The sequence below is a fragment of the Micromys minutus genome (assembly GCF_963924665.1).
Source record: "Micromys minutus genome assembly, chromosome: 27".
Taxonomy (NCBI): Eukaryota; Metazoa; Chordata; class Mammalia; order Rodentia; family Muridae; genus Micromys; species Micromys minutus.
This window is the reverse complement of record NC_137962.1, coordinates 36,061,355-36,183,250: the sequence shown is the minus strand read 5'-3', so window position 1 is coordinate 36,183,250 and position 121,896 is coordinate 36,061,355. Positions and strand designations below refer to the sequence as shown.

General features: G+C 45.5%; 1 protein-coding gene across 3 annotated transcripts; it reads right to left on the bottom strand.

Moving 5' to 3' along the window:
* Nucleotides 1–1,222: 1,222 nt before the first annotated feature.
* TCF20 (transcription factor 20) lies at nt 1,223–73,488 on the bottom strand. Of its 3 annotated transcripts, none has more exons than XM_080939181.1 (6): nt 73,215–73,488; nt 34,094–39,838; nt 12,729–12,822; nt 7,087–7,136; nt 5,974–6,096; nt 1,223–1,434 (listed from the first exon to the last, which is right to left on the bottom strand). In XM_080939181.1, the coding sequence occupies exons 2-5, from the start codon at nt 39,800–39,802 to the stop codon at nt 6,013–6,015; spliced, it is 5,937 nt and encodes a 1,978-aa protein (XP_080795307.1). In that variant the 5' UTR covers nt 39,803–39,838; nt 73,215–73,488; the 3' UTR covers nt 1,223–1,434; nt 5,974–6,012. The 3 variants fall into 3 exon arrangements, with proteins under 3 accessions (XP_080795307.1, XP_080795308.1, XP_080795309.1); XM_080939182.1 differs by having other exon boundaries at nt 5,974–6,063; XM_080939183.1 differs by lacking the exon at nt 5,974–6,096.
* Nucleotides 73,489–121,896: the final 48,408 nt, after the last annotated feature.

Below are 121,896 nucleotides of genomic sequence, written 5' to 3'. Positions count from 1 at the left end.
GCATCAGGCCTGATGGTAGCGCCCCCCCCCCCCCCCCCCCCCCCGAATATAGAGACAAAGACCCCACAGGAGGCCCATCCTAGAGGAAACACATTCGCTTAGAGTAAATGACAATGAACACAAGGTTAAAATGAAGTTTATTACGGTTTTTTTTAATTTTTTTGATTTTTGTTTTTTTAAATAAAACTGTTTGTAAAACAGCTATTTTACCCCACGGCAGAGTGACCCCTGAAAGATGCACATATCCCTTCTTAAGGCCTTAACAAGATTTTTTTGTACTTTTTTTCTTTTTTTAAAACTCATATATTTAAAAATTATACAATTTACAAATCAAAACAATACAACATAAAGAATCATGTAGCATGGGCCATATATCTGACAAGCCCCCTTTCCACTCTAAAAATGAAAGCAATAGAGAAGTGTTAAAGTAGCTGGCTCTGGTCAGCTTAGTCCACCCACACGGTTCACACCACAGTTCTCTCCTAGACCTTGCTTGTTTCAGCAGCAGAGGCTTGGGCCTCCAAGGTTTCCATGGGACCCCGTGGGTTCCCACAGGTCCCGGCTACATGGAATGTGCCAAGAAAAGAGGGTACCAGAGATAAGCCATTCCTCTGGTAAACCTGTTGCTGTGGGGCTACTCTACCTACTTGGTGGGGCCACAGTGATCCAGGATACAGCCATGATGTTGGGGCATCTGCCAATTTCACCACTACCACCCCACCCCCCCCTGCAAAAAAAATTAAAAATAAATAAATAGTGTTTCTGGAAAGGAAAAATTTATTTTTGTGTTTTAACATCATTCCCCACACTTTTGAAAATGACCATCCCCATTCTGCCCCCCTCCTCCCCCAAACTTCCCCTGTGAGACAGATTCTGACCAAGGGAAGGGTGGTTGTCATTTATCTGCTCTTTCAGTCCTGGGCCTAGTGTTCACTGAATTGTTGTGAGACAGGCTAAAGATCAAAGCCACACCCCATCCTTTATGAGATGAGTTTCTTCAGTTCAATTTCACATTTAAATTTCATTGTCATTGGAACAAATTTTGAGTTAACTAGATAATTTTAAAATAGAATCAAAAGGGATAGCGCACCTTTCATTTAAACAAAGTCTTTCCAGACTAAAAATAGATTTATATATATATATTTTTTATCCCTCCCTTTTAACTCCCTGTTTCCCCATCAGCCCACCCCTCCCCCCTCCCCACATTGTCACTATGGAGATTGTGTCCATGGAAACAGCCATTCCAACATCTTGTGTCTTTCTTTTCCTGTGGTGTCACCAGTTTGAGTGTGATGTGAGAACATAGGAAGGAAGTGCTGGCATGGGCAGGCGCAGCGGGGGGTGCAGGGCAGGGCAGAGTGGGGTGTGGTTGCACAGCAGGAGGATTCCATCCCATCACGTGTGTCCACCACCTTCTCATCTCCACAGTCTCACCTGGAAAACAAACAGTAGGCACTGGGTGCTACAAGTTCCATATGGTCTCAGCACAGCTGTTTTAGCAGTGGGAAAATATGGCTTTAAACAGGGATCTTAGACCTTTCTGTAGATGGCTGCTGATTTTGAACACATTCAAGCGCAATGCCTCCATTATCATGTGGCTTTGGACCAAACATTGGTTAAGACAGCAGTGGTGCAAGAGAATAGGCCTTACACGGAAGGGGCGCCAAGACAGGAGAGTATTCCTTGATCGCCATGGCTGGGTCCTGTTTCGAAGTTCGTGTATAAATCCTGTCAGCTTAGTAAGCACTGAGGGTCTGTGGTTGGCTCAGTCCTCATAAAAGTGGCTAAGAATATTCTGTTGTTACTGGAACCTAGAGCACCCACCCAAATTATGGAAGGATCATCTCACAATTTATTCTCATCTGTCTCTAGTTGAGTCTGCTCTTCATGCAAATAAGACTTCTCTCTCAGAGTCTCTCTGATGGGGAGGTGGGACAGGCCCTACCCATCCATTTTCTGGGGCTTGCATAGAGCTGGAAGTTTTAATTCTCCTAGTTCTTCAGGAACCTGAGGTGCTCAAGAGGCCCTGGGGCTTCTCTCATCTACCATTTCTGGTTGCAGGAAGTTGTTCTTAAGACCCATGTAGGGCAAATAGACTGTTCAAGAGACTGAGGAGTGTCTCATGGCCTGCCTTCTCTGAGAAGGGCTCAGGGAGACACAATAGTTTCCAAGGAATTAGTCCAGAAAAGTTACACCAAAAGTCACTGTTGATGGCAAGTCACCCTCATCCTTGCTTTTTGCCAATCACTGCACTTTCTGCATCTGTCTTTCTTGAGATTTCTCTCTTCCTCAAGCCTCTCCTGCTATCGCCACCAACAGACAAACTTCAGGAAAAAACAGGCCCTCTGTGGAAAAACTGCTTCCACAAAGCTTATCAATAAGCAATAGCTGAGAAGGCTGGTATGTGTCTAGGAGTGGAGAATGTTCCACACATATAGACATATGCCCTTGCTAAGTGCTTTACAGAAAATGCCAGTAAGGAAGACCCTTTGTAAACACTACAACCCAGACTCCAGCTCTGGGAATGCAGGTGTCTTATGATGGTACAAAGGTACCTTGAAATCCATCTTCAAGATGAAGAAGCTCACATTCTTCAGGGAAGTGATACTTGCATCCCAAAGCATATGGCTAGTACAGTGTAGAATCAGGGTTTATAGGTACTCAATCCTTTGCTAACTAGGTTCCAGAGATTGTGTTTCATTGCATAAAACATGGATCAGAAGAGGTAGCTAGGCCTCAGGCCTATGTCAAGTAAGTTTTCTGTCATTCCAACCTGAAGAGGGCCAATATCTTCTTTATCTCACTGGGCATGTGGCTACTGTCTGTAATCACAGCACTTGGATAGTTATCACTAAGAATGGTTTGTGAAGAAGGCAGCTCAGTAGAAAGAGCTCTTGCCTGGGACTTGAATTCTATCTTCACAACCAAAAAACAATGATCTTGATGTTCAGCGGGCATAGCACTGGATTTCTCTCTGGGCTTCCCCAACAAACCCTGTGGCCTGAACCTGAGGTTTTCCTTTGTATCCTCTATTCCACTCTCAACCTTAGTTTCTGAACAGCAATAGGCATCACTCAGCTCAACTATGCCAGGATTCAGAGGCGGTCTCCTCTCTGAAGCTCATGTGATTCCTACCAAAAGAGGTTAGAGTTGAGAGAGACCTAATTCTGACTCCCTATCAACTTAGGTAATAAGAGTACCCTTTTGGAGGTATAACTACAGCAGCACTTCCCTGGATGAACCTGGGATTGGGGTGACATTTATTCATCTGTGGATGGTGACATGCTGTTCAGAAGGAAAAGGGAGGATGTCATCCCTTTACTTTCCATGGCTGTTCTGTGTAAGGCATGGGGGTAGGTGCTATTTTTAACACCCAGGACAGAGCATCACTTCAAATAATGGTTTCTGTTTCTGTCTACTGCATCCATGGTCCCTGTTCATACCTGCAATGTAGCCAGAGAGTACCAATCTTAACACACTGACTTACCATGACACTTTCTCTTCCCCAGAAATGGGTGGAGGTGGTCTATCAGGCAACTGTCCAAAGACTTTACTTTTCTTATATTCTTGCCTGGTGGAGACAAGTGCATAACCACCACATGCTAGAGAGCATCTTCTATCCTCTAGCTCTGGGCATGTTCTGCTAGACAAGAGTAGTTATAGTTCTCAGAACACACAACTGGAGGGCATGCAGCGACAGCATACTTAGTATTTGCTGAAGCCATGTCAAATCTTCATTGAGTTTATCACGATTCTTTCTTTACATAAGATACAGAAGCATAGAGATACTAAGCAGCTTTAACCTCGGTTCCAAGTCCTCTTTAACCATTCTGTGTGAGAAAATGGGGTACCAGTAGATCAGGATGCACATGTACATTCACTGCCCCTTCCCTGCCCTGTGTAGGTCCCCCATTGCTTGGTGGCTCTCCATCCTCAGTATCAATATTCCTTGAGGACAGTGGTATGATTCTGTCCCTGACCATGAGGCTTCAGCAAATGGCACTTGAAGGATACTGACTTACCTCAATGTAACAGATAAACAAACAAACCAAGAAAGAAATTTACATTTTGGGAAGTCTATAAAAAATATTCCAGTCAAGACTGGACATAAGCTCTGTCCTTTTACTCAATAGGTGACTGCTACAACAGACTTGAGAACCACGCTGCATGAGGGTCAGGCCTATTATGACCAAATACCAGCCAAGGAAGGATCCAAGTAAAACTCTATTCTGTTCAATGTCCAGGGATAAAACCAACAGAGCCCAAGAATGAGTAAGAATGATGACCAAGGTCCCTAACAGATGGGTTACCAAGGTCCAGATTTCTAAAACTCAGGGTAGAATTCAAGACAAAACCAAGTTCCAAATGAACTGGTATTCCACACCTCAGCCAAGCCTTTAAGGACACTTACTTCAAGAATATATCTCACGGCCTGCTTAGAGTTTGACTCTAACCATTGGGCAATGTAGAGACACTAACATAGAAACTGCAGTCTACTTAGGTGGCATTCAAGTCCTTGAGTTCTACTGAAGGCCAATGTAAACAGTTCTCCAAAACGTACACATACATTTATGTATAAATGAATATATGTATGTATATATGATCACCACTTTGTCCTGAGGGTCACAGCACTTATGCCAGAAGGACAAGTGTACAGCTTATACATACAGACCAGCAACTTCTAAAAATACAGAGCTGACAATGCCTTTTTGTTAGTCCATTAGTCTTCATGTTAGGATCTTGCACTCCAAGAACAAGTAAATGGTTTCATGCACCTTTCACACTGTGTTCTATCTCACCCAGGCATTGCCAACTCTGCTCCCTGGAAGAGGCAGACAAAGACAAAAAGAACTACAACAAAGCACCCAGCATCCCCAATACAGAGCCCTGGGAAGCCCACATCTGAATCCAGACCTATGGCAGAGTAGGGCGCAAGCAGACTTCTCTGATGTCAGTAAATGAACCACCAATTAAACATTTTCATGGAGAAGGAAGACCAAGTACTCTGAGATAAATTCAACTATTCTTCAAATTTACAATGACTTTTCCCAGAAAATGACAAAAAAATTCCCAGTTTTTAGTCTAACCAGGAAAGAGGGCATACCCAACAGAGAATAGGCCTGTTGTAGCTGTGGGAACAGAGGACCCCATTTAGAGAATTACCCCCCAGAGAATACTTCATGACAGCTGTACCACTGGAGCAACAAGGCCTCCCACCACGTCAGTTCTGCTCTCGTCAGCCTACGTTTTCTCATCCTGTAGTGACATGGCAGGGCAGAGGTTGAAGCAAGCTTCCAGGGCCATCTCTTCACATCTGCATTCTCATGGCTGTATGACCACACTCACCACAATCAGTTTAATTCCTTGATACTGTTAAGAAGTAAACTAGATAATGAAGTCCAGTAAATCTGCATTTTCCGTCTTTTTGTGCTTTTTACAAAAAAAAAAAAAAAAAAAAAAAAAAAAAAGAACCCTTCACAGTACTAGGGTACGATTATAAATAATAAAATTTGGAGAATATTGTTTGTTTGTTTGAAAAGATAACAGTACATAAGCCTTACCAAAATTTAGGGGCTTTTTTGTTTGTTTTGTTTTTAAAGTGACCACTGGTTAGACTCCTCTAAGACAAAAGTCAAAAAACCAGGCTCCTGGCAGACGATCCCCACCCACTGGGTTGTCTTCAAAGCTCTGTCTGCCTTTAGGATTACCACTCACAGGCTCATTTGTCAGCGCTTCACTAAAGGGTAACTTTAAAAAAGTTGTCCTGACTCCAATTGGCAGTATATAGTTCTGAAGCCTCTACCACCTTCCTGCAGACATTCAAGAAGCTAAATAACAAATAAGAAACTGTTCTGTTCTTGCTTTATTAATCCACATGACTAAATGCTGGTGATTCGGCCTGGAGCCATTAAGAGGCCAGACACCCACGGAGCTGGGTGAAGAGGTGGTGGGAGCTCTGCAGCCCCAACTCACCTGTGCTTGCTGTCCATTCCCACGTGCACACTTCCCCCCTCACCCCCGCTCCGACTGCTCTGTGCTGAGGCTGCCTTTTGCGGTCTTGTTCTGCAAGGGGGGGAGAGGGCATGGAAGGGGAGGCTGATGCCGGCCAAAGCCAAGAGACAAGACAAAAGGGACAGAACAGGAAATACAGTATGTGGGAACCAGGAAGGGTACACGTAAGGACAGGAATGGCACACGGAAAAGGAAATAAAAAGCAGAGTCAGTACTGAATGACAAATAGGAGGCACCCAGACTGGGCTTTCTGAGGCAAAATGTGACTTTAAGTAAAAATAAAGTGAGAATACTGTCTGATCCTAAGACCCATCTCTGAGAATTATTCCTAAAAGCAAGCATAATCTCTCAGGAACATTCTGAGGACAGTTCTCTAAAGACTCCTTTAGTGTTTTCTGGTCCTATCTGGGACTGAGTAGCCAATGGCCACCAGGTGTCAGTGTGACCTCAGCTACACAGGTCCAAGTACAGGAGACTTGGGCAGAAGGCTCCACTCTTGCCCTCTTCCCTCATTCCATCCCAAACTTTCTGTTCTACCTCAGAATGGGCTACTAGTCTCACTGTCTTATCTTCCTAAAGGAAGAGAGCACTCAACATACTGGGAAATGGGCCGGTAGCAGTCATGACCTACACACTGCTGGGCTGCTTCTGCTGCACTACCTGAGAAAAAACTAGGGGCTTCTCCCAGGCTCTGGAGTCAACCCTACTTACTAGTCTGAGAAATGTTTCTAGATCAGACCTTGCACCAGTTCATTAACCAGATTCAGGAAATGAATGGAGTGATACTAAACTCAAGTAAAAAGCAGTAATAGTTTCATTGGGTCTGATATTTTAATTTCTTCTAAACAACAGACATTTCCCTCAAAAAACCATACCTGTTCCCAACCTACCATGAAGGAAGGTTGTTGGGCCCATTTATTTAGTTCAGTGACACTCTGCCTTCCAAAGGCCAGGAGAAGGCTACAGCTACAAGTATGTTGGGACAGGGACTGGTGAAGTCTAATGCCTGGAGCTTACCCCTATTTCCCAGCTACACAGCCAGCCCCCCTGAGAGTGCAGGGGTCAGTGACTCACCTTGTGCTTGGGGCACCTCACCGAGAAATTCTCCTCATGCAGCAAACAATCTACAAAACAAGAAAGTCAAATATAATGTATGCTTAACTAAGTATGGCCATACTGGCTGGACAGATACACTTGATACTGATTTAGCTCCTTCCTAAATTCCAAATGTATATATGCAATACTCTTTATTTATATAAAAAACTAAAAGTACTTGTAAAGAAGCCAGATGCCATTGGACATGTTCATTTCCCCCTAGCTTTGTTGTTTAGTGAATTATCCAGGGAACTGCCATGGAGTGCTCACATGGTGGCTGGAGACCCTATCCTCCCCCTCAAAGATAAAGCATTTCCAGGAATTTTAGCTCTGCCTGGACTTCAAGTCATTGAACATTTAACATCATTTGGATCTGTGTCTTAGACACCCAATTGTTTCCTTCTTATTCTTTGCTTCTCATACCACACTGTAGTTCCTAATAGGAAAACATTAGTAACATCCAGATTTATCCATCACAAAACAAAACAAAACAAATCCTAGTACTTTAAAGTGGTTGGTGCTATGGATAAATAACCACGGTATTGTGATGCACCCCCCAACAACCAGAATACACAAATGTGTACAGAAACTTTCAATTTTATTAAAATTTTTATGTTCATTAAAAGAAAAGCCCTAAAAGAATTCTACAAATTTTTCTCTTGGGCTAGAGATGGCTCACTGGCTGCTCTTCCAGACATCCTAAGTTCAATTCCCAGCAACCACAAGTTGGCTCACAACCACCTGAAATGGAATCTGATGCCCTCTTCTGATGTGTCTGAAGATAGTGACAGGGTACTCACATACATAAAAATAAACAAATCTTAAAATATATTTTCTCTGTACAACTAGAATGACAATATTTAACAATCAAAGTTAATCTCCAACACAGTGTTCAGCTAATTCCACAGGATCAATGCAGAGCCTCTTTAAAAACCACATGAAATACAGTGAGCCTTTTCTCCCTCTGCAGAGCAAGCTCAGTATTCAAGTTAGAAAGACGACTCGGCCTGGAATCCCTGCTGTTGCATCCCACAGCCTCAAGAGACACAAGAGAAGACACTCCTGCCATAATTACACAATCCACACTGAACACTTAAGAGGGAAAATAAAGTCCCACAAGGGTGATTTTAATCCCTGGAGGAAAAAAAAAAAAAAAGATATATTCCAATTTTTAACAGTGACAGTGTTCCAGGTAGCAGCAAGAATGTGTGCCTCCAAGAAGTCCAGCTTTACCGAACAAAGGTGGTAGTGTGTGGAGCAGGGTAGATAAATCTAACTAATGAGTTCACTCTGTACCTCACAACTCTGACAGACCAACAGCCAGGTCACCGATGCAGGACATGGTGGCAGAATGTTAATAAATATTGATCACACATTCTCAGAGAGCTCTCAGGCACTACAACAAGAGGAAGCCACCACACTTTATTAAGTTTACTATTTAACCAGTTAAAATGAAATCCAGATTAACAGCCTATATAGCCACACATTTTTAAGTGTAATAGTATATAAGAATCCAAGGAACTAAATAAATGCAAATTTCTCAGCCCCTCAGGATCCTAAACAAATCAGTTAAGATGGTGGTAGAATTTGGCTCACTAGTATTATCTGCCTCTGGAGTCTCAGATCACCTCATCTACAAAGTAGGCTATCAGCTTTCTTAGATCAAGGCCCAAAATCTCACCAGTTGTCACTAACTCCTAGGCCCATCCTCCAGCATGAAACAAGTATTAATTTAAAACCTACCAGCACATAGCATGACCAAGACCTGTGCTGCTCCAATCTGCCACTGAGTTGACTGACAACAGGAGACAGACAACTGGAGTCAGGGAAGCCCTCTCTCCTCACCTGAGCTCCAGCAGCACTGTGCTGTCAGTCTCTAAGCCCAGTCAAACATGGCTCCTGTGAAGCTTGGTCACTGTAATGCCACAAGGTTTACAAAACCACCAATGATAGGGATTGTATCAGTTGCCAAAGACACCATCAGAAAGGTGCAGGTGGTTCATTTGTCCTTAGTGACAGAACAGTGTGGCCAGTTGTGACAGCCCATTAATAAAATGTTTCCTAAAGTTAGAAAATGCTTTTTCTGAGTTAAAGGAAAGAAAAAAAAGTCATAAATAAAACTATGTAAGTATATATTACTTCTGGAGATGAAATCTTCTAAAGAAGTCTTACAGAATGTGCTCGCATCTGCACTTTGAGCACACTAATAGATAATTCCTCTTTTCTGTTCTTACAGAAATCTGTGAACCACCAGTTACTGTAATTTCATTTTTAGCAGAAGTTTAGAGGATACAAGGGAGATTCTCTACAGCATCAACCACCCTGGTGCTGAGGAAAGAGCAGAGAATACAAAGAATTCCAGTGAAATTCCATCTGACGATTCTGGCAGGTGCCTGGTCCCCACATGCCAGCTAGTGACAATCAACCTGATTTAATTTTTCTAAGGCCCTGAAACTACCTCCTAGTCTACATGGCCTAGTCAGAATTCCCATAAGGTAGAAACCAACGCATTAACTTGTCAGATCACCATATGAGCTAGAAAAGACTCACAAGGTGAACAGTTCAGTCAACAAAATGGCTTCCAGAAACAAATATCACCTCCATACCACCCTATGCTACTTTCACTGCAAATAAAGCTTAAAGGCAAGGGTAAGTTTGCTAAGTGTTGGAACTGAAAGTAACAGGCATCATTTTTACTTACCCTCAATGAAGGAGGTCTTGCTTTTGAAGAGGTGGTCTGGCAAGCTTCTGTTAGAAGAAAGATGTTCCCACTGCCCTTCCTAAGAATCTAACCATACTGCCTGAGCTTTATTAAGGTAGCTCTGAGTCTTATCTGTCATGAGTCATACACAGCTAGCTATTTGATTTTAAATTTAAATTTTTAAATTTCTAATAGGTAGTTTTGGTGCACACTTTTAATCCCAGCACACAGGAGACAGAGGCAGGTGGATCCCCAAGTTCAAGGCAGCCTGGTCTATAGAGCAAGTTCCAGGACAACCAGGGCTACACAGAGAATCCCCGTCTTGAAAAAAAAACACACATATGCATACTCCCAGTATCCATATTTCAAGTGCTCAACAGTCACAAATGGCTGCAGCTACCACCTCAGACCAGGAAAGTGGACAGCATTTTCATTATTATGGAATGGTCCTAGTGAGCAGTGTGCTTTACACCTGAAAAACTGTACTAGAAAGTTAACTGGGTGTCAAAAATAGCATAGAAAGGGCCTTGCATTTTTGTGAACCAGGCTATTAACACAGCTGATACTTGAGGGTACAAAGAGAGTATGGCTGGAGTTAAAGTGGTTGCCTATCTACGTGTGCAAGCTTCTGCTTCTGAACACAGTGCCTATATGGAAAACCACTGCTTATCCAGCCACTAGCTGGGATAGTCAATTATTTGTGCAACACTCCATTTGCCCCCCCCCCCCAAACTTAACACTTGGGAATCAGCATCTAAGAGAAGCTTCAAATGAAGGAAACCAGATGTTCTCATGTACTACAAGTAACATGAGGAAAAGCAACTGCTTCACTCAAAAGATTTAACCGGCCAAGCTCAAAGCTAGGGTTCAATCTAGTGGTCTATGTATTACTTTTTGTTGATCCTCCTGTCTCTCCATCCCACCTGTCTTCTTCCCCTGTCATGTCTTCCCTTCCACTTTCATGTCATATGCACCCTAGAATTCCTTTCTCTCCCTGCTAAGCCACTTTTCCTTTCAATTTTGTGATTAACATCCATGCCCTCATACACACACACACACACACACAAATTAAAATATAAGATCTACACGAGAGAAAAATGTGTAGTATTTGTTTAACTCCGAGTTACTTTGCTCAATATAGTTTCCAGTTCCATTCATTTTTCTACAACTTAAATATAAGGGCTTCCTAATTCATCTACAAAATTAGTGAAATCCCTATCAAAATTGTAATAGTTTTCTTTTCAAAGAAATGGGTATGCTGACTTTAAATTTCATATGGAACAAAGAGGAATTCAGTATAGTCAAAACAATCCTGGGGGGAAAGGTACAATTTTTTCCCAAATCTCTTGCTCCTATTTGGAACAGGGGATGGGGGTGGGGAGTGTGCTTGGAGACGGAACCCAGGACCTTGCACATACTAAGGTAAGCATTCTACCACTCCCAATTTCAAAACCTAATGCAAAGCTATAGTAATGATGATAGAATACTGAACTGGACCAGAAAGCCCCATACAGAGTGGTCAGCTGATTTTCAACAAAAGCCAGAATCACATCATTGAATGATGGAGGTGCAACTATTCTATAAGTAGAGCTAGGACAACTGCTACTCCATAAAATAGTCAAAGACTAAAATAAACTATAGAACTCTTAGGAAAAAACACATCAAAACCACGATGGAGGGTGTTTATTACTTAAGATAACACCAAAAGAAAAAAATAAGTTAATTAGATTTTATCAAAAGCTTTTATTGGGGATATAGATCAGCTGGTATTTGGCCAGAACACATGTCATGGATTCTATCCTCTGTATTATATAAATTAGGCATGGTGGTGTACACCTGTAATCTCAGCATTAGGGAAGTAGAGGCAGGAGTATCAAGAGTTCAAGATCATCCTTGACTACATCAGTTGGAAGCCACTTAGGCTACATAAGGACCCTCCCCCCTGAAAGTGAGAAAACTCAAAGAATGGAAGAAAATATCTGTATCTTTCTGGTTAGAGGGACAATATAAGTAAAACAACAACTTAACAATAGGCAGACAACTGAAATAGACACTTCTCCGTAGAAGCTGTACAAATGGCCAATAAGCACATAGAAAGATGTTCAACATCACTAGAGAACTACAAAAACCAAACTACAGCAATATAGCATCTCACACTCACTGGGATGTCTACAGTGATTATATAATAAAGACATGTAAGTATGTTTGGCAATGATATTGAGAAACTGGAATCTTAATACATTGTTGGTAGAAATGTAAACTTTATATATATTTTAGAAATCCATATGGCTATTCCTCTAAAGGCTAAACATGGAATCATCATATGTAACGGTTCTATGGTGACATGAAACAAACCCCGAAGAAATCAACTGATGAAAGGTGAATCTAGCCAGCATATCCTGTATAACATAGTTTGGCAGGGAAAATGAATGAAGTACTATCAAATGCTGCTACATGGATGAACCTTAAAAATACTGTAACTGAAAATCCCAGGCACAAAATATTAAATAACAGCACATGATTCCATTTATATGAACTGTCTGAATTAGGTACACCTATTGAAACAAAGTAAATCTCTAGTTGCCAGCAGCTAGAATGAGGGGAAGAAGGTGTTAATGTTTTACAAGTGATGAAAACCTAAATGTTAAATAAATATACTGGAGTAATGGCTGCTCAACTCCACAAACACATAAAAACTACTAAATTGTATGTACACTTAAGTAGGTAACATACATGAATTAGATGAACAAAATAGGTATTTTAATTGCTGTCACTGTAGTCTCCTCCCTACAATTTTTTAAGAACTTACAAATAGAAGAGAAATAAGGGAGACAATAGATATACACAGAAGGGGAGGTAATAAATTTATATCTCGTAGCTATTTGGATGCGCTCAAAAAGGGTGCATGGTCCCAACTTACCTGCGTCAATGGCACACGGGTAATGGTATCGAAAGGAGCAGCCTTTGTTGTAGCAGCCCAAAGTAGCGCCAGCCTCCTGGCAGTGGGAGCATTTCTAAAAGGGAAGATAAGGCATGTTAGTAACTCCAGACCAGCCCTTCTCTTATAGGCCTTCCCTTTACCTCATTAGTTGGACTCAGCATGACCTTTGTGGTTGGGGGATCAGTGATGGTAGATGGATTGGTACTTCTCTCTTCTCTCACCACCACTTGCTGAGCCCACAGTGGAAGAGATCCAGCAGACTGTTCTAAGTCTAGGCCTCATGGATGACCTCAAATCAAACGGAACACACCAGAGCAAGTGACACTCTATAGTATGTGGCAGACACACTAGTGGGGGTGGTGCCCAAACCTGCCTATTTTACCCACTCTGTGATCTACTGAAATTTCTTTCTGCTATCATGTGCTGTCTGTACATTCTCCTTCTATTTTTGCCTTAGGAAACTTGTGTAGGAGGAGAGTTAAGGTAGATATATACATACACATATAGAAACCTTTTACAATTAAAAGTAGGATTTGGTCTCTAGTTTTATATTTATATGATTTTATTTTTAATTTTGATCTACTTATCCCAAATGCCCAATACAAGCATATTTTTCTTTCCAGAAAATATGGGTTCCTGTATGTAAATGTTATTTTTGTACATGAATCCTATTTTAAATGTACTAAGGAAATCTGCCATGAATTTCTGGCTAAGTGAGACACTATTCTCTGATTGCAGTGTTCCTCCTTATATGGACAGATACTCTTAAAGCAGGGCACATCTCTGTTGTCACCTTGATGTGGCTGCAGTGAGTATACATAGTCTATACTATCAACAATATTACTAAAACACAACCACATGTGGCTCTACTAAGGAATGATGCAGATTATTCAATGTTCCTGTGTGTGGTCATGACCCAACTGGAAGGCTAACCAGAAGACACAGGTATGTGTGTTTGTTCCTGCTTCTATGAAAAATATGTGTATTCCCCCTAAACTCTTACTTCTGAGCTGTCTAAGCTCCCAGAATACTGGCAACTGTGGAACCTAAAGTTCATTATGTTGTCAGGATGAAATAGCTATGAACATGGATTAATGCATTCACCTGGTAGGACCTGCACATGTCCACTGGACAGGTTGGATAGGTAAAGTATCAAAGTGGCAGGACCTAGCATTAGGTCACAGGTAAGAATGTCTCTTGGAGACAAATGCCTCCCTCTCAGAAGACCAAGATTCTTTTGGGTGTCAATAATCAGTAAATGTTTACTTGTACCTATGAGAAGAAAGCAAAGGTCATTTAGCCTGGAGTAAACCAAAGACCACTTATAGAATCTCCAGGTTATCTATGGTCTATGCCTCGTTCAGGAAAAAAGGCCTTATCACCAAACCAAGAAACAGAAGACAGCCAATCTAACAGACTCCAGCTGTTCCTACTAATCTACTTTTCTTACACAAGGTAACCAAGCAATCATTTATCCAGAGGGTTTTTGAGTTTCAGGTCCTCTCTATCTTGGAGGATGAATCTCAATTCATGATAGTCAATAAAAATGGGTACATCAAGAACTCTTGAAAGTCCACAAGGCAAAGGGGCTTCTGCAAAGTTTTACCATCAAACACGGGCAAGATGAAAACAGCAGCATTCGGGAGGCAGAGGCAGGAAGATCTCTGAAGCCTGAAATTTCAGTTCACTGGTCTACAGTGAGTTCCAAAACAGCCAGGGTTACACAGTAAGACCCAGTCTTAAAACAAAATCAACCAACCAACCAGAAAACCAGAAGAACATCTTGCTCAGCCTCTCTTGAGTACAAACAACAGGATCTGTAACGGTCACCTAATCAACAACACAAGACAATCCTGACAAAGACAGTCCATGGACAGCAGAGTGGGAAGATTGTGACACTGTTGAGCACCAACCCCAAATGGACCATAACCAGACTTTTACAGGACAACACAGATAGACACAGACATTCAGACAGACAAGGACATGTATACACGCATGCTCATTCTCTCTCCTGCTTTTTCAATTAATTTTACAACTTAGAGTCAACATTCCATAACTGATACAGAAAGAGGTATTGGGCAAGGAAGGGTTAAGTGCACAGACTCAACAATCTAAATTAACCACTTTGTAAGTGACTCTCCACTGCCTTGCTATGTCTGACCTGCCAATCTCCTAACCTTTATTGAATCCACCCTTAAGGACAGTACTAACAAGTGCTCACATCACAGAAATGGTCAGTATTGTATCCATCAATCCAGATTTAAATAGTGGCTAGGTCAGAACCAGTGTTATGTCACCCAAGATGACTACAGGCCAATGACACACTACACATATCCTATGAACTACAAAGTGAACAATCACCCATGAAGTGGCCTTGTTATCAGTCATTTACAAGTGAGAACAGAGAAAACAAGGGACTAGAACATGGATTTCTGTTCCCTTCCTACTTTAACACCAATTGCTTTGTCCTTTGTAGGATCTCTGAAAGCAACCTGCTTCTCTCAACTAAAGGCATGATATGGAGCTGGAGAGATAGATCAATGGTCAAGAACAGTTGATACTCTTCCAGGACCCAAGTTTTGTTCCCAGCACCCACATGATAGCCCAAAACCATTTTCTAACACCAGATCCAGAGTTCCAGGGGGTGTAATACCTTCTACTGACTTCCTGGGGAAACAGGCACTAACATGGGATACACACAAACATGCAACCAGAACATTCATACAGATAACACTTTTAAAAGTGTAATAAAACCGACTACACTGCACCCCCCCCCCAAAAAAAAACCAGATCCTGCAGGGATTATAAGGACCTCCAAGAAAGCATCTTATAGATGGTTTAGTTCAGTGCTTCACACAACTGTGGTCTGGAGACCAGGAACACCAGGAAGAACTAAGCTAGACGGCCAAATCCTCTTTCTAAGCAATTGTAGAACTCCTTAACTTGTATCACAGACCCATAAAATTACAATGACTGACTAAAATCCATGTTTTCTGAGTCATTTAGTGTTTTTTCTACTAGACTTCTGTACACCTTATCTAAAGATTATGGGTGTGATGGCAGAATTGAGGTCTCCAAAGATGTTCATCAGAATCCCCAGTATCAGTGACCTTTAATACTTTTGCAGAGATAATAAAGTCTCAAGGTAAGGACAGTGTACTAATCACCTAGGTATGAAATCTACTTTCAACACATTGATGAAAACAAAAAAATCCTCTCAGAGTGGGGCAGAGCTGTAGGCTCCAGGGAGATGTAGAAAAGGAAGCAGGCTCGTGTAAAAAAGATTGCTACTGACTTTGGAGATGGAAGAAAGGGCCACAAGCCAAAGAATGCAGGTGGTTATAGCTCAAAAAAGGCAAGTGAACAAAAATTCTAAGCTTCCGGAAAAGGGGTAGAGCACAGATAACAACTGAATCCCACATGTGAGACTCACATGGGACTTGGAGCCTGAAAAATGTAAGGTAACAGACATGTGGCATGTCATGGCAAGAAATTTCTGAGAAGCTCACAGTAACACTGAAGTGACAGCTCATTTTTCTCTTACATTCTTTAATGTAACAAATTTCTCCCTCACGGGAAACACTACAATGTCACTTCCTTTTCATGAAGTCAGCTTTGCTATCACAAGGTCCCCAAAGGTGGCACAGTGAGTCTGCTCTCTCTTTTTTTTTTCCTAGTTGAAGAAGCAAAAACTAAAGCAAAGAACATAGAACCATAGCTTTTCCCACTACCCACGTTCAACACTCCTAACCCTGTCATGCTTCCATTCATTCGTTTAACCATCGGCATTTTACAAGAACTAATGCTTTTAATCCCAGCACTCATGAGGCAGCTTGGTGGAACTCTGTGTTCTGGGCCAGCCTGGTCTACATAACAAAACAAAACAAGAGAAATGCTAATCAATCAATCAATGAATGTGCCCCCATGTGACAACTGACAAAGACAAAATATAAAAGCCTCTCTCTAAATTCTCTATTTGTCCACTCTATCCCCAAATCTATACCTTAGCCAGTATAACTTCCAATTAGATTTTTATTCCCTTGTTTTACCTGAAGAAAAAAATTTACCTTCACTTTTCCCGTACTGTAATTACATCATCCTGTAATTACGCTAAGTCCCTCCATAGCAAATGTCCTTGACTGAGGAAGGATGAGCAGGCAGAGCACTGGCAGTACCCAGACAATACAGGCTCAGTGCAGGCTACATTATGATTTTAAATCCTGACACATTTTTTTCTTTTTCTTCTTCTTCTTCTTCTTCTTTTTTAATGTTTTGGGGCAGGGTCTCATATAGCTCAGGCTAGCCTTGAATTTAGTTTCCTTCCTTCTACCTTTTTTCTTAAGCCTTGACATGGCCTGGAACTGCTATGTAGGCCAAGCTGATTTCAAATTCATAAAGGCCCACTTGCCTCTTACAGTTACTAAGATTATAGGCATATTGTCACCACACCAAGATGCTTTATTTCAAACAGATAACAACTTAAACTAATGAAGGAAATTTGAATTTTCTTTTAATAGAAAAAAAATATTTTCGAGCAAGTCTGACAAACAGACAAACATAAAACCCTACTATTTCTAGACAACAGAACTTGTTAATAAATTACAAATGTCTTAGTTTCTGGGCATATTTGAAAAGAAATTCACACAGCCTGGCCTTTCGCAAGTGCCTGTCACTGTCTAGAAGCAGGGTTTAGTGACCTAAAGTGGCAAACTGCAATGGCTGAATCCACTAGGAGCCATCTAATCCTCATCTGAAGGAGGCCGCAAAGGGAGAATACTGTATGACTCTTCACTCCCACAACACTTCCCTCTGAGAGCAAACAGTGACCTGAATAATCATGCTGCTTAATGAACGTCTCTGAGCAGCCTAGAGCACTGCAGCAGTTCGGTCAGTGCATCGATACCATTGATACTGAGCAAGCCTTTCAGATTATAGCCTAGCTTTCAGCACTGCATTCTTTTGTTCACGCTTACAGTGTTTACTCTAGCATCCCTGGACCAGGCACACTAAAAATACAGGCTGGTGGAAAGAATGCAAGGAAAACACATTAGAGCCTTGATGTAAACTAATGAAGTTGCCGTTTTCAATATTTGTTAAAAAGCTGATGTGTGGGAAAATGTGGGGAAAGTACTCATTTTTGGCTACCAGTAAGAAGTTTATTCTCTCTTAATTATACCTCCTTTATCTAGGGCAGAAACATCTGTGAATCTCACTGTGGAGTCCTGCTACATGAGGGCAACATGGTCTCCATCCAAAGCTTACACTACTCTGTATGGACATGGGATGCAACTTTTTATCCCATTAACTTTCTTTCCAAAGGGCTTTTAGAAGGTGGCACTCATGCCAGAACCATACCCTGCGGTCTGGAGACATGGCTCAGCAGTTAAGAGCACTGACTATAGTCTTCCAGACGTCCTGAGTTCAATTCCCAGCACCATATGGTAGCTTACAACCATCTGTAATGAAATCTGACTGTGGCAGTGTATTCACATTATAAATTAATCTTTTTTTTTTTTTTTTTTTTTTTTTTTTTTTTTTTTTTTTTTGTAAAGCAGCAGCAGCAGCAGCAGCATATACCCTGAGTGTCGTCACAGCCAATTCAGAGGCCTAGGCAGCCAGAGTTCTTTCTTTCCAGGCCAGTTTGTTTGGCTCTGAGAGGTCTGAGAGGTCACAGATGTCCTAGCAGTACTCGTGTCCTACAGCTGTTCTACAAGTGTCAATTTCAGAACCTGAATTCATTAAATTTGTGCCTCAAAAGTTGTTAAGTACAAGAAGTTAGCTAGCAGTCACATTAGCAGCACTCACTGGTTAAAACATACTTTTGTACTTAACACAAAGTTTCCAGGTTTGACTAACACTTTAGACTAAATATAGTTGGTCTAATTTGACTATTATCCAGGTCCAAATCAGTATAGGTCTAATGAACAAAAGACTGAGAACCAAAAGCCATCGTAATAACCTTACTTTGCAAAATGGGGATACTTGGCTTTACTACTTTCCTGTGTAAAAACCACTGTAAAAGAATCTTATAAACTATAAAAAATGTAATTATGGTTTATAAAAAAACATGAAATATCTTTGTATATGTATATATTCTTGACACCTACTAATGTCAAAACTTAGGTTCAGTAAACATTTAATAGTCTATCAAATTACGGCAGATTTAGTCATTGACTTATTAATATATCTTTTCCACTTAGACCAGGACCTAAAAATGTCAGACTGTGGGGCCTGTTGCCTTTCTTACAGCCTTTTAATAAGTGAGTGAGGCAACTGTACGCATCTCAGCATCTCTCCATTTGCATCTCAGCATCTCCCCATTCGAAAGCTGAGGACAGTCTGCTCCTGCCAGCTTCACTACACACCCCTGGCTACTTTCACAGGACTTCCTCAAGTCTTTTTAAAGTTTCTTGAAGCATTTTGCATTTCAAAAAAGGGGCTGAAATGCGCATAAACACATAACAAATAAAAGAATTAACAGGTGTCAAAAAACACTGACAACCTGAGAAAGGCTTACTGAACCAATCTGGGCAACCAGAGTTATAGCCCTCTTGGTAGCACACCTGTAAGCCCTGAACTGAGGCAGAAAAATTTCAAGTTTGGCCAGCTGACTTATAAAGCAAAACACATTGTCTGAAAAGGTCAAAGAAAAACGAAAAAGAAAAAAAAAATCACATACAGCACTAAGTTCCCAAAGATAGAAATAATCTCTTGAGCAGAGACTGAAGGAAAGGGCATCCAGACACTGCCCCACCTGGGGATCCATCCCATATATACAGTCACCAAACCCATGCCAAAGAAGTGTTTGCTGACAGGTGCCTGACAGGTGTCTCTACCAGAGCCTGAGTAATACAAAGTCAGATGCTCTCAACCAACCATTGGAATGAGAATAGGGTCCCCAATGGAGGAGTTAGAAAAAGGACTGAAGGAGCTGAAGGGGTTTTCACCACCACAGAAAGAACAATATCAACCAACCCAGAGACTAAACCACCAAAGAGTACACATGGAGGGACTCTTGGCTCCAGCAGCATATGTAACAGAAAATGGCCTTATCAGGCATCAACAAGAAGACCAAGAGTAGAGGTCCTTGGCCCTGTTAAGGCTCAATACCCCAGTGTAAGGGAATGCCAGGATGGGGAGATGGGAGGGCACAGTGAGTAGGTAAGGGAACACTCTTATGGAGGCAGGGAAAAGGGGATTCCAGAGGGGAAACCAGGAAAGGGGATTGCATTTGGAATGCAAGTAAAGAAAATATCCAAGAAGAAGAAGAAAAAAAAGAAATAAGAAATAACTGCTCAATAAAACTGTCCATCCTCACTCCCATAAGACCTCCCTTCAAAAAGTAGTTCTAAGTCTGGACCCACAGAAGGAGAGAGCAGACTCCTCCAACAAGCTGACCTTACAATTTCCACATGTGTACCTCAGCATACATTCATCCAATACATATGGAAATAATAAATAAACAAGTGTAAATTATTTCAAAGGGGAAAAAAAGTGGTTCTGGGTAAAGTGGCACATGCCTATATGCCCAACCTGAGAGAGCAGGCTAGCTCCAGGATATACAACCAAGAAAATTGTGCTACTGAAGCTGAAGTATTCCCTTAAGAACACCGTTCAAGTTACACTACAAAACGGCCCACAGTTAGTCTCTGGCTAAGGGAGTAGCAGTTGTGGGGTGTAGCTGGTGCCAGAAATAATGCAAAATGTAGGATCAAAAGCCAAGTTTGAGTACAGCTGCTCTGGCAGCATCTCCAGTTATGTTCCTGGCCTCCACTCTGGTCCAAGAAGAAAGCGTTCTGTGTCCATAGGTGTGGCCTACCTTAATTTTACAGTGAGGTCAGAATTTTTTCAGTCAAGTTTGAAGGCTTTTTTCCCTTTATTTTTTCAAAATTTCTGTGTTTTACCTGCCAGGATAGCAGAACTTATCTACAACCTTCATCAGGTAAGAATATATTTATAATACACACAACTTAGACAAAAGATTTTACCATTTAGCAAACAAATGGGGTAAAAAGGCCACACTGATGCTTCTTATTGTTTGCTCGATCTCTGTCTCTACCTACCTCTCTGTCTTCCTTCCTTCCTTCCCTCCCTCCTTCCATCCATCCATCCTTCCATCCATCCTTTTTTCCTTCCTTCCTCCCTCCCTCCCTCCCCCCCCCCCCCCACCCACCCATCTATCCAACCATCCAACCATCCATCCTCTGTGTAGCCTTAGCTGTCTTGGAGCTCACTCTGTAGACCAAGCTGGCCTGCTCAGAATCTCTCTGACTTTGAAAGACTGGTGTGTTTGTCTGTCTGTCTTTAAGCCAGTAACATGGAAATAAATATCCAGCTGAGAAATGTGAAGAGGATCTTATTATATAAGGACATTGGTTAAGGGAGTAAACAAAACAAAACAAAATGCCCTGAACATGCTTATTGCAAAGAAAACCAAAAGCTTTATTTAAAAATGGGGGGGGGGGGGGGGGAATAGACTCTCCTAGGATAAAAGCAACAAAAACTAACACTGGCATTTCCAGTCAATTCCTGTTACTTTCCATTTAAGCAGCAGGAGACCAAGTTGGAAGGGAGAGTACTTGCTAAACATTTCATGCACAGTATCTTTACGTATGCTCAGTCCTCTTGCTTTAGTGTGAACACTACAGAAGATGATGAACATGTGATACTAAGGCGGGTAGCAGTAATTATTCCTAACAAGTTACCCATAAAGGGGCAAGATCCTAATTATCACACATGGGCTGAACTTCAACTGTCATTAGAGCAGGCACAGGTACTGCCACTTGCTGCGGGTTTTAAATGTTCTGCAATTCCCTAACTCCAATTTGCAGTTTTAGTCTTCAGGATCAGCAATAATAATTTAAGGAGGCAAACAAAGCAATCTAAAGCAACTTCACAAACAAAATTCATCTACTTGCAACAATTTAAGTTAAACTCCATTCCCCATTCCTTCTATGTATTAAAACATTACTCTCAAGGTTTGCTTTAATCATGTTTCTCCTGCACAAACTACACCAATATCGTTATGCTAATTCACTGTCAGAACTATGGTTAATATATGTCAGTAACAGGCTTCGCTAGTGATGGTTTTGTGGGCTGTCCAGCTGCTGGTTTTTTAATTCGTCTGTATTTTATCTTACCCACTGGTATATATACTTTGTTAAAATAATTTTAATCAGAGGGTTCCTTTCTCAGTCCAAGAAGAAAATCACACAACTTTCCTGAAAATGTTTTCTCTTAGGAAGTTTTATTCATGTTAAGAAAGGGGATTTATGTTAAGAGGTTAGAAAGGAGGGGGTTCTGAATGCTGAGTAGGGACTAGGCTTAAGTAAGTAAATAAGCATTTTTCCTCTGTAAACCCGAGAAAAGGCTGAACCCAGCAGGAGCAGCAGCCTGCAGCAGCCCAGTGACTGGGGAAAGAGGGCAGCATCATCAGAAGTGAATCTTATAGACAGAGCTTAAAACCTTGAATTCTAAGCTGCATATTTTTATTTTACCAGCTGTCAAACTGGCTGGATAAAAAGAATAGTTACATTTTGTGCTTTGTGAAGCTAACAGGCTGAAATCACTAACTCTTGGGAAGTGACTATAGTGCTGCTTCTCTCTAGGGCTCAGACCATCTGTGAGCTCAGTATATGCACAGGAAACCAAATCTGAAACTGCTTATCTGTGAAGTACTCAAATAAAAATCTGTATGACTTGACACAGTATCTGCCATAATCAGACACATCTAGTGAGATTTCTAACCAGTAAAGATACTACTAAAACACAAATCTCCAAAGATGGTCCCAACCTTCTGCACTAAGAACCTTTACTGTTTACTAACTCTCTGTGTACTTGTATTTGCATTTAATTCACCATTTCTTGCTCAGGCTCTGTCTGTCTCCCTAATACTCTCACCTATGTAAACTTTCAGTTGAATAACTAAGACTTTATAGGTCAAGGTCCTGCCAGGCAAAGCTTTTCTATCCAGCAGAAAGGAATTTATTTATGCTTATGGCTTTGGAAATGCATAAAGTTACCAGGCTTTTAATCATGGGAGATCACCCTAAGGCCTTACTGAAACTTAATCATCTCCTAATAGACCCACCATAAATAACTTATATGGAATGAGTTTCTATCATCCTTATACTTCACAGTTGGAATTAAATTTTAACACTGAAATTTTGGGGGACAATCAAACATGTGGAAATGGTAGCATATTTAAATCACTCTTCAGTGAAACTGCCCACAGATCAAGGTTCCCAAACCCCAAAGTTAACCACTGTCCTAGCCAGACATTAGAAAAGGTCACACTCTGTACATTTCAGGTCACTCTGACTCCCACAGGCATTCTTATTCCTGGTAACTTGTACTGGAAGGTAAAGCTTGCTCCAGATCTTCAAGAGGACTTTGGTGCTCGGGTCTCTGACCAACTCACCAATACTGAGTTTTCTGAAATGATACCTCATTTTCTCTAAGTATGATTTTTGTGACTTGTAGCTGCCCTGCCCAAAGTAAAAGGTGAGTTACAGATGTAGACTATGGATACAACACTGGGAGACTGCTCAGCTCCAAGGATAATGACTACAGGTTCAATCCATTACATTTCATCCTGATTTAGTTTCTCCCAAGAAAAATTGAGAAGCCAAAGGTACTTCAACAGGTAAGGAAAATGGAAAAGTCCAAATATCATGACAGGGTTAGAAATTCTGATTAAAATGTTTCTCTTCTACCTCCATTTATTTTGCTTCTTTCATTTTTATGTATGGTAGATACCCGTTTGTCTGCACACATATGCATGTATTGGGCAAAAGGTCAACATCCAGTGTCTTTTTCTCCATCTATTTCTTTTGGGAGTTAACAGGGGGGTGGAAGAATATCTGGATCCCCAAAGAGTGGAGGTACAGATACTTGTGAGCAGTCTTGTGGGAATCAAATGTGGGTCCTATAGAAGAACAGCCAGTACTTTAAACCACTGAGCCATCTCTCTAGTCTTTCTCCAACTTTTTTTTTTTTTTAATGTCTTTTGCTGAACCTGGAGCACATTGATTCAACTCTGCTAGACTGGCTGGCCAGCAAGCCTCTGACACTAACCAGCCTGTTTCTACCACCCCAGCATTGGGATTACAGGCACCCTCAGCTGTGCCTATCTTTTTTATGTGGATGCTGAACATCCAAACTCAAGTCCATAGCAAGCATTTTACTGAGTTATCCTATTTGTTTTGTTTGTTTTTTAAACTGGCCCCACTTGTAGTCCATACTGGCCTGGAACAATGAACTCAGGCTAGCCTAGCACCCACCATGTCCTCTGCTTCCGTCTAAGCACTGGGATTGTAAGTATGCCACCATGCCTGGCTCTCATGTTCAATATTTTAGTGTCTACTCACTGTTGAGACAAATATCATTCATTCAACAACTTGAAAGGGTAGTTCTTGTACTAGTTTTCAGGATAAGAAGTAGGCTAAGAGGCATCATTTTCTAAAAAAAATTAATTCCTAGAAGAATGTTTGAATGAAGGTTAATCTGAGGTCTCTAAAGTTCTAAAATTACTCACTACCTAACAAACTCCTCTGGTGCCAAGGGCACCAGAATCAATGCTACAATAAGATGGTGCCATTGTATGATTTTAGAAATGGGATTAAAAAGAAAAAGCAAAAACAAAAACACAGAGGATGACAATAGTTAAACTGTCAAAATTAAAAATATAGCAATGAACTAAGAGATCCAAATTCAAGGAGCCAAGGACCATGCTTGGTACTTACTGTTGGGAAAGTACTACAGGGTACATGTATGTCTAGCAGTTTTCTGGAACTAATCTAGAAAGGCTTAAACATGGTCTTTAGAATTGAACTGTAAGATCTTGTCCATAATCACCTTTTAATAGCTCCCTCTCCTTTTTCTGAAAGGATGGGATAATATAGGTCTCAAAGGACAGAATTCCAAAATCACTAAGATTCAATTACTGAGAAGTATTTGATGAGAAAGGTTTCTGCAGCATGGTTGAAGCCAAGCCCAGCCTCACCAGGACCTTAAGCTAAAGCAATGTTACAAAGGTATTAACAATTATAAAACAGGAAGGAGGGAGGAAGGAAGGGAGAGAAGAAAGAGGGAGGGAGGGAGGGAGGGAGGGAGGGAGGGAGGGAGGGAGGGAGGGAGGAAGGAAGGAAGGAAGGAAGGAAGGAAGGAAGGAAGGAAGGACCATGTCAGCTAATGCAGCGTGTTCTTCATTTATGAGCTCTTTACTTAGGTGACCCAGTCTAAGGTGTCACAGTGAAGGAGCACATTGTCTCCAGGAGAGGGCGTGTCCCACAGGCTAATTGCTGAAGATTCTGCCTTTGCCCAAGAGGCAAGTGGGAGAGGAAGGCAGTGACAATGAGAAATCCAGGAGAAGCTGGACAAATAAAAATCAAAAGACATGGTCTTGGTGGACCACAAGCTTTTGAGGGTGCAGTGGAAGAGCCTGGGCCAGCAGGAGGCTGTGCATCTTGATGGTTGTTGATTTCTCCTGCCAAATAATGTTCTAGCTACTTAAGTCATGCCAACAGCAGTGGGCCTAGGTACAGTAGGACTCTAGGCCTGATGCCATTCCCAGCATCCTTTCCAATTCAGGTGAGCTTCTTGGTATTTTACACAAACTCCCAGCATCCAGGGACCATGGCATCACAGCATTTACATAGATGTTGAGCTAAACTAAGCTATAATGCCACTGAGTTGAAAAAAATTAGAAAACCATCCATTAGAAACCCTTGAACTGGAACTTTTACACTTAACTAAGAATTATCTTAGAACTAACAGAGAAAAGATATAAATCCTTGTTTTCTTACCAACTATTCCTCCTCCTATACTCTCTGTCTTAAGGAATGGTGCTGCATACAGACATCCTCCTGGTCCTCAAGGCCAAAGGCACTGGTTCTTGCCTACATTTACAGCCTCCTGCTGGCCCAAGCTCTTCCACTGTACTCTCAAAACCTCGTGATACACTGCACTATTTATTTGAGCCAACGATGCTGCACCAAAGCCAAGTCCTCCTGTCCCCTAACCTGCTAAGCTTCAGCCCTCCTGGGAGCCTGTGGTGCCAGTCATTCCCTCTGCAGAAAGTGTCTCAGATTCCCAAGGCTGACTCTTTTCAATGGTCTCCTCTCAGATTCTCAGAGAACCTTTGCCTGGTCCCAATCTAAAGCAGCCATGGGGTCAGTCTTCATCACATGGCTTCACTTTACTTACTTGAGCTGATTTATTCCTGGTACATAATGGATGCTGGTTAAATGCTGGGTGGATAAACTGAGTATTTGGTGCTACTGAATGCATACCTAGGTTTCAGCAAGATCACCTCAGAGGTGGAAAAGACAGACAAACCAGGCCATAAGGTTCCTGTGTTTAGAAATCTCTCTAGTGGTTTGGAACTGTCCATAAACTGAAAGGCATTCGGATTATTGTAAAGCACCAATGCCCCCTCGAAGAGTTCATACATATCACTAACTGAGGAAGGGGAGAGACTTGGAAATGTCTGCCTTAAATTAGTTTACATACTTTTATGCCCCACAATCTTAATTAGTTTGAGTCTCCAGTATAATGTAATATACTGGAAAGGTTTACTAAAAAAACAAAAAACCAGGGCCAGGGGTGGGGTGAAAGGCACACTTTTAATCTTAGCACTGTTGAGGCAGGGGTAGATAGATTTTATGTGAGTTTGAGGCTCACCTGGTCTACTACTATCGATAGTAAGTGACCTTGTCTCAAAAACAAAAACAAACAACAAAAATCCACAATGGACCAAGGATATATGTAGTTCAGTGGTAGAGTACTTGTGTAGCATGCATGTATGAATTCATGGGTTTAAGTCCCAGTACTGCAAAGGACAAATCCAAGTAAAACCAACTTCATTACCAGGCAGGCTCTATTCATCCTTTGGTAGTTATTCTCAAAATTTGCCAACTCACAAGAATATTAATGATTTTTTGCTTGCTTGGGGGATAGAATTCTGGGTCTGGTACAAGCCAAGCAAGCACTATCCTGATGCATATAGTCCCAGCCTTTCATGTTTTTACTTAATGTACAAGGCAGACTTCATCCCCTTCCTTTTGTTTGAAGAATATACATGTTGACCAATGCTACTTCCTAAGGTACAGATTGATACTCCACCTGAAAATCACACTCTGGTCCCTCCCAAATCTAAGTCTCCTTGCATGAAAAAAAAGACAAAGAGAAAATAGCTTATCCCATATGCAAACCATTAAGTTTTGGAGATTCTTGGAATGAGCTGAGAACACAGGAACTACAGACTACTGAGTGAGCACTCTAATAGAAACACAGCTTTACTGAAGCCATATATGAAGACACATCATGAAGGCAGACACCACTAGTCCTCGTGACAAGTTTTCTTTAAAACCACATTTCCTTTAAAGTGTTGGCATGTGCAAATACTTTCTAAAGAGCTAACTTTTTTTTCTGTTGTTGGGGATAGAATGTGGGGTCTTGCAATTGCTCCCACAGAGGTAGGTCTTCAGTCTTCAAAGAGTACTTAATGCTTACTATAACCTGCCTTATAACTAGCACTCTGTTTCCAAGTGTTGCAGGTAAGAAGAGTAAAATACAGAAAAAGTGAGTGAAAAGATGTTTTAAGAGCTAGGATTCATAGCAAGTAGCCCAACTTCTGGTTGCTCACCCTAGAATTCCTGTATCCAGTGAAGCAGAATGGCAAAAGCCAGAAAAGTGAAGATCTTTAGGGCACCTAAAGAACTACCTTGACATTCCTTGATCTCACTTTTTTTCCCCAACAAATAGGGAAACTATTTTTACAACAAATAGTAGTAGACATAGGTCCTCTTAGCCTTAAACTAAAACGAGAAAGATAAACCTCCATTTTCTGTTAATAGAAGATATGTCACCAGAAAAAGTAAAGTTCTCACACAGGACTCAAGGACAAAATGTTTCTCAATGAATTCCATAGATCTTCCTGTGAAGTCTTGACTTAGTGCTTTTCTAGACCAAGCCAGTTCAGGAGACCCAGGATTTAGGATGATGTGATTTCAATAAATGTCACCTACAATTTCAGCCATTTAAATACACCAATTTGGTCTCTAGTTGGTGGTGGCACTGTAAGGGGGATAGGAGGTAGGAAAAGTATGTCACTGCCATTTCTAATTGCTCCATATGTTGTGGTTCAAGCGGATGTTTGCTGCTTGCTGCCATGCTTTCCCATTATGACAGAAGCATCTCTTTAGAACCATAAGCCCAGTAAACCCTTTATTCTATAAGTTGCCTTGGTCGTGGATTATTTATTTACAATAGAAAAGCAAACTAGTGGGGGCTGGCAAGATAGCTCAGTGGTTAAGAGCACTGTCTTCTCTTCCAGAGGTCTTAAGTTCAATTCCCAGCAACCACATGGTGGCTCACAACCATCTGTAATGGGATCACATGCCCTCTTCTGGTGGGTCTGAAGACAGCTACAGTGTACTCTATACATAAAATAAATACATCTTTAAAAAGAAAAAGGAAAAGAAAAGCAAACTAGTATAAATGACTTTAAGTTCCCTTTTCTAGTAGGGATTCAGATTGCTGCTTTGAGATACATGCCTAATTTTCCACACTGTAGTCACTCCTCTAATGGTCAAGTAATACCTAGGTCCACACTTCAGGAGAAGTTATTTGGCTTGACATACAGCAATCTGTGTATCTGTGACTTTATCAATATTTATATTATGGTCTTATAGCATTTTCCAGAAAGTACTCTTAAGTTTTCTTCTAAGTTTTACTTTAAATCTGCTATCATGTGCCTCCAACATCTTAATAAAAAAAAAAAAAAAAAAATCAAGAAACAGGCTGCAGAAAAAGTACAGTTCCTTAGTTTGTTATCTATTCTATAAGCTTAATAATATATTCAATAAAATTTAAAACTAAAAAATCACCTAAAATTCCTTAGAATTTGGGAGAAAACATTCCTGAAAGGCTGTTAACACTTTCTCTAGATGTTTAACACTAATGATATTATGTAGAGGTAAAGAGACTCCATACAGTTTTAAGGAAAGAAGTAAATGAAATAATTACATCTTTTCTCCAATAAGCTGCAAGATGTGGTAACAGATGAGAAGGCCTTGGGGCCTGCCCTTAGAGATCTAGCTATGTACACAAGGAAAGAAGTATAAGCTAAGACGAGCAACTGGCTGTAAAAATGGGGGCAAAGAGGGTAGGAGGAGATAGTGAAGAAAGGAAGCAGAACCAGAATGTCACTGTGACCTGTGTGTGTAGTTACTGGAGTTAAAAACAAGAAACACGCATTAAGGCAAAGCTCCATAAGATCTGGATGGCAGCAGCACTCTTGTCAGGCTTTGGAAGCCACTAATTTTAAAAAACATAAGTGTGAACTAAGAGATCATGGAGAACATGACTTACAGCAAGACAGCTGACGCTTTGACTGATTCTGTTGTGCTAGTATGCATAATCTTACTTCATGCCACCAGTCTACTCATATTTTTAAATTTACTATTTTATTTCATTTGCTTTTTTGAAATGGAGTTAGATGTAGCCTAAGCTAGCCTCGAATTCGTTATTTTCCAGCCTCTGAGATTACAGGTGTCCACTACCATGCCAGGCTTAAAAACAATTTTTAAAACTTGTAACTGAAAGTCAAATAAGGTGACGCATGCTCATAATCCCAACAACTCATGAAGTTGAAGACGAGTGAACCTTATAGAGAGCTACTTCAAAACAATAACAAAGAGGTACATTTACAATTGTGCTGGCTAATTTTAGGTCAACCTGGCACAAGCTAGCACCATTTTGGAAAAGGGAGCCTCACTTGAGAATATGTTCCCTCCATATACTGGTCTATGGTCAAGCCTACAGTACATATTTTGAATTTATGATTGATGCAAGAGGACACAGTTCACTGTAGGCAGTGTTACCCCTGAACTAGTGATCCTGGATGCTATAAAATGGCAGATGGAACTAGCCAATAAGCAGCATTCCTCCTGAAGCCTAGGCATAAGCTCCTGCCCACTTTTGAGTTCTTGGCTTGACTTCCCTGGACAATGGACTATAATCTATAAAATGAAATAAATCCTTCCCTCTCAAAATTGTTTATGGTTATGGTGTTTTATCACAATAATAGAAACTAGTCAAACTGGATGATGGTAACACCTGCCTTTAATCCCATAACTCAGGAGGCAGAGGCAGGCAGATCTCTGAGTTCAAGGCCAGCTTGGTCCATAGATCGAGTTCCAGAACAGCTAGAAGAAACCCTGTCTTAGCGGGGAAAGAAGGAAGGAAGGTAAAAAGGGAGGGCGGAAAACTCTAAGACAATTCAAAGTTAATTAAACAAAATCCTAGTCGGTTAGATAGCATGAGGTAAATTATTCATTACTTGAACCTGTGTTAAGAATCTTCACTCTAGCTGGGCAGTCAGTAGAGATGCATGCCTTTAATCCCAACACTTAGGAGGCAGAGGGAGATAGATCTCATAAGTTTGAGACCAGCCTGGTCTACAGAGCACATTCCAGGACACCCAGGGCTATAGAGAAACACTCTTGAAAAACAAACAAGGGCTAGAAAGATGACTCACCAGTTAAGAGCACTGTCTGCTCTTCCAGAGGTCCTGAGTTTAATCCCCAGCAACAATACAGTGACTCACAACCATCTACAATGAGATCTGGTGCCCTCTTCTGGCCTGCAGGCATACATGCAGGTAGGACACTGTATATTACATAATAAATCTTTAAAAAAAAACTTATAAAAAAAGAAAAACAAAAAATGAAAAAGATTCTTCAATATAATATTTAGTATACTGGCTGAAAAATTTTTAACATTTATTTGTTTGTGTATATGTGATGGTTTGAATGAGACTATACCCCCGACCTCCCCCCCAACTTCCCCGACCCCCTTCTCGGCAAACATATATTTGAATGTTTGGTAGACAATTGGTGGAACTGTTTGGGAAGAATTAGATGTGGCCTTGTTGGAGAAGGTGTGTCACTGAGGAAGTGGGCTTTGAGGTTTGAGAAAGTTAGCTCTTTATCTCCTTGCCTTGTGGTTGCTGTCTCAACATGTAAGCTCTCAGCTATTACTCCAGTGCCTGCCATCCATGCCTGCCGGCCTGTCTGCTGCCATGCTCCCTGCCATGATCATGGACTAACCCTATTAAACTGTAAGCCAGCCTCCAATGAGCTCTCTTATTTTGTAAGTTGCCTTGGTCATGCTGTCTCTTCACAGCAACTGAAAACTAAGACAGTATATACCTGGATACCTGTGCATCATAGCACACATGTGGCGGTTGTAAGACAATTTGTGAGTTTTCTACCACATGGCTTCCAACTCTGGTTGTTGGCGGCTTGGTGGCAAGCAGCTTTATGGGTAAAGCTGCCTCTAAGTTTAAAAAAATTTTTTTAACCAAAACCCAATTCCTTATCTCGAACACACACTCACACACACACACACACACACACACACACTCACACACACTCTCTCACACACACAAACTCACAGGGATCTAACTACTTATGCCAAAAAAAGAAATACAGTCAGTTGTCATAATCAATGAATGCTTAAAATCCTTGCAGTTGGGAAGCTGAGGCAGAAGGATCAGAAATTCAAGGGCAGACCCACCTCAAAAACAGAGAAGAAGGACAAGAAGAAGAACAGGAGGAGGAAGAGGAAGGCAGGAAAGAAAGGCATTAGCATGAAAGCCAACTAAGTTGACTTTTAAGTATAACAAAATGTCAGTGTTTTTCTTTCCCATTTTATTGGGTAGCTGACAAGAACAAGATGTTCAAGTATATTGAAAACTTCAGATTAAAATATAAAGCTAGCATTCTGGTCTTAAGGTAAGATATAAACTAAACATCAGTAGAAGAGATAGAAAAGCTGAAAGCTGCAATTTGAGACTTAACAGTGCCAACTGATGGTACTGTCAACAGAATGAGATGTATAGTTCTGACAGCAGTGGTTTATACCAAACCTAAAAACACAACTTTGGTTCAAATCTACTACAAAGAAGCACAAAGTCAAGTAACTTTCTTTACATCATTCTACTTAAATGAAGCACTTCACATTTCTATCCTTCAAAAAATAAAATTAAAGTGCTTCTGAAACAGTTGTGATTACAACTCCAGTTCTAAAACCAAAGAAGCAAGTTCAGTACTTCCTCCATGTCGGCCCCAGGGATTGGGCTCAGTCAGGCTTATCAGCTTTGGCACCAAGCACTGCCTGCTTGGGCCCTAAAATACTAGTTTTTTGTTGATGATGCTAGTCACTAAAAGTTGTAAAGAAAGGACTAGGAAAGACATTACCATATTTGGTGTATCTGTTCCAATTATACTATTCTAGATTTTATTTTAGGATCAAATCTGACAAGTAGTAGGCTAACATTCTGAGTGGCAATTTTAGTGTTTTCACTTAAATACTGTTGACAATTCACCCTTTAGAAGGAGCTAATTGTGACTTAAGGTAGCTGCATCATTTATAAACTGCCTTTTATTTTCTATAACATTGTCTACAGATTTAGACACATATTAGGGCTTTAGACTGGATATTGATGACCAATAATCTGGTTAGATATAATAGGCTGAAATAGATTTACACACATGGTCCCTTCCCAAAAAGGGAAGTGGATAAACTCACCAGGTATACTGTTAGTTTTTGTATTAATTTGACAGACACTAAAGTCATTTGGAAAGACAGAACCTCAACTAATAAAAATGCCCCCACCAGAATGGCCTATAGGCAAGCCTATGGTACATTTTCTTAATTAGCTTTTGTTGTGGGAGAACTAAACCCACACAGGTGGTGTCACCACTGAACCTGTGGTTCTGAATTATATAAGCAAATAGATTGAGCAAGCCAGTAAGCAGTGTTCCACTGTGGTCCTTGCATCAGTTCCCACCTCCAGATTCCTGCCTTCAGTTCCTGTCCTGACTTCCCAGGATGACAGACTACAAGCTGAAAGACGAAATAAACCCTTTCCTCCCCAAGTTGCTTTTAGTCATGGTATTTTAGCATAGCAACAGAAACCCTAAGACATGAGGTTAATGAGGATTTGAAGAAAGCATACAAATTCTGAAAGCTAAAGATTGGGTTAAGACATAAACAATCCACTGTGCTCAAAGGAAGCAGAGACCAAAGTGTAATAGAGGAACAACTAGAAAGACAAATGAACCTGTGGCACAGACCCCAGAAATGCCAAGATCCTTAGGAAAGGGTGTGAGATGGGGCTGAAAACGGGAGTGCTAGCTCAAAGTCTGAGAGAGGAAGTAAAACTTCCTAACTCAGCCCAGCTTAATTAGGAGAACTGTCCTCTCCAAAGGAGCATGGAGTATATTGATAACAAGTGGAAAGAAGCCAAGGTCTTCACACTAAATGTCTTGTCTATGCTGTAACAGAACTCTTAAATGATCACTCTTTAGCATCTTTTTCTCCTGAGTGAAAAGTCATGAATAACCAGACATTTAAAATAATCCAACAAGAAAAGAAGGAAATAGGCATTTGAGTTTAAAAAAAAAAAAACTTTAAAATATTCAAAAGTAAACGACTGATAGATGATGCTCCCCCCTCAAATAAAAGTCTAACTTAAAAAAAGGAAGGGATGAGAACAGCAGAGTCTTAGCAGCAAAGTGAGTGGTAATTAATGATGAGCCTGCCTAGAACTAAAAGGCAGATTTAGAGAATATTCCAACTGCAAAGTAAGGGCTAGAAGAACATAGCTTAAGAAGATTAAGCCCAAGCCCCTGAGCAGCAGAGGCAGGCAGATCTCTGAATTGGAAGCTAGCCTTAGAACTAAACCATAGTTCCAAGGCTACACTAAAAAATCCTGTCTCAAAAAGAGCAAGCACCAGGTATGGTGGTTCATATCGGAAATCCCAGAACTTAAAAGACTGAAACAGGAGAACTGAGTTCAAGGTCAGCCTGGTCCACATAGACCCTGCACCAAATCAAGTACAACTAAACAAAACCTAAAACAATGAAATGTTTTAGAAAAAATGGAAATGTAACCAGTATAATTTGTGAGTACCACATATTGGAAAATGATTTATAAAAAAAAAATCAACAAATTAAATAGTAGTAAAATATTACTCAGAAAACTAGCTCAAGTACTTATGAAACCTGCACTGCTGAAAGTGAATGACCCCCTAACATGCAAGAATCAAGTTTGACAAAAGGTAAGACAGAGACCCTTGTTTCCTAAATTTTCATAGGCAAAAACATGACTTTACTGATGATAGAAGCTACACCTTCTAAAATCACTTCCTTCTCTGTTTATCATTTGGGTCTAGGAAAGAACTTGTGACCCAAGAACAAAGACCAAGGTTTAAGAGACAAGGCCAAAATGAAGTGACCAGAGCCCACGCTGGTAAGGGGTTTCTCTTACTTACCATCTCTCTGGCGATTTCCAGCGCTTCTTGCAGGCCATAGAGCCTGCCGCAGACCAGGTAGATTCCATTGGCCCAGAGAATACAACCCTCATGGACCCAAAATTCGTTGCTGTCAAGAGGTAGTTCAGGGATTTGTAACTCCAGCTCAGGACCACCTTCTGAAGTGGTAGGTACAGAGGGCTTTGTGTCTGAAACAGTCTTTTCACTGCTGCCCTCAGCGGCTGCTTTTTTACAAGGGAGCCCCCTGGTCAGGGACCGAGGACCTCCACCACAGTCTTCTGAGCGGTGTCGCCGCTTGAACCTAGGATGAGCAGCCAGGCTCCTCTGCTCCTTCTGCTGCTGCTGCTCCTCCTCCTCTTCAGTGTCAGTTTTAGAACCATTAGAAGCGCTTTTGTGCCGAACCTTGACTTTGCTCTGCATTTCTGTGGACCTCTTAGGAGGTGGATTCTTCGGAAGAGTGGCTGCATAATCTTGGGGATAAAAGGGTCCAAAGAGGTCACCCATGTTACGATAACTGGCCCACTTGCCACAGAGACAGCAAACCAGGTGCCCCATAACAGAAGATTCTGTTACCACAGGCCCTTGCAGCATAAAGGATGAAGCTGGGAGCACCTTGCTTTCTGTGCTGCTGGGGGGAGGGGTCATAGATCTTTGACCCTTCCTGCTCCTTACCAATTTGGTCTGTTCTTCTTCTTCAGCATTGATGATTGTACAAACAGCTCCAAGTTCACATTTATTTACTACATGGATGTAAGGGAAAAAAGCCTTGTTCTTGGCATCACTTTTATCTAGTGGCTGGGTAGCATACTTTAGCTTGATCTCTGGTTCTTGAGGTTCTACAATGGGAACTGCTTGTTTGGTTTTCCGCTTCCTTGGCTGGGTCCCAGGTTTCCTTCTCTCCCTCCTTTGCCTCTGCTTTTTTGGCTTTGGCTCTCCATCTGCAGAACCTTCTGACATCTGAGGGGGCTGAGGAGGTGGAGGTGGTTGCTGCTGCTGTTTCTTTTGCTTATTCACACTACCAATCGGTCTCCCCTTTTTCTTTCCTGACGGGAAATACCCTTTGGGGGGGAAACTTTCTTGTTTGGGTGAAATGACTGTATCATTCTCTTTCTCTTCAGCCTTGGGATTTGCCTCAGGGGTCAATATGCCCACTGGAGCTACATTCTTTGAGTCAGGAAAGATTACTGGTGCTGCCCCACTCAGGGAACCATCTGGTCTCCCTTGGTTACCACCAGGCTTCTGTGAAGCTGTGGATGTCATAGTACCAGAGGGTTCCTTTCCAGTAGAAGCTGCTTCCACATGTGCCTCTGTCTTGACTTTGTCATCCCCACTGCCACGCCACTCTTCAGAAGGCCCTGGAAGAGGCTTTTCAACATTCGATTCCTGGTTAGTTGCACTGACTAGGTCAGATGCCACCTCACCCTTTCGCTTTTCCATCTCAGCCTCTTGAGTAGCCACAGTCCCACCTTCAGGAGGACCACTCTTTAGAGATAGTATATCATCCAGTGTGACTGTATCTGCCCCAGCCTCAGCACTGTTTGCAGACGCACTCCTCCTAATATTTGGGGATGTGATCTTCTGAACTATAGCTTCCAATTTTAATCCCCGTCCTTTCCGTGGGGGCAGTATTTTGGTCTTAGCAGGGCTTGTCAGGGTAACAGCAGGACAGTTTCTATTGTCTGGGTTTGGAAGGTCCTTGGAGGCATCTCTCTTAGGGATAGTCTTGATGTCCTGACTATGAGAAAGATGGCTGTAGGAATTGTATGCTTTATCGGCACCTTCTTTTGATGGGTGGAGGAGGCGCCCTTTATCATCACTGTTACTGTTTTTTACTTCTTGTGACTGTCTCTTACTGGGAATAGGGGAGATAAAAGAACGAACCCGCCTCCGCATGATTAAGGGATTTTGAGAAGAATGATCCTCCTGACCTGGAAGCCGTAACATTACGTTACTAGGTTTGGATGACTGTGTAGACTCAGCTAGTCCATGTCCATCTGGCTCATGGGGTGGCCCATACCGTTTTTGATTAGACATTCCTGGAGGTCCACTGCTTTTGGCTGGAGAAGTCTGCCGAGAAAGATCCCAACAAGACTCTTGTATCTTCTGAGAGCTGTGCTTCAATTCCATGCTTTTGGCAGTCATGCCATCACTAGACATGAGACAGCGCCCAGCTTCCTGAGTGCTTGGGTCATGGTAGGTACCTACTGGTGGGCCATACATCATACCATCTTTGTCATTTTTCAGAGGGCTCCGTACTCTGTCAAGAAACTGCTGCTGTCGTGGGCTCTTCCGTGGCCCTTCCTGCCTGTGTTGTGCAGCAGCAATCACTCCCTGAGCAGAACTGCTGGCCCAATCTTTATACTCCTCTTGTTGCTGTTGGTACATCTGTCTCTTATAATGAAGCTGGGAATTCAAACCACTATTAGGGTCCCCATAAGCATGAGCCCTGGTGTTTGTGTGGTAAGCAGAAGCCAGGGTTTCTGAGTTGGGAGAAAAAGGAGCATGTAAAGAACTCCTATTGGCCCTCTCTGAGAAGGTCATATGTGGGTTCATGTGATGAGGGTCTCCCCCTGGGCCTCTGCTCCTGCCTGGAGACATCTTCAATTTTTCTGCAAAGTCATGGTACTGAGAAGAAGACCGACCCCTCATAGTCTCCCGGCTACCAACTCTACCAGGGACCCGCCGCATTGGTGTGGACCTGCTATCTTGTGGGCCATAGTCTGAAATGGCATCATGGGCTGCTCCAGGACTGGCATTGCCACGGTAAGTCTCATGCTTGATACTGGTAGGATGGCAGTGGTCTCCAGATTTCTTGTTGAAACTAGCTTGAGATTTGGATTGTTCAAAGTCTTCCTCTTTTATCTGCCCACTCTGGGATTTCAATTTTGTTTCCATGGACACCAACCCACCAGGAAGAATGACTGACTGACTTAAACTTGGGTTGAGACGTTCATTCCTCCCAATTCTGGCATCAGTACCCATGTGTCCCAGTGAGTGAGCCCCTGGGTCCCTGACAATCTGTCTTAGTGGGGAAATATCACAGATTACTGACCTCCTTTCAGAAAGAGAACCCCCAGGTTCATGGGCTGATGATGGAGGTTCTATCTCAAACTTCCTGGGAATGGGATAGTCAGACAAATTGATCTGTTTCATTTCAGGAGCTGTGCTGCTTGACTTCCTTTCCCATGGTCCCCAGTGTGGATTTTCCAACAGGGATCCAATACTCTTGTTCAGAAGGCCCCTGCTGGCTAATTCATTGGTTTGACTGACTAAGATATTGGGCCTTGCAGTTCCTTCCAAGCCACTAGCCATCCCTTGATGTTCCTGAGCACTTCTAGGATACCTTCTGTCAGGATGGTGGTGGTAACCCTGAAGTACTTCCTGTAGGAGACTTGGGAACTTCTCATTCCTACCTTTTCGCTCCCCATGGCTGCCAAAATCCCCCTTTTCTTGTCCAGAAGGATACTGAGGAAAACCAGTGACGTTTCGTGGTACAGCTGACCCAAAACTTTCTTTGTAACTATAGCGCAAACTTCCAGGAGACTTACTAGGCTCAGTCCTGCCTGTGAAACTTGGGCCTACCGAAGAGTGGCTACTGTGGCCATTCCCCTCTCCATTGTGGTTAGAGCTATTATTATCACCATTCTTGTTTCCTTTGCTCCCTCCTCCTGGAGGATCCGACTGTGGAAGTGATGTGTGGCTCATTTCCTTTACACCACTATTGCTCGGTGGTCTCTGACTAGCAGCAGGATCATCCTCCTTATCTTGTCCACCAGATTTTTCTACCCGACCTGTCATGGCTTCTCGGGAGACAATTACTCCAACTGTCTTCTCATTGACTTTTGTGTTCCCCTCAGATGACAGTGGTGTGTCCTTAGCACCTGGAGAGGCAGCTTCTTCCCTAGTTGCAGGACTGGTACTGAGCCTAGGGGCCTCATTCTGAGCACCTTGTGTTGGTGAGGAGCCAGCTTTCTCTGAAGCTCCACACTTATAGGTGGTGTCAGAGCTAGTGCTCTGGCCACTTAGTTGCCTCACTCTCTCTCCTTGATCTTCTGAACTACTAGAGCAACCTCCATCCAATGACTCTGCCATAGGGGACTTTAGCTGTTCTTCATGCTGTGAGGAGCCTTCTGAGTTTGTACAGCTATCTGCTTTCTTAGATGATGATGAGGGTCTCTTAGAAGTCTTCTTCTGAGGTGTCAAGGCATCAGAAAGTAACATGTGCTGGACAGTATTGGGAAGATTGGCCACTTGAGTACTCAGAGCACTCAAACTACTCAACCCAGGATCAGTCAGCCGCTTTTCCGGCACCCCTTCTAATCCAAACCCTTTGAATCCTGCAGCATGAGAATTAGGACTAGGCATCATTGATGGAGTTGGACTGAGTTGGGGCATTAGCTGTAAAATTCGGTTCCTGGAACTCATGGGCACATTGCCTTGCCCACACTGGAGATTCTCACCACTCTGCATGAGAGGAGAAGGGGTAGAACTACAGCTTGGAGACTGGACCACAGAAGCAGCTGGAGAAGGGTTAGAAATAGGGCTGAAGTTCTGATGAAACTGCATAGGGGACCTTACAGGGACCTCAGGCTGGTTATACTGCCCAACCTGGCTTTGCAGAGGCAGCTTGGTGGCAGCATTTGTGTACTGCATCACATGCTGGGGGGGATGTTGCTGTTGCTGCTGTTGCTGCTGCTGCTGCTGTTGCTGGGGTTGTGGTTGCTGCTGTTGCTGCTGCTGCCCCTGCTGGGTTCCTGGTGGAATCTTTGTCTGTTCAAAATTTTTCATAGACTGAGGTTGATAGCTATAATTTGATTGTGTCCCATAAGCCTGTGCATTAGAACCCACATTATGCCCTTCATACTGAGATCCAGCATTCACACTGTAACTACCATCATAGCTTTGTCCAGACTGACTAAAACGCTGTGGTGAAGGAAAGGAAGAGGAGGAAGAAGAGGAAGCAGAAGACTGGTAGTGTTGGCCAAACTGACCCACTCTTAACTGATAACCAGCAGAAGATGGCAGAGTTGAGGGCCGTTGCATTGGTTGTAGATGGGATGAGCCAGAGGCTGGCTGTCCAGTGGCTTGTGGCAGAGGCTGATGGGATTGGTAAAGCTGTTGTCTCAACTGCTGTACTTGCTGTTGCTGCTGCTGCTGCTGTTGCTGCTGCTGTTGTTGTTGGCTGGAGGCCTGCTGTTGATACTGAGCACTCCCAGGAGAGAAAGGCCCTGTGTAATCCTGCTGATAATGAGACACACCACCAAGGGCAGAGTGCTGTGCTTGAAATTGGCTCACATGACCCTCACTCGCATACTGATTGCCAAAGCTGCTCCCCTGGGGAGGTCCATAGCTCTGCACAGGCCCAGAAGGCCTTCGCTGAGGAGGCTGTGGGGTTCCTGCTGCCACGGTGTCTTTGTTGCCTGCCATGTAGTAAAAATCTCCAGCTTCTTTCCTAAAACCCTGATAGCCTTGATGGCCAGAGGTCTCGCTAGCCATTGCTGCTGCTGCTGCTGCTGCTGCTGCAGCCGTCCCTCGCCGTCCACTGCTGTTGCTGCCAGTGCCACTACTACTACCACCTGCTCCCCCAAAATTCTGGAACATCTGGGCCTGACGAGGGCTGAACTCTTCTATTCGGGATGAGCTGTGCACCTCCTGGGGGTAGCTCTGCTGGTTTCCGTGGTAACTGCTTTGCTCCCGAAAGGACTGCATACTGTTCAGCAGCACAGCAGCAGGCCAGCAGCCCTCCTAGAAAGGAAAAGAAAGAAAAGCATAAGACATGCATCTGTTGACAAAAACAAAATCAAGTCTAAATAACTCAGTGACCAGATAAAGCTGATTGCTTAAATTTCATCTCCTTTTCTATTCACTTCTAATAATGGAAATAAACAAATAAATGGTCTAAAGAATGAAGAAGTCTATAATACAACAAAGAAAATATTAGTTATACACAAACACATTCAATACAGTCTTTTAAAATTCCATTATGGGCTGGAGAGATGGTTCAGCGGTTAAGAGCACTGACTGCTCTTCCAGAGGTCCTGAGTTCAATTCCTAGCAACCACATGGTAGCTCATCTGTAATGAGATCTTATGCCCTCTTCCAGTGTGTCTGAGGACAACGACAGTGTACTCACATACATGAAATAAAAAATAAAAATTTATTAGATAAATGAACCTTACAAGTTCAACTAAATATTGGAATGTTATTACAAGCAAATAAAAATATTTTTTATTAATCTTTAGTTACAGTAGGGTGACAAAAGCCCCTTTCATTTCTTTATTTTCACTCATTAGACTGACCACTAAACTAAGGAGCCTCAAATAATGACAGCAAATATTTCAGGGGCTATCCAAGCATACTCTAATCACTGACTGAGACACAGACCCATCCTGAGAACCAAAGCCAACCCCTCCAAATCAACTGCTTATGGTTGACTAGTGACTCTGGAACACTCAACTCTGTTCCTGTAGATTCCTTTTACTGTACTCACCTATATGAACATCAGATCTGACTGCCTGACATTATATTGTTTTTTAAAGTACCTCTCTCGACTACCTACCCTCAATTTCCAGGTATTAGGGCTATTTTGATTTAGGCCAGAGAACAGCAGTTAAAACAGCTACTATGAAACTTCCTCCCCTACTTTTGTTCCCTCAGTCCCAATACAACTGCAGTAGCTAATAAATTAAAACAAAGGAATGTTTACTGTCCTATCTCTCCTTTAAAACTAAATAAAAGCTCTGAAAGGGCAGAGACTGTTGCTCCTTACTATAATCTTTATATGCCACTCAATCAGTAAGGAGTAGAAGTGCATTGATGATGAAACAGTTTAAGAACTAGGCCTCTAAGAACTAGCACCATGGTGCTAAGTGGGTGAGAAAAACAAAGTATCATCAATCTAAAAGCACACCTGGAAGACAAGATGCCTGTAAAATCCTTTGGGTCCAATTCTAAGGAAAACTTAATATGGGAACTTCAGAAAAATCACAGCAGGTGTACATCAACCCTAAACTTTGAAAGCTTGACCCACTTTTTAAAAAGATGCTTTTTATGTCTATACATCTGTGAAAGTATACGTTATATGTGTGAGGATGGCCCTAGAGTCCATTAAGAGTAACAGGAAGTTGTGAGCTGCCCAAGATGGGTCCTGAGAACTGAACTCAGGTCCTTTGGAAGAGCAACAAAGCATTCTTAAAACTACCAAACCACCTCTCTAGCCCCAAAATGTGGGAATTTTTGGCTTGCTTGATTCTTTGACACATGGCTGTCCTGGAACTCACAATGTAGACCAAAGTAGCCTCAAACTCAGAACCCAGAGATCCTTCTGCCTCTGCCTTCTGGATGCAATAATTAAAGAAACTTACTAATATACCTGGCTCCTGACACATTTCTAAAATACGTTATTTCTAAAATATCTAGATATGGGACTAAGTCTGATTATATAGTCACATGACTCAAAGCTATTCTTTAGATTTCATATACTATAAATGTCAGTGCCTGGCGAAAAACACTTCATCACTTTCAAATGCTCCTGCAACAGTCACCAATCTCCCCATGAATCTGCTGCAACCATAACATAGGTTCGATATAATGCTTAACCCTGTTCCAGCAATTACATGTACTAATTCAATCCTCACAAAACCAGAACTTTCATTTTACAAATGAAGAAACTAAGGCACAGAATTCATCAAGTTCCTGAGAGCCCAGAGTGGTAACCTCATAGGGTATATTTATCATATAAGATTAGAAAGGATTTGTTGGTTGGTTGGTTGGTTGGTTTTTAAAAGTGCTTCCTGAGTGCTGCCCTCCAATGCTGTCCCAGCTGCATCTCCACCTCGACTGTCGTCTTTAGGACTGTCAAAAACAATTCCATCAACTAAACTTCCCTTGTTTGTATTATATTTCCAGTTTTTAGTCACTGATAGGGGATAAATTGTATAAAACAAAGTCAGCAGGTGAAAGTATGAAAAGCTGTCTCCAGAGATAATCTATATATAAATACTTTCCATGCTGTTTAGTTAATTCTTCCATAATAAAACTACCTTCTGAAGGTTTGAATGTATAAATAGTTGTACCAGCTCCCTATTTTTCCTAAATCAGAGCCACCAAGAGCTAAAGACCACTTTATGCATCAGCAATTTGGCCTGGAGCTACCTGGATACTTCTAACTCTTATCTCTACAAGGAAAGTAGACAAGAAACAATTCCTCTGCAGTCCTGTTCCCAGTCCTCACCCCCACCAAACACATTCCTTTACTGTAGATGAACCATCTTTTCCTATGGTAATAGTTTACAGACTTGAAAAGGAAAAAACAAAAACAACAGCCATTATCTCCATCAAAGCACCAGATAACCTACATATTCTTGGCACATGTGAGGTACAAGTACCAAAAGATGTTCCAAAATTATCCTTTGTAGAAGTTTCTAGTAAAGGAGTTACAAGGTCCAGGACTTTAGCCTATACATTCCAGTCCCAGTTGTGGAGTGTTTTCTTCAGCCTGTTTTGGAAAGCTGGTGACCTCACTTTTATAGAAAACTAGTATTAACTTTTGTTGTCTTTCTGTCATTATCTAAGAGCATTATTCTCTCCAATCCACTCTTCCCCAAAAACCCCTCAAGTTCAAGAAAGTTGTTACCTTTCCAAGTAGATTTAACTATTGACCTGTTGCTAGAATGTCAGTAGAATAAATTCCTTGTTTAAACAACAGAAAAAAGCTTCAGTCCTCAAGTTAATAATTCTATTTAGACCCCCTGTGAGGATATACTAACTGCTGTTGAGGCTCCACAGAGACAATGGACAGGTTTTACTACCCTCCAGCTTCTGGCCCAGTTTCGAAATAGTGAAAGAAATGTACTCTCCTGACCCTGACTAGGCAATTTCTGAGGCTGGTAAAGACTTCTTTGTCTTTACCAACAGGCTTTGTCAGATGTCTGGCAATCTAAACATTTAGCCATTTTCTCTGAGCTCAGAAATCATTTGTTGCCCGTAACTCCCCGTGAATGCCAGGTTAAAAGATGTCACTTTCCCTGTTTGGTTATCCTTCTACATGGCTGTCCACATGCCTTTCTGCATGCTCAGCAGATCAGGAGCTGAAACTGGGGCTTTGGGTGGTACTACTTTTTAGAATCTTTTCTTGAGGATTAAAGTGTACAAGGAGACGTGCAAGGAGATTAGGAGGACAGAAGAAAGGGAGAGGCTGATACTCCCTGGAGGTAACTGAAGCTGACAGACTCCCAAACAGCTCCCCCACAAACTCCCAAGACTATGTTCCAGTTTCTGATCATCATTAACAATCTGACAGGCTTTCCCAATCCCAGTTATTCCCATATTGGACCAATCTTTATTCTTACTGGCATTAGAATTAAGTTTTGATAAATTCCTTATACTATATTCTTAATAGAATACAAAGCTTCTCCTGAACGAACTATAAATGGCACAATTAAATGTGCCTCAAGTTACCAGTTTTAACATGTCGCCTATTTTCTACTAGGACATTGATTGATAAATTACTCTCGTTCCCAAAATTTCAGAATACACTATTATGAGTTGAGGAGCGAAACTACTATTTCATACAATATGGTATACAACATGGACTAAAAGAGATGTCAAAGTATATAGTAGCAACACTTCAAGAAATACACAAGGTTCAAGAGTAGCAATCAGAAGGTAGGCGAAGAACCAAAATGTGGTACAGTCAGCAGAACTCATTAACCATTATAGCCAAGGTTCCCATGAAATGATGCTAAGTGGTGCCATTTGTAGAGGAACTAACTTCTACAAAGATGATGTGCATTTATTCTTACAAAATCAATTTATTTTTACTTTTGGAAACAAGGTCTCTATTGTACTGCCCAGGCTGGCCTGAAACTCAGAGCAATCCTCCTTCCACAGCATCTTGAGTACTGAGATTATAAGTAAGCCACCACATTTGGCTCAATTTATTTTCAACAGCAAAAATACTGAATGCAGGGCTAGAGGAATGGCTCAGAGGTTAAGAGCACTGACTGCTCTTCCAGAGGTCCTGAGTTTTAATCCCAGCACCCACATGGTGACTCACAGCCATGTGTAATGGGATCTGGTGTCTTCTGGTATGTCTGAAGACAGCTACAGTGTACTCCTGTATAATAAAATTTAATAAATTTTTAAAAAAGAATACTGAATGATGTTCTTTTCCTGACTACCTCAATGTCTTTTTACCCTGAACTACTACTTGCAAAGTAAATCACAATTCGTATTTTGCTTGTGGTGTACTGCCCAATCACAACCCTGTTCTTTTCTTTGTTCTATCCTCTACTTCTGAGGTAGCCACTTCCATCTTCCTGATATAGTAAAACATTCTCAAGGAATTCTGTTTCGGTACCCATCACAGAAACAATAGAGTACAATTTCCTCCAGTTGCTACTTTGACAATATCACATTCCCCACAATCCTGGACAGCTTATGGCACCCTGTTTCTGCTGTTCCTATCCAACAATCTTGTTCAGGAAGTGCCTCTGAGCGATTACTCTTCTCATCTCTGAAACATTCTTTAGTCCAGAAATGCCTTTCTACCCTATCAGGTCACATGGGTCCCAGGATCCCAGGAGTTGCTGAAATGTGTGATCTTTTTTCTCTACAAGTTATCTTTACAGCAAAGTATTTGTTGGTTTACTTCACTTAATAAAACCAAACAGTAGGGGCTGGAGAGATGGCTCAGTGGTTGAGAGCACTGACTGCTCTTCCACATGGTGGCTCATAACCATTTGTAATGAGATCTTATGCCCTCTTCTGGTGTGTCTGAAGACAGTGACCATGTACTCACAATCAATCAATCAATCAATCAATCCTTTTTTTTTAAAAAAAAGTAAAAAGTGTTTACCTTTAACCAATATTTATGGAATGTGCTACTAATACCATTAATAATTATATATTAAGCAACTTCCAACACGGCCAGCTGTCCAGTTTCCCTGTGTGTATACAGATAAACACAAGGGGGGGAACTGATAAATTATGACAAGTTCTAAGTCATTTTTCTAAATATATTGGGAGTTGCTTTAACTTAAATTCCTTTGATTCTAAAATTCATGATCCTTTTCCTATACCACATGTTAATCAAGAACCATTCCAAATACATCTGTTTTTCTTTTTTGAGAATTCTGACCAATAACTTGAGTCCGAACTAAATTAACAATGGCTGTTGTTTACCCGTTGCATGCCCAACACATGATACACACACTACTGGGTACTTTATGTAAATGTTAATATTCTCTCATATGATCTACAATGTTAGAATTCACTTTTATAAACCAAGGCTTAGAAGTTAAATAATCAAGTGCCACTATATTATTACACACACAATGGGTAAGTTTATTCTTAGACATAATCCCCAGTTATGTGACAGATTGTGACAGCTCCCCAGTTACCAGAAAGGGGACAGGAATGTGGGACTAATTGCCCTTTGGGCTAACTAGGGAGGTCTCCTTCTTAGTATGTTACCAGAGCTTTGAGGTATCACTGAATTCTTTCTCACTTAAATGTTGTTAACAATATAGCACAGTAAAATACAGACAAAATGACAAAGGCAAACGGCAATCTCTGCTGCCACATAAGGCAGTATCTCAGTATCTCCCACCCTCCCTCCCTCTATAAATCCTTCAACATAATTTTAAAGTAAGAGTCAAAAGATGGGAGACTGGAGAGATGGCTCCAAGGTTTAGAGCACTGACTGCTCTTCCAGAGGTCCTGAGTTCAACTCCCAGCACCCACATGGTGGCTCACAACCATCTGTAATGGGATCTGGTGCCCTCTTCTTGCATGTAGGCATATATGAAGGCAGAACACTGTGTACATAATAAATCTTGAGAGAGGTGGGGGGAAGACTAATTCAAAACAGAAGCAGGTAAAAGCTATATGAGAAAAATCACAAACTTTTTTGAAAAGCCCCCAAAAGTTTAAAATAAACAGTATATAGCTAGACAGAAGGGCCAGTTTCAGAAGTCAAGACTCTTAATAGATTAGTTTAACAGTATTAATTTCTCTTTGAAATAATCCCAAAGACACGGAAAAGCTAAGTGTTTATGCACCTTTTATCAAGATCGCCCAACTCAGTGTTTTACCTCATTTGTTAAGTTTTCTATATATACCCAAAATCACCAGTTCCCAACCACTCTTGAGAAACCTAAAACACAAACACTCTTCTGTATAACCAGAACACAAGCCTCCACATCAGAAAGTCAACACTAAACCAACACTAATACTGCACTGACACATTAATACTGCACCACCAATTCAGTCCACAGGCCTTATCTGAGTTATGAGAATGACTGAATTTCCCCCTCTTTGTGGTCCAACATTTCATCCAAGTGCCATGTCTCTGCTGATGTCTACTGATCTGCAGTAGCCCCTCACTGTTTTGCTGGTTTTTAAGTCCCTGCTAGGCTCTTTCATTTTATGGGGTCACCCTTCAGCCTAAGGCTGGTCTGCATTTCCTAATGGCCAGACTGATAGCAACACAAGACATACCACATAAGCAAAACCAACAGCAACCGCAACCCTTCCCCTACACTGATGATGCTAACCATGTTAAGCAGGTTCTTCTAAAGTTCTATCATGCTCCTCTTCAAAATAATCACTTTGCTGGAGCAATTGTAAGAGTCTGTCAATACCTTGTTCTTTGTCAAGTATCAACTAACAGTCAAAATCCAAATGACCCCCATCTCTATGACACCTGCCAGTTGGTGATACTCTAGCCTTCATTCCGTCTGTATTTATCAAAAGGCCTCTTCATCTATTTGATACTCAACTAGAAATCCAAATAGCTTTAGTGTCGGCCTGACATTTTCTGGTCTTTAGAACAACTCGCCCATTTCCTGGCAAAAGACACTTCAAACTCATCTGGTATTTCCCCAGCTCCAACTCCTAGAAGTACCCATTTCCCCAAAGACAATTCCTCTTGAAGGAAGGTGATTCAGCAACAAAGATTTAGGTGCTGGGACTGAAACTAAGATGTCAGTACTTCTAACTAGAAAGTGCTGTGTATACATACTTACCATACCTGTTACTATTTTTACAAAATGTAGATACATATTTATTAAAAAAATTTATCAGTCTAATTCCAGCCCAACATTTTTCTTTTATCTTTCCATGTTTGTTAATTCCTTTGTCAGACAGTAGCTTCTATAACCTTCAACAAATACATACAATTTACTTCTTTTGCTCAAGATAAGCATCCAAGAATTTCAGTTTCATCCTTGCACCCCATTCCTACTACCTCCCCAGCCACGGATCTTTCTACTGTCTATGTGACACACTTTCATTAAAGCTCGATAAGCTAATTCCAAAATTCATCGAAAAAATTCTAAGCAATATATAAAAATAGTAAAACTATTAAAAGGCAGGAAATACATACTCTAACCATATATTAAAACTTTAAAGTATAATTAAAACAAAGGGTAGATACTAGTGTGCCACTTTTGGATAGAAAAAAAAACTTAAAACTCACCTCACAATATCCATTAAAAACAAACTGCAGGTAAATTTAAAAGTTAAACATATTTTTAAAAATTAGAAGAAAATACAAAAACATTTAGTCTTTGAGATCAAACTGACACTCTGCTATGGAGATTTCTGTTCAGTTTGGCTTTTGAAAAAAGGTCTTGCAAGGTAGCCCAAGCAGCCTCTGACTTCCTGGCTCAGATTCTTCAGTGTTATGGGAGTGGCAATTAGAAGGTGTGGCCCTGTTGGAGTAGATGAGGCCTTGTTGGAGTAGGAGTGTCGCTGTTGGGTGTGGGCTTTAAAACTGGCCTGGAAACCAGTATTCTGCTAGCAGCCTTCAGATGAAAATGTAGAACTCTCAGATCCTCTTGGACCATGCCTGCCAGGATGCTGCCATGTTTCTGTCTTGATGATAATGGACTGAATCTCTGAACCTGTAAGCCAGCCCCAATTAAATGTTGTCCTTGATATATGACTTGACTTGGTCATGGTGTCTATTTACAGCAATAAAACCCTAAGACAATGAGTGTTGGTACTAAGTGCATATGCCACCAAGCACAGCCATTTTCAGTTTTCTATGTGTTCTATACTAAATAGAACCTAGATTTCGGGGGACGGGGGGGGGGGGGTGGTGGCTGATTTTCTAAGGAACAGGCAAAGTACAAAGTAGGCAGTAACAGTTCACTCTGCCAGAAAGACATCTGATGGAGACAGAACCAAACAGTGTCAGGAAGTAATGGTCATTTTATAGGACTCCGTGTGTGTGTGTGTGTGTGTGTGTGTGTGTGTGTGTGTGTGTGTGTGTGTGTGTGTGTGTGTGTGTGTAGGTACACATTTACTATAATAGGCTAAATTAATAAGGGATCTTTCCACCAAACCAGCTCTCCTGCCAGATATGAACAAGGATAAATCTCAGTACCAATGCAAGTTTAAGAGGGCTGGTATCTGAAAGGGAGAGAAAGGAATTCAAGAGATACCAAGTGTAACATCTATTAAATTTGTGGGTGTAGTGACAATATGCTACCTATGAGGAAGAAAATATTAAAGACTTTTTTTTACTTGTTTGTATTTGTATTGTTTGACATATTTGTTTAAAAACTGGTTCCCTACATAATCAGTTTAAGAAAATGGCAGAATTTATATAATTCAAGGCCTTTTAGCTTCTAACACCAAGAAAATGTCCATGTTCTTCTTTCATACTCGGGCCGCAGACCTGCAAGTTCTGCCAATGCTGCTCCCACAGCCCTGAATATCAGTGCCTTTCCATTTTCACTGTCTGACTAACCAGAGTCTCCTGCTTAAACCTGCTCAAATACTCTTCTCTTTTGAGAGCTGTCTCTCACGAAGTTAGTCACTCCTGTCAGCCCTTCAGTTTCAGGCATTATGGACTGAGAATCAGACAAATTCAGTTTGAACTCAATGTTGTAGCTTAGCTTACTGCTACAAAAATCTTCCATGTGTTAGGGACTTCTTTGAGTCTCAGATCCTTCAAGCACAGGACAGAAATGCCCCCCTTCTTCTGACCTTGAGAAAACAAATGATACAGCACTCTTCTGTGGACCTCACTTGTGCAGCACAGGGATGAGCAGCACTGCTGTTCTCATGAAGCTCACAGCAGGGTCTGGAGCACCTTGGGCCTACGGAATCACTTTCTGCCTGTTAACCAGCTCACCAGGCAATCAGTCATGTGGCACTGTTTAACAAAGACTGATGAAAGGTCTTGAGAAACTAAGGGCCTCAAACTGGAATTTATTAGAAATCTCCTGGAAGTTGTGAACTAGATGGTGACACGTTCTGGTTTCCGTTTTCAACTGGCTTGACTGTTTTGTGAAAAATAAGTAGGGGAGGGGCAGAGCAGAAGCACACTCAGTAAAGAGGCTACTTTAGTAATTTATGTAAGGGATGCTGACTGCACAGATCAATGTGGTGTTACTGGATGTGGTGATATATGGTCAAATAAAGGACATATTTAGAATTCAGAGCCAACAGAAATTGCTACTGTATCAGAAGTGAATGTGAGGGACACAAACAACACAGCAATATTAGCTCAAATACCAGTGCTTTGAATATAACCTTGCCAACCTGGCAGTGGCTTGTGTAGCGGCACTCCAGCACCACCTCCTCCAACACAGCTGCAGAAACAGGCACCACTGTTAAGAGAGAAGAGACTGGAAGCACAAGAGGAATCACACTTTGCCTGACACATCATCTCTGAGATTCTCACTGGAATCCAAGTACAGAGAGATGTCAGATAGACAGCTGGCATGACTGGATCTCAGGTGGGAATAGGGGTAAAGGTAAAGTCAGCAGCACAAAGAATTCAAAGGAAAGAATGAGATCACCTGAAGCAGGTTGTAAATTCTAACTGAAGGATCTTGAACTCAACACTTTACAAAAAACAAAACAGAGCAAAACAGAAAATAACAGAGTGAATGGCTCACAATAAAATGAAGTATGCAGAACTAAAGAAATGGCTCAGTGGTTAAGCACAACTACCCTGTGGCCTCCCAAAGCACCTGTAGACACACGGAGACAAAAGTAGAAATGATAAAAATAAATCTTTAAGTGATTTGAAGGAGGAAATAGGAGGCTTTAATACGGGAAGGAGAAGGAAGTCAATACAGAAAGGAAAGGGGGAGAAAAGGAAAAGGGTAAATAAAAATACTAACAAAACCCCCAAAATGAGGCACAAGAAATTCCTTTTCAAATTGTTGGGCAGGGAGTTCAAAAAACTCCCAAAACAATATAGGCTATTGTTATCTTTGGTGTCCTCCCAGAAGTTGGAGGTAATAAAACCTTATTACCATGCATTTCATACAAAGGGATCCTGAAGATCTGAATCCGACTGAAAATATTCTCCTAGAGACTTATAATACAGGAAGGTGCTGTGTGCATTTATGGTGGCTTGAATGAAAGAGCCCATAAGATGTGTTGCTATTAAGAGGTGTGGCCTTGTTGGAGGAAGTATATCACTAGGAGTAGGCTTTGAGCTTTTAAGTGCTCCCAGTGTCCCCCTCTCCCTGCTGCCTGCTGATCCAGATGTAGAACTCTCAGCTACTTCTTCAGCACTATTTCTGCCTGCTGCCATGTTTCCCATGACAATACTTGAAACCTAGCTAACTACATGAGACAAGTGAGGTCTTCAATTTGAAAGAACTAACTTCTAACACTTGACTAAACTAGCGTAATTCCTAACTGCATTCTAAATATTTATCCTTATATTCCTTTTTAAGTAAGAGCAGCTCTCACTCTCATCAAACAAACAACTTTACAACAGAGAGACCATTACAGGTGCCTAGAACAAGTATTCCTTTGGTTTCCAGCCACAATGAATCCATCAACAACACAACTCCTGCACCTAAAGCTTAGGGAACATCATAGAAAGAGGTTGGGGGTGCGGAAGAAGTGTAAGAGCCAAAAGACCAAGAAACCCAGTCTCACATAAATGACATGGAAGTTTCACCCATAATCTCTCAACATTATTTCCTAACAATATCTGAAAAAGTATTCCACCAGCAGACATGAAAACATGGAAAAGGGAAATCTCACAGGTCCTCACCTCTAGACAAAGAAGTACAAGCAACTAGGGAATGCTGGAAGGAGAAATAGTCTTTCCCAGAGATTAACTCCCTAATTGGTTATCCATTACCAAGTAGTCAACCCTGAAATAAATGCTAAGAAAAGTAGCTAAAAAAAAAAAAAAAACCCACTAATTAGAGTAAGCACGTTGTAATTATAGACATAAGCATGTGTGTATATGTATATATAACAAAAAAAAAAGAGGCCAAGAATTCAAGAGAAAACGAAGCAGGTTACATGGGCAGGGTTGGAGAGAGAAAATGAAAACAAGAAAACAATGTAATTATATCTTATTTTAGAATTTAAAGAAACAAAATAACATTAAATAAAAATGAAGCATACAAACCAGTTTATTTTCATAAACTTGTTTAATTTCTATATATGTACTAATGCCAAGCTATCACTTGGTACTTTTTTTTTAAAAAGTTTGAAGCCACTGGCCCAAGAATTAAGCTTAAGAGTCATCCTCAAATTCTTCCAATGCTCAAAGATTTAAGAGGATAAGAAGTCAAAAAGGAAGTAAAGGAAATTACTATAAGAAGTAAAGGAAATGTACAGACATGGTGTAAACTGAGTATGCAGACTGTGCACTTGGGTTGGTTAGTTAAGATTGGAAAGGAAAATGCCATTCCCCCTTGTTAACCCTGTTTCATACTGTCCTATAACAGAGGTCTCACCATACTTCAATACTTTCTTTTGCAGAGCTTTTTCAGAACAGAACGCTAACGTTTTTTTTCTGAAACTAAGTAACAGTGCCAGCATATTATAGGAGATACTTAAAAACAACTAGATTTTGCTGTTTATGTATATTACAGACTTTATATTCTGTTGTCCCTTCAAACCAGGGGTGTAAGCCAGGTATAGTGGTATATATACATCTTTACTCCAATACTCAGGAGACTAAGGCAGGCAGTGTCTGAGTTCAAGGTCAACCTGGTCTACACAGCTGAGTTCCAGGACAGCCAGGGTTACAGAGAGATCCTATCTCAAATAAGGGTGGGGATGGTTTTCAAATAAAATCATATTACTTCAACCCCCCCCCAACACTTTGATTTTGCCTTTGGTATAGGCAAGTCACTTCCGTCACTGTCTCGTGCTTACTGTCACATTTGCCTGGCTCTGGAGACTATACTTCCTAGTTTGTATGCTTCATCTTTATTTAATGTTGTTTTTGTTTCTTTCTTTAAATTATTTTTCTAAAACTTAAAATAATTACATTATTTCCTTCTTTCCCTTTCCTCTCTTCAACCCTGCCTATGTAACTTCCTTTGTTCCCTTTTAAATACTTGGCCTCTTTTTCTTTGTTACATATAAATACTGGGAAAGAAAATATGATGTACTTAAAAAAAATAAAAGGGCAGCAATCCCCCCACACCAATTCTGGTGCATTCATCCTGTTACCTGGTCATTTGTTCAGCATGCTCAGAACTGTTCAACTGTTCAGAAATGCTTCGAAAGGCTTTAGGCCTTCACTTTCTATCCTCCTGACACCATGAGGCTAGGACACTGGAAGTCACCACCAATACCAGAAAACCCAAACAATGTGAAGAGACATACAATGGAACTATATATAGCCCTGGCTGTCCTGGAATGCACTATGTAAATCAGACTGTCCTCAAACTCACAGTAATCCATCTATGTATGACTCTTGTGCTGGCATTAAAGGCACGTGTCACCTTTTCCTGCCCAATGCTTTTCTTCCCTCCTTATAATAAATACTTTTAAGTTTTTTGGGGGGAAAATGATGAAATTCTACATAATTAAAGAAATATTTTATAAAGATTTTTAAAAACATATATGAGTACACTGTAGCTGTCTTCAGACACACCAGATCCCATTACAGATGGTTGTAAGCTACCACGTGGTTGCTGAGAATTGAACTCAGAATCTCTGGAAGAGCAGTCAGTGAGCCATATCTCCAGCCCAAGATTTTTTTTTCGCCTAATTTAAACTGTGTGAGAGATGGGAGTTTTGGGGTGGGGTTGTTTTTGTTTTGTTGTTGTTTGAGACATGATCTCACAATGAAGCCCCATATGCCTTCAAATGAATCATGAAAATCCTTCTACCTCAGCCACCTAAATGCTAAGATTAATGGCTTAGTCTCACTTAAACTTAGTGACTCTGTAGTATTATTAGCCATTCTGCAGATGACATAACAGGAGTCAAATAATTTACACAATCTATAGTTGGACAGTGAAGACAAGCTGGGGCTGGTCCCTAACCCCTACTGTGCTATTATCAGCTTGTCTTCCTGGAGCACCTAATGTGAACTCTGTAGTCTCACTTTTGTTAAAAACCAGTACTATCAGAGTAATAATGACTTTGCTGACATACCAATTACCTTCAAAATCCCACAGAATCATCTGACATCAGCACCTACCTAGAGCTAAGGCACACATAGCACTGTAAGAAGTTATTTTCCGCTTAAACTTTCTCCACAGTGTAGAACCTTTTGTTCTCCTAAGACCAGAACATTCATTCAAATTCTAGTAAGCTGGCAGTGCAGTCCATTGGACTTTTTTAACCTTAACTACAAGGGGCTAAGTGAAATACGTCACCACTTGATAGGTAAAAACTGCTTTAATTACTATTAAAATGTAAATAATGGCAATCAAAGGGGGTTTCTTAAAGCTTTTTTCCTTAAAAGGGCTTTTGAAAATTACTTTCCAGAGGCTGACCATTAAAAGCAAGCTTCTACATGTAGTTCAACAAGCTCTTGTAACACTATACATCTGAATTTATGGTAAATTAAACCCAAACAACAGTGTAAAAACAACAGTGCCAGCTAACAATTTCAGAAAAGAAATGTAAAACAGGACAAATAGACTTTAATATCTTTAGCTTTCTTGAACAAACCAATGAGAAAAGTAAGTCAACCAAAGCATTCCAACTTTGATTTTATTGAAGGTACCAAAGCCACTGCTCATTCTGTCAAATGAAACAAAAGATAGAACTAAGTTCTCGGAGTCTAGGCCACTCCAGATAAAAGCCAATGGACCTTTTTACAGTTTACTCTCCATAGAGCTGAGGATGGAGGCATAGGGAAAACCTATATGGATGATTAAGTTCTGGAAAACAAAGAAGCTGAAAAAAGTAGAGATGAGTAGATGGTTATAAAATTCCACTGTTGCCACAAAGCCACCACAACTTCAAAACAATATATTAGCTCTCAATCTTTCTAGTTTATTTTTTAAACTGTGTGTGTTCCTGTATATGAATGCATATACATATATGTGTATGTGTGTGACTTGAATGTGGAGGCCATACAACAACCTTGGATGTCATCCTCAGGAACATCTACACTTTGAACTGGAATGCACTAATTAGTGTAGCAGACAACTAGTTGAGTCCCCAAAATCCTCCTGCCTTTACCTCCTCAGTGCTGGGGTTACAAACAGGAGCCACTTCACCATGAGTTCTGAATATCAGACTACGGTCATTGTGCTTACAAGTGCATTCCAGAAATATAAAACTTCAATTTCAAATTAAGAAATAATCACTTTGCAAGGTACAACAAGGGCACCAACAATTGGCAAGTTGGATGGTAAAGAGATGGTTAAGCAGCCAAGCAGTGGTGGCACAAGCCTTCTAGTCCCAGCACTCCAGAAGCAGAGGCAGAGACAGGTGGATCCCTGAGCTGGAGATCAGACTGGTCTACAGAGCAAGTTCCAGCACAGTCAGGGCTATACAAAGAAACCCTGTCTCAAAAAAAAGACAGTCAGACAGACAGACAGACAGACCGTGTGCTAAGCAGTTAAGAGTTCATACAGCTAGCTCTTGCAGAGGACCAAGTTGGGTTCCTTGGGCTTAAGTAGGGAAAGGAATGGCCTTACAATTGCTTCTGACTTCAGCCCATGGAATCTCTAGTCTCCACAGACACTACACTCACATGTACATACACGATTTAAAAGAAACCTTCTAAAAAATAACTGGCAGGTTAATTTAGAGTTAGAAGATCACAAAGAAACCCAAAAGGAACCAGCAAGATGGCTCACCTTGTCTGCCATTAAGACTACTAAGACCTGAGATAGACCTGAGATTATTCCCCAAAATCAACTCCAAGTTTTCTCTGACTGTCCTACCATAGGCACACAAATACATTGCACATAACAAATATAATTTAAAAACTAAATAAAAAGGCAATTCAGTGCAGTAGCATAAGATCTGTGCAAATGCTGTGACTTCTAGACCCCATTTTAGATTCTCATATTACTAAGGAAAAAGGGCAGAAGGAATGTTAACATAATAGACAAATAAAGAAAAGCTCCTGATAACTGTTTTAGCTGTCTTTCTCCAGAGATCTGAGAAGCAGTGAGCATAAAACCCAACATCCCCTCAACTGATAACTCCTCTGATGTGACATCCTGAGGAGTCAAGAGGATAGAAGTTGGTACCATTAGACAGGACACACTAGTGTCTGTCCTGGAACAAGGAATGCTTAGCACTACTCTTACCTGCAGTCAAACTAAAATAAATAGGTAAAATTTTTAAAGTTTTTTTTTTTAATCTAAAAATAGAATTGTATTTTAGTAAGCAAAACAAAATATACTTTTATTTTTAGCAAAGTACAACTATATCCCTATTAAGTTGTTTGGTATTGATTCTTCAGAATAATACATTGAAGAAAGTACTATATTTAGAATCAGGAAACCTATGTTTAAAGACTTCCTAGTTTTTAGCTCTTGTAAAAACTGACCCATAATACTTCCGTCATTTGTAAAAATAGAATACCACACAGTAATGAACTACAGTAATGTAAATTATCATCATAGTATCCCTACCTTCATCTGAACCCTCTTTGAGGTCAACTTCTAAACCAAGTTTTAAAAATTAGAAGGGGGGGGGGGGGGGAAGAATGGAAAAAATTTAGAAAAAAAAAAAAGCAAGAAATAAGCAACAAGAAAACAGAAACCATATTAGCTACAAATCAAACAAAAAGCCAACCCTAAAAACAATATACAGCAAAGACTACTTGGCAGCAGTTAATTTCCACATCACTGTGTAATGAGAAAAAAAGGAAACCCCTTTTCCTGGGCTCTATAGTTCATTCATAAAAGCATCCTCTCTAATTCAACCAAGAATGCAAAGGGCCATCTCCACACTGTAGGGACCACAAGCCACAAACATGCCTAGTTACTACTCTTCCTAACCAGGAACACTGTATGGCTATCAGAACCCCACTCAGAGGTAGAGACAGCCTCTCAAGTAAATGCAAGAATTTCTCTTTCTTGTCTAATCACTGGCATAAAGCTAGTAAACACCTGAACCTCAAGTCATTCTAAAATATGTCCACAGAACAGAAAGCTAACTAGAAGGAAAAACCACACCCAAGCTAAAGTTGAAGTAAGAAACCAAAAAGTGATTGGAAAGACTTGAGTGTGGTAAACTGTCCTCCCAGAGCTTGAGAGGATAAGGTAGGAGCACTGTGCTGCAAAGTGAAGGTCAGGCTGGTGAACACAGCAGGATGTATCAACCCTATCTACAAAATCAAAAAGGAGGTAAAAAATTTTTAACAAAGTAGTTCACAATTGTCTGTTGAAAGGAATAGCTAAAATATATGGAGTCATTACCCCATCAAGCAATTTGATTGGCTCAGTTGCTAGATGAATAAGCACAATTACCCTATCAAATACAACTATTATTTCCATTTTTCTAGACAACAGAATAAACACACAGGTTAGGCCTCTTGCTTAGAGGCACACTGTGAACCATTGACAGAGATGGGGTTTAAAAATCAGTCTTTAATCTTAGCACTGGGGAGGCAACTTGGTCCTCTGCAAGAGTTGTATGAGCTCTTAACTGCTGGCCAGCCTGGTCTACAGAACAAGTTCCAGAATGGTCAGGGCACAGAGAACCTTGTCTCAAACAAAACAGATCAAAAATCAGGCAACTAGTCCTGGAAAGATGGCTCATCAATTAAGAGCACTGGCTGCTCTTCCAGAAGACTTTGGGCCAATTCTCAGGATCCACATGGTGGCTCAAAAATCATCTGTTCCAGAGGATCAAAATCCCTCTTCTAACCTCTGTGGGTACTGCCCACATGTGGTGTATAAATATACATGCAGACAAAACATTCGTACATATAAAAACAAGAAAATCTTTAAAAAAAAAAAATCAGGCAACTAATTTACCCACCCAGTTCAGCTAGCTATATTGACTAGCATGCAAATTAGAATATAGTGTAGTATCTCCAACCTTACTTAGTTTGAGGTTACTGTTACAGTAATTTGAGTTCACAAAAATAAAAACTCACTTTCTGCTTCCAATAATAAACTAATTTTTTTTGTGTGTGGGAAGAAGGACTATGTAAAATATAAGCACATAGTTTTTGTTTTTTTTTTTTTAAATTCCAAAACACCAACAAAATAGTGGTAATTTGCCTTGGGAAAAAATGAAAATCCAAAGAAGACCTGGGAGGAGCATTTGTAAACCTGTCAGAAGTGGCCAGGAGGTCCAGTTGCATGCCTGACCCCTCCCCAACCCTGCACCATGACAGGAGAGCTCCAAAAAGCTGCTTTCTAGGAGTAAGTTTAGAATCATCCAGTCAGTTTAGAACAGTGCAAAACCTCTAACCCAGATCCAAGTGATCCTGGTTTGCTGGTACCCTTAGGCACCTGAAAATACATCAAGATCCTCAGCCTCTAATTATTTCTATAAATAATGCTCCAATTTGAGTAGCCTGGCTGGCCAACAAGTCCTAGGGATCTGCCTGTCTCTGCTGCCTCAGATTGTAAGTACTTGACACCATGCCTGGCTTCTTTTTCATAGGCTATTTTTAGAAATCAGTAGTGTTTTGTTGTGAGAGACCTTGTCTCAAAAATCAAGGTGGAAGGCATCTAGAGAACAACACGTGAACATCTGGCTTCCACATATAACTACATGCAAATGTACACAAACCACAGAAGCATGCATTCATACCAACAAATAAGTAAATAATTAAAGAACTTGATGACTTTTCTCTTAGGAAGGAAGAAACACAAAAGGTCAACAAGCAAATGCAAATCAAAATCACAATGCGATGTTCCTGCACACCCATTAAGAATAGCCATGAAAATTTTAAAAGTTACCAATGCTGGCCCATATACAGAGAAACTACAAGTCCTATATATTGTGATGGGAACATTAAACAGTATATCCACTTTGGAATAGAATGTAGCAGTTCCTGAAAGACTACACAGAGTTAAGATATAAATAGCAATTCTACCATAGGCATCAATAGTCAAAAGAATGTAAAACAAAAACTCAGAACAGATACTGTTTTTTCAACAGTATCTCAAATATTCCAGGATGGCCTCAACTGGACTCTGTAGCCAAGGACAACCCTAAACTTCTGATCCACCTGGCCCCACCTTCCTAGTGTTGAGGAATTACAAGTGTGTGCCACACATTCATTTGTTTAAAGGACACAGGGGATTGAATAAAGACTTACTTAGCATGCTAAGTAAGTACTCTACAAACCCAGCTACATCTCTAACCCTAAAAAGATATTAAACGCCATGTTTATTGCCATATTATTCAAAATAGGCCGAAGGTGAAGAGAACACAAATACGAATCAATAGATAATGGGCACACAAAAGGGCCTACTGTATACTTACAATATAACATTACTCAGTCATAAAAAGACTGAAGTTTTCAAGGACAAACCTTAAAAACACTGCTAGTAAAATAAGCCAGAGACAAAAGAACAAACATGATTCTATATATATCACATAACTAGAACATGCAAATTCAGAAACAGATTAGAAGATTGGAAGTTATAAGGGTCTGGAAGAGCAGGAAATAGGGAGTTATTGCCTAATGCCTAGAATTTCTGTTTGGGGTAATGAAAATTTGGAAACAGTTGATAATGGTTGCACAACACTGAATATAATTAGTGCCACTTAACTGTACACTTAAAAGGGGCTAAAATGACTATCTGTAATACATTCACCTATAAGACACAACCTAATTTCAAAACAGCAAGAAAAATATATAGACTCTTCAAAAACCAGTTTAGCAATTTCATACAAAACTAAGTCTACTGATAGATTATCAGTAAGCCATACATCTAACTATCCAAATGAGCTAAACTTAAGAAGACAGGAAAACTCACAAGTTTAATTTATATTTATCAAAAAATGTTAGCAACTGAGATGCTTCCTCAATAGTAAACAGATAAAGAGAATGGTAGTATACCGTAACTTAAACATTAACAATGATAAAAAGAGATATCAATCTTCAGAAAGATGTAGAACTAGCAGAGTGTGGCACACACCTATAATTCCAGTACACAGGAGGCAGAGACAGGAAAATCATTCCAAATTTGAAGCCAAGCAAAGCTACATAGCAAGACCCTGTCAAGAAAGAAGACAACACTAACAAAGAACCTTTGGGGCATTACTATATGAAAGGACTAGTTCCAATTATGACACATTCTAGAAAAGGCTAAACTACAGAGTGAAAAAGATTTGTGTTTGCTAAGAATACAAGGAGGAGCCGGGGAGCCAGGGACGGGGCTCTAGCACAAACACATAAGCATGCAAAGGGACCTATCATTAGTCACTCTATGTGAGGTCATCATGGTAGAATCGTAAAAATTATGTATTGGCAAATTCCAAAGAATGAACTCAAACATATTTTAGTCAATATATGAGCTCCTATTGTATATCACAGATATGAAGCTCATATTAGGGGAGAAAACAGGCAAGAGGCAAAATGTAGATGCCTTGAGAAAACACAGAGAAGAAAAGGAGGCTACCTGAACTCTAGATAGACATGGAAGGCTTTCTGCATATAGAGAAGGGAATGGCCACATGGTATCAAGTTTTTATAACATACACATCTAACATAAGAAGAGAAAAAAAAATTTGAAACTTGACAAAGTCTGGCCATAGCTCTAACATATAGCCATTAAATAACCACTCTTATATACAAGCTCTAAAATCTTATTTCAAGCCTGGTTCAGGTTATCACTCTACTGATAAAGCACTAACTTTTGTTTTAGGGCTATCTTATAAGAAATAAAATAATAAATATAAACACTGGTACACGATCTGAAAGTATGAATCAGTGTTTTATTACATCTGTGGTTAATATGAACAGACAGTATTTTACTTCTACATCAAAAAACTATGTTTGCTTGTTCGTTTTGATACAAGCTGGCCTCAAACTCAGAGATCCACATGTCCATGCCTTCCCAAAGCTGGCATTAGGGCATATACCACTACACTAGGTCCTAAATATTATATATAACCTAGCCTAAATTGTCTGAAATAAATATGGTACCAAATTAAGACCCACTTCCAGGACTGGAGAGATGGCTCAGTGATTAAAAGCAGTAGCTGCTTTTCCAAAGGACCAGGGTTCAATTCCCAGTACCCACACAGTGGCTCACAATCCAGTTCCAGGGTATCTGACACCTTCTTCTGGCCAGGCAGATACAGACATACATGCAGACAAAACATCCATATACATTAAAAAAAAAAAAAAAAGACCCACTTCTAGAATCTCCATGAACATTATGTGGATGCTCAAGTTCCCCACATATTTTAAAAAAAAAAAAAGTTCCCTACATAGAATGTTTCAGTTTTTCATAACCTATGAGAATAAAAACTATCAAAAATAGTTATTGTCCACCAGTTAATTTTAACTTTCATTTTTAATTATTTTTCATTTCTATTTGGCTAAATCAGTGGATGCAAAACCAGAGATGCACAGGGTCAAACCTAATGAGTCTTCTGCTCTAGAAACACAACACTAAGCAGTATTTTATAAAATAACATTAGAAAACACCTCCAGCCACAAAAACATTTCTAGAAGCTATTTTAGTTAAAATATTTATATTAGATGAACAATCATGACATTTTAACGTATTTCCATACATAACTATTTCAATAAAAATGACTTTTCATATAACTAGTTTAACTAGAATAAAAGTATACTCTTATGAAATTACTTTCCATACTGTTTAGTAGTTAAGTCTTATTTTTTAATAGAAAAACATTACAAGATGTTTATTTTAATAGAAGGTGAATATGCTGAATTAGGTTAACATATAAACTGACTAGCTGTGAAATTAAATCTTGATTCACTTACCATTTTCCTCTTCTCAAATTGCTTAAAGTGAACTAGGCAAAGATAAAACTTTAGTTTGTTCTTCCCTAGAAACCTGCATCAGTTATTAATTTGCTAATGAGCTCAGATATAAGACTTCTACATGATCAATGCTGTGACTTCACACTGGCAAAGACACTTCTTGAGTGGAATTATCACTAGGTTCCTAGAAAAGAAATTTCCTAATAAACCACTAGCAAGTCTCTTAGCAGGTACTGATGGGCCAGTATCAAATCTTATGAATATTCATATAAAATGGAGATAGGGAGGTAGAAATAATGCTTAATCTGTTGAGAAATATTAAACTTCTCTTTAAATGGATCGATTACATGAACACTTTAGCTACTATCAAGAATTCAATTTAACTTCATTTTTGTAAGATGTATGTATGTGTCCATGCAGTTGTGAGTGTGTGAACGTTTAATGTGTGCTGGTTTGTAAGGTCAGGGGGTTGATGACAGCTCTCTTCCTCTACGACTCTCGGAAGAGAAGGACAGGGTTCTCTCACTGAACCTGGAGTTCGATGATTTGGGACTGGCCAGCAAGCTCCAGGGATCTTTCTGCATATGCCTTTCTGCATATCCAGAGTTACAGTTATAGGCATGGACTATGGCACACCTGGCTTCTTATGTAGGTACCAGGAATGTGGACTCAATGCTTACGCAGCAGGCACTCTACCAACTGAGTCATCTCCCTACCCTCCCATTCCTTAAACCTAAGATTCCCATCTTACATACAGGTATGTGACAAACCAGAAGCATTATTACAAAACTTGAATATATAGATTTCTACTGAAATCATAAAGCCCAGTATTTTGACTTTGAAAATAAGTTGACCTTTTAAATTTAGTAAACAGTTGCCTGAACAGCATTCTTTAAAACTGAGTAAACATCTCATAAATAAGCAAAAAACAAACTTATGGAACCCACTAATTCAGATAGGATCTTGAACAGTGAGAGCAACTGACCCTTTCCGTGGCATAGTTCTTGGAAAGCTAACAGCAAAACTCTATTTTACGTATTGATTCACTCAAAAATTATTTGCTGAGCATAAACTACATACCCTACAAGCTGGGAACGCAATGGTGCATAGTCCTTATCTTCTCACGCATTGGTCCTTCAAAGGCAGCTCTCCATTCTGCTTTTTCTACAACCCAAAAGCAAATCTCTCCTCCTTCAAGGAAGCCTGTACTCATTACTGCCACACTGTTTCTCACTCATCTAGATTAGATACAGAACCACATCAAGTACAGTTAAGAACACAACTCAGAGACAGGTGCCCAACACCAAAAGCTGGCTCTGCTACAAACTAGTTACGTGCCATTGGTCACGTCATTCAATTCTTCCAAGATTCAGTTTGCTCATCCAGAAAATATGAGATAACACTGTCTCCTAATTTCTCTAATAATTAGTCAATGTTTGTCAACCACTGAAAATATCTAGTTTTTAGAATTTGTTACATAAAAAATATTAACAACTTGAGTTTTTGGCTGCTAAAATATCCTTGCCTATCTAAGGTTAAGGAAGATTTAGTGCCAGAATTTCCTATTAGTCCATTTTATGTAAACTAGTTGCTGCAGTTTACTGCTCCCATGTATGAGGCTTTAGGCAAGGGGAAAACCAGAAGAGGAAGAAGCAAAACTCACAAACTTCATCACATGGTTGTAACCCTCTCATGTCTCCACCCCCAGCCTTCCTCAGTGAGAAAAGGCCTCTCAATTACTACAACTCTCTTCCCAAACCATGTTCCATTTATGCAAATCAAGCATTCAAGTTCAAGGTCAGTCTCACAGTTAGGCTGCCTGGGTCCCTCTTGCTCCTGACCTTGCCATGTTCCAGAGCCCACACTGCTGTAGCAATACACCACATACTTTTGATCTCAGTCTTAAAGAACTTGTCTTTGGCATGTTCCTTCCCCACTGCTTCTGCACAGCTCTTTCCTTTCTGTTAGGCCCACTAAATGTCTCCTCCACTACAGCTTTCTCTCATACTCTTTCCATTCTCAATCAGGAGTTAATAAGCTCCTTCTATGGTTCTTCTCTAGCTCTCATTACACCACTGTTACTACCGTACAGATCTTTTGTACATTTTATAAGTGTTAATTTTCCATGTCTGACTCTCCTACAGACACTGGACTCTAGGAAAAAGAAAGATATTTTATTTTGGTACTTTATTTGGTACATAGAATACAATCTACTTAGCAATCTTGACTGAAGTGAAATGTTTTTCTCACATACAGTCCATCCCTTATCTGTGTCCCTTATCTTCAGGGAAAGTCAGCTTTCAGCACATGCTAACCAGGTGTAGCAAATTTTTATTTTCATTTCATAGAAACACTTAATAGATGATACCAACTATAATGTCTTTCACTCCCAACTCAAATTTCTCCTATGGAATATACTAAAACTCAATGACACTTCCACAAAATCCAAAGATGAAACTCTATTGCAATTTTGCGATGCTAGAAATGGAACTTGGGGCCTTGTGCATGTTAAGCAAACACTTTTACCATAGAGCTATACCCTCAGGCCCTTTGTCAGGTTTAAACTCATTGGGTTGGGGTAAGCACAGAATTCAATACAACATGAACTTTTTCATTGTCTGTTGACGAATGCACAGGTAGCTATAAACTGTTGGCTTCACTGCTCATCCAAGAGTGTGCAGAATTAATTCTGTTCTTAGGAACATAGTCCCCAAACTGCCCTCCAGTAGGATAATTAATCAACACAAATGAGAGTGCTCCTGTTCAAAATGCTCCAGAAATTCCCAGTTTTCCCCACAGAGCATGGAGTTCTTTAGCTTCTTCACCTAAACTACCAATGTTCCTTCTGGGTCTCTCTGCAGTTGTTTTCCAGAGCTAAGGAACTGGTCATGATTTTTATGGTGGTTTGAATATGCTTGGCCGAGGGAGTAGCACTATTATGAAGTGTGGCCTTGTTGGAGAAACTGTATCACTGTGGGCCTTCTGGTGAAGATGTAGAACTCCCAGTTCCTCCTGCACAATGCCTGCCTGGACGCTGCCATGCTTCCTGCCATGAGGATAATGGACTGACTCTCTGAACCTGTAAGCCAGCCCAATTAAATGTTGTCCTTACAAGAACTGCATTGGTCATGGTGTCTGTTCACAGCAGTAAAAAGCCCTGACTAAGACACTCTCCAATATACCACAGTAAAGCCCTAAGACACATTCAATATACCCTAGAACTGATATTTTCATCATCTTGTTCCTATCAGGCTAAATTAACTTAGGCCATTAGTTCTCCCTCTCAAGTTTTCTCTGTTCTTAATTTTAGTTAATCACAGAAACACATGGTAAGTTTTCTATAATTAATATAAATTCAATATTAATATCTATGTGAAAAGACAAAGTCAAAAAAGCTTAACACAGCAACTTGGCCAACAGACAAACATGGAGAAATAAATATGCTTTGTATTACATAACCTCTGACCTACACTGACCATGGATAGAGACAGAGGTTGACGATAGGTCACAACAGAGCAATGGATCATGTGAAAAACAGTACTTTTACTGTTAAAGCACTGAAGAGAACAAGACAGAAGCCAAAGCTAAAATAAAAATAATGCAAAATGGCTCTGACTAGCCTGAGAGCCATGTAAAGGGGTATTTGGAAATATTTCCCAAATCTTTATTTTTCCTGTTAATAAAAGTTTTGGGGAGATATCCAAGAGGTAACAGATGAGTTATTCTGCTAGGATCAGAGGAAGAATAAATTTCACCCCCAACTCCTATCCCTGCAATCAGGGCTAAAAGTACTTCCCATCTCACTCTGTTTTATTTTGGTTTGGTCGATATGAGGCAGGATCTTTCTGAATGAACCTAGTTGTCCTGGAATTCACTGTGTAGACCAGGCTGGCCTACAACTAACAGAAATCAGCCTGCCTCTGCCTCTCAAGTGCTAGGATTAAAAACACCCAACTGTGTGTGTGTTTAGGTCCTCAGGTACCGTCCACATTTTGTTTGAGGCAGAGTTTCTGGCCTAGAACCTGGCCAGCAAGTCAGCTTTTGTGCATTCAAAACCCAGGTCCTCACATTATGAGGCAGTGTTTATCAATGGAGACATCTTTCTAGACTCCATCTCATGTTTTGCTTTTGGTGCATGTATACACGTAGCTACCTAGAGGCCAGAGAATGGCCCTAGGTGTTTTCCTCAGTTGTTTTTTGAGACAGGATCTCTCACTGGACTCGCTGATGCACTTAAATTGGCTGGCTAGCAAGCCCCAGATTTCCTTCTGTCTTCTCAGCACTGTAGTGCCTGTTTTATTTGTTTTGGTTTGATTTTGAGGGTGGGCCTCACTATGTAACCTTGGTGGACCTGGAACTCACTCTGTAGACCAACCAGGTTAGCCTCAAACTCAGAGATCTGCCTGCCTCTGCCTCTAGAGTGTTAGAATTAAAGTGTGCCACCAGTGCCGCCACCACCACCACCGCAGCCACCATAGCCTAGAATCTAGTTTCTTAAATTGTTTTCAGATATAATTTATTTATAATAAAATTACTTATAAGTACAGGATCTAATCTTGATAGAGATTAGAGGTTCTCACAATAGAGGTTCTCAAACTATGGGTTTCAACCCCACTCGGAATTAGATATCAGATATCTTACATATCATAACAGTAGCAAAATTACAGTGATGTAGTAGAAATAAAAATAACATTATGATTGGGGGTCACCACAACATGAAACATTAAAAAGGTTACAGCATTAGGAAGGTTAAGAACCACTGATCTAAAAACTTATGTCCCCCTCCTAGTCAATCCTCATCCATCCAAAGTGTCGGGGAGAGGTATCAAAGCCAAACACTGTAGCAAAGACTTATAATCCAAGCATTTGAGGTGGTAGCAGAAAGATCAGAAGTTGGCCATTTAACAAGTTTAACAGAGTGGGCTACATGAGACCTGCTTATGAACAAAATAAAAAGTATTATCGATACAATTCCTAATATCATTGGTTATTTTGGTATATAAATAAGATGAATCATTTTCTAACTTTCACTTGGCATATTTGTGAGACCTCATCTTTATTACAGTATCACAGTACCAATGGTTTGTTCCTTTTTATTGTTGAGCAGTCTTCCATTAAATGTATATACTAGTTTGTTTATCTTGCTGATGAACAGACACCTGGACCATTTCCAGGATCTGATTATTATGAGAATAACTGTTATAAGCATTCTTGCATATAGTTTAGTTGCAGAAATTTTTATTTCTTCAGAATAAATACCTAAAAATGAAACTGCATGGTCACAAGATACACGTGTTCAACTTTCTAAGAATTTCTTTAAGTTTTCCAAAATGGTTACATCACTTTACACATTCACCAACAGAAGAGCAGACTCCTAGATGTGCTGTTCACATAACTCTGCCTATGCTATAACAACCAGCATTCTGCATACACACATCTACTACTTTAAGAACTTTACAGATACACACCAAGAACAATTTTTTTCTTCTTATTTCACTTTCTATACTGCTTATCTTCTGGTACTTATTCATTCCACAAACATCAAGGAAGAATGAGAAAAAACTAGGCTAGTCACTGTTCTGGCTTGGAAGAAGTAGCATTTTCAAGGAACTGAAGATGAATGAAGGTTCCTGAAGAAAGTAAGTGTCAAGAAAAGCAGTCAGATGAGCTGGAAAAAGGCAGAAGGGGTCAGGTTTCTTTACAGGGTGCTATGGGAAAGTGTTAAAATATTGTAATCAGGAAATAGGTGACTCTTACGTTCTGGATAAGGTGGAATAGAGGAAGATGTGAACAGAAACAGGTCAATGCTCCACTGAGTATAGGTATGGCACTAGGGATAGTGGGGACAGGATGAAACAAGTATCATTACAAGACTTATATGGGGCTGGACAGATGACTCTATAGTTAACAGCACTGGCTACTCTTCCAGGGGACCTGAGTTAAGATTCCCAGAACCCACATGGCAGCTCACAATGGCAATCTGAGCATACATGTGGTACATAGACATACATGCAGAAAAAAAAAAAACACCCATAAAATAAAATTAAAAACAATTTTTGAAAAGAAAGTTATATAATGGAAATAGTACTGTCAGTAACTTGATGATGAATTATAAGAGCGTGATACAACCATGACTTGAGAAAGGAGGAAAACCTGTGGAAAAGTTAATCCAAATAATGAAAACAGCATAATTATGCCTTTTTATTTTTATGCACTGTGGATAGTGAGTGAAGATAGAGACTTAAGGGAGATCATTCGTGGTGCCTGGTAAAGGCTTCAGTAAAGAGTAATGTCTGTCTGTTTCTAATTGTCTTAATAAAAACTGCAGACACCTAAATGTGGTGGATTATCTAGCACTCAGGAGAATCATCATTAAGTTTAAACCAAATCCAAAAAGGGGGCCCAAAATATCCACTGGTGTATTTATATTTAAAGTTTCAGAATGAAGAGGTGAACACTAGTGACTTCTGTATGTCTTGTTAGTTATCGCTTCCAAACTGAGTGGAACTGAGCTAGAAGGCTGCTGAGAAGCAAGGGCAGCTATTAGAGGCTCTGGCAAAGAGTGACACAATACAGATGAGATAGGCTAGTCCCAACTAGGAGGCTCATCTTCTTTCCCAGCTAACTGATATATCTAAACTTCCTTTTGCTTCCCTTTTCATCTATGACTACAGAACTTTAGAGCCAGAAGAAAACTCCCCAAAAAACAAGCAATGGAGGCTGGAGAGATGGCTAAGCCACTAAGAGTGCTTGCTGCTCTTCCCTAGGACCTGAGTTGGCTCCTCAACACCCACATTAGACAGCTCACAACCTGCAACTCCAACTCTAGGGGATTCAGCACCCTCTTCTAGCCTCCACAGGCACCTACACAAATACACACTGCAAACTAGATTAAGGAAGAATAATCTAGTTTAACCCTATGACTTTACAGCTCAGGAAAAACTGAAAGAATGGTGATTTACACTGGCAGTCAAAGGTGGGAGCTTGCTCGTTGCCAGCCAGGCAAAGTGCTTGCCATGTTAGCATGAATACATGAATCTGATCTCTAGTATCCACATAAAAGTGGGGCACATAGCTGTTCTCCACACCGACGTGTACATGTACACCTGCGTACATATACATACATATGACATAATGTACTCCAATTTTTAAAAATTCACCAGGGTGTGGTGGTCATACATGCCTTTTATGCCAGCAGTCAAGAGACAGAGGCATGTGGATTTCTGTGAATTCTGGCCTTTTTAGATGTGGGGATAATTTTTGGTGTTATCTTAGGAAGCCTGAAAAATATTCACTGTGCCTGATAAAAAGTTGGGGTTCTTCGTAAGTGCACTAGTTCATATCTAATCCTAGAATTTAGGGATGATCAGGGGTCCAGGGTCATCCTTGGCTACACAATAAGAATGAACCAAGTTGAGGGGGCACGGGGAACAGAGTAGGGCCTCTTGAGAAGAGCGAGGACACTACATCCCTAGGTATTTCCTTGATTACTACAGTAGTTGGCCACATAAATGGGAAACAAGTTCTGTGTGTTGTTTTTTAAGTATGGGATAAAGCACATTTGTTACAGAAAGCATGTTTAATGGTGGTAACAGACTATGAGAAGGGAACATCACTTCCTAGCAGTGGCCTTGGGTATTTTTCCCAGATGTTCAAGGCCAAAGTAAATTACTTAACATTTTCTACTTGCCCTAAAGATTAAATCTGTCTACCCAGCTGAGAGAAACAAAACAGAGACCATCTTTAAAACGACTCTAAAGCGGCATTCTAAGGCATTATCATATTAAGCTTCTTTTCTTTCTTTTCCAGATAGGCTTGCTCACTGTGTAGCTCAAGCTGGATTTAAACTCACAACCCTGCTTCTGTCTCATAAATCCCCAGATTAAAACAACACATCTACCTATATTTTTTATTCTCTTTGTAGCTATTACTACATGACATGCTTATTTATTTTTATTATATTTTCTAAGTGGCTAATTCTCTATCTGGCCAACTACTCATCTTCATTTTAGTGTAGCCCATGAACATCTAAAGGATTTTAATCAACATTTAGGAATATGATGTTCAAACAAAAAACATCTCCATATTGTGCTGATAGTCAAGTGTCCCAATCCTACAGAAGAGCGTTTATAATGGGGGTAATTTCCCTAGTAGCTAGTATGTTCTCATTCTTTTGTTTGTTTGGGTTTTGGTTTTGTTGGGTTTTTTTGTTTTGTTTCTTGGGGTTTTGTGTGTGTGTGTGTGTGTGTGTGTGTGTGTGTGTGTGTGTGTGTGTGTTTGAGACAGGATTTCACTATAAGGCCTTTGCCAGCCTGGAACACTAGGTAGACCAGGCTAGCCTCAAAGTCATAGATACCCACCTGCCTCTGAAAGTGCTGGGACTAAAAGCATGTACCACCACACCCAGCTCTATGTTTTAAATCCATAAAGAATCACCAAATGAGGCCACAGTTATAACAACAACTCCTATTACATAGCACATCTTCCTGTTGGTCCTGTGCATTACCTCAAAGCAAGCATGGCCCTAATATAAAAAACTCTGAATCTTATTTGCCATCATGACAAATTTTTACCTATACTGTGGGTATCATGGTCATGACAAGATTCTTGAGAAGCTTGCTCAGTAGCAGAGTACCTACCTGCCAAGCATGATTGAGACTCTGCTCTCAATCCCCAGTTATCACCTCCACAGGACTTTCAAGGGCCTAAAACTAAAATTACTACCCCCAAGAGGAAGTAATGCTTAAGGCATCCTGGGAAAAGTTCTGTTTTTCATAAATTTATGTCAGCAAAGTCTTATTTGGCCAAAGTGAAAGCAATCACGACATAGTTCCTGAACACTGCAAACCAGAAACACAGGCAACAAGAAAGATAACCTTTTATGACTTGTCTTGCTCTTTCAGCTTATAAATGTTTTCAGCTCAAGACAAAAATGGCAGAACTAGATAAGAGAAACTTCTTACAAATTAGATTTTAGGGATCCCAGCAAAACTGGACAAGCCTGGGCAAACTGAAAGTTAAGGAAATTCCCAAGGGTCACAGAAACCACTTTCCAGTATTTCATCCAGGTTCAGTTTTCATATTCACCAGTTTTGTTGTTGTTTGTTGCAGAATGACAGCAGGAAGCTAGGTATTTCAGGACCACTCATACTAACTGAGCTGCACCTTGAGCAGGCCCTGAGATATCAGGAACCTGGTAATAAGTTCTGTGGTCTAGGGGAGTTATATCCAAGCCCCACCTCTCACTAGCTTATGTACTTCGGGGAGAAGGAATGATGAACTCTCAGGTCCACTGGAGACAGTTTGGAATTCTTTGGCCCAAGTCTACATATTGTTTTTGTTTATAATAATTTTTAAGATTATTTATTTTATGTATATGAGTACACTATATCTGTGTTCAGACACACCAGAAGAGGGCATCGAATCCCATTACACATGGTTGTGAGCCACCATGCGGTTGCTGGAAATTGAACTCAGAACCTCTCTGAAAGAGCAGTCAGTGCTCTTAACTGCTGAGCCCCATTGTTTTTGTTTTTAATGCAAATGTTAGCAACCTTTTCTATGTCTAAGAGAAAGTTAAAACTTAATAAAAACAAGTCTCCTACTATCTTGCCAATGTAGGATTTCTCAAATACATATATACACACAAAGTACCACATTTTTTTCATAAGCTATAAAACAGGCATAATTAATATATACTTGAGTGTGATAGGTGCTTCTAATTTGAGTAACTGAGCCCATTCCCCCATCCATGTTAATTCCATTTTAAACTATACAAACCAAAATTTTAAAAAATGATCTAAGAAAGACATAATGAGCTATGTTTTATGAGGAATTGAGCTATTAATGCCAGGTGAATAAAATCAGAAGGCAGAAGGATCACTGGAAGTTCAAAGCCACTCAAAACTACATAGCCAAAAATAAAAAAGGAACAGGATAACACATTAAATATATATCCTTCTAATGTTACAATACTAAAAGTCTTAGACAAACAAAAGCAAAATCCGAGTTGGTCTAGGAGTATTTAACATTCAAAAGCATATAGCCCAGGACCCTCACACACCAGAAAATAGATAAAATTAATTGGTGTTCTTCAGCATCTGCCAGTAAATACCCTACTACTACTAGGAATAAACCGGAGATGCAAATATTTACTGCATCCCAAGATGGATACTAATTTTTTTATTTTTTTTTAAAGATTTGTTTATTTATTTTATGAGTACACTGTAGCCGTCTTTATGCACACCAGAAGAGGGTTTCAGATACTATTACAAATGGTTGTGAGCCATCACGTGGTTGCTGAGAATTGAACTCAGGACCTCTGGAAGAGCAGTCAGTTCTCTTAACCACTGGGCCATCTCTCCAGCCCGATACTAATTCCACTAGCCTACTACATGGCATAGCTAATTCTACTTTATCCCTACTCCAAGATCGAAGTTGGAAATTTCAAGTTAGTCAAGTAAGAGTCACCTAAAAGACTTTGAAATAGCATCCCTTCCCAACATGGTAATGTCTTCCAACAAAAACAGACCTAGTCATCTCATCTATATTTCCCAATTAGCCACTGCTTTTTCTGAAAACTATCACAAAGAAAAAAAGATAATAATGTGCATTCAACATAGGCTAGACTGTTATTAATAGTGTGCTTTTTCTCTCTTCAGAAGCACAGAAAAGCACTGCGAATTGAGCAAAAACTACCATGACCAAGTTACTTTTCAATCCAGTGAGGCACATCTTACATTTCTCAGAAAAGTTCCTATGGTCAAAATGACAGCACAAAACAGGAGTGGAAGAACCACAAAATCAAACTCAAATAAGCCTTCGAAATGTCTGGCCTGGAAGAGAGTCTTTAACAGAAGTGTAATTGAGGCATGAAAGGGTAGGTAACTTGCCCAGAGCTACAGTTTATTTGGTGGCCAAGTTGGAAGTGAATTCCAGGCCTCCTAGATCGGAATTTAGTGTAGTTTCCCCAGCCGCCAATGCCACCCCGAGTAAAACCTTTTATAAAACTCTTCACTAAGACTGTTAGCATAAGGGTCCAATTATCATTCAAAGATCAGCCTGTTAGATAATAGCTCAAAAATTCCATCCATTTTATAGCATTTACCAGAGTCATCTAATCTCTGGAGGGAGAACGCAGAGCTTGGGTAGAAACCCCTATTCTGATTCGTCCCCAAAGGAGTTGAATACAGGCAGGCAAGCAACATTGGTGTCCGTACCCACAAGCCGTGGAGGAATCCGCAGCTCTACCGTCCCCCAACACTAAATTCCACTCCCATCCAGGCGCACTCAAGACATCCCACCTCCCGCCGCAGGCCGGATAGCAAACTCTTCTTTAAACCACCACTTTTCCGGGAGAATGGGGAAGAGAGACGCAGAGCCTCGCCTTCCCAACCCCTACCCGCGAGAAAGCTCCTTCGTGGACTCCGCGGGACCCCACACCCTGCCCTGCTCACCCCGGCGGGGGAGGGGAAGGCGCCCCACACAGGAAGTGCATCCTGCGCCCCTAGCTCGCGCCCCGCTGCCGGGTACCTGACCTGGACCGACAAGCAGGCGACCGACAGCCGCATCCACATGGCCTCAGGTGTTCGCGCCGCAGCTCCGCCGGCCCCAGACCGCCCCTCCCCGGCCCGCTCCAAGCCCGGCCCTCCGCCACGGGTGCCTCGCCCCCAGCCCGAAGCCAAGAGGCCAGCAATGCCGGTCCCCGCAGGGCTGCCAAGAACGTGGACCCCCTCGGCACCTCAGGCCGCAACGACCAGGTATCTCCGCCCGCAGCCCGAGAGCCTCCGGCCCGCTCTGCCTGGACGCCTGTCCTGGCCGTTGACCCCTCAGCAACCCACGCTGGTCCCCCTCAGCCCCCTCTGCGACTCCCAAGACTCAGCACTCGCAGGGCGGGCCGGGCCACGACCTGTGCTCCCAGCAGCCAGGATGAGCGGCGCGGCCCGGTCCCGGCTCCTCGGGCTGCCCTTTTCCCTCAGGTCGAGCGGCGGTTACCTGCAGGAGCCCCCCGGCCCGGCCCTCGGCCTCCGCCGGCGCTGGGAGGGGAGGGGGCGGCGGCGCGGCGCGGGGTGGGGGTGGGGGTGCCTCCACCGCCTCCAGCGCGGACGCCCAGGCCGACGGCGGGGCGGGCCGGGGCCGCGGCCCCTAAAGGCTCGCTCCGGCCCGCGCGCTCGCTAGTTCACTCCCCGCTCCGGCGCGCCTCAGGGAGGGCTCCCCCGGCTGAGGCCGTGGCCGCCTCGCAGGGGCCGAAGGCGGCTCGGCTCCGGGTTTTTTCTCTCCATTCTCCCAACACACAGGAAATAACAGAGCGTCAGGTGACGCCGCGCAGCCAATGAGGCGGCTCCGGGCCCCGGCGCGCGGGCGGGCGGGAGGGCGCGCGGCGGGGCGGGGCGGGCGCAGGGGGCGGGGCCGGGGGCGGGGCGGCGCGCGTGCCCACCCGCGTGTGGCAGCGTCGAGAGGCACAGCGAGGAGACCCCACTCAGCGGTCCGGGACCACTTGCCCAGTGCTACGTCCATCCCTCTGCTTAAGGCTACCTTGTGGGGCGCCCTCCAAGCAACTTTTTGGGGAGTTGGTGGCACAGAACCTTCCACTAGGATTTCTGGAGTTCTCCCAGAGCCTCCAAATCCGAAGTCTCTACTTTGGCAGCCTGTGAAGCCGGTGGCAATTTAGTTAGTTGAGTGGTCACCATAGTGGCGCCTGGTTTCTTAACGTCCGCCCAGGCCCAGGTGGGTCACAGCAGGCCAGCCTGGTGTGTGCACACGCTGTCTCTACCCATAATGCCTATTGGGTGTTCCTGAATGAACAACAGTCTCTAAGCCTCAGTTTCCTCGTTATAAAAGCAAGGACGCCAACCTACCTCATGTGTAAATAGACTCCCACGCCAGTAGTCTGCAATGGCGCTAAGATTCTGCACTCCTGGATGGCAGGCCCAGAACTGAAGAGATTTCCAGGGCCATGCCTCAGGCCCTAACCACCCTACCCTTGTATCCTGGATATTTTCACAGAAAAATGGGCTAAATTTCTTTTTTCTCAAGAAAATCTCATGTACAACCACCATCTCATAGATCAGCGGTTCTCAACCTTCCTAATGCTTGACCGTTTAATGTAGTTCATCATGTTGAGGTGACCCCCCCCACCGTAAAACTATTCCATTGCTATTTCATAACTGTAATTTTGCTAGTTATAAATAGTAATGTGCTTTCTGATGCCCTCCCCTGTCAAAGGGTCATTCACTACCAAAGCTGTCCCAACCCATAGGTTGAGAGCAGGTGCTTTAGATGGTACCATGTGCCAACCTCCCTGCTATACAAAATGAAGCTAATAAGGATAGGGTGAGTTTGGAATATTTACACTCTGCTTTTGGCACACCTAGAGACCTCTCCACTTTGGACTTCAGTTTCCCATAGATACATGAGGAAGGAGAAGAGTTTGGATTAGGTGTCCCTAAAACTACTGACTCTAAATTAAGCCTGCATCTGGCCTAGATGTTAGGGGGTATGTGGCTCCCCCTCCTAAAGCAACCCAACTTGAGAGTAAATTGGGATCAAACGTGCTTTCAGTGTAAGGTGAGATGCTGACAGGAGTCAGTTGTGGTTGGTCTGGGGACCAGATTTCCTTTATTTAGGGGTCTACATATACCTGTGGCCTAGCTTTTACCCTTTTCACCTTTCATTCTAACTAGCCAGAGCAAATCCTGCTTTCCTTAGCCTCAGGCCACCCACAGAGGGTTTAGAATCCTAGGCAGGGCCTTAAGTGGTTCTAGGGACCCTGATACGTGGAGGATACCATGAAGGCACCTGGCTCCTGTCCCAACTCACCAAGTGGGGGCTGATTCCAATCAGGTCAGGACTGTTCTTGGGGATTTGATTCCCCCACACCTCTTTGACAACAGGCAAAGTGCCAAGCCCTTCCTGAGCAGAGCTGAATAGGCCGCCAGGCCCTGCCCTCTAGCTGTTCCTATTGTTCTAACTGTGAGTTTCATTTTCAAATTCTCAGGCACTAGGGCTTTTAAGAGACCAAAGCCTGGTTTCAGCTAGTGTCAAGACTGCCTAGAGAAAGGTGGGAGGGACTGGAAACAGACCTAAAGTTTTCTGCGCAGAGAGAGACAATCTGTAGATGTGCCTTCTTGAAGACTCAGTGTTAAGGCCATCCCCAGCTTCTGGAGCTAGTTCACCAAGAAAAGGGACACCATTTCCTCATTCTCTCTACTTTCCTAGGTCTCACTTTGTCTGAAGGGACAAGAGAGATACAAGAGAGCTCACTGGGAACAGGATGGGGTGCAGACAAACACTGCATCCAGCTCCTACCTCCTGTTCTAAGGCAGCCCCCTGCCTACCCTTTCAACCCCTAACAGAACACTATCCAGGTGACCACCACATGGAAACCTGCCCCATCCTACAGCCAGATCTGCTGGGACCCTACCATGTGCCTTTGAAGTACCACACAGAGGAAGCACATTCATTGAAATCATGACCAACAGACAGGTATTAGTAGTACTCTTGTGTTCTGTGGGGCCCTGGACAACTTACTCTGAGTGCCATGCCTGAGTGTTTTACCTCACTTCTAGGTATTGTATCTAAAGAGAGCTGCATGAAGAATTCATGCAGTGCCAGACAAGCTTAACTCGTAACACCACCGTACATGATGGTGCACGTATGGAGTCCCAGGACTCAGGAGGCTGAATAAGAGAATCATTGTAAATTGGAGGCCAGTACAACAGCTGAGCAGATGAAGCTCAGGGAAATTAATTGCTCCCAAAGTCCTACAAATCAGGGTAGTTACTTGTTTTGTTTTGAGACAGGGTCTCACATGGCTGGCCTCAAGTCATGACCCTCCTCCTGACTCAGCCTGGACAATACTGCACCCAGCTCCCCACAGCCTCTTGTATCCCCCTCCTTGTATCAAATGTATCTATCTCGGTTTTCCTTCTATACTTTGTAGTCTTTTAAAGAAAACAGAGTAAATGAGCTGTTTCTTTCTCCCATCTCCACTAACCCAGTCCACTCTAAAATACCTATTGAACAGAATCACTGTGTCTCAATTCCAGAGGCAAAACTAATCCCTTCTCTTTTCCCCTGGTTTGGAGATGACTTTTGGAAACCCTGTGTCACTTCTTTTATTATAAACTCCTCAGCCATCCTCCAAGAACCTGGGCCACTCTGGGATTACAAATGGAGCCTTCTGCCTCTAGGTCACTGATTCCGCTACCGTCTGTCAGCACGGATTGATTGAGGAGACAGGCCTTGCTCGGCAGATCGGGATGACTTGTGAGAACTGAGCCAGGGTGTCTGCTTCAGCTGCAGGCTGCTGTCCTTCCCAGTACTAGCCAATTCTCTTGAGCAACAGAGCAGCCCTCACCTTTATCCTTCAGCAGATTCCTGCTCTTTCCTCTTGGAAGGGGCCACTAGCTAATAATTCTAACACACCAAGAGCCTGGATTGCTCACTCACAAGCCTGGGCTTCACCTCTAGTCTTGCAGGGGGCAGCTTACAAAAGTCTGTGGTTGACAGTAGGGAACACTCCCCCCAACACCATGCTGTGTCTGTCCCAAGCCAGGTGATTTCCCCAGGCAAAGGGTGGAGATGCCGAGCATGCTTAGGCACACAGGCATGGCTGGATGCTCTGGGCATGCCCTCATCCACAGGATCATCTGTCTTTGAGGCTGTAAGCCCTCAACAGTTTTTTTTTTTCCCTCAGGCAACGTGAAGGAAGGCTATAAAGCCTCAGGTGGGGGTGCCCAAGACTGCAGATGGAGGGAACTACTGCCTCTGCTATGCACAGAGACCTGTGCCCAGAGCAGTAGAAAGAGATGACAAAGATGGGGCCCAGCAGGTCCTTGTATCTTGTGAGGGGTTTGATATGATGACTGCAGTCTCACAGTGGCCTCTGATCACCAGCTTGCCCTTCCACTCTGTCCTACAAGATGAAAGTCACAGTTCCCACTAGTCCCACTGGGCTGTTTGTATTTTGTTGTTGTTGTTACTGGACATTGCCATCTCCGTCTGGTGTCTGGTACACTATGCAAGAAAAGACAGCATATTCACAAAAATTGCATATCACTGATTATGAGACAGCCCAGAGAATACCAGGAACTGGGCAGACTTCCCCTTATAACCCTAATTAATGCTAGAGAGAACCTAATGAGATTGATACTGATGTCACACCCCACTTTACAAATGCAGCCTCTGAGATGCAAGCGAGTTTAAAGTAACTTGTCCTAAGCCATTAAGCTTGAAAGAGGCAGAGCTACAATTATCCCAGTGATTGTACTTTTAACTGTCCAGCTTCCTAGTGTTCAGGGACTACTGGGAAAGGGGGCAGACAGTCAGCAGGTTCAAAGTGTCCAGGTGACCAGAGAAAGACCATACCGAACAAAGGACTCAGCAGCAGCCTCTCTCCGTTGTATACTGAGGCTCTGGACTGTCAGGGGAACTCATGCCTAGCAGCATTCATTTTACCACAGATGAAGGACCCTGAAGGCAGATGGTAGGAGACATCAGCTTTTTACCCAGCTTGAAATCCACTGTGTCTATGGGCTGGAGTCTTCCTAGGCAGCCACTGACATGCCGGTGCCAACACAGACCACAAGACTGGGGACCAGTACGCTCTCACCAGTGTACTCTTCAGCAAATCACTTACTGACTTACGGTCTTGACTTCTATATCCGTAAATTGGGATTTGGGCCATGGAAAGCAAGTGTCCTTCCAGCCTCCTAGGAATAGGGTCCCTTCCCTAGGTGATGCTTTTCACTCCTCACTAAAAGCCTTTGAGGCACCAGTCATGATACTGAGCAGAAATAAGCACACAGAGAGGTGAATGACGAGTTCCAAGTGAGGCAGCCAACAGAAGGCAGAACTGGGACTGATACCCAGCCTTCTGGCTCCAGAGCTTCCACTAAGTCACTCAGTGCTCAGGGTTAATGATGATCTGACTGTAACACTAAGGGAGGCACAGCCTAAACATTAACTCACTTAGTCCTCACAGCAAACCTGTGAAGTGGATGCTGCTTCCTTTCACAGATAAGGAAACTGAGGCACAGCAGTTAGGAGGGGTCTGAGCTGAAACATGTAGCCAGGCGAGTAGGGCTGCCAAGCCCCTGCATCGCTTCATCATGCAGTAACAATGGGAGGTTCCTTTCCATTGGGATTATTTCTGCTTGAAAGCTCAAGACTTTTAGCCACATCATTGTCTGGGCACCACAGGAAGGCAGTGCCACATGCTGAGGCATGCTGGGAAAAGACTTTGTTCCATCCTGTTTTGTTGACATGCTCTTCATTTTTAAGCCTGAAACCCAAGTTTCCTGCTAAGAATGCAAACGGTGGAGAAAAATGCAGCCATGATAACGGCTGGCCGCTGCTTCTGAGCCACACTGTTGCTTTGGCTTAGGACTCTGTATGTGTCATTTAACCTCAGCCTTCATGAGGCCAGAGCATCGGCCCAGCTCACTGCTGAAGAGGTCCAAAGTTGCTAGGAAGATGCTCAAAGATACACAGCTACTAACTGGTGGGCCTAGCATCTGCCCTCAAGTCTGTCCCTCTCTCTCTCTCTCTCTCTCTCTCTCTCTCTCTCTCTCTCACACACACACACACACACACACACACACTCACAGTGGCTGCCTTGCAAGAGGATCCTGGGGTTCTGGCACTGGATGTAATGGTGGCTGTGGCTCTGCTCATCTTTCACCTTCCACCCTCACCTTGCACTAGGGTCCAGATGTAAAGGGACAGAGCTAGGTGTGTCACCTTCTCAACAGGGATGGCTCAGAAATGGGGACACTGATATTTCCCCTCCAGAGATCTGGGAATGGCTGCCCTGCCACCAAACCAATTGTCTTCCAAAAAAGATACATCATGTGAGAAGCCTCATTACTGCCCTGCATCTATCTCCCTGATAGCTCTCAAGGACAACTGCCAAGCACGTGTGTGATGCCTTGGGAGCAGAAAGCAGCAGGAGTCACGCATTCTCCAACTCGCCGTCAGTCCTTGACTCCAGCCTCTTTTTTTTGTGAGCCACTTTCATCTCTACTGCCACTGCGGTCCCATGAGCTTCTCCCTGGCTTAACAGTGCAGTGGCTGCTGAGCGGCCTCCAAAGTCCCACTCTCCTGGATACAAAGCCCTCGCTTGGCTTAGCTCACAGTGCCAGCCTCCACTCCCTTGTTTCATTGTCTCTGCCAAACCAAACAAGTTGTGTCCCTGGCCTGGCCTATCCCCAGGGGCAGAGGAGTCTGCTCCTCTGCCTCCGCAGAGACTAAGGTATTTCTACCTTGCTCTTTCAGGTCCAGCTCAAATGCTGCCTCCTTAATAACCATTCATTCATTCACTCAACACTGACTGGGTCTTTATCATATTCCAAGCACTGAATAAAAAGGTCCTTGTTGTCATTATGTTTGTGGTGCTACGGGGCTGGATGAATTCCAGGGAGAGGCACTTCTCATCAAACGCCCTGAGGCAGGAGGAAGCAGAGAGAGTAGAAAGGGGGAGGAGTCAGGACAGCACAGGTCACAGGAAAGCATGGTGCAGGTCACAGACTTGGGACTTCATCCCAAGGTAGAGGGAGTTCTTAGACTGCACCACAAATCTCTACCTGTCCAGCAGCCCTGTAGCTGTTGGTCCTATTTAGCATTCCACATTGCTATCTCTCTGATCTCTGGGGGTGATTTCCACATCCTTTCTCCTAGGCTGAGCTCAAGGGCAGTACTGGCCCCTGACCAAACAGTTTCATCCTTATTAGGTGACCCAGTGCCTGGAACAAGGAACTGTTCAGAAACCTTGGTTGCATGACCTGGGTGACCACATATCCCCTCTAGGAGCAAAGCTGTCTGACAGACCTTCCTCATTCTCTGCAAGTTACAGGATCCAGAGGTTTCAATGATGCCTGAACTCCAGAAGCCCTCGAGAGCAGACCAAGCTTTGATGTCCACGCCCAGCATCAGCATATGGACTACTCAGGATCTACATTTGGTCGTAATGCAAAAGACCAGAAACCAAAATGAAAGTTGTCCCAGATGCTTACGATGTACATTGCACAGGAGCGATCCCACAGAGTCAACCTTCTAAGGTGATACTGCCCTGATTTCAGATGAAGAAACTGAGGAAAGGAGCCCCCCCCCGGGGGGGGGTCATGAAAACAAAGCCAAGATTAGCACCTGACCTGAGTTCAGACTCCCTGTGGTCCCCCTGTAGGGCTAATAGTCTTTCCAGACATTTCTTTCACAACCGTTTCCAACTGACATATTTCATCAGGATGTCAGTCACACCAGCAGTGGGAGCCAGCACACCAATTCTCAGAAGCTCTATCCCTCTGCATCAGAACTGCACAATCCGCTCCCAGGCACCAAGGCTGGCCACTTAGCCAAGGCAGAGAGGCTTAGACCTGGCATGCTGCGGGTACTCAGTCAACACTGAGTGTGAACAGAGGCCCCTGAGCTGACTTGAGAGATAACAAAGGAAAATGTGCCTGCAGTTTTCACATGCGCTGGCCCTCCACGCTGAATTATTTCCTGTGCTAACCCACAGCATTCTCACCACAGTGCTATAAGCCAGGTCCAATACTGGTTCTCACTGAAGGGTATATGAACAAAGGCAAAAGGCAGCAGTACATATATAGGCTGAGGATGCAAGGTAACAAGTGGCTGAGACAGTATTCGAACCTCTATAGTGCACTTAAGCAACCCCACGTGTGTGAATGTGTACAGAAACACCTTCGGCGAGAGGAAGCAAATGTTCCTGAAGAGCCAAAGCCATATGAAGCACCCCTTCTTCCCACACACCTGATATCCGTATATCCCCGCAGCAAGCAACGGCAGACTCGCACAGTAACCTCGTCCCAAGCTTGTGTCTCCTGTCAGTAGCCTCTGAACTCCCAGCATTATAATCTGTTTCTCTTCTCCTTTGGTAGCAGGTGGGCACAAGAACCTTCAGTGATGTCCCTGAACTCTGAGGCCCTCAGCTTTTTCATCCCAGGGAGATTATTATTGTTCACTGCAAAGGGCACAACCTCCTCAGTCGCCTCACACAGACGGCTGTTCTGAGGAAGTGAGGTGCCACAACTACCCAGACTCGGTGGAGCTAAGTGGCTGGTTCTAAAGTGTGTGCTGGTGGGAGGAAGTAGTGCTCATGACCTCTGGGATCCTCCATGACAGTCACCTCCCAGAGCCATCTGTGTCCAGCTCCCAAACTCCACAATACCCGATACATAGATATAGTCACACATGGTACAGGCCAAGGTGCAGGCACCCCTGTTCTCTTGGAAGGAGCAAGATCCTTGCGAGACCCTCTGGGCCCCTCCCCTAGCCTCCAGTGCTAGTGGGGAGTGATGGGCAAACCAGGCACAATGAGAGGGAAGAACATACTTTCTAGAAAAACCAGTGGGCAGATGATACTGCCCAAGGCGCAGCCTACACGGGAGCTATCCAAGAAAATAAGCAACAGGAAAATCCAAGCCCTTCAAGGAAGCAGGAAACCTAAATAGACCCTTATAAGCCCTTCCCCACAAAAAGGGAGGCTGAGGTCCAGGATGATACCATGTCACATTCAGGGCCACTCAGTGTATCCGTGGCTCTACCATGTGTCCAACCAGTGGCTCATTTGCAATGGCGGGTGGGCCCTTACTGATCTCCAGGGCTCACTCTAGCAATCTACTTCCCTCTGGTTTTGCCCACAGTAACCAGAGATATAGGTTCAGCCTCATCTAGAAAATGCCACGTCTCTAGATCTCTTCCTCTGCACTTTCAGCTCTGGGCTACCGATACCTCCATGCTGCCTTAACAGAGCTCAGGGCAGGGAGAGACTATTAAAGTAGGCAACCAGGCAATGCCTGCCCAGTTTACAGTAAATGACACTATAACTCAGCACGATAACCCCATTGCACAGCTAGGGAAACTGAGGTTTGAAGGGATTCTGCAGTCGATACCTAGATGTCCAGGTGCTGAGCCTTCACTCTCCTAGGCTGTTCTCTAAGTTCCAAGTACCTGCTAGCCCAGAGAGCACATCTCTAATATGGTTGGGTTGGTCTGAGAAAAGTCAATCCTGTAATCTTCATCAGAGCCCTTCACTAGGCTTATCACTGCTACCCCAAGACACCTGACCAGTCTGAATACTACACAGATTAAGTCCAAGCATCCTGGCCTCGAGGTTTTGACCACCTTCTATGCTACCACTTTGGTCAAACCTAGGGCTGGGGAACTAGCCAGCCAGACTCCATGGGAGCTTCAGGTCACCCCCTGGGGTCCAGCTTGAGATGCAGCTCCAGAAACCTACTCAAAATTCTCCAAATCACTTCCCTCAGAAATGTTGCCTCCAGCTCTGAATGTAGCCTGTCTGGTCTCAGACTGCAGCACAGGACCCCACCCCCACCCCCAGGTTTAATCCTCCTGGGAAACAGAAGGAGTGGAAAGTAAAAAAAATTCATACTGGTCTAAATTCAAGTGTAGAACCATCCACAAATCCCCATGCCCCAAGGCAGCTGACAGGCCTGACCTGGCAGGAGCTGGCAAGATTCTGGAGAGGAGTCATATCTGAGGGTGAGCGTCAATGATGTATGTATGGGAAACCAGCAGCATCTGTCATCAGGTCAGGCTTGCTCTAACTCTAGGCCCTGCTCCCCTGTGAAAGAACCAGGTACCTCTCAGTCTGTTCCCCTTTTCCTAACCTGCCTCTCACCCTGCGTAAGTAGGCTCTGCTCCTTTTCTCCAGACACACTCTCTTCTGCCTTAGCCTGGCAGACTTCTACATATCCTTCAAAGCCTTAAGCCACCTCCCCTATGAAGCCTCTCTTGATTGCCCTGTTGAGTCTAATAAGGTACAAAGGGAAGCTTTGTTCATTTGTTTTGTTTTGTCCCCAGGTTTCTGGCACCCTTAGTAGCCACAACAGCCATTAGTTGAGCACCTGCTTTGTACCTACAGCCTCCTAATCCCTCCAACAAGTCTACAGGAAGAGATCACTGCTCCTAGGCCACTGCCTTTTAAAGCAGCAGCTCTGAGGCTTACAGGAGGTCAAACACCTCAACCTTAAAGTAACAAAGAGCCAGGGAGGTTACTGTTCCAGCTTGGCTCAATCCAAATTGGTGGGGGGGGGGTGCCTGGAGAAAGGGGCCTCTAAGCCAGCTGTAAGTGAACAGGCCACCTGTGAGTCTAGGCAAGGAAAAGATGTCTAGCAGGCACCAGGGACTAGCCTGGTGCTCTTAGCACCCCTGGTTATAATCTGGAGCCTATAGCCTGGATTGGACCCCACACCTCTTTGGGGAGAGCTTATCCACACCCTCTCCTTTTCCATCACACAGTTCCACAGAATACCAGAACGCCATAGGCCATCAGAGTGACTAAGCCCCAAGCCTAAGGCTGTGCATTTGGGCAGCTGTTCTTCATCCAGCCCCTGCTGCCCCAACTCAGTCCCTGTCTTCCCTCATAACCAAGGCTGCAGCGCTGATATAACAAGCAGCAATGGGAAAGTCCTCCTTTGGGTGGCTCTGCCGACAGGACTGGACCTATCCAGGACAGACTATAGCAGCTAACTGTCTCATCTTCACAGTCCTACTTTGTGAGGGATCTCCAAGTTACTCCGCTACCCTGAGCTCCAGGCACAAATCTCCATGCTTAGCTATGGGTTGGGTGTGAGGGACTTCCAAGGGTCACCCTAAAAGTACTCTGTGTCCAAAAGACTAGTGGAGATAGGCCACAATTGTGGTCAGAGTTTTAAGAGGGAATGGGACCCAAGCCCTGGAGAAGAAACCAAGTCCAAAGGACTTAACAGGAAAAGGGGAGTGGGAAGGTCCAGGAGTGGGGTCAGCTCTAGAGGATGCAGGGCAGAAAGTGGGCATAGTAAGAAGTCCGGAATATGATAAACTATGCTTCTGGCCATCTTTCTCTGACCCTCTACTATAAAGGATTCTTAGAGTCTCAGCCAAGAACTCTTGGGCTCCAGCAGGACCTGAGCACAGCCTAGCCCTGGTAAAAACCCATTCCATGCACTCCAAGAGCTGGCTTCAAGCAGAATGATCCTTTATGCCCGTGTCACTGAACCTACTGAACTCTGTGACAGCCCAGACGCTTGAGCTGTGGCTGCCTCCTGTCCTAGAGAAGGCTCATACTTCCGGCCATCACGGTCTAGCAGAAGAGGCAAGGCCCAGGACATTCTGCCAACATACCCCGGCAGGCCAGGCCAGAACTGAAGCCGGGTGGGTGTGGAGGGTTCAGTCTCATCATAGTCTTGGTTAGGGGCTGTCTCTACTCACTTTCAGTAAGCAGCTGTGGGCAAAAGCAGTGTTCAGAGAGCCCTGAGGCCACCCCAGCTAAGGAGAAACCAAGTGAGACCCCGGCCTGGGGCAGGGGACCAAAGAGGAAAAGAGACAACCTGGGGCAAAGACTTGGAAGCAGGGGAGGTGCCCAAGTCTCCTATAGAATGTGGAAGGACTGGAAAACCAGAGAAGAGAGGACTCCTCCCGCCATGCCGGTCTGTCTATCTCCAGCTCTCCACTGTAAAATAAATGGAAGAAGCACACACCAGACAGGGAAGAAAAAAAAAAAGGAAGAACAAATAAAATCCCAAACCGCTGCCCACCCGCTCCCTTGGTGGGTCTGGTCCAAGGCCTTGGCCTGGGTCACTTGCCTCTGCCTTTCCCAGGAAACCACTGGTGCCAAATTTGCATTTACCACAAACAGAGACAACACAATGTCATAATCCTTCTCCTGTCATTCTCCCCTCTCCCTCCTCCCACCTCAGACACACACGCTAACACAAAATGACGGCTCCCTCGATAGACTGAATGAGCAAAGCTCTGGATCTGCCTCCTAATTGTTGGCGTTTCTCTTCGGCCTGTGCTCTATGCCCATCGCGAAACTCCGAGCAGACCACCCACTGCCCCCTCCTTTGTCCCGCATTACCACTGACAAATGGCCTGCTGGAGGTGAAAGAATATGTCAGGAAATAATAGGGGGAATCAGCCCCTGCCCCCTCCTAAAGCTTTCTGCACCTCATTGCTGAGGTCCCGGCCACAGAGGGCGGCTGGACCAGAGGGGACAGGGGCAGTAACAAGGATCCGGACCCTGAGATCCTGACCCCGGGCCCTTGCCCTTCACGCCCCTGCTGCTGCGGCTGCACTCGGCCAGCAGCCCCAGCCACCCCTCCTCTCGCGGCCGCCCTCCTGGGCACTGCTCTGAGCATCCCCCGCGTTCCCCTCCCTCCATCGCTCTTTATGGCAGTTTCAAAGCTGCAGCCGCCACTCGAGCAGCTGCGGCCTTTGATGGGGACAAGGCAGTGAAGGCCGCCCGGGAGGCCCCTGCCTGGCCTGTCCCTGGCCCGTTGGCCCCTGCACGCCCCCGGGGAAGATGGGGCCGGCGCGGCGCGGCGCCCAGCGGGCACGCCTCACACGCCAGAGCAAACTTTCGCGACCGTGGGAGAGGCCCCGCGCACGCCGTTACCTTTGCAGCTGCATCCTCCCCTGGCACTTGCCCCAGACCCCCTGACAGCCCACTGCATGCAGGCCGGCAGGAAAACAACCCCCGCGGAGGCAGGGAGGAAGGGAAAGCGAGAAACCGGGTTAGAAAAAGGAAAGGGGGCAGTTTCTCCTCTCAGTCTCAGCCTCTTCACAGCTCCTCCTGCCCAAGCAAGCAAGTGAAGTCACAGGGCCGGGGCGGTGACATCAGCTGAGCCTCTGACATCACAGCCCCTGCTGGATCACACCTCTGCAGGGTGAAGATGGAGGAGCAGCAGGGAGGAGGAATGGGTGAGGGAGAGAAGTACCAGATCCCTCCTTCACCCTTAACTGCAGAGAGCTAGTGCCAGTGTTGGGGAGTGGGGGACGGTAAGGGGAGGGGCGTATGGCTCATCTCTAAAGAATACGTTTTATCTCTATAGATAGGGGCGATTATGTGTCTATTTATAATTGGCCCCAGAGTGGATGGCTTAGAAAGAGCCAATGCCCACCGCAGGTGGGAAAATCAAAGCTTAGCACAAGGGGTGAAGGTAAGAATGCCTACTGTGTGTTGGTGACTGGCATCTGCACTCTGATTGGTGCTCACAAAGGCCAAAGAGGATTCCGTTATACCTGGTGAGCTCAGAGAGGGAAGAACCTTTCTGAGGCTGCACAAAAGGAAGACAACCACACTTGGAGCCAGGAGTCACTAAGGAGGTAAAAAGGGGCTGGTACAGAGGCTAGAGAGCCAGCTGAGCAGCCTTTAGCATCGTGAAACTTCCCAGGCCACTGGGGGCATACCTAGGACAACACCCATACTCAGACACAGGGTGGGCTTCAGTAGCAAGACAGTAGTTCCAAGCCTCCCAATCAGGGAGGGCAGCAGAAGGGAAGTTGTCCTGGAACTGCAGCTCTGCCTCTTACTAAGTATGGGGACTAAGCTCTGAGCAATTAAGCTCCTACTATGTTCAGACCTACTAGTGGGTACTTTACAGTCCCTCTCTTTAACCCCATGACAATGCCTGAGAGGTAAGAACCCTTCTTCCCATTCAGAAAGGGGGGGCCAAGGCCCAGAAAGTAGCCCCCAGGGGGTCTGGCCCCAGGTACCATATGGGGAACCACAGTTCATGTCTTTGGCTTATAGCATCTTATAGCATCGTCGTCGTCGTCATCATGAACCTGCTGCTTAGGCAATCCTCAGCTCATCGAGGCCTCCCCTGTCCAAAAGCCTACTTCTGCTCCCTTCCGGCAGTAGTCCCAATATAACCCTGCAGGCCTGATCCACCAACTCCAGAAGAGCACCATACCCTGTGCCACAGGACATCTGGGATGCCTGTTGAGTCAGTCTCAGCACACACATGCATCTGAACTTCTTTGATGACGTTTGGTGACAGTCTACTACGTGCCAGGTCCCAAGCCCCAAGTATTTTCTCCTTATCTAAAAACGACTTCCATTCCTCCTGACATTTCTCAAATTCCATAACCAGTGTGGCTACGGGTGCCCTTTGCACCAACCCTCCCCCTACTAAGGACATGCCCGGTCTGTCTTTTAAGACCTGACTTGGTGTAGAGCCCACACACAGCAGGCACTCTGTTCACTACGCTTCCAGATAAACCAGCCACTCAGGGAAGATGTGTTTTCAAGTATCAGCACAGAAACCTAGAGCACAATTATTAAGCTCTCTGCCTCTGGCCCTTTGAACTTGCTACTCTGCTGCCTGGAACACCCACACTCCACTACCAGCCCTTTGTTACCCAGGATCTTGACTTAGATATCACTTCACAGGGGAGCCTGACCCCAAGACCAACTTAGATGCTACTACTTTTCTGCACTGCATCCTGGAAGGCAGCTAGAAGTGGGGACAGAGGCTTCAAGGCAGGCTGCTTGGGTTCCTATCTTACAATCCACAACTCACTGTGAGCACAGACAAGCTATTTTGGCTCCTCTGGTTCCATTTCATCCTCTGAGTATATTCATTGGGAACTGTAACAGCAGTATTCACTGGAGGGTATCAATAAGGGCTGACTCCTGGACCCCCTCCTGTTCACCTACCTGTTCTACCCCAATGGGACTTTAGCTTTAGCCAAAAGGATACAGATCAGTATTGTCCTCTGACCACAGTCAATGTGCCTGCAAATAGTAGACACTTAAGAAATACACACTGGCCAGGCATGATGGCCACATCTTTAATTCCAGCACTGAGGAGACATGCACTCACACACAGGGTGGGCTTCAGTAGCAGGACAGAGCAGTTCCAAGCCTCTTGGATCTCTGTGAGTTTGAGGCCAGCCATGGCTACATAATTGATCCCCTGCCTCAAAAAAGAAAGGGAAAAAAAAAAAAAAAAAAAAAAAAGAATATATACTGAGGAACCTAGGCAAGGATTGCTGAAGTTGAGGTTTGAAGAATTCTAATTCAATTTGGCAGGCACCTACATTAAACTGGCTTTAAACCCTGGCTTTTCTACTTCCTTCCTGTGAGATCTAAGGCAAGTGTTACTTCATTTCTCTGAGCCACATAGGCTCCACCTGTAAAATAGGAGGAAGACTAGAGCTTCCCTTTTAAGGTTAGGAGATGGCCTGAGATAAGGGATGCAAAATACTCAGAAGGGTTCAGGTTTAGCTGGAGCCAGATCAAGGTTAGCTGCCTTAGTGACTATCTGACCAGGGCCAAGAAGGTAGGTCTGCATTGGGGCAGTGGAAAGGGTGTGGTCACCAGAGGAACCCACTGGACTCCCACAGAACTGTACCAGCCCTTACTTTCCCTTTCTTGAAGCAGGGTAGCTTTCTGCTTTCCTGAGACTCTGGTGTCTGATAAGAAATATAAACAGAATGTCTTCAGACACATGGCTGGCACTGAGTAGACGTGTAATAAATGTGGGGTCCCTATAGTCCTCCAAAGTACGGAGACATATGCAATTCCTAACTCCTCCAGCACTCAGCACACAAGCACAGGCAGAAACACAGAGAAGACACTTAGAAGGGAGAAAGATGGACCGAACACACTAAAAGGCTTCCAGGAAGTGAGGGGTAGGTAAGCTGGGTCAGGACACCCTGTCCAGGAAAGGGAGGTGGGTGCTAATGCATAGACATGGTGGGGCCACCCAACCCCAAAGACAAAGCTGATTGCTAAGGTGCAACTCTGACACTTGAGTGGCAGACCCAATTGCATGCATTTTGGAGCTTGCATTCATTCAGTTGGGAAAATATGGTGGCTGCTTTGGAGAGCACCAAGCTTCCACCCTGGGCATCCTGCTGATGCTCAAGGCCTACATCACAGAAACAAGAATTGCCTTGAGAGGGATGCTGAAATCATCTTGTCCCACTATTTTACAGATGAACAACTTGAGGCCCAGAGGTCTGAACTACATTACTCCAACTCACATAGTTAATAAGAACAGAGCCAGAATTTGACTCCAAGCTGATTCCAGAGTTAGTGTTTTTAACCAATTCACCCTCCTGCTTCTCATGAGAACATGCATTCATCCCATGCTGGACACATACACTCTCTGCATGCGCACACCCATCTACCCATCCTCTCTTCATGCATCCATCCACATACATCTCTATCCCATCAGCCATGTGTATCCAAGCCCGTAGCATATGCATGCATCAACCTGATGTATTATGCATGCATATACCACCCATCCGCCCCATCCTCTTGGCATCTATCCTATATCAGCCATTTATATACTCATCCTTCCCCATTACACACGGGCACCCACCTATTCATTCCATCATGCATGCACGTACCAGTCTAAAGCATTATGCATGCATGCACCCATCCATGTATGCACCTATCTATCCCATCTATCCTATCATGCAGGCATGCACACACGCATGCCTACACCTGTCCAAACCATCAGAGGTGTGTTCCCATCCATCCCATTTGGTATGTGCACACCCTTCTATCACATCACACACGCATGCACCCATCCATCAGATCACGTGTGCAGTCATGCAGTCATTCAAGCAGGGCTTATTTGAGCTTCTGTTGTCCCAGACCCTGAGATGTCAGCAGTGAATGCAGAGCCAGCCCCACAGAGCTCTGCGCTGTACCCAGCTGCTTTAGAGCTCACTAACATCAGTCCTCCTGAAAAGCCTGGCTTCAAAACGAGCTGCTCAAGACCACAGACCACTCTACTGCTGGGAAACCACAAACCAACCCCCTTTCAAAGGCCATTACATTGCTTGCATGGGAAAAGGAGAATGAAGACAATTGATCCGAGTATCCACTTTCTGGACAGAATGATGAGTTGTTTGGAGGTCTCCAGTCTCAGTAACAACAACAAAAGGCAGATTTGGAAATGTTCAGTCCAAGGGACTTGGAGCAGTTGAATGAACAGGCATAGCATCTGCGTTCTGCCACTGCAGGAGCTTCTGGCAAGTAGTTCCCTGGGCACAGAGGATGTGGGCCAACTTTATGCACTGGGTTCTGGGACTCCCAGACCTCTCTTCCTAAGAGCTGAGCACCTACTCTGCTCCAGACCCACTGTGCTGTCCCATCCCAAAAGGTTGGCAATATTTTCCTGTTTTGCAAACAAGAAAACTAAGGCTCAGAGAAAGGAAGTCTTGTAGCTCAACACAGGTCTGGCTGGCTCCAAAGACTGTGACCCTCAACACCAGAGATTCCACTTAACCTTGGACAGATATTGCTTCTCTGCTTTCCTCGGCTCTAAATCGAACACTGGGAGCAGGGAGGACATTCACTGAGGCTAGCTGACTTTCCCTTGACCCGCACCCCTCCAGTTTCAACCCTGCCCAAAACTAGACTATAAAACTACCTGCAACAACGCTCATAAACAGGAATCAATGTCCTGACTTGGGCCTCCATTCAAGTAGGTAATTATTTTATACCCATTTTACAGATGAGGCCATAGTTCATGCTCTGTAAGATAATCAGTATACCCTCCCAAGGCTCCTGCGACAGATCTGTCTCTGCCTGCAGAAGAATGGATGGCTGTTACAGTCAGGTTCTCTGTAGTGATATTAATGGTGATCCCCAACATCTGGACAGCACACCACCACTCCTGAAGAAATGCTCACTGCCAGTTTCCTCCTCCAAAAGACGTGAAAGGAAGCAATTCTTAAAAGAATGCATGCACCCTATTTTATAGATAAAGTAATAGAAGCCAGGAAGGGTGGCGTGCAGTATTCAGGAAAGCTGCAACCCAGGATTTGTGACCCGGAACAGAATATTAAGAGAAAAGGCTGGGGTGTTGGTGGGCTGCAAATTTGAATGGCACACTTCTGTGGGCTGGCAATCTGCCAAGAGCCTCAAACATGGGGTGTTCTGCTCACCCAGGGCCATCAGGAGCCTGCAGCCTTCCCTGGGCACAGCTGCTACCCTGGCAGACCCCTAAAAAGCCCCCCAAAGAATCTCTGCGCTCCAGAGCTTTTTTCTCATTCCAAACATGCCAGAGCCCCGCGGACCCCGGAGGCTGCTACTTAGCGCCAGATTAATCACACCGAATTCTCCATCCAGATATTGCGTGCAGGCCGAACTCCCACCGCTAATCGCCGTAATATTCTCCTCGGCGTGTGCAGGCGGCCGGGGCGATGTTCCAGGAATATTAATTCTCCACAGCCGGCTCACTCCCGCCGCACGCATGCGCCCCCTGCACTGCTGGCTGCTGGTAGGGGAGCAGGCCTGGCCAGGGATCAGGAGCCTCAGGGAAGAAGGGCCAGACCCCAGCCCTCCATGGGAACCAGGCTGGCCAAACAAGAACCAGTGAGCCAAAGCCTAGCCAAGGTCTAGTGTCAGAGTACTGGTAGCTCCTGCCTGTGGTAAGGTTTGCCCCAATACTGCTTCTCCCCTTAGTCCTGACCCCTGGCCCCCTTGTCCTAGAACCTGCACCTTCAGGAAGCCTTAGAGACCACAAAGCATTGGTTCTCTGATGTCCTCTCAACACAGCAATGCTTTGACAAATCCAGGGATCAGCAAATCCTGGCCAGAAAAAAAAAAAAAAAAAAAAAAAAAAAAAAAAAAAAAAGCACACATACAAAAAGGAACAAAAATCTTTCATCTGCTTGAAATATAAAAGCGTGGGTGGCAGAGGAGACTCTGGCGATGGGAATTTGTGCTCAGCTATGGGACTAACCCAGACCTGGAGGGGGCAGGCTGGGTCTATGGAAGCCAGGAGCAGCCTGCTGATCTTTGCTTACTCCAGTGTAACTGGTAATGTCAGTAGCTGAGGAATGAGGGGACAGGGCAGAAGGTTTGTAGCACCTGAACTGTCCCTAAGGAAATGAAGCACTCTCCCATCTCTGCTGACTGGTTTTAAGGAAGCACTGACCACTGAACATCCTCTTTGAGGTCTGAGGCATTGACCTGTCTCTAAAGAGTTCCAGGTCCAAAGCAGGGCTCAGGATTCCAGGGGTCCTGGGGACACTAGGCAAGCCATCTGCCCACCCAGAGCATGGCTAGGAAAAGCCACATCTTCAGGTATTTAAATCTCAAATCAAACATGGGATGCAGCTTCAAGATGTCCATTTATAAACAAGAAAACACACAAAACAGAGAAGTGTCCCAATCAGGTCAGCCTTCAGGACCAGGACTTGAATCCAGGCTCTCCTCCTCAGAAGGCTCTGTGACTCCATTTCCTTCCCCCCTGAAGTGACCTTTAAGGTCTGTCCAGTTTTATGAAGTGTCAGGGAAAAGGTCTGGCTACCCACAGGCAAGCCCCCGGAGAATCAGATGTGGCCAGCGGCAGAATGGTGTACCGGGGAGGGCTGGGCAGATGTCCATAGAGCCAAGTCATCTGAACCAGCCTCTGCTTCCCACAGCCTGCTCCAGGCCAAATGAAGGCGGGGCCCTGGGTCCACTGGATGGAAGAGCCTCTTGAAGCTGACTGCAACTCTGGCCCAGCACTGGAAGCGATAGACAGAGCCTGTAAGAATACAGGAATGTGGGCCAGTTCATGCAAGGCCAGCGGCAAGGTGCTGGGTCTCGACTCAGTTCCTTTCCTGTTCAGACCAGAACTGGAGTTTAGGACACAGGCATCAGACCTGCTAGACAAGCCCTAGCTCCAAGGCTCCTTCCCAACATCCAGCAAAGGCCCAGCTGAAGCACAGCAGTTGACCCCCTGCACCTAAAGGCCCTTAAGTGTTGTCTGAGATCTCTCACGTGCTGTACATATGTCTCATGAACACATGAAAGCCAGAAGGCTTTTCTCCATTTCTCAGAAAAGGATGAGGCTTAGAAACAGACACAAGCATGGGCCCCTCTCACATGCTGAAGTGCCATAACCTCACAAGGTCTAAATAAATATCCCACAGTTCCCAAGTGGGAGTCTATCCTGGTGCCACAGGTAGCAGGAGGCGATACCATATGGCTTCCAGACCTGTGTGTTTGTGCCCAGCCCTACCCAAGGCTCTGGTGGTCAGTAACCAAGGGCCTCTCTCGCCCTCATCTTGTCCTATGGTCTTCCTGCTTTGAACTCAGGGAATCTGAAGCCAAGATGGGACACAGCAGACACTTTGAGTCCAATGACACACCTAGTACTCATCTCTTCCTTGTAGGAAGGGACATCCCAGCCTGTCAGCTATAACCAAGGTGAGCAATAGAAGAACCCCAGGCAGTGAACAGCAAATCCCACGAGGTTTCCCAGGAAGGTTTGGGCAGGAACCTAGAGGCTCGTTCAAGTTTCAAAGCACCACACAGGAAACACCGAAGAAAACAAGGCCCACAGGAGACGCTCAGGCCTCCTACACCCAGGTCTATCCCTTCTGCAGCTCTGAGGCATGTGCTGCTGAGTCCAGCCATGGTTGGTGCCTTGAGAGCCCAACTCTGACTATAGGCATCACAGACACATGGTTAACTCATTCCTTCACTCTCAGTCTTAGCTCCAGATCTCACATCCTCTTAGCCAGGTTCTTCTTACAAGGAACGGCAGGGACTTGTAGGTAGAGCAAGACGGGGTGAAGGACAGAGATTCAGGACTAGCTTTGGAGCAAGGCAAGAGAGCAAGACAGGGGCAGGACATAGTCTAAACAGAAGAGGGAGCCAATCTCCAAGAGGCAACCTCCTGGTCAGGTCCAAGACCTGCAGCAGGCAGACAGCTATTAATCTTCCTTGGTGGCTTTCCCAGAAGAGTCCATGGTTTAGACTGCTGTCCCTCTGACCCCCGGGTCAAAGGAAAGACCCAGATCTGAACCCAACCTCCTACTCCTGGCTGACTTCACAAACCACTTTGCTGCTCCAAGCTTCGCTTTGCTCATCTGAAATATGGACAGACCACATGAGGAGTCAGAGTGGTTAGGCACAAAGTGAAAGGCCTGCAGAGGGGACAAATGTTGGTTCCTTCCCTAGGGCTGGATCTCTCCAGGGGAAGGAGAACTGGACCTGTCCTGACGAGAGATCACATACTCAATTTCATTTATTGATCCTAACAGCCTTGGAGAGGAAGAGATTGCTGCCCTATATTCACAAGTGAGAATCTGAAGGCAGATAGGCTGGACCCAAGATCAATACTGCATATCCTACGTGGACCATACCTAGTTGTAAAAGGTTATTTTCCAGCTATGAAAAGAAGCAGACACAGAGGTCAGGGGCACCTCAAACCAGCTCTCTGGCCAACCCTAGACTGAAATCCTGGCCTGTAGAAACAAGAGGTCTACCCTAAACACCCAGCCTATAAAGAAAAAAAGTCTCCTACCGCATCTCCACCAGAGACGGAAGCCATCTTGGCTCTGAAGGAGGTCTTTTTATTTGTTTTGTTTTTTTTAAGCCCAGAAGCAGTGTGAGCCTGAACAGTGGGCACATGTGTCAAGGTAAGCCTCTGTGTAGAGAAGGGCCCGCTACCTGCTCCCCTCCTGCCCCTCCTGGCCCCAGCGCCGGCCGCGTGCGCACAAGCAGGCACCTGCCAATCTCAGCCCACAGCCTCCGCCCAGCCCCCCTCTCCCGGAGGACAGATAATTCTCTCGCTCTCCCAGCCTGACAAAATAACTAATGCTAACTCAATAAAGTCCCCCTTGAAGGTTTTTAATTACCAGACTGTGCCGAAGACTAAAGACTCCAGGAGCAGGAGGGGAGGCCGGCGGAGGCTGATGGGGATGGGCGTGGCAGAGACTGGACCCGGCTGGTGGTAAAGTGCCCTCCCTCTGACTAGGAGAGAGGGCAGGGCCAGGCCGGTGCTGTCCAGGGTGCTAGGCCCAGCAGTTAAAGGATTTAGAATTCCTACTGGCAACAGCAGCCACTGAGGGAGACCCAGTGAACCTACTGGCCGACTTTGCTGATTTGTCTTTGAGCTTCGTGGCCAACCACACAGTGGACACATCCTCAGTGAACAGAGAATGCATGTTAGGTCCGGGTGCCCACTGACAGACAGAAGACAGACCTGTGGTATGAAACGAAGGAGTGTTGTGCACAGAGGTGGCTGTCAAAATAGTGTCCTATGTGCTAACCATAGCTCCATGGAGAGGGATGTCCTTGGGACACAGTCTAGCATAGGTGGGACCAAGGTTGTCCAAAAGGACTAAGAGCCTAAAGGAAGGTAGATCTAAAACATAACCCACCACAGTATTCAAAAGGTCAAATTATAATGTCCTACTATCATGAGGCGCTAAGTTGAGGTAGACCAGAGTGGGAGGGAGGGTCACAGCTGGCCAACAATGCACCCTCACCCCCAACTACAGACAAGAGCAAACAAAGATAACACCCAAAGTGAAGCTCACAGCTTTCTTTACCCTAACAATACCAAACTCCTCTCTTACCGACCTGTGAGCCACCCATGAAACAGGCCCCAAGGCTTAAACTGGCCCCATTTTCTGGATGTAAACACAGAGACTGCAGGACATCCCATGCTGCTTCATGGACACCCCCCCCCTCCCGCCCAAGGTGTGCTTTCTACTGCACCTTTCAAAGATCTGCCCTTTTCTGTGCTCTGCTGAGGTACCGCCGCCGTGGGGGCAGTGCCGAGAGCCAAAGCAGCTGCTTTCAGCTCCCAGGGGCTTCAAGGGAGTGGTGGAAAGCCCCAACACCCAGCCCTGACTGGAGTCTTCTGGCTGGGATCACAGCCCTACTACGACGGATCTGCTGCCCACCAGCCGGCCCCTTGGCATCTGGCCCTGGACGGCAGCCAACTGGGAGAGGAAGCAGCTTGGCTGGCAGCCAGTTCACAGTGCCCGAGCTGTCAGCCGGGAGGCGGGCCAGGCAGGGCTGAGACCCCCTGCCCCTGAACAGGGCCCTGGCCAGGCCACCAGGATAGGGCCAAGCTCCTCCTCCTACCAGAGCTTCAAGGGGGGGGCCTGTCACTGCCAGCCCTGAGCAGGGAGCGGGGGACATAATCTTGCTGGGTCCCCATTTATTCAGCTTAGCTTTTTACAAACAACTGTTGTGGAAGCGGCACGTGGAGCAGGAGGTTTTCAAGTCAAATAATAAAAACAGCAACAACCACAGCTGACAGGAGCACTCACTCCGCACCGGGCGCCACCGCACAGACTCCCGAGGGAGGGGGATACTAGCACTATCAGACTCAGCGGCTGAGAGCAGAAAGGGGCAATAACTCACCCACAGCCACACTGGAACCTGTGCCTCAACCCTGACGCTGCCCTGGCTTACACAGGGCAAAGCCTCGTGCGTCTGTTGAGGATGGAGTTCAAGACTGGCCACAAAGATGCAGAGACACACACTCAGCCTACCTGCTCATGTCTATTCAGAGCATGGAGAGTAGGGATGGAGTAATGGCCCAGAGGTGAAGAGCACATATTGCTCTTCCAGAGGACCTGCATCCCCGGCTTGTAATAACCTGTGACTGCAGCTCAGGGAAGCCGATGCCCCCTTCTGGCCTCCCGGGGGCACTGATTCACATATACACATAATTATTCAAAATTTTAAAAAATCTACCTTATAAAAAGCGCCGGGGACTTCCCACCATCTCTTCTCACCCCCCATCCGGTCAAACTTTTAGAATATGGCACTGCCACTAGCTCCATTTCTATCTGCCCAGGGAGCACTAGTGACTCACCCATAGCCACGCAGGTGAGGTGCAAACCATGGCTCCTACCAATTCCCTCATCAGATTCCCGACATGACAGGAAGGCCCAGAGCCACGCTGCTCAGCTCCCAAAGTTCTTAACCCAGGAGGCTAAAGGGGCAGCTGGTGGCACTGACTGAAGGAGTCCTCTGGAGAGATGCTTTCTTCACCTAAGACTAGGCCACTGTGGGCTATCAGATAGCTGCTAAGGAGGCAGGCACCCAGGGAAAGCAGGAGCAGACCAGCATTGCTCAGCAGGGCAAGGTAGGGTCACCAAAGAAAGGTGCTTCTGGAGGGGCTTGGGCTCCACTGAAGTCCAAGCTGAACAGACCCTCAAAGCAGAGGGCCGGTCTGCTAAGGAATCTTGGCACCTCTTTGATCCTGTAGTGCTGGTACGAGGGAGGGCTGGCCAGATAATATGCTCCTGTCCCTTATGAATGGCCAGGTGCATAGCAGTCTTGCCAGCTGGAAAGATGCCAGCCTGGCCCTCATCACTCATCTCTGCACTCGCCTTCCTGAGCTTGTCCTGCAGAAGGACAAACGCAACCACAGAGGGCTACGCTAGATCTCGGGGCCAGGTGGGTGGATGGCCCTTCACCCGAGGACTGGACAGCCTCCTAGGTGTCCAGAGAGGGAAAGAGCAGGGAAACCCCAGCGTGATGCCAGTACTGACAAGGCTATGGTGCTGCCTGCCGTGTGCCACCCCGGAGACAGTGAATGACAACATCAGCAAGCAACACTAAGTAAGGGTCTATGTACCCCATCCCCTGGGACTGGAAGAATTTACCAGAGAAGCTTTGAGAGGACTTGAGAGGTGGCAGGCAGGCATGAACTCCCAGAAACTGAGAGTCTTACTCAACCACACACTGAAGGAGAGCAGCACAGGGGTGTGGTCCTTCTGAGGGTGCACATACACTGGCCGCTCCCCAGCCTCATCTTTACCTACCCTGTCTTTGCCTCTTTCCCCTCATCAACCCAGCGTCTGCACCCATACATGCCCCACACTCCTTTGACTAATCTGCAGGTCAGCTTTACATGCTCTAGGGCCTCTGTTTCCCACAGGGACAAAAAAAAGGGGGGTACTGCCCTGAACTGAGGGGAAGCCCTTGCCTCAAATCTTCACAGAAATAATGGCAGGGGGATGAGTGGGTCATCCAGGAACTCCCTGGTCCTGGGGTAGTGGGTAGAGATGCCACTCTTCCTGGGAGGCCATGCCAAGCCAACTCACAAATCCATTTTCCCCCCAGACATCGATTGGTCGGTCTACCTCTGCACTTCTCCCCAGTGGTGGGGTTCCCTCCCCCCATCTAGATCTAGCTGGGCCAGAGCCAGGGAATTAGCTGATACCTGGAGCGGGAGAGTAGAGAATAGCAGGGGAGGAGGAAGTGGAGGGGAGAGGGAGGTGGGAAAGAGGAGGAGGAGGAAGTGGAGGGAAGAGGGAGGTGGGAAAGAGGAGGAGGAAGTGGAGGGGTGAGGGAGGAGGGAAAGAGGAGGAGGAAGTGGAGGGGTGAGGGAAAGAAGAGGGGTAGGAGGGAAAAGTGGAGGGGGCAGATGGGGGAGAGAATCGTGGAAGAAAGGGAATGGGGAAAGGGGGGCGGGGAGGGAGGGACCTGTGGGGGAGGGGCGGTCTACAATCACTGCAACATCAAAGCCTTGCCCGCCGCAGAGCAGAGTCACGTGCAACCTCGTTCCTTGCGTTCCTTAGCTGGGAGAAGCTGCTGGGCCTGGGGCTGCTGAAGGAATTTTAAAACGAGGCAGATTGTCTAGAACGAGGAGTGCAGGGGATGAATGGAGTTTTATCTCTGAGTAAAGGATGAGGAGATGGGTTTGGAAACCTGGAGCGGCAGGAGCCTGAAGGGTTTGCTCAGTGGCTGGATAGGGGGCCAAGAGCAAGGACCACCCAACTCCTCTGGTTAATGGAGATCCTGGCCAGCCCAGCCTGGTTGAGAGAAAGCTGGAAATCTGGCTTTCATTTAAAAAGCTTCCTCCTTTTTTAATATTGGCGTAAGTTTAAAAGGGGAGAAAAGGATTCTTTTTAAAATCCACCATGTGGACCAAATACTGCAAGTCCTCACCAGGCTCAGGGGTCTCAGCTGGGATGGAGCTTCTGATAGGCTTCAACCTGCTGTTTCATTTATGGGGCTGCTAAGAAGGGGTAGGAGTTTGCTCAGGATCACACAGAGGAGAGGATTAGAACGTGGGGGTCCCAGATCTGAGGTTCCATAGATCCAGGATCTGCGGAAAAATAGGATGTGGTGGAAGCTGGTGGCCATAGCTGCGTCTTAGGGATCCCCTACCTTCATCCCTCACCCAGCCCCGGGCAGTCTGCCCCCAGCTCATGGCTGCCCCTCCTAGCCAGCTTCTCCCATGTCATTTTGACCCTCCCAAATGCTGGCTACCTTTGCTCCCTCACACTCCAGCCTGGAATGGCACCCTAACATTCAGCTGCAGGAAGAACCTGGCCAGGGCAATGCTACACCGTGACTGGGACGAAGATGGAGCCCTCCATGGAGGAGACCGCTGTCCCAGCTTGCTGGTAAGAGGCTCCCTAGAGAAGGCTCTAGGGAGAGAAAGGCAGAACACACAGGAACTGCACTCAACAGGCAAAGTGGGGTAGGGGTCCGGGTACAGAAGAGTGGAAGAAAATCTGACTCCGAAGTTGGATGTTTGGTTTCCAGGGCACTGGGGAGCCCTTGGAGGGTTTGGAACACGAGCAAGATCAGCTCAGATCCTCACTGTGGGAGGAATCGAGACACAGAGCTGGAAACCTGTTCTCTCTTAAAGTCATTCTTCGGCAAATATTTACCTAGTATTCCCTCTGTGCCAGACTGAGTAGTGGGGCAAAGCGGGTGAGGAGAAGGCTAGGAGCAAGATTGCACCAGGCAGGCGACCTGGACCTCCACAGAACTATACAGGAGACAGTTCTCTGCAGAGGGACAGGAGGCAGGGACAGCAGGGTCACCCTACGTGTGCTAACTAGTCAGGCGACAGAGGATGGGGCTGTGTCAGAGGAGACAGAGCTTTCCAGATGCTGTCTCAGAGGAAAGAAAGGCCTGGGGGGAGGGGCGGGTGGTGGCAGGTACGCTGCTCAGCTCAGTTCTCAGACAGAAGCCAGCACACTGGCAGCCATCCTCAAGGCTGACCCTTTCCACCAAGGTCTACTCCTATGAATAAAGCCTCCTGGCTGGGTGGCCTCACAGGCCACCACAGGCTTCTCCTACACACACATTTTGAAGATGGCAGGCCTAAATTCCAGGTCCTTAGCCCTCAAACTTAAGATAAGTTCCTGTGGGTGAAGGTGCCTTTCTGAAGCACGTATGGGCCCCGAGAGAGGACCCCATGAGAACCCCAAAGTCTACATGAGAAGAGCAGCTGAAGTGATACCAAAGAGTCATGCTGACAGAATGGAGGGGCCACCCGTCCCCACGCAAGAGCCCAGAAGTGACTAATGAGGGCTCATCAGATGCTAGTAGCCCCACTCTCTAGACCAGGAGACCGGGGCTGGCAGGATGAGACAGGATGGACACCAGGCAGAACCCCCTTGGTGGAAGGAGGGTGGGGAGGAAGGGCAGGCAGGGGTGAGAAAGGAACCAGGCCAGGAGGGGAAGGCTGATCTACAGAGTCCTCTTGGCCCTGGCCAGGGGCAGCTGAGGGTAGGGACATAGCCTTGCGCGTCTACCATCCTATGTTCTTCCCTGAAGCATGTGAATTTGGGTTCCCCTGAATGATCCTCTGCCCCTCATAGGCTCCTGCTTCACTCACCAGCCTCTGGGCTACGCATGCAGGAAGGACATTAACAAGCCACTCATTTATAGAGGAGGAAACCAAGTCCAGAAGAGACTGAGCGAAGATCACCAGCAGGTGAGGGGCAGAGAGAGACCAGAGCTGGGTCCTCTGCCTCCCAGGCCTGGGTGGATGGGATGTTTCTAATGGAGCCGAGGACAGGAAGATAGCAAGGAGAAAGAAAGCTGGCACGGGCTGTAGCTCTGCGCCCCCCCCCCCCCGTATCGAGTACACCACCTGAGCATGTCCCACCCACATGGCACAACTGACTTGAGGCCGAGGTCAGCTGGCTGAAACCCAGCCTCCCGCCCTGACAGAACTGAGGTTAAACAGGACAGTACTATCTCAGCCCCTCGACGACCGGATGCCCCCTTGTGCCAAATTCCGGGATGTAGGCTCTGGCTTCACCCTCTCCACCCTTACTCTGTGGTACTGAGGGGAAATGGAGGCGCAGTGCAGGGCAGGCATCCCAGGGCTTAGCAGCATTCAGTCATTTAACTCATCAGCCAACCAAGACAAACCACATTCCAATTCTCCAGGCCAGAGGACTGAATTCTCACATCTGATCATTAGTGCTAGGTCATTTGGCCCCATCTCTAGTAGCCTTTCCATAGACAGCTAACCAGGGGATGAGAAGAAAGTCTGGCTGGCACCAGAGCTGGTCCTAACAGCCTATGCCCTTTCCACCCATCCACCCAGGGGACCCTTATGGATGAGAGATGGTTCTCGAATAGAAGCTATGTAACTGCCTTGAAATGACGCTGGCTAAAAGGAGGAGGAAGAGGAGGAAGGGAGGTGAAAGAAAGAGGAGGGCCACAGAGAGGAGAGGTATGAGAAACAGGCAAAGGAAAGGCATAAGGGGGGAAGGTGGGGAAGGGGGAGGACCACATGGCAGGCCCTCTCTATCTCTGATATCTGGCAGACTACAGCTGGGGCCAAGGCTGCAGCCTTCTGTGCCAGAAAGAGCTGCCTGGTCCCTTCACGGCAAGAACATCAAAGCTGGTTCCCAGCCAGCCCAAAGGTAGCATCCTTTGAGGTTTGGCGATGATCCGGCCATATTTCAGGCTGATCTGAAGCAGCATGTGCCCCACCCCCTCCTGCCCGCCCGCCAGGAGATCCCCATCTGGGCTGTCTACTTAATACCCCATTAAGGGAGAAAATATACAGCCAGATCCCTCCCAGCCTCAGCTGCCCATTCCTCTGAAAAGATCAAAGCTGCGCTAGATTCTCTCCTAGAAACTCCATAAATAGACCACAGACATGGGGAAAGGCAGGTAAAACCCAACATGCAGTGCCTAAAGGAGAGGGGACTTGGCATTAGGGGTCATCAAGAACTAGCAGAAGTCTTAGAAGAGCGGCACGCATCTCAGGGTGAGGCCCTAGGCATAGGTTCTTGGTGCCTTATTTATAGGCGGGGAAACTGAGGAACATAGTCCTGCATTGAACGCCTCAGTGTTGAGAGGCTCTGGGTTTTGGCTGATAGTGTACACAAACTAGGAACCAGATTCAGAGAGGCTCAGAGGCCTCCTAGAGAGCGCACAGCCTGTGGGGGAACTCTGAACACACAGCAGAATTCTTGATTACTCATGGAACAGCAAGGCTTATGCTGAATACACCCAGGAGCCCCTCATGCAGTTTGTAACATCCAGGCAAAGGGCACCTCACCTCTCCAGGGCACCTCTCCCTGAGAAAGCGTAAAATGGACGCTCCAGTTCCTTGACTCACACTGAGCAGTGAGTACTTCCTCTAGATAAGGACCACGCCTTTTCCTCCCTCCTCTGCTCCTTCCCACAGTGGTTCTGTGGCCCACCTGGGAACCTCAGCACCCAGCACCCTTCAGGATCTTCATGTATCCCTTCCTACGTTCTACATTTGCCATCCACAGGTGGCTCTACAAGGCCCATCTGACCAAAGAGCTCTCATTTCCTAGGGAAGATCAAACTCGCCTGCTGGACACCTGGCTCACTCAGTAAGCACCCAATCTTAACACCCAGGCAGCTGCTCACCGCATCTAGGCATTGAGGACATCAGAGTGTCTGTTCCCTAGCTGTCCCAGGACCAGGACTTCCTTGCACCCACCCTCCATCCATCCTCCTAGCCTCTGGCTTCAAAGGCCACTCAACCAACCTCTGCTTTCTCTAGTCTCTAGCCAGCCTTTGGGTACCATCTGTCTCCCTTCTGCTCACTCACCTGCAGGCCCTAAGTTCTGGAAGGCAGAAGAGCCCCTCAAGAGTGAGGCACAGACATCCCTGAAGCCTACACCAAGTAGAAATGGAGGTACAGGGGGATCCTGGGCACTCAGGGACTCCTGTCCCCTTCACAGTACACCGGCAACTAACTCTGGCAGGTCGCCACCTCCTCTCACCATCAGAGAGAGAGCAGCGAGCACAGGGAATTTTCCAGACCTGGTGGGGCTCGGCAAGCCAATCTTAAAACAGAATGAACCTCTGGCCTCTACAAGGGGGTTGGGGGTAGCAAACAGTGTGAACACGGGAACTGGCAACGCCCCCACTATGAGCAGAGAGCGTGCCTGGGCCAGAGATGCTGCGTTCGGCTGCCAATTCCCGGCTCAGCAGAAAGTCTCCATTTTACAGGGAGAAATTAATGAGAGGGAGAAGCCTGGGAAATTACGAGTTGCCACCTGCAATTTCTCCCTCCAAGGAAAGCGGCACGATAGCTGATTAAAGCTGCAGCCGTCCTGCCAGGCTGGGCCAGCAGCTGAGCACAGTCCACCTGCTAAGAGGCAGGTGGGGAGCAACAAGGGGGACTGGTAGGGGACCCCCACACTCAGGCAGCTTCTCCCAGAGAGCTCTGAAGAGGGGAAGCCTCCAGCCAAAGGAGACATCCTTCTCCCTCTATTAGCTGTAAAAATGGATGATTCACAGGCCACCTTGGTGACCTATGGTGCCCCGTGGATTATGGGAGACACACCTGTGCCTGAGGCTCTACCAAACACCTTGGCCATTGTTGCTGTCCTCCTGACCGGGAGTTCAGGAGGACAGTATACTCGTTTCAGATAAGGAACCCAGACCTGGGTGCCGACTGGAGTCACATAATGGCAAAGGTGGGGCCTTGGTGACAACACAGGGTCATTCCTGTTGAGCTGCAGGACAGTCACACAGCCACTGCCACAGTTACAACCTACATCTGGCCAGTAGCACACAGCTGTGGACATCAGCCATGCTCCTCCCCTGGAGGGTCGGGTTAAGAACTTCCTCTGGTCACCCCCTGAGATTCTCCTTCCCCACTCCAGCCACGGTTCCTGAGGTGAGTGGTGTTAACTGTCTAGACAAAATCTAGAATGGCCTGAAAGTCTGGCCTCTGGGCATGCCTGTGGTGGTTATCTTGATTAACTGATGAGGGAAAACCCTTTTCAGCTGTGCCTGGGACCATTTCCTGGTCATCAGAGCCTGGACTGGACAAACCAGAGAAAAGCAGCTGAGCAAGTGTCCCTGTCTCCTGATTAGGGACAGAATATGACCAGCTATTTCAACCTGGACTTCCTACCTTGTACTGGGAGCCAGAACAAACCCTTTCTTCCCTTCAACAACAGCCTTTGTCCGATTTTTATCGTGGTAACAGAAAAAGAACTAAGACAATTCCCAACCTCCTGTCTTCCATCCGCACTCAGGATCTGAACGGAGACCGTGTGAGGAGAAAGACTGCCCGACCACGACCTAGGGCATCTGCTGCGTCTACTCACACTGGAGCTAGACCACTCCTTCCTCCCAGGAGCCCACGGATCTCCGGGTCCCTCGGATCCCAGCCCTCACTAGGATGTGAACTTAGACTAACGTGTGAAGAACTGGTATCAGCCTCATGCCTCCTTCTCTAGGCTCTGTGAATGCTGAAGCACTGAATTCAAGCTCTGACTCTGGAGCCGGTGGAGCACAGGAGTGAACTGAGTAGAGCGCTCACAGCAATGGGAGTCTAGTAGCAATAGCCCTGCCGGGGCTGGGCACATAAAATGCCACCGTTACAGCAGAAATCCGAACCTCTGAGCGGGCTCTTAGCTTAGCCGCTGTTCATAGATAAGCCAAAGACCTCCACGCTGGATTTTTCTGGGTCTGTCTCCCTTTCCCATCTATGACCCTGGACAGGTCCCATGGGCTCTCTGAACCCCAGCTAGGTCAGCTGGGAAGCAGCGTGCAGTGGCATCCTCTGGGAAGTGAACTTTGAGGCACCAGCTATCTTCCAGCTCCCTGGCCCTGGCCATATATTATAATAATGGCCTTGGCCAATAGGGGCGCAAGCTATTAGAATGAGTTAAGACCAGATTAATCTGCTTAAAAAAATATGCCTGGTTTTTATGCTGTGCATTCCCTCCTAACAACTCAGGCTCCTTCCAGGCCATTATCTCGTTTTATCGTTAATTCAATTCCATAAACATGTATTAAGTGTCTATTATGTGTAGAGCCCTGGTCTGGTAGCTGGGGTGGAGTGGAGGCCCATGGGGGGAACACCCAGGTGTCTAAGAGTCTGGCCATGAACCCATCTGACCTTCAGGCCCTGCTACTGAGCAGTGTGAGACAGCTCAGAGCAGGGGTGAAGCCAAGGCTTCACCCGGAGTCAGTGTGCCAGTATTTCCTGGAGGGCAGTGGGGATGAGACAGCAGCATCCCACAGGGGAAGACCTACTGTGTTCAGGGTTAGTTATGGAAGGCAGTGGGGATGAGACAGCAGCATCCCACAGGGGAAGACCTACTGTGTTCAGGGTTAGTTATGGAGGGCAGTGGGGATGAGACAGCAGCATCCCACAGGGGAAGACCTACTGTGTTCAGGGTTAGTTATGGAAGGCAGTGGGGATGAGACAGCAGCATCCCACAGGGGAAGACCTACTGTGTTCAGGGTTAGTTATGGAGGGCAGTGGGGATGAGACAGCAGCATCCCACAGGGGAAGACCTACTGTGTTCAGGGTTAGTTATGCACCTTGTGTCTGTGGGCTCCATTCTTCTGGTCACTCGGGCAAACACAGACATTGCCTCTTCTTAACACCAAGTGAAGAAACTGAGGCTTAAAGGGCTAGAATAGTTTACTGGAGGACCCAGAATACCCTAGGTAAACTCAAATCAAACCTCAGCCTAGACCAGCTTTTTTCAAAACAAAATATTTATTATGGCTATTTCTTTCATATGTGTGGACACACATGTGTCACAGGACAAGTTAGAGGAATCCATTCTCTCCTTCTACCACCAGGGTCCCAGGAGCCACACTCAGAGTATCTGGCTTGGTGTCAAGTGCCTTTACTTGCTGAGCCTTTATTTTCGAAGTAGATTCCAAGTTCTACAGAGTTGTATGAACCAAAGGTCTCTAAGGTGTCGTGTACGTATAAAACATCTAGGAATAAATAAATGAAAGAACAAACGAGTGGGCACACACTCGCATACACACACACACACACACATACACACCTGTACACACACACTGAGCCCCACACTCAGCTGAGTTTGATCCCTCTGATGGGCAGCAGGGAGGAAGTATGGAAGGCACAGAGCGCGGTCTCCCTGTGGAAGCTGGGTGAGGAATTAGTCAGACCTGGTCCAAATCTTGGTACTGCTTCATTCATCCCAGCTAGCTGAGTCTCAATGAAAACAAACAGACTGGTTCAGCCCACAGCCATGGGAGCTGCCCAAGTGTGTCCACAAAGGTCTGGGAGAGACACTTTGTGAAGGCAGAAGGGCACTGAACCACCCAGGCCAGAGGGTGGAGAGCTGACTAGACGCATGGCTAAGCAGGCTGGCCCAGGCCCATGCTGGGTAAGCCACTAGAGCACCAGGGGGAACTGTAGCTGGGGCTGGGGAAGACAGTGAAGTATGCTCACCCTTGTGAGATGAAGTGGGCAGTTCCCAGGCTGTTCCTCCCCCTTCTCACTACTGCCCCATAAGGACTTCTATGAAGACAATGACCCACAGGGATAAATACCTGTAGCCTCCTGCCCCCAACCTGCCCTGTCAGCCTGGAGGGGACCTGCTAAGGGAAGAGACAGGCAGAAACAAAGGACCAAAGAGCCTGAAAGCTGCCAAAAGCCAGGATCATAGCAAGCGCTTATGCCAGGAGGCTCCACTCAGCAGCCAAGCCCTGTTGGCACGCCTGTCCTGGGCTCCCTCCCCACTCAGGCCTGGCCATCTCCCTAGCCTCTATAGGAACTACTTCTTTCCCTGGGCATTTGAGCCTCAGCTTCCTTCCCTCTCATTCACAGCTTTTGATGAACAGAAAGACACACACACACACACACACACACACACAGCTTTTGATAAACACACACACAAACAAACACACACAACATTCTACAGCCCCTTTTGCTCACACAGCTCTGATGCCAGCAGCGCCCTTCTGCTCCCCTTATCCCAGGAGATGTGGCTCTGGGTCTAGAGTCTGAAATGTGCCTCATAACTTCCCTGCCCTCCAGGCCTGGGACAAAACTCCTCACTCCTCCCTAAAAGGGCAAGGTTAACTTTCACCTTAAGGTTAGCTTTTCAGGAACTAAATGTCACTATCTGTCACCTCTCTGAGCCTTGCAGTCCTCACTGTAAAGCAAGGGATGAGTAAAACACACAATAAAAAAACTTAGGGCTTCAGCATGCTCTGAAGTTGCTGTCCACATGGCTAGGCCTACCCTGATCCTAATCCCCAGCCCTCCCATCCCAGTCTCCCTGTGCGCCTGAATCAGGGGAACTCGCTATTCTCCCAAGGAAGATGGAATACACCTATTCAGACTCTGAAGGAGGACTAGGAGTTTTAGGGCAGTGACGGTGACATTCTACTCACGCATCAAACACATGTTGAGGGGCTATGAGCCAGAAGTTCTGACTCAATAAGATGAATGGGCTCTGGGGACACAAAATCTACATCCCAGTAACATCTCTGCGACCTGGGATCTCACTGAGTCCAGCTGTCTGGAAGGTCAACAGGAGGAATGAAGTGGTGACTTTGTGTGTGTGTGTGTGTGTGTGTGTGTGTTTACTCCAGTGCAGCTATGCCAAATAGCAAGACATTGCAAAGCCTAGAGAAGGAAAGGGGTATGGGGTTTGGAGGACTTGGTGGCCTTGTGACTAAAACATAGCAGAAGGAACTGGAGTGACGACCCAGGTCTTAGGGCTGAGGCTGGTAGTGTGCGCTAATCTGCAGACTGCAGAAAGCCACGGCAAGAGCCCCAAATTGGAAGGTTTGGGGATCCCATGACTGTACACGTTCCAAGGCAGGTAACAAGGCACCAGACAGGTGGACCTGCGGCCTGAAAGGATCCTTTGGGAGCCCTGAGGGCTGTACGGCCATGTGCATAGGCACTGGATGCCTTCCCCAGCAGAGTGGCACCAACAGATTGACGAGGCCTGGGCTCCATCCATCTTGAGTTTAGCTCAACTTCTGGCTGCATCCTGGTGACACTGGCTCATCAATACAGCCTGGAGGAGGAACGATTAGGGACAGCACCACAGCTAAGGACGAACAGCCGCATGTCTACCCATCACTGCCCTCAGAAAATGGGCCCATGGGTACTGGAACGGTAGCAGGGTACAGGTGGGGGCCAAGCTGTTGAGCTGCTGCCCACACGCAGCCTGCCACCTGCCAGGCCCTGCAGTCAGCTGAGCTGCTGTCCTATGATACTAATGATGGTGCATACAGTCAGGGAAGCAGATGGAGTGGAAGGGCTGTTTGGGGTTTTACCTCCTGTAATAAGCCTGGGCCAGAGAGACATCCTTCCCAGCCTCCTTACGCATATATGCATGTGCGTATGTATGTGTGTGTGTGTGTGTGTGCGTGTGTGTCCAGAGTTAACTGTTTCCCGTGCCTCAGTTTCCTTTATTAGAAAAATGGGGACATTCCTGTGCTCAAATCGGATGGGATGGCTTTTTACAGTGCATCTGCTGGGCAGCCATTAATTTCAGAGGGACTGCCCTGGGCTTCCAACAGGGTCCATCCCAGCATTATGTAGATTCAGGGCAGGAGGAAGGGATGAGCCAAAGTATAAGTGGGAGTCAAAAAAAACCCTGGCCTGACCTGGCCTGGCCATCTGCATTATAAGACAGATTTAAAGGTTGAGCCTGGGCCACCAGAACAAGGGCTGCAACAGCCTAATCCCTGGTACCCTGAAAACACAAAGGCCTGCTGCTTGTCTGTCTGTCCATCTCTCCCATAAAATCTAGCACCAGAACCCTGGATATTTAAGATAGCCTTGGCCTCCTCAGCACACAGGTTACCCAGACGCTGGGACTCAAAAGGGAGGGGGGGGTCCTTTCCTAGAGGAGGCATGACATTCTATAGGGTTCAAATTTAGAAGAACCTGAACAGGACAACAGAAATGCTAAATAAAAAAATAGGTCAATGGATGTACATGGTAGTGCACTCAGGAGGCAAAGGCTGAGGGATTAGAAGTTCAAAGTCAGCACAGTAACAACCGTCACTATGTAACGTAACAGCACTGGCTACATAGTAAGGGAGAGGCCAGCCCCCAGGAGCTCTGCTCTCAGGGAGAGAGCAAAAGAAGACAGGAAAAGAGAAAGAGGGATGGAGGGAGGGGAGAAAGGATCAGCTGGGGAAAAGTGAACCTATCTGTAATCCTAGTGCTCAGGAGGCTGGGGCAGAGGGTTATGAATTCAAGGCAAGCCTCACAGATACAAAGGCAGGAAAGAAAGGGATGAAGAGGAAATGCTAACGCAGAGAAAGAAGCACTGGGGAGGAAGGCCGGATTTTGAGGTCAGCTTGCAGAGATGGGCAGTGGGACTTTTGGATCTCAAATGTTCTGCGGAGGCTTTCTGCGTGTATGACTTGGTGCTATTGGGAGGTGGCGGAAAGTTTAGGGTCATGCCACACAGAAGTCTCCAGGCCGTTTGGGGGAGGCCCTCTGGGGGGACTGTGGAACACCAATCTCTGCTCTCTGGTTTCTGGCTACGAAGTAAGCGCTTTTGCTCCATTCCACACTGTGTAGAGGTTGGAGAAAAGCTTCAGGATTTTGTCACTGATCCCAACTAGTCGGTTCCCTTCTGGTCAGAAAAGCACCTAACACGGAAAGCCACACAGCCATGGCTCTGCCTACTGGTTTGAGCCCAGAGGCTGGGATGGAATCTTCCTGCATGTAGCTGTAAGTCATGAGGAAGCTCCGTGGCTGAATGTGCCCCTGTGGATGGGGTCTTGGTGAACCTGGCCAGATACGACTCTGTCCACAGAAGAGCCCATAGAAGGGACTATAATGGTGGGTCTGGGAAGAGCTCAGATTTAGGAACTGAGACACCCCTGGCCTCCCAAGGATTGTCACTGGGACCAAAGTCTTGGTTCTCAGCCACCACAACCATGTCCTATCCCAACCAGTGGTTGCTCTCTGCCCTGTCCATCCCTGCCGAGCCTTGGACTCCTCATCTGGAAGATGGTAACAAGCATCCCTTCATGAAGAGGCATGAGGCTGCAGATCTCTGAGGTTCCAAGCATCTCTCTCCTGAGTCTGAGAGGGAGATTAAAGTGCAGGGTGCCTAGCCTCTGTCCTCCAACCTCACCAGGCCCTGTGCCTTTTCCAGGGACCACACATCTGAGGAGCCCAGGAAAAAATAGACAGGAGCAGCTGGAACCAGGCAGGTGGCACGAGAGCCAGGGAGGCACAACATTCTCCACTCGGGCCACCGTGTGTCAACTAGATAGCTCTCAACCCTCCCAGCCCGGGCTCCGGTCAAGCCCATGCCACGTTACACAAGCAGCTGAAGGGAGGGAGGGAGTCTCACGGCTGGATTTGCCCTTACGGATGGGGCTTAATGGGCTGGCCAGATAAGCCACACAGCATCCCCGGGCCTCATCTTCCCTATCTGGGAATGCGGGTGCTAAGGCCTACCTGGAGGCTGTGTCACATAAGCAGGGACAGGACTGGTGCTTAGTCAGCCTGCAGAAAACAAAAACAGCTACTAACATGTAAGGAACTCTCTGGCAAAACTTAAATCCCAATGTGGGCCAGCTTTTCAGGCTAACAAGGTAATTACCTTAGGCCTGAGTACTCCAAATGGCCTGAACTCACCAAGCCCAAAGGACCGCCCTTCCACATGTCAGTGCTGTGTATGTAGCACGTCACAGGGGGCAAGCTCCTTGGTGTTCAACCTCAGTTCCTCCCTATGGCTCCTGAGAGCTCAGGGGAGGCCCCTCCCCATTTCTAACTCTCCATGGCTCACACCCAACACAACTCCTCTAGGGATTGTTTTTGATCACAGGCCAGCATCCATCTTGCCTTGCCCAGGATGCCTCTGGGGTTCTGGTAGGACTCTACCCTAGCCCTGGATAACTTCAAGGCATTTAAACCAGGCTCACAGCAGTCTAAACAACCTTTTTCTGATCTATCAGCACAGTGAGCTGAGCTCCCACCTCAGAACCTCTGCAAAGACTTTTCTCTGCCTAGAACACTCTTGCCCAAGCCCTCGGTATGTCTGGCTTCTGCCTGTCCATCACGTTCCAGGGCTACAAGACTCTTGTTTGCTATGCCCTGTCCCTGCACAGCATCTTCACATAGTGGGTTCCAGAGGAGTCGAGAGCCTGGTTCCTGGGGGCCCTGAACCCCAATTGGGCTCTGCTACAGGGCACCAGCTCAGGAGCCTCAAAATGAACTTGGGGGTGATGTGTACATCTGGAACTGGCTGAATCTGTCTCTCCGGACACGTGCTTCTGCTCAGGGCAGACGCCTAATGCGAATCGCTTCTGTCATCAGGACACGGAGGGGCTTGACACAGACCAGCTGCCGCTGCCGAAGGACAGGCTGCCAGAGCGCCGATGGGCTCTCAGCAAAATTGATGGCCGCTGTCAGAAAGTGATTTCCCCACGGCCGCGTCGCAGGCCCTCAGAGGAGCTCAAATCCCAGGCAGCAATGCCTCCTGTGGCAGAGGGTGGGCAGGCAGCCAAGCAGGGGGGCCAGGCGTGCAGCCAGGCAGCCCACACCTGGCCCAGCTGCTTCCTAGGACCCAGGGGAAGGAGGGAGCAATTATCAGCAGGGAGAGGAGTCCACAGACCTGCACCCAGGAGCTGGGGGGTAGAACGGAGGGCCAGCAGGAAGGACAGAGCTACTTCATGTTCCTTTCATCCTCTCTGCTCCAGGTACAAACACATAAAATATGCTGGGTGGACAGACAGACGAACAGACGGATGGATGGACAAATGGGATAGGTGGATGGATGGATAATTTGTGCCAAAAGACTTTTTGTGTCTGAGAGACAGGATCCCTAAGTGGACCAGAAGGTAGGCAACAGCAGCGTAATGGGCTGGGTACCACTACCTGGTCACTTAGTCTGGGTCAGCAGTACCTCCCCATCCTGAAGCCGTGACCCCAGTTCACATCACAACAGCACATGCCTACTTCCATAGGTGGGAGGGGCAGGGAACTGGACCAGAACACACAAAGCCGATAACTCATCGCATAATTCTTCAAAAAACGTGAAGCTGATGCCTGAGGCTAAAGTCACCTCAGGACCACAGGACACACAGTCCATCCAGAAAGGCTCAGTCACTCATCGGCCACCCTCCCGGAGTGAAGCCAGCCTTAGGCAACCTGTGCCAAAATGCCAAGGATCTACTCACTGGGGGGCTCTGCCCAAGGTCCTTGAGTGGATGGACAGGGAGGGCTGAAGGTGGGGAAGAAACGGAAGACAGGCACACTGAAAGACCAGCACATTCAGGCCAGTTACAAAGAGACGGGGGAAGGAGAACAGGTAACCTAGTGGTAGATGAATACGGAGGCAGACAAAATAATTTCCCTTATTCAAACACTCATTGACATGATCCTGAGTTGGCCCTGGGACCACAACTGAGTTAGGCTCCCACAGCCTTGAGGGAGGCCCTATATGCTGGTGGGAGTAGGCAGGAACAGGAGCTAGTGTTTATAATGGAAAGTGTAAGGAAATTAGGACCCAGGCACCGGGAACCATGGGAAATAAGAGACTGGTGTGGCCAGGGCGGAGCCAATGAGACGTCCTGTGAGGATGTAGTTTCTAGAAATGCACAAGAATATGAGGGTCTCAGCTTGGCTCAGCCTACTGGATCTATGGAGCTGAGGTATACCACGTTTATTGTCCTCGGTGCCGTCGCTGCAGCTCCTGTCTCCTGCCTGCTCCTCCAGCTCAAGGCTTAGCAAGTGCTGCTGGCTGAATGGCAGGATCTCCAACAAGCTCCCACAGTGCTCAGTGCTGGCCCCATTCCAGCACCAACACCAAGGGGACTCTCAGGACTCACACGTGTACCTCTAGACCTGCCAGTGAGCCATTAGAGAGCAGGACTACAGTGTTGTCACCAGTAGCCAGAGGCTTCTTCACGGTGAGTGCTGAGGAAGTAGGGGTCTTAGAGGAGGGAGAAACGGCTTCCAAGACCCCATGGAGGCAAGCAAGATCTGTTCCACGAACTGCCAGGGGCCACCAGGAACACAGAGGCAGGACCCAGCATGACCTTCATGTCAACTGGTCCCAGCAACCTGGCCCCAGTCACACAGTTCCTGGAAGTTCCAGAGCCCACAGAAAGGTCAGCTACCATACAAGGCCCCTCCCTGCACCCCAAGTAGCCCTGCACCCACTCATGGCCTCTGAATGTATCTATATGAGAACACAGTTTCGTGCCCAGTGCCAGACCCCTTCTGCATCTCCAGGTTGCCAGGCTCATCCCGAGATGGCAACTAGGATGAAATATTGCCTGCTTACACACCCCCTGAATCAGGAGCCCGAGGGAGGCCAGGAGATTCTCACCTTCAGGCGTAGAGGGTCACATCCCAGCCAGGGCCAAAATACAAGAGAGACTCTAGCAGGGAGCACTATCTAGAGCAGCTCTTCCTTCCCACACCTGCCTACCACTCCCAAGAGAACAGGCGCTCACCTACTGGAACTCCTCAGCTTCATGAGCTGCAGATGCTGAGGCCAAGGGTCCCTCTTCATCCCATGGGAGGACTGCCAGGGTCTCCAGACTGGTAGAACTGTTTCCATGCCAATAACGCTATTGGCATCACCAACACCTTCCTTTTGAGCTGCCTCACTCCTAGGTCTTTCCAGTCCTTTTCTTCCTGAAGCTGGCATACAACAATCACCCCCACCTCTCCGTTCCAGTGCTGCCAATGGCTCTCGCTGAATCACAGCTAGACTCCTTGGCTTCCAGTCCCTGATGCTGGCATCGGCAGCCCTTTCTGGTCTCATCCCCAAAACTTCAGTCAAAAGTCACCCTATCCCCAAATCCAAAATGTCCTCCTCTGCCCCTGTGCCCACAGCTTCTCCCTCTGGAATACTCCTTCCCTGCGCCCCTTACTGCCAAGTAGATAGTGTGCCCCAAAGGCATGGCTCAGAGATCTCATGGCCTTGGCAATCGCCGAAGACCCCTGGAGCCCCACAGAGAATACCAACCACAGTACACATCTGCCTCTGCTGAGGACTGAATGCTCTGTATGCCCGGCTGGCTGACTCACCCCACACACCCTCAACACTTGCTGGAACGAATAAATTACCTCATTTAGCCACAGAGCACGCCTGGCTGGAGTGTTGGCAGTTCAGCCAAGAGCCCTCACGTGGAAACCACCTCGCTGAAGGTGGCAATATGTCACCTCACCTAGAAGTGTACTGTGAGCGCCGGAGTCTCAATGGAACAAGTGTCTGGGTGTGGTTGGGGAGGGAGGTATTGGATGATGAACTCTGGTTTAAATACACACAACAGGAAACTTACAACTCCAACTGGACAGGGCCTGCCATGCTCCCCGAGTCTCTTCACCATTCCGCAGGGGACACAACAGGAAAAGCACCTCCATTTCACTGAGGTGAGCACTGACCAAGCGATGGCCCAAAGTGGCCCCGTTTGTCAGCCTGGCATCAGCTTGGGCTTTGTCCTCCCTACTTGGGTGGATGGTAGCAGGGGTGAGACACAGCAGCAGAGCCACTGGAGAACAGCAGCCCTCTAGCTTTCTCACAGACAGGGATGGGAAGGGGAGAAAAGGAGAGCCAAGGAGCCCAGGATCATCTACCCTCACAGACCTGGTGAGAGAAATGGCAGTCAGCCAGCAGGACCCAAAGATGCATATGGCTTAAAAGGCACCTATGAGCCAAGATGAGTCAGACCCTGCTGGAGCCTAGGCAGGGAATCATCACCGTTTCTCCCCATGTGTACCAGTCCAGTTCTGGGCAACCCAGCTGGCCATGCTCCCAAAGTCCTATGGGACAGGCAAGCCCAGGCAGCAAAGACCTTCACTGGAGGACCCAACAAACCTCAGTACAAAGCCGTATGCCAGGGATGGACTGGATCCTAACACCCACAGACATTTCGGCACATTTATTTGCCAGAGGCCCTAGCCATGGCCCCAGGCCCTGCTAGGACACCCTAGACCCCACCCTGTTTGCCTGGTCTGATTTGCATATGCTAATTAGACACACATCCCTTGCTCCCTTTGGAACCAGCTTCTTTGGGGAATGGCTGGATCTGGCTATACCTGTACCATGCTGATGTCACGGCGAGCTATTTCCAGCCTGGTTGCCATGGGAACCACAAGGCCTCAGCTCCAGTTAGGAGTTCAATATATAATTTACTTACTCCCCCATCCCCCCAGCCCCACCCCAAAGAGACTGGGGAGCATGGGGAACAATCAGCTAAAATATACACGAACACCCTTCACTCCCCTCGGAGGCCTGTGAGAGTGGAATGGGGAGAAGGAGAGCCACACAGTGGAATGGTAAATCCATTTTTGGAAAAGGGGGACAGCAGTGAGAAGATAGCTTCCCTCTTTGAGGAAAGAAGGAAGCCTGACACTTGGGTGCTTCCACAGAGACTCAGGCTTAGCCAGGGGTGACAAAGAGCCTTCTGCCCAGCTGCATCCCAATGTTGTCAAGCAAGCCTTCATCAGGAACTTCACTCCTCAAGAGCCTGCCTGGCTCAGTGGAGCTCCTAGGCTTATAAAACCACTAATTCAGTTGGCTCAGCTTGGGCACCGCTTAAGACACACGGATGTTCCCAGGTCCTGCTGCCAAATACAGGGGCCACCTGCTACCTCCAGGCTGGGTGTGTGGTATACCTCTGATGGACCCAGAAACTGGCTGAAGCCAGGGGCCATATGGTCACTTAAAGGTGGCACCTTGCCTTACTGAAGCTCAGGCCCTGCGACTCTGAGCCTGGTGGTTCTCCAGGCAGTATTTAAACACCTACTCTGTGCTCCCTGTGCTTTGGGGTACTAGGAACACTGGAGGGTACAGACCCAGACGTATGCACAGGGAGGCCCCGGCTGACTAAAGAATGGATCCTGCTACTGAGAAGATCCACTTTACAAGGAACGTGAACACGGGGCGGCAAGGACATCTAAGTATGTGGCTCTCAGAGGTAGTCAGGGGAGGCGTCCTAGAACAGAACATGGCCTCGCCTCTTCCAGGGGTGAAAATGGGTGAAGACTCAGATCCAAGGGAGGCAGACTCTTGAAGAAGAGCTTCCAACTCCTAGAAGTCTCAGTCTGACACTCTGTTTAGTGGTTCAGGTACTGCCTCAGTTTCTCCATCAAGGAAATGTGGGTCCTGATGCTTAGGGTTTTAAAGATTGGGAATGGGAATAAAGTGGAATAATTTTATGGGGAAGGAAGTAAAGGTAAGACCCCAAAACCCACAGGCTTTGCAGCTCAGGATGAAAGAACCCCAAGCTAAGATCTTATGTCTTCCATGGTGGTAGACAGGGACCAGATGAGACCAGTCCCCTGCTCCTGGAGCAGGACTGTGTCCCCTGTGCTATAGAAACCCCCACCCCCACCATAGCCAGGTCTCTCCCAGCAAGTCTGATTCTTCCTCCCATGTCAGAGCCTGGGCTCTCAAAGCCCCAGCCCTCCCAGAAGGAAGCCCAAACCTTGACCTGCAGCATGGCTCCCAACGGTTCTGCCTTACCCTACTCCTTATTTCTCTTCTACTCCAACACTGCCCTGATGGTGCAGGAATGGAAATGACAGAGCACACACGACCCCAATTTCTCCTCACAGCCTTCAGGGTCAGCGCCCCAAGCTCTCTACCTCCCCTCTTCCATTCTGATTAACTACACGAACACATTCTGCTCCCCGTTGAAAATGCCTTTCTCCCAGAGATCCACTAGGAGAGGGAGAACATGGACAGTGGGACGGAATAACCTGGATCAGATGCTAGCTTCACCGCTGTGTGCAGTCTGTGAGATGGACAGACAACCTTCACAGCCTAACTGAGTTGGTGTAAACGAAGCAGAGCCTGGTGTGTGGAAAGCCTCAGGCACTGTGCGCACAACCGCTCTAGAGCTGGTGCCTCACTTGCTCTCCCTCCACTCGATCTCAGCCCCAGCATGCTCTACTGTGATGGTTAGGGCTGTCAACTTGACATTTTCTAGAATCATCTTGAGGATGGGCATCTGGGCCTGGCCAGAATTGGGGAGGGGGTCGTGATTGCATCAGTATAGGGAAGCCCATCTCGACGGTGGGTGGGAACCATTCCCTGGGCAGGAGATCCTGGACTGGACAAAATGGAGAGAGCCAGATGAGCAGCAATACAAATTCATCTATTGTTCCCTGACTGTAGCTAGGACATGAGCTACTGCTTCAAGCTCCTGCTGCCTTGATTTCCCCACCAGAATGGACTGTGCCTTGATCTCTGAGCCAGAATAAAGCCTTCCTCCTCTAGGTTGCTCCCCAACCCCGCCCAGGGTACTTTTATCACAGAAACAGGAAAAGACTCTAAGACAGCTATGCATTTATCTGTCTGTCAAGTTAATGTCCTTCTCCCGAGCATGTCAATCATCCAAAGCATGCGCAGTGAGCTGCATCTCCAGGTCGGACAAACGGTGGGTGCTGGGTCTGTATGTGGGGATGGCTGATCACAGAAATGAACAAGGCGTGTGCCTATAGGCCAGAGCATCAGCCCATCCTAAACTGGGACTCCCCCAGCTCCCTACTACAGGACAGCATCTTTTATGTCCACCAGAAGTGGGAAGAGCTGGGGACTGAACACCCACACCGTGCAGGGCTTCCAAAGGTGACAGCTATGGTCAGCTCCTGGGGCCCTGAGCACTCACAGCTGTGTTTGTCCACAGCTCGGCTGCCTGCCTCCCTCACCGCCCTGGTAATGTACACACAGCCTCCCAGGAAACTGCAAAAAATGAGTTAATATAACATTATGGCTGAGAATTTAAATACACAGGAGTCAGGCAACACAGACTTACAGTTCCCCAAGCAACTGTAAAAACCACACAAGCAATTCAGGAGCAAAGGCAGAAGTGGATTTAAGGCCTTCTCGGCCACTGGCAGACTCCAGTGGCTGCACCCTGACCTCTCAGACAGATGATCCTTCAAGGCCTAAGAACACTGACATGAGGGACGAGCTACTCAGGCCATGTGGCTCACCAGGCGCGACCCTTTGGAGACACTCAGGAGCTTCAGCAGGAGCTCTGGGCCTCCACCCAGCTGTGACTCCATTTGGATCCATACACTTGTTCCCAGCTCCCTTGGCTAGCCACTCTAAGGGCTCAACATCCAGCACATGTCTCTGTGCCCTTGTCCATTCTGCAAGGCATAGCTCACAGAGCCACTGTCCAGGACCCTCAGTTCCCCTTCCTGTCTCACATAATGGATTCAAAAAAGTAGGCTCAGGATGGAGAGATAGCTCAAGGGTTAAGGGCAGGGGCTGATCTTTTAGAGGACTGGGGTTCAATTCCCAGCACCCACATGACAGCTCACAACCATCTGTCACTCCAGTTCTAAGGAATCCAATGCCCTGTTCTGTACTCAGTGAACACAAGTCACACATGTGGTACACAGACATGCAGGCAGGTCAACACCCACATACATAAAATAATCATTTAATAAAGAACACAGGCCCAGGGGGGCACCTGTGAGGGATGACCAAGCCTAGAGAGAAGGCTGGGAATAGAGAGCCAATTCTCAGGATGGCCCTGCTAGATGGGGCATGAGCCCAGCACGTATTGAGGCCCTTTCCTGTCTTCTGAGGATGGCTGAGAGACAAAGGAGCCCTTCCCTTGATGCCTAGCAGATGAGAGCAAAGGCAGTAATGAGTTAGGGGGTCTTCCTGAGGGGGATGCTGGTAAGAGGGCACCAGCACTAGGAGGCAAAGGCTGGAAGAAGTGAGGTCAGAGATTTGTTCCTCCTGCCTCTGAGGAGCGCATGGCCAACGGGATTTCTCATGGTGCAAGTGTAGCAGCAGGAACCATTCATGAGTGCTGGAGTAGTGGCCAAGAGTGGCTTGAGACTCAAAGTGACAAAGCCTCCATCTTCAGGACCAGGCTGGGTCACTCGCCTGGCTCAGTTTGGACCGAAGTCCTTTCGGGAAGACTCTTTCCAGGACCTATATCTGGCAGGGTCTGAGCCCTATGGAAGGCTGTCTAGAGCAGCAAGATAGAGAGGCTTAGGGGGCAGAGGTCTCAGCATGTAGCGGAGTCACTCCAACAAGACCTGGGTTCTGAGGATGCTATGGCTGGAGGCTCTCAGGTCACCTGGTTAAAGTGACTGGCATCACGGTGAAGAGCCATGTGTTCAGCCAGAGGAGTTTAACAACACTGAGGGGTCAGGACGACAGCGTATGGAGAGCTACTCCTGATTAGTTACGGGTGGCATCTCAGAGGAGGTGGCGGCTGAACTAAGAATGCATGGTCCTGCATAAGGGTATTCCCAGAAAACTGCAGGTGCAAAAGCTTGGAGGCAGGGCCAAGCCCAGCATGATGGAGCATTGGCAAAGAGGCAGCTGAAGGAACATGGCAGAGATGAGCCTCTGGCCACTGCCATGCTGGCCTCGTTTTGAATACCAGCATGGATTCCTCACCCAGAAAACAGGGGTGACATCTATAACCAATTAAGAGGGTTAAGCCTATCACTGGAATCCAGGCAGCTACCATGGGAACCTGAGCTGCTGCTGTCATTACTGAAATCGGGTGGGGGAGCCTAACAGACCCACAAGTGGCAACCAGGAAACACAAATGAACTGCAGAGGCCCACTGAGTTAGGAGAAGGAGACAGCAGAAGCGAAAGACAGCACAAGAAGATCCACCCCTTCTGCCACTTGCTTGGAAGAGGGTGGCTTGCTGACATCCTTTTCTATCTCCCAGTGATGGATGTGATGCTCAGCTTACAAGACAGGACACCGAAAGAATCTCAGGCTGAGGTTAACAAGGCAAGCATATGCAACCTTGCAGTGACACAGGCTAGAGCTAAGGAAAGGATGGATGCTTGTGTGCATGCATAGATACATACATGGAAGTGTGGATGCATGGAGCAACAGACAGAAAAGATGGACACCAAGCAGCCAAGAGTCAGACACCTCACTAGTAGCCCCACCTCATGCTTCCTCAGGATCCATCAGCTCTTTGGTCCCAAGCCCTCAGCGGTATTATATTAGCACCTTCTCATATACCTGGCTGTTCTAGAACTGGGCCATGCATGGGGGATGCTATCTCCCCTAAGAGATCATCAGTGCCACTCAGGGTGGCTTGGGGGACAAAAGCTTCTAGGAAAGGTCTCTCACCAACCTCCTCCTACCATCTGGCAGGTGCTGCGCCAGGTCCACCTGCCTGTCACAGCAACCCCACACATCCTGCCCAGCAAATCTTGTGTCCCGAAAGGTATTGCTGCAAGGCAGGGCTGGCACTAGCCAGGACCATCTGCTCAGCCTGAGGAAGGGGCGGGGTCTGAGGCATCACTTCATCCGATGTGCAGCAGCTTGGAGCTGGGCATCCTGCCAAGTGACCCCTGTGGGTAGGGCACTGGAGAAGGCTAAGTCCTAGACTGCAAAGACTTCACATCAAGAGCCTGGGTAGTCTCAAGTAAAGAGGCCCCCAGGGATGGGAGGACAGGGTTTACAGGTTGGTAAAGGTTTCCAGCAGAGGCTGTGGGTGCAGGGAGCTTGATGCCATGAACAGAGAGGGGATGGCAAAAGGCACCATAGGAACAGACAAGGGGGATCCCAGAACTGCAGGCTGGGGATGAGAGGCAGTATGAGAAGGGCCCATGTCTTCCCTCTAGGTGGGATACGGGGTTGGTAGGGACTTGAGGGAAGGTGGTGAAGCCTGTTCCTCTACACATCTAATTCTGGTTATGGATACCAGGGCATCCATGCCCCACTCAAAACCCCAGCTTCCAAGACTTGCAGCAGCTTTTCTCGGTAGAAAGAAAGCCCTTTACAGGCAGATTCTGTCCCCAGAGACAGCTGTAATAGTGACCAGTCGTGGCAGGGTGAGATATTGTCCTGTCTTGGTCTGAACAGCTCTAGTGGCTGGGTGGCTCTCCTGACTCCACTCCTCACCTCACAGTGCCCTTCCGAACACCCTTTTTCTGAAGCTAACTGGTGACAATGCCACTGCGTGCCCAGATCCTTGCAGACAGGAGATGGCATGGCATCTCTACCTCTGCTGTGCTCTTCTGACAACTGCACCTCAGACAGACTTTGCAGAGTGCAGCAAACACCCTGCCCTTCTCTCCTGATGGGTACAGTTCTGAGGGTGGGATACGCCACCCCAGCCTCACATAGCCATTCAGTGACGACTCTGTCACTCCCCTTGGGAAGAAAGGCTGCCCTTCCCATGCCATCTGAGTCTGAGATGGGATGCCGGGAGCTGAGCCTGGCTCTCTCCACATCTGACTACAGCTTGGCACGGCTGTGGTTGGCCCAGTCTCTGAGAACACTGCTGTATGTGGCCCTTCCCTACTCCTCCATGTGGGGAGAAGACTTGGGCAGAAGGCACAGGAGCAGACAGAGCATTTGCTGTGCTCCCCCATAACATCCCGCCTGAGGAAGGCACATTGACCTTAACCACCAACAGACCCCTACAGCTCTTGAGTGGGACCATCAGGATGGTCACTGCACAGCAACAACCATTGCATACTCCTTCCCATGACAGGGGCAGCTAGCCCATTTTGCTTATGGGAGACAGAAGCACACAGATAGTACTATCCCCGCTCAAAACAGCGGGCCAAGGAAGAGGTGGATGTGGCCGTGAACCCTAGCGGGGTACAGGGAACTCTAGATTACCAATCCCAGATATCCGTATCTGACACCTGACTAGTTCACCCCAGGAAGTCTCCCCTCATCAAGGGCCACAGCCCTATTCTCAAATAGTCATGCTACAATCACAGATCACCTTCCTCCACTGCTTCAAATACATGTCCTCCCTGCCCAGGGCCTTTACACACTCTCCCTCAGCTCGGCCATGGTTGCCTGTTTGCACATTTAACTGCTACCTCAAGCTGTTACTGCTGTTCTGGACCCCTCCTTCAGGAAGCCTCGCCAACCCCTGTCCTCTCTGAAGTCCTTATCTCTGCCACAATGTCACTTCAGTCTGTGGGCCATCAAGGTCAGCGAACTAGGCCCTGTCCTCTCACCTGAACTCACACACCTTTCTCACCCATTTTCCCTCAGAAGTGCAGCCAAGGGTGGCCTCTAGGCTGCTCCTATGCAGAACCATCCAACCCTGGCTGCTTGGCCCATATGGTCACTCCAGTCAGGCTGTATGTACATAGTCCTATAGCACCCAGCCCTCCAGAACACAATTCCCTCCCTCTCTTCCTTCCCTCCCTCCTCCCCCACC

Bases quoted from the DNA above. Each gene is read 5' to 3' on its own strand.
- TCF20 (XM_080939181.1), bottom strand. From the start codon at position 39,802: ATGCAGTCCTTTCGGGAGCAAAGCAGTTACCACGGAAACCAGCAGAGC. The intron at 7,137-12,728 runs GTAAGTTGGGAC...CTTGTTTTGTAG, and splicing joins CCCGTGTGCCATTGACGCAG to ATTGTTTGCTGCATGAGGAG. The intron at 6,097-7,086 runs GTGAGTCACTGA...GGCCGGCATCAG, and splicing joins TGAGGTGCCCCAAGCACAAG to CCTCCCCTTCCATGCCCTCT.